Here is a 131,980-nt window from a genome sequence, read left to right on the forward strand (position 1 = left end):
CAGCCCTGTGTACACATTCGGACATCAGAGATGCCACAGCGGTGACACTGATACCACCATACACCTGTTGTGAAGGCATCAGTGTGGAGCCTGCTGTAAACACATTCACCTTTACACACAGACAACAAGCTGTAGAGTCTCTGAACACTCTGTGTTTAATGCTATCTGACACAAGCACACGTTGGCTCTCCTCTCTATGACTCATTCACAGGCACACTGTGACCTGTAGTTTGTCAGGGTGATGAAAAGGAAGACTTAAGCTATATTTCAATATTTAAAAATCAAAAAAATGAGCCAAAGTTTAATTTACAAGCAAATTTACTGCATCACTGCTTTCACTGCGCTGTGCAAACAACGGTAACAGGATTTGCAGCCGGGACAACTTCGTGACATTCCGGCACTGATTTGGACCTTAAGTGTCACATTGAAGGAGACGCCTTCCCATCTACACTCTGCTGTCTCTATATGGGACAAACTACCCACCAGCACTTCAGAACGCTATCGGTGTCACCGACGCACGGTGTGTCAGCAGGGACAATACGTCACACCAAACCCCATGTCAAAATATATCACGTTTCTGTTTCCTCGGTCATCAGCAAATATGCAAACATGACATCGAATGACGTAGACGCTCGCACATGTCTTTCGGTGTTGTGGTAAATTCGGCAAGCACAGATTCAATAACAGTGACACTGATCTGTATAAAATCCGATTTTTTTGTGAATCATACAGCTTGATAAACCCCATCACTATTTGTTTTTGTGAGACGTGTTTACTTTAAATGGAGATTAGAAATTTGGATTTGTTTTTAACTCAAGCGGTGGTTAAAGTGTTAAATGCGAGCCGAATTAAAGAGTAGTTTCTGCTGACTCAGATTATATCTGGAATCGCGCGCTTGCACGCATGTGCCCTTGCAGATGACCGAGTAAATACCAAACCCTTATGTTTTCAGACGAAGTTAAGTATGTTGCTTTTTCAGACATTAAGGGGATCACGGGGTGCACAGGCGTGTACCTGTCGAGTTGTAGCGGGCTCCTCATTCCCAGTGGGTGAAGGTGTACCTCCTTCGAGCGATGCTGGGGTGACCGGAGAAGAAGCCATGTCCCCCCGTCAATCACTCATTAACAACTGCTCCTGGTGTCACTTTCCGCGGTGTCCTCCAGCATTCAGCCCCGCTGCCCTACGCCGCCGCGGCTGCTGCTGCGGTAACGGCTGCTTTCCTGTCCGAGCACAGTGACTCTCTGTCCGGCTACACAGTGGAGCCACTGTCCCTCCTCCGGCCGGTGCTCGTATGCTTGTAGTCCGGTCCAAGCAGATGACGTTTCCCACTCCCTTTGATACGCACACACACAGCACGCGCACTGGCTCTCTCGCTCTGTCACACACTCACTCCTCTCTCTCCGTCTTCATTGAGCTTTGAGACACAAGTGGCGAGAAAATATTCTTATTTCGTTGACATCTCTTTCCTCTATTCTACTTCAGTGTGTGTGTGTGTGTGTGTGTGTGTGTGTGTTGCTGCACTTACTCCAGCACACTCTCTTGCCTATTTTACCTCAGTGCAACATTTCATTGACATGTCATGAATCAACCCCATGTAGTCAAAACAGTAAGCTATGCTGACTATATGGATAAAAAACGTGTGTAAGTAAATCGTTGTAAATTAAATATACCTTGTTTGTCACTTTTCGGATGAACAGGAGAGGGTAAATATATTGTTACACTGTATCATTTCACAGCAGCAAATCCCTGCATCACCTCCAGTAGTGGCTTGTACTATGGGGGTTAGGGTACCATGAGAGAGAGGAGGTTTTCAGCCATCCAATTTGTCACAGGGGATGCTGGGGAGGGGGTGTGGTGCTGGGAAGAAGAAGACAAAGACAGGGGAGATCCCAGATTCCAGCTGGTTTTATATGATTGGTTAAAATGGTTAAGGGCGGTGACATTGACTGACCCTTCAAGTGACCCCAGAACAGAAGAACAGGATAGCAGCCTGCCTAAACCCCCAAACCAGGAGAGGAGAATATTTGTATGAACAGAATCAATTTAGATCTGGATCAGAAATTTGTGATCCACTTGTTATGCTGAATGATTCCAGATATTGAATCCAAGTCAATTAATTACAACAAAATATCATGAAAAAAAGAAGGTTCATTGTCCTTGAATTAGTAAGGACAACTTCAGTGTTTGAAATAACTCCTTGAAGCTTAAATAGAAATTGACTCAAACACATTTTGGCTTGTCACTAGCCCTTTTCACACAGAGATGGCGCTATAGGGCCACTATGAATTCCCCTCTCTATGCGTCCTTTGAATTTTTACACAGAAACAAACAATAGTGGCATCTTTCTGCTCGAGTGCGTGATTTAACACCCATCAGCCAAAACAGCAAAACCACTGACAGATGAAGTGAATAACTGATCATCTTGATACAAAGCAATGTTCTACTAGGAAACCTTGGGTCCTGACATTTATGTGGATGCCACTTGACTCATTCTACCCGCCCAAAAACCATTGTAGACCAAGTACCCCCCATTGACCTGGACTACAAATTCCCCAGATCCCAGTTTGATGGAGTATCTGTGAGATGTCCCAGTACCCCAGAAGTACCCCTGATCCACAGTGGGGCCTCCTTGGATCAGACTTAGTGCTGACCTGTCAAAGCATGGATGCAAGTCCTCTGGGTTTTTCTTTTTTTTGTGGTGTCTGGCAGTGGGGCATTGGCAGCAGATCCTTAGAGCCCTGTGGATCACAAGATTGAGTACTAGCACGTCCCACAAATTCTCAGTCAGATTGGGATCACGGTAAATGAGTAAGGCCAGGTTGATGACTCTGTCACATTCCTCAGGTTATTCTTGAGCAGTTTTTGAGTTATAGCGTGGCACATTGGGGGACCATTGCTATTGGGAAGTGGCGTTGACATGAGGCGGGTACTTGGTCTACCATGTCTGTGTTGGTGGACTGCGTTAGGTGGCATCCTCATGAATGCCCGGGCCCAAGCTTTCCCAGCAGAACACTGCATTGTTACACATGCCGGCATCGCAGAAAGCAAAAGAGGCATGATTGGCATAATATCAGCACTGGCCTCTATTGTGTCATATTACATATGCATTGGCAGCACTTTCTAAACAGTAACAATGGCATAACATGACAATAACAATTATTTACTCTCTCTGCTATATGACAGCTGATCTCGTCCTTTGCTCGGAGGGTAAGCAGCTCCAAGATCTCATTGTTTTCTCAATTTACAGGCATTTTCAGCCACTGTTCTTCTTCTCTGTCTTAGCTGCTAACTGCTTACAGCTGATTTTTAAATCTCCTGCAGTGGGTCACACACATTTTACGCCATCAAACCGTCACACCTGTACCTTCCATGATGTTGTCCAGACAGCGAATTTGCGTTTCCTTGGATAGCAAAGGAATGGCCCTCTTCACTCTGCCTTGCTCTGATTGGCTTACCTTGACATTCATAACCTAATATTAAACAATTGCCCTCCTCTTGTTTAACCCTAAGCAATTCAGCCAATGAAGACAGCTAGCAGTGGCAAATCGCGGGGACAGTGGGGGGGTCAATCCTTTGCTATCACAGAAATTTGCGTCCTTCCAGCTCCTTTTTTATGGACAATGTTACCATGCTGATACTACCTCTGCTGCTTCTCAAAGGCCAGAAAAAACCCTATACGCAAATTTACCATTTATAGAGCCTTGTTTCCAATAATGTGCTGATACTGAGTGTTTTGTTTTTTTTTTGAGAGGTATACCACGTTTGACTTTGATAATATGAAGTGTTTCCTGTTAGCTTCTCTGCCATTGTCCACCAGTATTAGATCATTTTCCTGACACTGACCCAACCAATCCTTGTTCACACAACAGTATTGCATGAAAAAACACAGTCCCCTAATTGGCCCAGCCGTGTGCCAACACAGAGGACTTAAGCAAAATGTTGGGTCATCTGGCAAAACATTGAACTTTGCATCACAACACAATGCACGGTCATCCTGCAAGGCACTGCAGTGGTCTATCAAATATGTGCAAGTGCAAATTTCTGGTAGATTTTTGTTGTAACCATGGATGGCATATTTTTATTGTTTACCTCACCTCTTTTACATGGGTGGATAAAATGACTATCAATGCAATACCTTCCTGGAGTTGTAAATATTTTTCTCATAGTACTATTATTAATATACAGCATTCTGGACAAACCTTCAGTCGGGGATCAATCACTTAAACTAGCCTTGCTGAGCCATATCTCATTGTCTCACTGGTGCCTGAAAGATTTGGTCCCCAAAAGTGCAACCATGTTTTTAAAATGTTTTTTATCTGAACAAGCAGATAGTTTAGCATACAACTTTGTCCCCTTGAATTAGATTATGTTACTGTGGAAATAATTAATAACTCTGAATCACTGTGAATATCCATGACCTTTTTATCTGAAAACAGTTGCTACTGCTTTTCAGGTGAATGAGACAAGTGAGACCGAAGCAAAAAATAAAGTTGAGTGCCATCAAACTGAAACTATGAGCTTAAAGAGTTGAGTCAAGTGACCCCTTTCACATCACATACACATCAGACAGGTTTTCTTTACAGATTTGAGCAAAACTTACGCATTATTTGTTCTGCAACATCTCCTCTGATGATAACATTCCAAGAAACATGGTCATGGATGTTCAAAACATTAGCAGCTTTATTTCTATTGTAGCCACCACACCACACACACACACCATCTCATTATTTCCAATCCAAGGCCACGAAGGCATGTTATGGAGTGATTATGGAAAGACAAACCCCTTATATGTGGGAGCAGCTACATCTAAGGGATTTCTAGTCCACAATTTCACAGAGGATTCTTTCTTCATTGTTGTACATCATGTGACCTGTAAAAGCAGTTTTGCAAAATCATCTGAATTACCACCTCATGTGTGCATAAAAATTTTTTTTTCAGGTTTTTTGAAATTGATGCATTTCCACTTGGCATATTTCATATTCGCAATTCCAATTTGTGCATTTCAAGGGTTAATGGACACCGGCCTATTGATTCACTGACGCTCTAAATATATTGATAAGTGCAACTATGAGCTAGACACTGCTATAAAATGAACACTTAGCAGTTAGTGTCAGTATTTACCATTGTTCCATAATGATATATACTGTGGCCAAATTCAAATTTAATAGATTAATCAAATTGGCTGTCAGCATGAAATGTCCTAAGACCTCTTATGTAAATGTGTTGTGATGAAAAAGATCAATATGAGTTGCAATCGTTAAGATGCATGTAAAGACTTATCACTCCTTTGACCCTGAGATAACCTTAGAACCATTAGAGCTCTGAATCACATCTGACCTTGGAGCAGGTTAGAACACTTTTTGGTCCTGCGCTTCAACACAAACACACACACACACACACACACGCATGCGTGCTCACGCACACACACACACGCACACACACATCAGTGGTGGGTGGGGTTTCTGATTCAATCAGTGACGCAGTGGACTCCAGCAGGCAAAGGAGAGCTGTCTTTGGTAACTGAAAGAAAGATGGATGATGCAATATTTGTGAGTGGAGGAAGAACTGGGAGCTAAAGGTTACAAACCTTGTTAATCAGGGACAGACAAACAGAATCAAGACCTCTCCTGGACAGCTACCGTCTTATCCAGACAGATACAGTGAAGTCCATCTCAAGATTTCCATGTCTGAGTGTGCAGAGTAGTGTATACGCACGAGGCTGAGCACAGGCTGGGAGGTTATTTTAGCATCGGGCAGGAATGACTCAGTTCACCTGTCAAAGAATATCACAGCTGGGTGAAAACCCTGAACTTTAGTGAACAAGGACTGCAGTGGCCCCAAGCAAGAAGCATGACTTCACTGCTGTGTTTATGTGAGTTCATGTTTCATAGGAAGTCCGCTCACAGTGTGGATTGACACACTTAAGCAATATTACGCGAGAGAGTGCCGAAGATAATCACAGCTGTGATGATATACAGCACAACACACAACCTGGAGTGTGATGTTGCTTTTATACAACAGTTCTACAAGCGTCTTTTATTTGTTAATAGTATCAAGCGACAACAGATTGTGATTTGTTTGTTTATTTAATGATTTTTTTGGCTCCGCCGACACAAATAGTTCCACAACCGCTGGATGTGACAGCTGTTGCCTAACAACACATAAACATTTTGAACGCTGCTTTCTAATCTGTGTTAGCTCGGTCTTCATGTTCTGCACAGAAAAGATGCTTAGTATCATGGACATTTATCTCTGTGTTTTCTGTGAAATCAGAGTTTGTTGACAGACACTTTGGCAGCCTGCGTAATTCAGATGAGTTAGTTTGATCACACAGTTAGTCGCTGCCTCAGATGTCAGGGTTCAGAGTCAGACCTTAGATGAAAAGGCATCAGGTCTTAGGAAAACCGCCATCAGGTCTCAGAGAAAACACTGTCAGACCTCAGAAAAAAAGTCATCAGACAAAACAGCCTCAGAAAAAAAGTCGTCACACAAAACGGCCTCAGAAAAAGGGCGTCACACAAAACAGCCTTAGAAAAAAAGTCGTCAGAAAAAAAGGCCTCAGAAAAAAGTCATCAGATAAAACAGCCTCAGAAAAAAGTCATCATAAAAAGAGTCGTCAGACAAAACGGCCTCAGAAAAAAAGTACTGATGCAGGTGCCGAGTACATGGAAGAAACCGAGCATAAGTTTTATTAATTCTCTTTTTTTTGTCTTATATCAGCCACTGTTGAGATATGTTCTTTTGTAATGCTATGTTTCTTAACGTTAATTGTTACAGGAAATGTCCAGAAGTATGTCCAGAGTCCAGAAATACGAGGAGCTAAAAAAATACCTCGAAAACGGCAACTATTTTAACACGGTCACGCTAAGCACTAATTGCTAAGCTAATGATAGGTCGCTTGTACTGATGTTACCGGTCTCACTATTGACATTTTGTGACATTTTTTGACATTTTTGACAGTCCTATATAATTTACTGCACCATTACAGTTCACATATATTTAAACGTGTAAGTGTACTTTTACTGTAGCCTTTAAAAGTTGAGCTAGAGAAGTAATTTTTGAGGTGTATATTTTTTTGCAGTCTCAACTGATCTAATTTTTCTCAAAAACCATGCTTTTCACAAAATCCATGCTGTTAGTGCTATAAGGCAGCACTTACATGTAACTGGACATTTCTTGTAATAATTAGTGTTAAGAAACATAGCATTACGAAAGAACATATTTCAACAGTGGCTGAAGTGAGACAAAAGAAAGAGAATAAATAAAACTTACACTTGGTTCCTTCCATGTACTCGGCACCTGCATCAGTACAGTTCAAGTCACAGCTGGAAATAGCATGTATTTTCTCCATATGCCAAATGTGTTAAAAATTATGTCATTAGGTGGAAAATAGTAAAAATGACCAATTCCAAGGCAAAAGCCAAGAATGACACCCAGAAATAATACAATGCATGTTTTTATGTCAGTTTGAATGAGTTTCAATGGGGCATTTTTTTACCTTAACTGTCTCAATGTAACAATTTAGTTTCCACAGTATATTTTAGACTTATTGTAGGAGCTGAGCTGGAAATTCATTGATTAAACTAAAATGCACAAGCCAAAATTATTGAAAAATGAAGATGAAAAACACATAAAATGCACCAAAAAGTCCCTAAGGTTTAATGACTGATTTGAACTTCTTTTGGTTGAAATGATGACTTGAATGATTTTACTCACTAAACTAAACACATTAAATGACATTTCTAAACTAAGATGATAAGGGTCTTTACACATGCTACGTTTTTGCACGCTCATTTATATTGTCGTCAATGGAGACGCGTGGCAGGCACGAGAGAGCACCGAGGATACCCCACATTACGCCCCTGGCCCTCTTTGGTTATAAGTTGCAGATCGCTGTGTCGAAGCTGGACTGATCCAATAGCAGGATAATCTGAAGTTGTTTTTTTTTTTTTTTTTGGCTTTTGGCTTTGATGATGACTCTGCCCCACTATCCTCCACACCCTCCACTACATCTTCTGGCCCCAAAAGCACCAAAATGTATTATTGTTGCATTGTCTGCTTAAAAAATAGACAAGGACATTATCCAATTATGGATGTAGCTCACTGAGGAAAAGGTATATTTGCATCAAACTTTACATGGAGCTCAAAAAAAAACAAAACAAAAAAAAAACCCCAATACAACTTTTCACCTTGATATAACAAATATCCCCTGCTGATATTCCCCTGAGATATTCAACATAATTAGTTTTTTTTTGTGTGTGTTTAATAATAATAATAATAATAATAATAATAATAATAATAATAATAATAATAATAATAATAATAATAATAATAATAATAATGATAACAATAATCATAATCATAATCATAATCATAATTTCATTGTAAATGTATTTATTTTTCTTATTAGTTGTTTTTATCTTAAATACAGATTACCTACACAAAGGTAATAATGATGGTGAGTTCACACTGTGACAGACAGAAAGGATAGGTTCCTTTGAATCAAATATAACACTTGATACTGACTGATAGAATCAGACTTGGTAAAATATAAAACTTTGTCTAGGTGTTTATTTGTCAGTGTAGGCTATGGAGGGTTAAAATCTTCAGATCTTCAAATCTTCAAAATCACAGAGGGTAGGAGGAACAGGGGTTAATAGGTGCCCAGATGGTTAAAAGAATGAAAGAATGAAAGAATTATAATCCAAATGTAAGTAGCACCCTACCCCTAAAATTTGGTGTAAAGTACATTACCACAGAGTTGATGGATAGGTTTTATAATACAGTAACTAAACAACAACTCCTGCCCTCAAAGAGGACCTGAGAGCAGCAGAGGGTGCTGATAAGATTCAAAAGCAAACTGAAGACCTACCTTTTTAGTCTAGCTTTTTATTGCGCCTCACCTACCTATTTATTGACTACTTATTTAGACAGTTTAGTCTGTTTTACTAGTTGATATATAATTTTACTATTTTAATACTAATAATAATCATAGCAATAATCATCATCATCATCATCATCATCATTATTATTATTATCATTATTATTATTATTATTATTATTATTATTATTATTATTATTATTATTATTATTATTATTATTATTATTTATTCATCAATTAATTATTTACTAGTTGGTATATCATGGAATTTATTTATTTGTCTACTTTGTGCTATTATCCTTTCATTTACCTCATATTTGCTGTTTTAAGTATTTTATTAATAATAATACTCATTATTATTATTGATAGTGTTATTGTTATTATTAATATTTATTCATCACTTTATTATTTTATTGGTTGGTGTATCATTGAACTATTTTTAGCATATTTTTATATTATTCTACATTGTGCTGTTATCCTTTTATGTACCTTTTATCTACTGTTTATTCATAATAATAGTTGTAATTATTATTATTTATTCATTTATCAATTGATTTGTATCTCTCTATCCTGGGGTTAGCTCACATTATAGACTGTATGTATGGGTCATACGTGTTCAGTACAGATGTGCCCGCATGTTTCTAGATGCTATGCTAAAGACGACTGAGGTGTTCTGGGACTCCAGCATCGTTCTGAGTCAGTGTCATGGTTACCTCCACATGATCAGGCATGATGTCCCATGCTGCACAATGCTCACTGCTCAAAAGTCACCTGTGACCTCTGACGCTGTCTGGACATGTCTGCTATAAAAAGCGACTTCAGCATGTTCATTTTAACTCAGGCAGTGCAGCATGAAGGTTAACTCTTTATGTTAATTTCATCTGTAAATCTTGCTTCATGTGGCTATTGTCTGCAGGGAAAGTGAGTAATCTGCTGCTGATGTGACATCATCCTCCATCTGAGTCAGAATCAAGCCATTGGACATATTATATGTAAGTCTGGATAAAGCCGTGGGGGCGGGGCTTCATTCATTCCTTTAAGAGCTGCTCAGTGGCGCATGAGGCAGAGAAAACTCTTTTTCCGGGTTTAGAAAAGTGTAAAATACCCGGATTTACTGGCCCATAGAGAATGCGTAGAAGTAATTAACGGCAGCCAAACGTGGCCGAGTGCGGCCGAGTGTACCCGAGCACTGTCTCCAACTCACTGGCTTGCTCACACAAGCTACCCGAATTGAGTGCTTGAGGCGAACAGCGCTCTGTCACGAGCATTCCTCTCGTAGTAGCTTAGCTTATTAGCAACAGCAGCTAATCGGCGGTATAACGACAGCGGTGCTGTCAGTTTTAATATTTAATATTTGATCATCAGATAATGGTATATCTATCTTTCTCTCTCTCTACACACACACACACACACACACACACACACACACACACACACAAATATACATACAACTCATCAGGGAGTCATATCGTAATCATTTTAAGGATGAGGATGATGATTTAAGGATGTCTCTTTCCCAAAGTTAAGCAAATGCAGAAAAGTCGTTCTGGGCCAGTGTGCATCACATGACAGTGTAATTCCGCTTTCAGCCACTATGTAAATTTTGCATTAGACTGTGGCGCACTTCCTGGGAGCTTGCCCTGAGCAGCTCTCATAGAAATGAATGAGGCCCCGCCCCCAATGCTGTATCCAGATTTATAATAGATCCATGGTCAGAGTGTCTGACAGACTGAGGGAGGAGATATCCCACCATGCTTTGCTGTTGCCTTCTGATCTGATACTGTATTGTATTGTCAGTGTCAGACAAAAGATTTTAAATTTCTGTAAATCAAGCCCTATCAAAAATAATAATAATAACTACATCAAAATGAATCATGGCTTGATTTAACAGCAGCCAGTCTGCTAAATGAGTGTGAAGATGTATCAGTTTGATTGATCAGGACACACTGAGGCAATCGGCCTGATATCTGATCACACCTTCACAGACCTGTCAGAAGCCTTTCAAAGTCATTTAACCACACCTACAATCTGCAGTCTGCCAATCACAAGCTGCAGCCCAAACCAAGCCCCCTACGAGGAGAGTCCTGCCTGCCCAGTGTTTGTACGTTAGTGTGTGTGTGTGTGTGAATGGAAAAATGTCTCTGAGTCAAGGGGACAGACTGAGCTGTCAATCACTTTGTCACCTCCCTGCCGGCAGCGGCTCTAACACTGATACAAAGGACAGATGGTTTGAAGGATATCCACCACACACACACGCACACACACGCACACACACACACACACACACACAAATACACATCCAGGTGAGCCTCTACATGTAGCTTTTGCAATCGTTTCAATATTTTCATTTCATTACTTTATTAGAAAGATCAGCAAAGTTTTGTATAGAAACACAGCAGTTAGCAGAGTAGAGAAAGAAATAATTTAGTTTTTTGCGTTATGAAGTTAAAATCCCTGAAATTTGTCCTGGGAGGATGCGGCTGTATGTGCTACCTTTTAGGTTTGGGTAAACACAGAAATTACATGCTGTCACAAATGTTAGTTCAGCATGGAATCTTGGTCATCTCGAAAATCTGTGGAGATGTCGTCATGATTCTGTGTGCACAGATTCCAAGTGGATCATGTGGACCATGGGCGTAAATAAAGACGGGTCAGATGCACATGGGGCCACTGGGTTAGGGGTCCATAGAGAAAGTTGGCCCTCAAGAAAATACTGGGCAGAAAAAAGACCCTTATGAGTAATTCAGTTTCCCACCTTAGAAATATGCCTGTTTTCAAGAAGAAGTTATATCAAATTAGTGCTTTTTACTAAATGTGCCACAGAAAGGGCTATATAACCATCTTATGCCACTGACAGCAGAGGAAGTTTAACCACTGGAACTTACTATAGACCAAGTTGGTGTTTGTATACAAAAATAACATGTTTTTTGGGCAGGGCCTTACTGGAGGCAGAAAGCTCTGACAGCTCAGCACTATCTCAAATAGTAGAACAGAATAGAATATCTTTATTGGCACTGTATATGTTTAAAGAAATTGGATGCAGTCCCATAAAGTGCAAAACAATAAAGTGCAAGCATCAGTAAACATGAATAAATGAATAAATAAATAAATAAATAAAAGACAGAAATGCCTCTAAAACTAACTAAAAATATATTTTAAAAAGTAAGGGGAGAGATTCTATGAAACAAAAACGACTGGAGAAATTATATTAACAGAATCAAAATGTGTTGTGCCCACAAATATATAATAAAAGGTGGTGCCTTGTGAAATTGCCCCATGTATTATTACACAGCTCAACTTTAGGTAAATACTACGTTCAGTACCGTTTAATAACGGTCACTAGTGGTCCGCGCTGCTTACTGATAACCGGTAGTTTGAATACTGACCGTAGACTGTATATACAGTCTCTGATACAGACACGGTAAGATATCCATATTACAGGCTTTTCAGCCAACACCGTTTTGAATCAAATCATGAATTATGATTATGAATCAAAAAATATCCATTACTCGGCTGGCACGAAGCCTGTGTTGTGTCAGGGACTCCAAGAGTTACATGTGCGCTGCAGCTGCAGCGGAGTTCCTGCCCCCCTTCCTCCGGACAAACAACCCATGATTTCACTCTAACACATACTATTTACAGTTATTGTGAATATGTTATTTGACGTAACATTGTATTTCCATTAAATTAAAGCCCTTATTGGTGTTCTTTGCTTATGGAGTTTATGCCCTCTTACAGAGCTGCCAACTCTTACACAATGAGAGTGAGACACACACGTCCACCCCCTTTCACATGCTATCACGCTACACCCCCAATTTCTCACTCCATCAAATCCAAAACAAGAAAAAAACTTGTAGGAACTCGCAAAGAGGGCCGGTCAAGTCACCAGCAATATCGTTTGGACTTCCTTCAGAATTTTTCAGAATGAGAGTTCTTAAGGCAGATCTGCTGATCAAATCTGCCTGACTTGTAGGGTTGGGATCCAAACTCAGTTCCAAATTAGAACCGAGTAGCCTACTTAACGCCAGGTATCGGTTCCTAAACATGACATAAAAATTAATTAATGCAAACAAAGGCTATATATATCTGCAAGGCTGTGACTTGTTTGGCTATCTTCCTGGACCTTTTCTCATCTGTCAGCAGGACCTGTTACTTCACACATCAACACCACAATGAGCTGGAGAGCCAGCGTGCATACTAGCGTGTTACAGCCATATAGTCTATGGTCACAGCCATACTGCAAACCCTCCCGAATTCACAGGAGATTCCTGTTTCATGCAGCCCTCTCTCAGTGTCCTAACGGCGTCACATTTCTCCTGTATTACTCCCGATTTAGAGACCTGGGCCATTCGCGTGCTTTCTATGGGAAACCGGGGTCATGTCTGATCCAATACGTTATACGAAAGAGGGAAATTTGACCGCTCCAAAAATTTCACTTTTTGTCCTGTGTTTTACCAAACATCCGACATGCAGCAGCTGGTTAGAGAGTTAAAAAAAAATGCACAGAAATAGGTAGCTTTACTAGATAGCTTTTGTCTAGCACACTTATTCCTTTGCGAATTCAGTCATTACACACACCATTTATTGGGCAGTACATTACTGACTAGTGATAAGGTCAGCAGCATGAATGTGGATGGTCACAAGGTAAACTGAAGGCAGCTAATTACTTCACATATTTTTTCTGATAGAGAACTGACATGTTAAAGCAGCTAGCTTCAACAATAAGAAATGTGATTATCAGTAATTTCTGTAACATCCAAAACTTTTCATGATGTTTATGTCACTAAAATAGTTGAAGATGTTTTAAGATACAGTCAGGGCCATATGTATTTGGACACTGACATAATTTCTGTTTCTGTAATGCCTGTAAAATATAGGCTGTGATATATTCTGCTAAAAACACTGATGGGTCTGCAAAAGAGTTGAATAGTTTTTATTTCAACAATATGATGATTATGTGTCCAGTCTGAGGTTTGTCAGCAGTGGTGACACCAGACCTGCATACCAACATCAGGAGATTGGTACCCTGGGTGGAGTAACAGACTGGACCTCAGTGCTGGGCCGTAGGGCTGAGGTATCAAAACCTCATCCATAACCAGGTTTCAGCTGTGGCCTTTCCTGATAACATAGTTTACCCATGAAATGGCAAAAGTATCTAGTGTAAGAATGCAATAGTGATTTTGAACATGTGTATGCCTTTCCTGGCCTGCTTTCTGCCATCTCTCTCTCTCTCTCTCTCTCTCTGTAGGAGGTTGAACTTTATTTGAGGACTGCTCTGACATATTATAATAAAACAACACATTTCTTTCTTGGCTGAGCAGTTATTGGCATTCATTGATACTGACTTATTATGCATGTTTAAGTAAATGCATTAACTGAAGATAACATTAGGATGTGAGCTGTGGGGGGGAAAAGTATTCAGATCCTTTACACAAGTACGTGTACAAATACACAGTGAAAATACTCCAAAACCAGTGGTGCACTATAAACCTTACTTGCAGTATCAGCATCAACGGCTGAGTAAGTGTGAGTGTACACACACTTGTGTTTCTTTTTTCAGTCTACATGCGCAGAAACAGACATACAACTAAAAGAGGGCCAATTTAACTGAAAAAAACGGTAAATGAACAATTGACAAAAAGGTGTAAACTGTAATACAGCAGTGCAGTGGTTCACAGTACAAAGGGTGCTGGAATAAATATGAAATGGAATGGAATCATGAACATGAGGTTGATATGACAGTAGGCCTATATACGCTTCATACAGTGATGCTCATATATGCATTAGCGATGATAATATTATGATAGTATGTACTTATTATGAGCAAAACATAGCCTACTAAAATCATTAGTAAAAGTATTGATAGTGCAGTAAAATATTCCCTATCTGTGTTTTATGTTTGATGTTTTTGAATAAATATTCCTGTTGCATTAATATGTATGTTGGATGTTATTGCTGTAGGCGTTTACGGTTCTGTTCGGTTCAGTTTATCTCCTTTATATAAAGGTTTAAGCAATGCATCATATACTATAAAATCAACATGTGTTTGTAATGTGGCTGTCCCGTGAGAACCATGTAGCTTTTAAGTACAGTATTTAGTTACTTTACACCGCTGGCTGTGTGTAATTATGACCATAGAAGCACAAAAAAATATAAATGCGTACATACTTTAAATGAATTTACGTTATGAGAACAAATCTCATTCCCTCCAACCACAACAGAGTTCCAGAGCACCACGCCATGATACAGCTGCTGGCAATCAGGAAGGCCAGGCTGCTGTTGTCGCTGTCTGCATCAGTAACATAAATATACTCAGCTGTGATGACTATTTCCTGTCCCTCTGCACAGCTGAGAACTGATTTCAAACCAGCAGCCAACACAGGGACCTCATCATTGATTGGCAACACCTGGAGATAACATGTAGTTGCTTTAGTAAAACAATGCATGCTTGAGTTTTTACTTTCTTTTCTCTGACCACAGAGAAAGACTGAGAGTGGAAAGCCAATGAAGATTGTAAAGTTGTGTTACTTTCACACACAAGCACTGAAGCCAAGTATACACTGTGCAATTTTAGCCTGTTTTTGACCCAATCTTTTAGCCACACAACTCATTTTTTGAGCTGGACTAAATTTCAGCCTCACTGGGTGTTGTTGGCCATGGCAACATGATGCTGGACAGAAAATATGGAGGCCAGGTTGGTTGAGCTTTCACTATTGCACGCATTCCTCGTTGATGTTTCCTCCTCTCCCAAGTGCACTTATAGGGCCGATGGAAGTGGAGGTGGATTTTTTTTTCTACACCTTACAATGTGTTTTGCCTAAACCTAATCATCCATGACTTTTTGTCTAATGCTACCCATCATGACAGTTGCATTTGTTTTCATGCGCTGTTGTGTAAACATAATGACTGTGCAGTGTGATCCCACCATGTGCATTTGTTGACATCACGGTAACGACATCACAGTAACAGCATCCCGGAGCGCAAACAGCTGATGCAGAAGGTTACCCTCAACATCATAAATAGACGCGTGATGAGTTAGGTTGAGAACGTGTTGCACAGAGACCTAAATACCTGCAGAGCTGGCCTGACACACCAAACCTAACCAAACCAAGCTAAGCCAGCAGATGACTGCCAAAAAGGGGACTTGTGATTTTTACTTTTGTTTAGCTCTGTTTTGGTCTTAACCAAATCCTGAGAAAAGTATCTGGCAGTTTGATTGCCAAAAGATAGCAATAATAATCTGACAACTTGATGGCAGCTTTGCTAACTCCTCTGTAAGGGAAGTAGCTGTTGGCTCTCCAAAAAGTAGCTGGAAGTAGCTAGATGATGTAATCAACTAATTTGCATAGCATGCAATTCTGAAAGAAGCTAAATGAATAGAAAAGGCTGACCAGGTAGTTTACAAACTAACTATTTACGTATTTACTTTATTTGGTAGCCATATAACTATAATGTTATCTTTTTTCTTTTCTTTTTTAGTGACCCAATGAAAATAGAGCAAAACAAAAACATGGTCTTGTAGCTTATATTTGGCCAGAGGAACAAGGAGAGAGACAAGGAAATGTGTGTGAGTGAGACTGACTGAAACAAAGTGAACTGTGTGAGGGATTTTGGGGCAAAAATATATCAACAAATATGTACTGGGCAAGGGCTCTGCTGTAACTGTACAAAATCTCATCTGACAGCAGTAAGTGTTCAGGGCCCAGCCTGCACTGTCCTCCTTTATCTATAGTCAGAGGGTTGGTAATGACCTGAAACAGAACGCATCATTCAACATTCTTTCCACATATTCACTTATTCACATGGAAGAAATGAAGTAGGTGTGTTTGGTGCAGTCACCTGCGGTGAGAAAGAGAAATGTCCACCGGCATCACAGTGACATGAAAGCAGATCCCAGTGACAGTTTTGCCCAGGTGGTTGGTTACAGAGAGAACAAACTGAATATACTGGGGGTAAGGGCCTATGTCCATGACTGGAGGCATATAGGCTACCTTCATGAAGTTCACTGCATGCTGGAAACAAACAACAGAATATAACAGATGATATATGACCTTTTAGATATAAAATGCCATCACTTTATCACTTTATGCTATTTGATAATTTTGTCATAATCAGTATACAGATTCTTGAGTTATGGCCAAAAACATGTTTTCCAAGTTCATGGTGACTTTGGCCTTTGACCATCAAATCTGAATCACTTCATCCTTGAGTCCAAGTGGACATTTGTGCCAATTTTAAAGAAATCCCCACAAGGCCCTCTTAATACATCATGTTAACAAGAATGGTACGTACGTACGGAAAACTTGAAAACTTAACAGGCTTGTTAGAGATAAACTGTGGCTTGCCTGCAAAAGTGAACAAACGCAGGGGGTCGCAGCAGGAGGAGGGAGTGACAAAAAGTTTCAAGTCGGACAGTTTTCTGACTTTTCCAGAAGCCACTGTTTATCATTTATTACAGTGTTATCAAATCTGTCTAAGTTTGTTCATAGTCTCCAAGTTTTATGATTACGACATCGTAACCAATTAAAACCTTATGCGAGTGATCTGTGAATTCTGTTCAGACCTGCTACCCTTTAACTATATAAATAAATCATCAGCGTACCATCAACCACCTTAATCTCTCAAGATTATTGTCATCCACTTTAACATGATTTCAGAGAAAGTCAGGATAAGTCTGACACAGTTCTACCTGGCATACATTGTTTGACGATTGCCCATGATCGAATCTTTGCCAATTGGGCTCCGCTCGAACAAGCCTATTGCTATTGCTGGCATAGAGGCATAACAAACGGATACATTTTGGACAAGCTAGTCTCACTCATAGATTAATTAAATAATTAACTTAACCACTGTGAAGTCACCTTTTGATACGTGGACTCCTGTTTTGAAGCCTTGAGTTTCACATTTTGTCTGTTGACATATCTTTTTTTTTTGAGTCAGAGGTGACCATATTTGGACAAAAGGGGGAAGAGCTAAGACTAATGCTAGCTGTTAGCTTAGTTAGCCATCGCATTTTAAGCTATGTTGAACTTTGATAATGCTAACATCAATTTTTGCTAGCTAAAATCAGGCATAAAATCATTGAATTAAATTGTTCATACCAGATAAACTTAACATCTGACTCCTTAAAAGGTCTTTTGGTGCAACCAAATACTGAACAAGATATATCTAGGTTAACCAAAGGCATTAAAATTAACTTTCATGGACTGAAAACACACTGATATCTTGACAGCTACAGCTACACCTATACTCTGTGGATCTGGAGTTGCACTGGTTACAGTTACATTATCTAACAAACACTGTTGAGACCTATGGAAACATAAGGAAACCACCTGTCACTCAAAGCAGCCTCTCCCTTAGATATGTGTAACTTTTGGCCTTCCTAAAATGTAAACAGGTGAGTTATAGAAATTCTATCCCCATACAGCTGTCATGAAGAAAGAAATTAGCTATAGAGACCAATTTTAACATGGTGGTCTTTGGTATTGACTTACTCTTGTAGCCAGCCTTAAGTAGACATTTGAGGAGCTGGCGATTCAACACTGTCTTCATTTCTCAGCTGCAGAAATTGCCGCTTGGATCTCGTTGCATGTGCTTATATTGTTTGCCTGAATAAAAACTAAAATAATTACCTGTGTGAAGAGCCTCAGTACTGGTGCGTTGGAATCTTTGATGAATTTGGGTATGCTGTCGACTAAGAACAACCTCCCAGCATCAGGACTGGAAGACAAGAGATGATTCAGACAGAACCTTTTCCCACTTTTTTTGATCTTTTTTTCCATGACGAGTGGATTTGGATTTTAATAACAGAAACTATGACAAAATCTAAGTTTCATTTTCGTTGATGAGACGAGACAAGATGAAAATGTCAGTTGACTATTGGACAATCAAACTGAGAGGAGAGGAGAAAAGAACAGCCAACACAGCCCTGCAAACAATTGTTTTCTGATGCTGTATGAGCAACACTATGAGATTAGACCACCCCCCGGCTGGCTGGACACCAGGATGTTTTGCAAGTCAGCAAACACTCACACCAGAGCAGCTTCAGCTGTTGGTGGGAGTTGTGAGTTGTAGTTCAGCAGAAAATAAGCAGCTGTGTGTGTCTGAGTGTGGATGATGGAGTTGTTATCTGTATCTGTGCAGTTTATTTGTTGCTGCGGATGCTGTTAGCATTTAGCTCTGTTTGTTAATTAGTTTATTAGTTTATTAAGATCCCCATAATTATTCATGCTTGTGTAGTTCCTTTATAGTCAAATGTTGGCTTTTTATTTCTGGTGATCGCTTTTCAGCTTCAACAATCATAAAAGCGATGTTCATTCATGAAGATTATCTTGCTGAACATGTCTAAGTATAATAAAAGTTTGTTGGTCATGGAGCTTATTCTGCAATAGTCCGAAATATAATGGAAAAATCCCATAGGCCTTTGACGAGGGCACTGAGGCGACAGTAACTTCCACGTAGGTCTGCACAAAAAGGTCCTCCCTTGGGCACTTTGCATAAAGTCTATGTACCAGACATACAAATGTCACATCTGGAGTTGAGCATCTACCCAGTATCAAGTAGGCCTAATCAGAATCTTATATGATTGTGATTTTATGTGAAATCCATAAACATTAAAATAAGCTACTGTTTAAATTTAGCAATTCAACAGTCTGTGAAATCAATTTTCTTTCTCTCTGATAAGAGCTTTATGTTTTCCTTTAACTTACTGAGACTATGGAGAAATGGGATATAGTCATTTTGCACGATATATATGATATTTAGAGTAGGAAGATGGTAACCCGTATTGATTAACTTTTCACAACACACAGCACATCCACTGGACCATAAAACACCATCTGATCATAATCAAAATGAATGAATGCAGTATTGATGGGCAGTGGCACAATCATCACTAAAAGAAAGCATTATCAGGGGAAAAAAAACACTGGGCATTGCCTGGACGGAAAAACACCTTTGTCACTGACATGAGTAAATACAACATCTGCTGTCACAGTGGACGCTGCAGTGGAGGACAACAGGGATGTATGTAGTAATATCCTACATACACATGAATTCCAGTACATTTTATAATTTTAAAGATATTAGGTTATTATCTTGTATTATCAGAAACTCTGTGCTGTGCAGCTGCCTCGGCTCACAGAGCAGAGAGCCGGAGATGACAGCAGGCAGACAGGTGTCAGATGTGTGCACAGCACTTAAGTGAAAACACTGACCATCACAGACAGCCTGTGACAACATCCAAAACACAGCAGGACACATAACAAGTAACATCACCGTGAAAGGACAAGAAATAAAAATAAAGACCTTTATAAACAAAAATTACATTTTTGTTGATGAATTTAAGACTTTTAAAGGCCTCAAATTTGACAATATTAAATTTAAGGCTTTTAAATACTTTTAAGACCCCACAGGTATGGTGGGCAATGTGCTGCTATGACAGTATGACAGGTAATAAAGCTTTGGTTCATGATGCATTAGGGCACAGAGACTCTGTGTTTAGCAATGTGACGATGCTTACATACCCATGTTCCAGGACACCCTGGGTGCGTTCGTGTCTGCACAAAGTATGAGAAGGGGAAGTGCTAGTTCAGACTACACACAGAAAAAGAAAAAAAGAATCCCATGTTTTTGTCAATATAGCAAAATGTAATTTAGCAAATTTGGGGAGTGGGAAAGTATTTTAAGACTGGCATTTCTCATGTAGTTTATTTAGTCCCAAATATTTAAAAGCAAAGGCCAAAGGAACAAACATTTGTGAGGAACAAGTCAAGACTGTGAGAAAAAAAATGTTTTGTTTTTTTTTAATTTAAACTCTTCTAAACTCGTCAGTACTGAAAATGGACTTAAAGTATTTTGTGCTGTCATTTAATGTATTTTTAACATTTACACACATATACATACCAATGGAGCAACCAGCAAGAACAATCTGGGGTTCAGTAGTATTGTTCAAGGACTGGATGCGTCCACATGCGGAATGGAGGACCACTGACCTTCCAACTAGTGGACAACCCAATCTACCCCAACACTACAGCCAATTTGTTAAATATATTATGATATTGCAGTTTCAAGTATAAGTATATTGTTTAACAGAGCAGAGGCACGTTATTTAATTAATCCAGAATCCAGTGCTGATGTTGCTGGTGCATTGGCTATTTTGCCAAATTTTGTAATTTGGAAAATTACTTTGTCAGATCCGCTTACAAAGCAACCAATGCCAGCTTAGTTACAGCTAGCATACTGTCTTTGCTTGCTCACACTTTACCACTTGAAAAATGCTCTGAATGTTTGTAGACTAGCTTGTCAATAATTTTCTCAGCTAATACACAAGCAAATTTCATGACCTTTCCTGGCCTGAAAAAACAAGGTTGTGGGATTCCATGACCTAACCAGGTTTTCCATGAAGATGGGACCCCTACTTAATGTGCAGCTTCATCTGCACTAATCTGTATATTACTAGTGTTTATGCAGTACACATAACCTTAAAGTCCCTTCCTAGTCTCTATTTTTAGCATTTTTTTCAACAGCCAAGCTATAGACTGAATCACAGTGACAACAACAAATGTCACCTCCTTGTAGAAAACTGACTACTGTTTTGAATCGCGGAGAAATATAAATTCAGCAAACTTCAGTCGTGGCTGTAACATATAAATATAGAGTTAAACATGGTTGTCTATCTTGTCTGACCTTTGTGTTGTGCTTATTTTATGATGTGTGGTTTGCCAATGTCTTTGATAAACCAATTCTACCGGCACTAAAGCTAAGCAATGCACTGTTGTGGATGAGGCCGCAGCAATACACATTTTACCCAAGTAAAAGAAATAGATATCACTCTAAGTGTATGCTGTATTTGAAAATTTGCTTCAATTTAATTTACACAATAGCTGATTGAGGCAGCAGTAGACCAGAAACTCTGCCATTCAGTTAAGTGAAATGATTTTCTCGATGGAGTCTGTTGTATTTGATGTAACGGTGTAGGTGGGCCTTTTTTAGGTGTTTAAAACAAATCAATGAAGGCAGAGTTTGCTCAGCACTATTTGATAATATGTATGTGATGCAGCGATTTTCTACCTGGAGGTTATTGTAAATAAACATTGTGATGTGGTCTATAAAATTCCCCCAGATTTTCAATTGAAATCACTTCATTACAAAGAGAAAAAGCATTGCCAAACATCATGTCAAGTATCTGTAGGACATCTATTTATTTATGTGGTTGTTTTTACATTAATTTAATTTAATTGTGGTATTTTGTCATGATTGAGCTACTTTCTATTGCAAATATTTTATAATTAAGGTACTCAAAAAACAAGTAGTTACGAAAGAGTTAAGGGAAAACTAACTATTCGTTAATGGTCAGTTCTTGTGTAACTCCCAATCAAATGTCATACAGTAGCTATTCAGTAGTTAATAATATGTTAATTGATAATGATTTAAAGAACTGATGAGGAATGAATGAGTAACTAACTGTTAATTAATGGTCAATTCCTGAGTAATTTCCAAAATTAGTTGATTAGTAAAACGAGTGAGGGAACAAATAAGGGATGGCCTAATAACCAGTCAATCAATTGTTATTTACCAGATGTAATCACAGTGAAATGTAATCCCACCGGCCCCTGATGAGCCCAATAAGTAACATTTATCAATAATTAACAAATAAGCAATAATATATGCATGGTTGGAGGGGGCAGAGATCCTATTCAGGATGTCAGTGGCCCAAGAGCAGAAGCTAGTCCTGAGCCTCTCAGCACCAGCCCATTGCACCTGGCACTTTATCTTGACTGTAGCACAGAGAGAAAAGCATTTGGAACCCCAAGCAGATCAATGTGGCCAGAACCACAGCCAGTGTTCAGTCCCTTTCTGTGCACTTCAGCACTTTCCCAGATGCAGAGATAGTCTTGTCCATTCCAGTAGTCTGGATTGAAGATGGTGTTTACCCTCTTCACCCTTTTCTAGATGTTCCTGGAAGTTCCACAAAAAGCTCACAAAAGTGCAGAGTAACAACTCAATCACTACTAACTGCTTTAACAGTCCCCTTTTTGTTCTATGTCTAAGTGGTTACTGAGTACTGAAACTATTTATTACATGACCATTAGTAATTCCTTTTGTGTAGGACTGAATTAAATGAGTAGTTACTGAGTACTGAATCAATACTTATTACCCGACCATTATTACCCATTTTGTGTCCCCTAAAGTAAAGTGTAGCATCATGCTGAGTAGTTAATGAGTACTGAATTGTTACTTAATTTTTACTTGGCCATTATTTAACCTTTTTGTGTTCCCTAAAGTAAAGTGTAGCGACATACTGAGTAGTTAATGAGTACTGAATCGTTACTTACTTATTACCTTCATTATGTTTTGGCAGTCTTAAAGGGGGCTACAGTCTTATTGTTATTGTTTAACATCTCACTCTCACAAGAGACCGTTCCCTCCTGCCTCAAGACAGCCATCATTGCTTCTATACCTAAAAAAAAAAAAAGGAGGCAAAGACACACACCCCTGTCTACATCAGTGGAGCTGAGGTGGAGCAGGTGAACAGCTATAGGTTCCTTGGAATTACTATTACTGAGAACCTATCGTAGTCATCGCACATCACCACCCAGGTTAAAAAAAGCACAGAAAACTTAGGAAGGCTAAATTCCAGAGCAAGATCCTGATTAACTTCTACAGAGGAGCAATAGAAAGCATACTGACTGGAAACATCACTAACTGGCATGGTTCATGCACAGCCCAGGACAGGAAGGCTCTACAGCGGGTGATTAAAACTGCTCAGAACATCACTGGTTCCCATCTACAGAGCATCAGTGACCCTGTTGAAGTGAGATGTCTGCACAGAGCCCAAAGGATACTGAAAGACAGCAGCCCACCCCAGCCACAGTCCGTTCACCCTTTTTTCATCTGGAAAAAGATACAGAAGTATCCACTACAGAACCACCAGACTACAGAGCAGCTTCTTTCCCTAGGCTGTGAGACGACTGAACTCCTTCAACGCCAAAAGATGTAGCAGGATTTAGGATCACCTTTAAATTTCATTTCTTCTTAAACTACGTTTATGACAATTAAGAAGTTACCTTGTACCTTGTACCTTTGTGAAGAACAAGAAAAATGGAGAGAAAGAAGAAGAGGGACTTATGATGCCCACCCTGAATGAAAGCCCTGTTGTTCCTTCTAACCTGTTGGACATTATCAGTTGCAAAGCTGGTTAAAGCGATGTACTACAGCAAATTGCAGCTGTGTGGCTGCAGGCTTAGCATGTATCATGTACTGCTTCTGCTAAGCCTGTGACAGAATGGTTGCAATCTGCTCATCCACTCAGAGCAAGATGACAAGAATGTAAAGTCTGTAGAAGATGATGAGGGCAGAGCAGTTGCTGAGGATGAGGTTGATGATGAGGATGTGTTTTTTAGCCAGGTAAGACCGTACTGATCAGGTGAGCTTAACATTGTATTTCTCTCCCTGGTTCAGTCTCAACTCACTGCCAACCCAAATGGTTTCAGTGGGTGAGAGTTACTGGCTTTGACAGACAGACTCCTTCAGCCAATCCTGATTTTAATATAGTTTAAAAGTTAATTCGACCCAAATACTTTGATTCATTATTTATAGTTTTAAAGGTTGATTGCACACAAATACTACTTTCTTCCAAGTACTTATGGTTTTAAAGACTTATTCCATCCAAATACCACTTTGCCTTGCAATTCACCTTGGTTGCCAAGACTCGCAATTTGTATAATTAGCAGAATTAGCTAATTGTACTCAGGAAAAAAAAAAATGTACAGTTGAGACCTCTGTGTAAAAAGTGCCCTGAGAGACAAACAGAGACTTCTGTTATGATTTGGTGTAATAAAAATCAAACTGACTAGATCTCAACCAGGTATTTTGAAGAAAGAAAAGAAAAACGCATGACACAAGGATGACTCTGGGGGCAGATTAAAGATATACAGTATATTGCACACAAAAAACAACAACAAGCAAACAATGATTAAAAACAATAAACTTTTTCCTGACCCTTCAATATTCAAACCTCAGATTGTAAAGTAGGTTACAGCACTTCTTACCACTTGAATGGTTGTCCATCTGTCTTCAATTGTTTTTCTATCCCTCTGTTAAATTCTTCCACTTCACCGAATTAGTAAAACAAACAACATAATCATTGCTGGGTTAACAAAAATATTTTATTAATTTTATATATTTATTTAAAAAATGATATTCTCTGTCCATGCCTCTGATCATTAAGCTTAGTTGTATCTCTGAAATTACTTCATATAGGCTATACATGAACATGACCGAACCAAATGTGGTTATGTGTTGTGTTGGTCTGCAAAATAAACTACAGTACTGTATATACACTGTAAAAAAAAATCCCGTAGTTTTTACGGAAAAAAACTGGCAGCTGTGGTTGCCAGAGAAATTCTGTAAAAAATACAGTATATATGTAAATACAATTATAAAACAACCTGTATATTTTACAGTTAAAATCTGTATAAAAATACATTTTTCACTAGTAAATCCAACAGGTTTTTTTTGCTAAATTAGCATGAACATGCTGCTTTTAAAACAAAATAACTCAGTAAAATGCAGTGCAGTTTTTGCTTACTTTACATTAAATCCCACTCAATTTAACGGAAAAAAAACAATATTGAACTGTAAAAACATCATTAAAAAACTGCTATTGAAATGAATTTTCCTGTGAATTCTACGGGAAAGTGATTTATAATTTAATGTCTTCTACAGTATTTATGAGGGGTTTTTTTTAAGTAATAGTAACATCTAAGAACTGTAATAACAAAGGCATAAATCTGCACTGTATGAATACTTAACATCAATTTCAACTATAAAATATTAAACAGAAAAAAAATTTCATTTTTAAAATCTGGATTATTGCTCATGTTCAACACATTACAGAGACTGGATATTTAAAAAGCACTGTGTTGTCATAGACATGTGACTTTTACCAGTAATACAAAATAGTGTACCAAGATTAAACATTGAAAGTTATAAAGCAAAGATTAACCCTGAGAGTTACTGTACTGAAAAAAAAATCATAAAAAGTAAGTTGCCTTTCCAAGAATTTATTCAAGAGCAGTGATCAACATCTGTTATTTCCCAAAACATGCATTTGCTACATGAATTTCACAGAGTAGAAAGTCTGTCAGATTATTTTACTGGGACTGAAAAAGGGCAAGAAAGAGGGAGAAGACTTCCCCTCTTTTTTTTCTATAAAGAAAGTATTAAATGAAACATCCTTGGGTGATTATTGCATTCCTTTTCAACATACATACATGCATACCAATACTTTCAAACAAGCTTTCTAACAGTAAACTGACTGTTCAACAGGCATTTGGTTCTGCCAAAGCTGGAAAAACACAGTTGGGCTTTATAACAGCGATTCTGCTCCATTAAGGTTTCCAGCGATAGTGATATGCAGCCAGCATGAACAATGGAATGACCAGTGTGTTTTTTTTTTGTCTCATTAATCTATAACATTTTAACAATACAAACTCAGAACAATTTTGTGCTGGACAGATTATGACCCAAAAATGAAATTTTAACCTGAATGATGCACATCACCACATGTTTTTAGTGTTTAGTCATACATCACATTAGAGATCTTGTGAAGATATGATGTAGAACTACAACAGTGTAATAACAATTGCATATTTTAACCAACAAAAATAAAACTTACTTGCTCTTAACAATGACAATCTGGGCAGGTGAGCTGAAACAACACTTTCAACTTAACAATGCACAACATCACATGCCTGACAAGTCTTACTTGGTTTCAGTCCTTGTTCAGATATCACGCCACTCATGATCAGAAAGTTCCTGGATCAAAGCAAAGACTCTTGGGTTCACGTGAAGACGAGACGTTCGGGTCTTCTCCACTCTGGTGCCCTTCTCTGGGTTGATGGAGAAAAAGCACCTTGGAAAATAGAAAAACCAGATGTCAGTATCAATTCACATCCTCAGTAACAACAAGACAAACTTCCCATTTTTATACTCAAACATGTATTTATGTTGGATAAGGCCTATCCAAAAAGACTCACCTCTGCAGAAACTCCAGGGTTGATGCCAGCTCTGATGGGTAGTGGATATTAAAGCAGTAATAACTTCCAAACATCAGGCACAGGGCGGAAATGAAGGAGTGGATGTTGTCATGTACAATGTTTTGATCGACGCTCAGCATAAACCGCCTTGAAGAGTAGCAGGAACTTCTTAAAAAAAAAAATTAAAAAATGAATAAAAAATAAGATGTCTTCCTGAAGCTGGGGCTGGGCGATATGGCCTAGAAATAATATCCCTGATTTTTTCAACACTGGATTTCCGGTTTTAATCAATTTTTTCCTCTAAAAAAACCCAAACAAAAAAAAAAAAAAGTATCATAATAATGAAAAAAATCAAGTTTTGCCTTTATGTTGTCTAAATATTTCCCTCTTTAAGTCAAAGTCTGTGTCATAAAGGTTGATTATGTAGTTTAAACATAGGCAGGTGTGATAAAAAATGTGGATTTTTTTTTGAAAAAAATTAGGGCTTTAAACCCTTTAAATGCCAATTCCATAGGATACATAACTGATTTGGGGAAAAATACAGACAAAATGACAGATTTTAATATGAATAAAAATCAGATGTATGAGATGTTTTATTTACTATCACAGTCTTGGTTAAATCAAACTTTAGTAAAACTAGTGGTTATTGTGCATGATTATTATTTGAGCAGCATCAGATTACCAGACCCACACACACCAAAAACCAATAACCAAAAACACACATCACCACAATTGCAGAATGCATGACTCTGCAGTGTCCTGGCTGCATTCAAAAACGCATGGTTATAATGGGAGTAAATGGGGACCGAAAGAAATAATCTTATGCTGCAGATAAAAAATAATCACGCAACAAAGCCAATGTTAATATAAATTTTCCAACAGTGAAAATAAACGTTTCCTGTTTTAAAATACAGTAAAAACTATGTTTGATTAAACAATTGATATGCTTCTACAGTAGCTAAAGTTGTGGCTTTTAACAGGACCGAAGGGACAAGAAATTAAAATCTAGTTCAGCAGGAAAAAAAAAAAAATCATGCATTAAAGCCAATACCTTTACGAATCTTTGACATATCCAAAAGTGTGACAGCACATAAAAAAATCTCCATCCCACGATCACTGTTCTTACTGAAAATCAGTCAAGTGTAAGTGTTTTTCCCCAAATCAGCAACATATTCTATGAAATTGGCATTTAAATGGTTAACTCCATATTTAAAAAAAAAAAAAAAAATGTTGTTATTTTTGATCAGGACTGAGCTTTAGGAAGAGATTTGAGCAAAAAAAAAAGAAAAATTCTCGAGAAAAAATTAAAATCTGATGCCACGAAAAAAAATCATCATGCACCAAAGTCAATGTTTTTACCAAACTGAGATATTCAAGACTGTGAAAGACACGTAATATATCTCCAGCCTCTGATCATTTTTTTAAATAAAAATTTGTAGCTTTGTGGGGGTTTTTTTTCCAAATTAGTGACATCTCTTGTGAGTTTAGCATTTAAAGGGTAGAATCCCATAATATAAAACAAATCTAATCACATTTTTGATCAGGGTGGATGTTGATGAAGAGATCTAGGTAAAAAAAATATTCATGATTTGTTTACAGTAGCTAAAATTGTGGCTTTAAAACTGTAAATTCAGGGCACAAAGATTTTTTTAACGGTACCAAATTTAGGGCAGGCTGACCACTGTCTAGTAGTTTATACAACATACAATTTCACTTCAAACATGCAAAATGATTAATTTAAGAAGTGAGCAAAAGACAACAACAATGTGAAACAAGAAAGCACCTTACTGGTCTGAAAAATGAAAGACCTCCAAAAAAGGAAATTCACTTTAACTTACCACAAACAACAATGGTCGGAGTCAGGGGCACTTGATCCATCTTCACTTCCCCTGCCAGGCATGTGTCTTCCACGTAGCAGAACATCACGTCTTCCTTCTCATCAAAGTAGGCCAGCAGAAGCAGAATCATCTCCTTGATGTCTTCAGAGCAACCGCTCAGATCTCCCCTCATCACTTTATATCTTGTTGAAGCCTGTAGGAACTTTTTGTTTTTGTTCACAGCCACAGTATTCATGTAGTTCAGGAGCCATTTCCCCTTCAGATCCACATTCTTTGTGAAGGTTTCTTTCAGCCCAATTTCAGTTAGCTCCTTGAAGTGGACTGCCATGCCAAGTTCACTGAACCAAAACAGCCACTGTTCCAGAAGGTATTTAATGTTTTTTCCCTGGTTTACTTGCTTACGCTGTGTGTAGAAAGTCAACTTCATCAGATGTTTGACCTCTTCTGGATCTGCATCAGCTTGCTGAGACATCTTCTGGAGTTTGTCTCTTCTCCTGCTGGCTCTCATGGGTCTCACCACGGGGTGGGAATTTCAAATCCCAACTAATGCACCCATAGGTGTCCCAGATGGCTGCTCTTTGCTCTGGAGGGACTTCTTCTGTATCATACTCATCAGAGTGATGCTTTCGTTTTCTTATTTTTGGGGTCGTACATCGCTTTGAATTCTCTATCCTGTTTTGCAATTGCTTGACTAGAGAGTGATAGCCTGGCCCAATCACTTCTCCCTCTATTATATCTTGCAAAGACTGTGGATATTTTGCCACAATCTTTTTAGCAACTTCAGTGGTGCTCCTTTTACTTACGGAAGAACTCTTCTTCAACATTTCACGAACCACAATCCGAACCATCTCTCTTCTCATTTGTGGACTTGGACGTTTACCTCTCTCCAACAACTGCATCAATTCCTCTGGAAACTCCTCCCATGGGATGACAAAGGTGTCCACCCAGTCTCTGGCAGCTGTTGGAAGAGGTTGAAGATGAGCTTCTGGGTGATATAGACAGCAATGATGAGGGATGTCCTGGCGAGGCACAGGCAGGAGAGCTGCTGGTTTCTGGAGTTTGACCTACCAACACATACACACAATAGGAACACTTTGTTAACCCTTCGATGTGCACCATGGGTCTAAAGTGACCCTGAATTTTAATTATCTGTATCTTTGCCATAAATTAATTTCATCATTCAGTCTTTAAGGTATTCCTTAATTAGCTTGTTTTATCATCTTGTATCCGTATTTTACTTTTCTCTTTTTTAATAAAACCTTTTTTTTATCACTACCCCTCTAATGCGCAGCATGGATTTAAGTACAGTTCAGTTCACAATTAGACCTTAAAAAAAGATGAGGACAGTAGTCAAATTTGACTTTTAATACTCGGCACAACGATGTCTTGTGAAAATGACTTCTTCATTATATATCCCGGCAATTCACTGTCAGTATACACAGGTGGGGTTAATTATAAGTGACCACAACCACCTGTATAATTAATCCCACCTGTTGTGAAATTTACACAATATGGCTACTGGCTAAATAAGCCAGTCTTGGCTGAAATGGCCATATGGCGATATTAAAAAGTTAACTAAACAAACAGGCTAATGCAGCTGGAATGTCATAAACCTATTGTACTTAGCAAACATTACACATTACACAGTTATTGTACACTTTGTTAAGCCGATGTTAATTTTCTTGTCCAGTTCAAGACAATGTATCTATTATAAGGAAGGTTTTACTCCCTATCTTCAAAAAGTGTTGTCCAATTCGGTAGGTGGCTCTGTGGCGAAAAAAAACTAGGGTCCTGAAAGTGCAGCCTTCTCTTCTGCAGCTGTACCATGCACGTACATCCATGGACAGAACAGGATGACAGTGTTCGGGTGAATCCAGCAGGGGTCAGTAATGCAACTTCAAGGATGCTAACTGCCGTGAAACCCCATAGAAGAAGAGAAAAAATCTGATGTTGCTATTGCTGCTGCTGTTGTTTGCGGAGGACTTCAGATTTTCTTGTGTGAGATTAGCTTGCTGTCAGTGTGTAGGTAACACACGGTTGAACTCTGCGGTCTCTCCTCTGCTGCACACACGAGTAAGTATCTCAAATCCACTGATATTGAATGAACTGTGTGATAAACTGTCTCTGAGCACCGTCACAGTGAGCTCGCTAACGTAGAGTCCTCCTCTGCTCTCAGGCACAAGAGTTGAGCTGTGAATTAGCTAACCTTAACTTGGGCTGTCGCAGTCAGTACTTATGCGTTCACATCACGTCATACTGATATTTAGCAGGAACTAACCACCACTAATGTTTCCCAGACTGTGTGTTTTAATACTGAACTTAAGCTTTTCTATTTGGTGTAGTTTGACCAAGGAGCTAATGCTAATTTACGCCACAAGGCCAGGTTAGGTCAAAGGCTTGGATGAAAAATCTGAATGAACTCCGGAGGGCAGGATTAATATGGAGACAGATCTGCTTCAGTATGATATGTGTGAAAAGAGCAACAATCCGTGTGTAAATGTGTAATCTGCGAATGTAAAAGAACTTCCACAAAGAACAAAAAAAGTTTTGTAAACTCATTAAAATATTTTGCAATTATAACTCAGATCTACAGATACACAAATAAAAAATCTACACAAATTCCACAAATTATGAAAAGTCTGAGTGTACATAAATTGCAAGTGTTGCAAGTTGCAGAAGTGTAGAACTGATATTTACAAATAAGTGGATCTACAAATACCAGTGAAAGTTGTAAATATTTGAATATATTAAAAAATGCTTTTTATTCATTTATAAATTAAAATAATGCATTCACAGATTTTTTTTATTTGTATTTGTAGGGTAACTTAGTGTATTTGTATATTCATTTTATATTTGCATTTTTTAAATTTTATTATTTTATCTTTATTGAGCATACAAATGTTTTTTGTTTTAGTAGAAGGTGTTTTATAATTACAGATTACACAGTAACACACAGGTTGTCCATATGATTTTAAAAATAATCCAAAGACAAATCTACCTCCAGACATATACATCGTTAAATCCTCAGCAGAAGTCAGCAGCACACCATATGTCATAATAGTTTTGATTAGAAATAAAATATTCACAAAAGACTCAACTTGATTGATCAACTTTTTGAAACCAAGAGTGACATCACAAACTTGGTAAGAACGGTTCCCCAAATTGCAAGAAATTAGTATATTTAGAAAATTAATTTAAAAAAAGAATAGGAAAAAATTAATTACATGTTTAAAATCAATGTTACAGAGATATCATAATTTTTAAGCACTTTTCCCAGGTAATTTACCTGTTTGTTTTTTGTTTTAATTCCTTTTTTTGTTGTGTGCTAATTTTTTTTAAATGATTTGGTAATTTTTCCTTTTTTGCTAATTGCCATTTTCCCATGTTTTTGAGACCTTAATTTTAGGGAGGTAAACAGTTTTGTCTTAAAAACTCCTCTGTGATTAAAAAATATACAAAATTGTCACACTATAAAACATAGCCATACTAGAACAGCCTTAAATTAGCAAACTTTAGATTTTATCGCAAACTACAAGGTCAGATAGTATGCAAAGAAGACAAAAAAAATCTGAACACCAATCAATTTCCGTCTTTATAAAATGTAGAGATCAGCAATAGTTGTTATCAGTTCATTTCCAAATACATTCAATGTTTTATTTTATATTGTCATATTAGACCCATGTTTTCAAGGTGAAGTACAGGTGCTGGTTTCTGTGGCTGTGTCGCATTATACTGTAATGACAGTGGTGTGATAAATTGACTTTGCACTTTGCAGCAGACCTTTAGTCTGCTTGACAGCCAAATATGTGGAAGTTCAGGATCTTTATCAGTTCACCTCTCACATACATAACGTCTCCCAAGGATCTAACTTGTCGTAGAATCTGATTACTTGTAGTAGAATCTGATTTTTTTCCCGAATTCTTATTCAGCTGATGTTAATTTTCAAGTAAAGCAAGTAAAGCTCGTCTAAGACACATTTTAATTAACAATGTGTTAACAGTTGTTTCGTTTAAAGTGTAACCAGATTGCTAAAGAGATTTAGTTATGTAAGGTTTGTAAAACATGGGCGCAGAGTTCACTAACCCTCAGGCTAATCCATTGCCACACTGAGTGTGGAAAGACCTCAGATTGTAGACTCGGCCTTGAATTTAACCCTTTAAAATAGAATCAAATTGGCTTGATCTCTGTCAAAAACATGGAAAGAAGACAGTGAGCAATTTCAGAAGGAATGACCCAAAAATTGGCAAAACAAATTGGGAAAAAGTACAAGAATATTACCAGGAAAATTAGTTTTAAAAGGAAAAAAAAGGTAACTAAGTAAAGTAACGAAATAAAGAAAGAAATGATCTGGAAAAATATATAATAATAATAATAATTTCAATGATCTAATTATAATAATTATAATATAGTTCTCTGGACATTTTCACCAAGCTTTTTTAAAAATAATTTTCCAAAACTACTTGTATCTTGGTAACTGTTATTGCTAAGGCAAGCTCATTGCCATTTTTCCCCATGTTTTCAAAAGAACACAAACCACTTTCAGATTCAAAAGGTTTAAATACTTGTGAAGGCATCTGAACACAGAACCAAAAAAAAGAAATGTTGCACCAGGTTTCAAAGGTTTACTCCTTTATGCTTTGTACAATCACACTACATCCCTGTTCAACTAATTTGGTCTGCATGTGCAGTTATCATGTTTGAAAAATAGAAAATATGTGTTTAATTTCATCCCAATTTCTCTGTTGTTTATTGTCTGGTGTTTAACAGGCTCATATTTGTGCTTTAGGTTTGAGGAGGATGTCTGCCACTGTGAACCCTTTTCAACATATAGTTGAGCCTCTGGACCCCAACAACCAAAACCAACAGTTTTATAATCTTTCCAAGCTCGGAGACCCCAGATATGGTAACAGTGAACCTTTGATGAATGTAGATATGAAACTTCATGTCAGGGTAACTGCATGGTCTTAATCATAAATTTGTTCTTTGTGTCCCTCAGAGCATCTGCCGTTCTCCATACGGGTCCTCCTGGAGTCAGCTGTCAGGAACTGTGATGAGTTTCTGGTGAAGCGCTCAGATGTGGAGAGCATCCTCAACTGGAAGCAGACCCAGACTCAGACAGTAGAGGTACCCTTCAGACCGGCTCGGGTCATCCTGCAGGACTTCACGTACGTGCATGCTGTTTCTTTGCATCAGAAGGTCACTGAGTTGCTCCACAGGTTTTTAGAAACAGATGGAACAGTTTGCAAAGTCATGCTGAGTGGAACAAAGTATGTTTGAACCCATTAAACATCTTTATCAATTTCACACATCCAGGTGACAGTCACAGGGAGCACCACTCCCTATGTGAAAACAGTAGCTCACTGTTATCTGTGGCTCCGGGGGATGATGTCATAGCCATCAGCATAATCTCGGTTTGGTCTTGTATATTACGAATTCAAAACAGAAAGCCTGTGCCAAAATTTGGCAACTTGGAATATTAAAGACGTGGTTGTTTATCAGGCAGAGTGAAATTATGGTGCATGATGGGAAATGTAGGATCGAGTGTCTCTGCATTTGTATTTTGGCCTCTGCTGCTTCGATTTGGACCATTTTGGGGAAATATGTACCTAATGATCACAACTTAACGGTTACACAATACAGCAATTTGTATTAATGTCAACAAATCTCATGTGCAGAGCCAAACCAACACGGAATGTATCCTGCTCTCAACTCAAGCGTGTGTATTAAAGCCTGATATATCGTATTCTGTGCCACAGAATTACATTGCTGTCCAAAAGTCATTAAAAACACATCAGTGAGTCTCACTTGGTCACATGTTCCTTCATCACCATGACTACATACACTGTCATTTATTTGGAGTCCATCTCACGTACACGGTCCTACTGCCACAGATACTCATTAAGTGATACTCTCTTAAGAGGATGTGTATTCATCCTCTGTCAAAAATAGTCCCATGAAATGCACTTTTTTATTCTGTTTGCTTAATGTCTAAAGAAAACTAGAGTGAGCAGCTGTTTTTTTTAATTAATAAGCTTTAAAAAAAATATTTATTTTTGACATCTTCTAAATGCCTGTGTGCCCCTTTGCACCATGGGGACCCATGGCAGCAGTGTACTATGTGGAGCTCTTCAGCTTTTTTTTTGTTTTTACCTCAGCAGCAGTTTGTCACTCACTGGATGGATAATTGATCTGTCAATTTATTCACAGTGGATTAGATTACATCAATGGATGAGAGGAGCTGCTGTGTTTAAGTGAAAGTAAACATTTAGACACAGCAGAATGAATGTGTAGGTGACTTTCTGCTGCTCCGTCAGTGCTCCAAGAGTTCTATAAATGACCCAACAGTATATATTCCAAAAGCACTTGTAATGAACAGCCTAGCTCCAAAAATCTATTTGTGGCAACCCACCACAAATAAATAAATGTGTTGGAAACCCTGCATTATTTTCAGCTAAGTGATGACTAAGTGTAAATGATGATGATGATGGTGAGTGTCTCTAAACTGTTGCAGTGGTGTCCCTGCTGTGGTGGACTTTGCTGCCATGCGTGATGCGGTGATGAAACTCGGCGGTGACCCAGAGAAGATTAATCCTGTGTGCCCTGCTGACCTCGTCATCGATCATTCCATCCAAGTGGACTTTAACAGGAAGTAAGAGCAGGTTCATCAAGCTCTGTCCACCATGGAGTCATCACCCCATGGATAGTGTATTATTCTCCATATTGAAACTATATGACAGTGACTTATGGCCTGCAGGCCAAATCTAAGAAAATTCCCACTGGGATTGTTTTCATCTGTGTAGTATACACAAGGTGCCAGAGCGTATAAGACGCCATCAAAATAGAGCTTGTTAATCAATCCAGTGGAGGATCCCCCATATCCCCTAACAGAGGTCCTAGCTAAGACCCTAATGTCCTAAAATTCGCCAGAAATCCTAGAAATGTCTCCTAGAAGTACCCTGTAATCCCAGAAACATCCCAGATGAACTAAAATCTTAAAAAAAGTCCTAAAATCCTAGAAATGTCCTAAAATCCCAGAGACGTCCTAAAATCCCAGAAATGTCCTAAAATTCCAGAAACCTCCCAAAATCCGATAAATGTCCATAAATCCTAAAAATGTTCTCCAATCCAAAAATGTCTTAAAACTCCAGAAATGTCCCAATATCCCAGAAATGTTGCAAAATTCCAGAAATGTCTTAAAATCCCAGAGACGCCCTGAAATACTAGAAATGTCCTAAAATCCTAGACCTAACTATTTTATCTAATTTTAGTCTCTTTCTCGCCAACGTTTAACACACTGGCTGTTTTTCCTTTAGGTCTGACAGCCTTCAGAAAAACCAGGACCTGGAGTTTGACCGTAACAGAGAGAGGTTTCAGTTCTTAAAGGTATGATATTTGAACAAACTCAGTATCTGAGGTAAAGGTAAAATACATTTTTTTTAACCCCTTAACGTTTCGTCTGTTTTTCCCAGTGGGGCTCTAAAGCCTTCAGGAACATGAGGATCATCCCTCCTGGGTCAGGGATCGTTCACCAAGTCAACCTGGAGTACCTGGCTAGAGTGGTGTTCAACTACGATGGGTACTTCTACCCCGACAGTCTGGTGGGCACCGACTCCCACACCACAATGATTGATGGACTGGGAGTGCTGGGCTGGGGTAAGACAGTGTCTTATCTGGATTTGCTGCCCTAGATGTGGTGAAGATTTCAAACAGTGATTATGTGACACAAAAGTAGAATTAATGCCATCTCCAAACTTATCATCTCTTTACATTGAGGCTATTAAGCCAGCAGGCATACATGAGCAGATGTAAGCCACTGTTTTCAATGGTTCTTTGTTACAATGCGTGCACACTGCAGGGCCTGCTCTTTGTCATTCATGCAGTACAATGGGTAAGCTTCTAGCTAATGATTACATGACAACTACCAAAACAACCTGACTTGAACTGATCATTGGTGGTGTCCTTGTAAATACAGGGTTTGTATGGTGATGAAAAAAACTGGAAGTCATGGACTTTGCAAAAGGCAGTTCCTAGGCCTGAAAAAGTTTTGGAGAACTACATATGCTCCGAAAGTTTTGGAAAAGTTGTGGTATTTTGTTTCTCTTATCAGTATAATAACACATGATGTGTTCAGACTGTTGGAAATTTTATAATTCAACATGTTTCTCTGTTTTTATAGTTTAAAGACAAAAATATCTCCCATTTTTTTTCTTGAAATATAAACATTTTTTTAAAGAAAAAAATTTTTTAAAGAAAAAGAAAAAAATAATGATTAGTACCTCTTTGTTTAAATATTCAGTTATTATTCTGTTCTGATTCTTCTTTTTAATTTTTATAAAGCTGCTATATAGTAATGACAAAGAATCAATAAGGAGTACTGATGTATGGTATTTGAAAATTTGCCTTAATGTCATGGAAAAGTCCTGGAAATGTATTGGTAAAAATGTGTATGACCTCTATGAATACGTTTTGTGTTTAACCCTTAAGGTGTGGGTGGAATTGAGGCGGAAGCAGTAATGCTGGGTCAGCCAATTAGCATGGTGCTGCCTGAAGTGGTGGGATACAAGCTGTCCGGGACCCCAGACAAGTACATCACCTCCACTGACATTGTCCTCACAGTTACTAAGGTAATTACAATCTGTTTTACAAGCAAATGACCAAAAATATTACATCCCAATTCCAAAACAGTTGGGGCGCTGTGTAAAACAAAAAAAAAAAACAGAATACAACAATTTAAGATTTCTTTTAACCGATATTCAATTTAATACAGTCCAAAGACAAGATATTTTATGTTGAAACTGATCAAATTTATTGTTTTTTGTGAGAAAAAAAAAAAAAAAAACGCTCATCCTGATGCTTGAAACGTGTGGCAAAAAAGTTGAGACAGGGGCAACAGAAGACTGGGCTCACACCTTGGAGAGCTGTTGCACCAAATGGATTGACATGAATCATGGCTCCGCAATGAGAGATGCCGATTAAAACAAAGGAGAGGATTATCAAACTTCTTAAAGAAGGTAAATCATAACAGAATTTTGCAAAAGATGCTGGTTGTTCACAGTCAGTTGTGTCTAAAATCTGGACCAAGTACAAACAACATGGGAAGGTTGTAAAAGGCAAGCATACTGGTAGACCAAGAAAGACATCAGAGCGTTAAGCTGGTCTGAAGTCAGCAGTTTCTGTTTTTCAGCTATTTAAAGGGGGGATTATTCAGATCGTAAGATGTGCCTGCATGCGGCTCAGATGTTTAGATAAGTCAGGTGGAATATCATGAAACAGCCCTCAAAGTCGGAGCATTTTTTGTGGCATGTTGTGTGTTGCACAGCATTGATATGCGTCATGGATGTCTCTTGGACATAGATGAAGGCACACTACAGGACGTAGTAAGTTCGTGAGGCTGAACTGCGTGTTGCTTTACCTCTGCTGCTTTTGGTGGGTATCTACTACTTCCGAATATGACCTGCTTATGTGCCTTCACCTCGTGCACAAGCAGAATATCTCTCACATATGTAAATCGCCAAATCCATCATTTAGATCGCAATCCTCCAATTCTTGATGCACCTGGCTTTTAAAGGGAATGGGAACTGACGCACAGATTGGTTTATTCATGTACACGCCCATGACTAATTCAGAGACTAAATACAACCCCTCCGTGCCATGCGCCGCACCTGGCAACCACATTAATCACTGTTTAACTAGCAAAATGGACTCTGGCACGCCCTAAATGCATTTGTGCCATATGCTTTAGAACATGCACTATAGATTGTCTAAATAGGGCCCAGTGTCCTCAGTTCCCAAACACGAAGTGTTGATCAAAGAAATGGTGATGTCACACAGTTGTAACCATGCCTCTTTCCCAACTTTTTTGGAGCACGTTGCAGGCATCAAATTCAGAATGAATATTTACAAAAAAACAATAAAGTTTATCAGTTTGAACATGAAATATCTTGTCTTAAGACTGTATTCAATTGAGTATAGGTAAAAAAAAGATTGAAAGTCTTTGCATTGTGTTTATATTTACATTTTAAAAAGATCCTTTGGACTTGGGGTTGTTAATAAGAGCTAATGTTTGTTTCTTTTGGGGTCACCTCTGCTGTATTTAGCATCACAACCTGACATCCTGTCCCCTTGCACTCTCAGCACCTCCGTCAGGTTGGGGTTGTGGGAAAGTTTGTGGAGTTTTTCGGCCCTGGCGTTGCTCAGCTGTCCATTGCTGACAGAGCCACCATCGCCAACATGTGTCCAGAGTACGGAGCCACAGCGGCTTTCTTCCCCGTGGACGAGGTCAGCATTCAGTACCTGGAGCAGACCGGTGAGTGTCAGGATGATTCTGCATGCGGGCTCAGGTGGCTTTACTGTCTTGTTCCGATAGACGTATTCACTTCTTTATGTTTATTTCAGCACCATCAAGATTTTTATTGTTTTAAAAGCAGCTCGTATTTAAGTTTCAGAATTGTATAGAAGTACTCCCACAGAGTTATTACACATTGTTCAGGAACTGACTTGAGATTTGGACTTATTCAATGTATTTAAGGCATCCTGGTGATTATTCACAATAAATAATTTACAAGGTGTGTTTTGGTGTTTTTGTATTCAGGGCGAGAAGCAGAGAAACTGGCCTACATCGCAAAGTACCTGAAGGCAGTGGGCATGTTCAGAGACTACAATGACGTCTCTCAGGATCCAGATTTCACTCAGGTCATTCTACATCTCTTTTATCCATTTTTGTGAGATTATTCTGCCCCTAAAAGAGAGGTTGAGCCATATATTTGTGCCATAATAGCACAAAGGAGCAGAAAATACTGATTATAACAGTAAATGCATTCAGGATGTCAGGATTTTCTTTCTTTTTTTAGCAGCAAGTTATAATGAGATACCAAACACACAAATATGATCAGAGGAATGAAAAATTTGTTGTTTAAACATAAGTTCAGTGGTGGAGGAAATATTCAGATCCTTTACTTTAGTAAAAGTAGAAATACTGTGCTATGAAAATACTATGTTTTTACTACGTAAAGTAAAAATAAGTAAGCATAATCAGGAACATGTTCTTTAAGTGTAAAAAGTAAAAGATCCCACCCCCCAAAACACCCTAAAACTCAAAATTGCTCAAACATAAAAAAAATGACTTGCATGTTTATCAGAAGTAGTTTCCAATTTATTGATGAATTGACCTATCGTTAAGGTTGTATTTGTATAAACTGTTGGGTAGTTTAACGACAAAGTATCATATATTATGTGTGCTAAAAAAATCTTAATTTGTAAAGTAACTAAGCTTTCAATAGTACAATATTTTTGCTCTGGAATGTGTTGGAGCAGAAAAATAAAGGGACATGAAAAGATCAGACTTCAGTTAAGTACCTCATATTTGTACTTAAGTATAGTCTTGAGCAAATGTACATATTTACAGTTTACTACTGCATTAACTGTAAATGTTTATGCAGAAAAGTATGAATTGCCAAATGAGCAGAGCACAGTGAGGCAAAGAAACATGAAATAAGCCACCAATGCTAACACATCGTGAAATCTTTCTCTCTGTGTCTCAGGTAGTGGAGCTGGATCTGAGCACTGTGGTCCCCTGCTGCAGCGGACCCAAAAGACCTCAGGACAGAATTCCTGTGTCCAACATGAAGAACGACTTTGAGTCGTGCCTGGGAGCAAAGGTAGGCACCAGCGTAGATTCTAGGGGGGGCAAAGGGGATAGTGTTTGATGCCCTAAATTGCCAGGGGGAGTACCCACAAACCCCATGATTCATTGCATCCCCACAAATGGTGAAACCAATTCTTTGTTCATGTGATGTCAGAAGGTCTGAGTTTCTGAGTTGGAAAGTCTTTCTACCGACTTGGCTGTGTTCATGAGCTTTGAGGTGGTAAAGTGGGAACAACTTGGAAGCTACAAAAAGATGGGTTGTATTTGAATGCTCAGAGTATTTAAACAAGAGGTTGATAGTTGTTTACACTTTATTTATATTTTTAGAAATGTTTTTTTATATATTTAATCTAGGTAACTCTACATGGACAGCAGTTAACATTAATATCCTAATACACTTTATTTGTGATCAATTTAATCGAATGGATATTTAAACCATCAAATAATAAGTTTCTTACCATTAACCAAACACTGACTTCTGCCCTTCATGTTTATGCATTTATGTCAGCAAGTTGGCAACTCTTGTTATAATAAGGTTGTCATCAATGTATAAGTAAGTATACTCGTCTGGCATGCTTTATGGGTCAGAGTGTGCTTGCTTGTTACAGCTATAGATGCAGATACAAAAATGTGACACTATTTAAAGTAAATGAGAGCTACTAGGAACAAAATAACCAAATATTTATATTTTTTAACCGTCAGTTGTTGACACTGTTCCCATACTTTCCGCGATTTCTGCTGTGCTGAAACGTCACAACTTGGCAACTTGAGTATCTTCAAAATTTCCCACCCATGATTAGTACTTTGGAGGGCTATTAGTGTGCTCGTAACTCATGAATACGATATGTTCAAAGTGCACATAAAGGCAGAAAAGGCCTACACCCTCAGGTACCAGTATACTCTCATGCATCGCTTAAAAAAGTCAAGGATTCAAAGAGTTATTTGTCACCAACACAACAAATACATTGTCTGTGCTGGTGTGAAAAATAACGCTATAAAAGATACTGAAAAAGTATGTACAGGCTCAAGTGAAAATACGACTCTTACCTGAATAAAGACCCAAGTACAAGTTTTAAACCAACTGTCAAAAGAGATGGGGATTAAATCTCTGTTCTTTTTTGCTGCTGACTGAAATGTGTCTGTAACACAAAGTATAGAAAACACAAACAGCTAGTATCAAATCTCTTTTCAGCTTGTTTACTTATTATTAATCAGACACTACCTGATTTAAATCAATATCTTACCAGTTTTAGACTTTTATTTATAAGGGGTCCCTCTGTTTAGACAACATTTAATATTTGTAAACACTTTGAAACCTGGTTTTACATCTGTTTACTTGTGCTGCAATCAAACACTGGTACTAAGCAAGTATGTTTCACAAATTGTGAGAAATTTAAGGAGAAGAAGAAACTAACCTGAAAATGATAGTTTAAAAAAAATGGGTTGACAATTATTACAAAACCATCAAAACAAAAACAAAGCAAAACAAAAGAGAGAAAAAAAAACAAAGAAATGTCCAGAAACTATATTTATAATCATTATTCTGGTGTTTAATACTGTTACAGTATAAAAATTATACATGCATATTTTAATTTCTGTACTTTTTTGTTATTTACTCTTTGTGCTTATTTTCAGGTAATTTTCTTGTAAATTTTTACTAATGTCTTGCAGTTTTTTGGGCCATATGTTGTGAAGTTGACTTCTTTCCATGTTTCTGAAAGAAATCAAACCAATTTTCTTAGGTTTCAAAGGGTTAAACCAGATTTAGAAAATCAAAGATGAAGTAATTTTAACAGTAGCCCTTTTTGTCAGTATAGCTCAAACTTGTTTGTATGACCTCATTGTTGTTACTGGTAGCAGTGGTTGACTCCACAAAGTAACTCATCACGTGTTGGTTTGTGATATTTCCAGCAAGGTTTCAAGGGTTTCCAGGTGGCTTCTGAGCATCACAACACTGTGGTCCCCTTCCAGTTTAATGACAAAGAGTACACATTGAGCCACGGCTCGGTGGTCATCGCTGCCATCACCAGCTGCACCAACACCAGCAACCCGTCCGTCATGCTCGGAGCAGGTGGGGGTAGTTCCTCTCTATAAGGGCAACTTTGCTGGTTTTCAGCCACTTTTGTGTCCTATGGTGGGAAGATAAAAAGTGTTTTGCTTTCACCTGTAACTCAAGGGCCTAGGGCTCCCAGGTCATACTGTGAGCAAAAATCCTCCCAAAAATCCTGACACAAAATGAGTCATTGATGACGCGCACACTGTGAAGAAGCAGACCTGGTTGGAATGCAAACTTTTCTTTGAATTGAATTTGTGGAATAACCTGAAGTTTTGAGAGGTGTTTTCAAATCAGTGTGGAGACAGAGGGAGATGTTTTTAATAAAATTGATTTAAAATATTTCTTTTTAGTTGAACCTATGAATTTAATTTTACTTATAAAGCCTATTATCACAATAACACAACAACTTTAAAGTAACCTCTCGATGTTGTCTCTACTTGATTTCATGCTCATATTTTTATGACATTTAAAAATGCCTTTATTCTAGTTTGTTTTTTATGTTTTTTTGTGCTTATGCTTTCAACTTGTAGCACTTTGAGATTTGTTCCAAATGTGAAGTGCATTATTAATTATTAATTCATGCTTTATTATTATTGTTGTTGTTGTTGTTGTTGTTGTTGTTGTTATTTGACACTGTTAAAGATTAAAGATAAATGCTCGTCCTTTAGGGCTCCTTGCGAAAAAAGCCATCGAGTGTGGCCTGAGTGTGAGGCCGTACATAAAGACCAGCCTGTCCCCTGGAAGTGGAGTGGTCACATACTACCTGAAGGAGAGTGGAGTGATGGACTACCTATCTCAGCTGGGGTAAGCTGCTCAAACTCCTCATTCAGTCACTTGTCTATATATGTATATGTATGGACGATCCCTAACATGTTTAATATGGCCGAGACAAAGACACATTATCTGCTGAGCACTGAAAACATTATTATAACACACACCAAAAAAACTGAACTTAAGACCCACTTACTGGATGCTATTGATACAGCTCATACATAGATTATGCTTGTATGTATTTTATACACTAATATATGTACTTAAATATACAACCACCTGTCATCATAAGACAAAAGTTTTTGGCAACTGAGCAAACTCCATCTGCCAAAGGAGACTGAGAGATGCCGTTGAAAGCTAGCTGCACACGTGCTGCTTCTCTAACAGCCTGGAAAACGCAAGCTTGAGTGCTGGGTGACAGTTATTATTGTTAATTAAGCACTTTTTACTTACTTATTTCATTTTTTTTCCTTTTTCTTTTTTGTTCTAATTTTCAGGTAATAATGCGTTTAACTAATTGTATGCAAATATTGGGATCTTTACCTCTTAAATTGCTTATTGCCATTTTCCAGTGTTTTTAAAAGAAATTGAATACATTTGCTCAGATTTCAAACTTAACTGTTCTGAGACAATATCATGCTTTCTCAGTATTACATAGTTATTACAATCAGTTACGTATCCTTTTAAAGGAATTCAAAAAAGAAGGTTTTTTATTTGGTTGAAGAAACATTTTATTACTTTAATTGAAACATTTTTAAGGAAAGTATGTGTAAATAGTCTCCCTTCTGAAAATTACTGAAATAAAGGTGAGATTGTCTGTCCAGTTGCAGTTTTCTTTCAATATTGATGATTAGCTAATGTGCACGGTATGATAACTGGCAATTTTCATACCACAATGTTCATAAAGCAGTCCTGCTCCCTTGAACATGGTGGAATACACAGAGTATTACAGAGACAATGACTTCAGAAGTGTGTTGGAGCAGTGACGGAGGAGACAAAGCTCTCTGAAGCCTGAATGAAGCCACTGAATGTGTGTAAGAGCTGTGCTGAGAATAGCTCATCATTTTGAAGCTTTTCATGTAAATAGCGCCATCTGCTGGCTCATCCGATAATAAAGGCAAGAGTCAAACAAAAGATCCACACACTGTATTAAAAGCTCCCAGTAAATTGTAATGTTGCAACTTTACGATCTAACAGAGCTCTTCCTAAGGCATTTTCAAATAATAATTATAATAATAATAAACTTTATTTGTATAGCACCATTCATACAAGAAATGCAGCCCAATGTGCTTAAAAGAAAGAAATCACATGTACTAAGTGTTTCACAAAAAAGACATGGAGGGCCTAAAGACATAAAAAAAACCTGCATTAAAAATAAAACAAGATCAGAATAGAACACATAGAATGCATCTTCAACTGGATACACCCACCTAATAATACCAGTAAAACCTATTATCACAAAACAAATCAAGTAATATACAGACAAGCCATCCACATTAAGATTCAAGAAGAGGAGTTGACATCACAACATGCTTTTACAAAAAGAGACCTTCTACATTTTGACCCTCAGTACCCTCTCACCTGAAAACCTAAACCTACAGTTTGGTCTTCAGTCTTTTTTTGTAGTTGGCTTTATTTAAAAAAAAAGACAATATTTTTCCAAAGTATGATTAACAGATTTGTTTTCACCTTTACAAATATTTTCATGAAATTGTTTTTTTTCCAGGTTTTTTTTTTGTTGTTGATGCAAACCCAGCTTTCACTGTTTTCTTTCATTGGTTTGTGTTGTCCTCCTGTCAAAGGTCCCAACATAATACCTGTTTGATTGCCCCACTGAATTTGCTGGTATTTCTAACACTTTTTTTGACAGACAGACTCTTGGACTGTAACTGTCTCCTTAGTAAAAGTTGATGGAGAAGATAACAGGTTGTTGTTTAGTAAAGAACAGGTAGAACAGCTAGTATGGGGCGACTTTAAGTGTTTCATTTAAAGAGACAGAAAACAGGATTGGGGACCCAACTGTTAGAAACTACCTTAATATAAAGTGAGAAACGTTCAAATTAAACCAATGACAACATCTGGAAGATGTCTGTCAGCTCATTATCAATCACTAATGAGGTTAACACAATGCTGACTGAGCCTGTGGCCCTCTGATTAAAGCCCGAGTATTCACAGTATTAGGAACTGGATGTCTGATATACCAGGAAATAAATTCACCAGCCTGGTTTCAGCGCTCAGTCTGCCAGTACACACACTGCAGGTACTGCTTATTGCCAGCAGAGCCACTAAAGAGAACCAAACAGAGACCTTTTTTAATATTGACAACTATTTGAGGGATTATTTAGGGGAGAAAAAAACTGTTTCATTTTTTTAGATTTATATTATTAAAAGTCTTAAGAGCCAGTCTAATGTCTACTTTATCTACTATATTACTGCAATGGTTAAACAAATAAAGTACAAAATATAAAACGTGTGTGTATATGTATATAGTATGTATTTGTTTTATTTCATTTTGTCACTGAAATCCTGTTTTTTAGCATCAAAACTATCCTAATATCCCCTTTAAAACTTTAAAATACCTGAGAACAACATCTGATCAGGATTCTTGGTAGAACTGGATTACCAAATCCATATCCCAGTTTAGGAGGATCAGGATCACAAATCCTGGTTTGAAATTCACAATTTTGAGTTACATTTCTCTCTGGATCATTCTGATCCAGATGAAATGTTTTGAAATACTGGGCCCAAAGCACAAATATACACTTTGGGACTTCCTTCCAGATGATGCATCAAGACCGATTTCTGGTCCGATCAAGGAGCAAGGGAATGCCAAATAAGAGAAGTGAGATCCAGCCATGTTCTGTTCCCCATGTCAGTGTCAGGCTGTGTTCCAAACAGCGTACTGCATGCTACAGTTGAACTCAGTATGAAGTACCCACTACATACTACTGCATTCGACAGTAATATGCAGTATGGCTGTTTAGTTCAACCCGTTTTGCAGTATGCTGTGCCAGACATGGCTGGTTTCCGGTTTTTGAGAGCGGAAGAAAGCGATAGCATAACCGCTACCACGTAACATCTAATTACAGGTTTGAAATAGAGTAAACAAGTGATATGAATAACATCTTTGTAACGACTTGAAGCGACCAGATGTACCGCCATTATGTACACATTACTGCCGAGTTCCTTTCCCTTTTAAACTGTCTGATTGTTTCTTATTCATGTGAAAGCCAGAGCTGGTTTACTGGTGACAATTCATTCATGTTGTGGCAGCCTGTAGCTCAGTGAGGAAAGCGTGCTCCCCGTACAGGTTGAGTTTTTAGCAGCGGCCTGGGTTTGATTCCGGCTTGCGGTCCTTTGCTGTGTGTCATTGCTGTTCTCTCTCCCCCTTTCCTTTCACTCTCTAACTGCACTATAATAAATGCATGAAAAGACAAAGAAATAATCTTTAAAAAATAATACATTAATTCACTCATGTCTCCTGAATTGTACTCTTATTAGCATACATTGGTATGTTGTTTACCTGATAAAAGTAAAGTAAAGAAAAGATGAAAATATAATTTTTGCATGGCCTAAATATTAAACTGTAACACTAGGGCAAGCCAAGGACTCAATCTGGTGGCTTTGGTCTGTCCCGCTGTGTGATGGCTTGGCTTGAGCCACTTATGGCATGACAACAACAGTTGTGCTTTCCGCGCAATGCATTGTGGGAAACAGTAGGCGAGGCAGACTGGTCCGATGCATACTGAGGATTTTTTCCGAATCAGTATGACATCCGGATATTTCTGGCATACTGTGAATTTCGTTTTTGTTCGCGTCCTGCATACTACATTTTGACCAAATCACGACGTATTGCATGAGTAATAGGCAGCTTTGAACACAGCCTCAGGTGCCCGTCAGCTGTCTTTATAATGCTTGCTGTGTTCTGTGTTGATGATTTGATAATGCCACACAAAGACCTCTGTTAGATCGAAACATTGTAAAAGTATTATTTTTGTCTGGAACTAAATGTTTATTCAAATTGAATGATACATTATTATTTTCTCAGAAAATGGAAAGAGTAAGAAAAAAAATAGGTAGTCACAGTTTGGCAAACAAACATACAAATAATGAACCACTGCAGTATGTTCTTCCACATAGGAGTTTCAAGAAAGGTTTGTTCTGCACAATTCAAATTTACTGGCAGCTTTTAATACAGTGTGTGGATCTTTTGTTTGGTTCTTGCCTTGGTTTGATTTTTTTTTTTTATCCAGCACCTGAAGAAGTCCTTTGGATGTATGTGCCCTCCACCTCACTCAATCCCATAATAAACTCAGTGTTTATGATGCTCATGTGATTTTAGGCACACATCACAGTCAACTGAAAGTCTGAAGCTGTTTGAAGATAATTTGCTGACTTTAGTGGTTTTGTGTTTCCTGTTAGCTTTGAGGTTGTTGGCTATGGCTGCATGACGTGTATAGGCAACAGTGGGCCCCTCCCAGAGCCCGTGGTGGACGCTATAACACAGGTAGCACATCCTTACTACATCATGTCACACCTTTAAGCTCTTATTACATATTTTTCCTCCTCATATATCTTTGTGTCCTCTTTTGCCAGCATCCCTCACTGTCACATGTTGTGTTGTTACAGGAATATTTTAAGCACTTCACCCACCTTTGCTCTATATCTGATGATTTTTACCTGATTTGAAGCATCTCTACCTTCTCCTTTTACAAGCTCGGAACACAGATAGACAGTAACACATTTCAGAAAAACGTGCAATATTTTAAATCATCTGAGGCATCTGATTTGTGTTCAGGGGGATCTGGTTGCAGCAGGCATCCTGTCAGGAAACAGAAACTTTGAAGGCAGAGTCCACCCCAACACCAGAGCAAACTACCTGGCCTCCCCACCGCTCGTCATCGCCTACGCCATCGCCGGCACTGTGAGGATAGACTTTGAGACAGAACCCATCGGTGAGTAGTTGTATTTTTAGTGTGACTCCACAGAGAGAAAAAACTGTTGTAAACTCTCCTTTTATGACCTGTCACATGTGGTCAGGTATATAATAAGCTGGGTGAAGTTTTGCCAGCAGTGCACCATTCACTGAGTGGTTAAGGCCTGTCAGCATACACACCCTCACAGCTGTTATCACACAATAAAGACACCTAACAGAAGAAGAGTATTTGCTTTTTAACCCTTAGAAACCGCAGGAAATTGGCTTGATTTCTTTCAGAAACATGGAAACTTCAAAAGAAATGACCCAAAATTTAGCAAGAAATTTAGTTTTAAAAAGTACAAGAAAATTAGCCAAGAAAAGCACTAAAACAAGAATTTGTTTTAAATAATTAGGATAATTATCAATATAGTTTTCTGGATATATCCCTAGTTTAGGAAAAAAAAAACAAGCAAAAACAAAAACATGCAGAGCATTTTTTTCCCATGCTTTAGAAAAAATCAAGCCAGTTTGCTTTGGGTTAAAAAGTATAAATTCCCATGAAAGGCTTCTGAACACAGCACAAAAAATGTTATGTCATTTCAGGTTTCAAAGGATTGAACTCTGAATAATCTGGATCGTTTTTTACCACTTTGGTTGCAGAGTGCTTTATAATTAAACTCCAGGGACATACTGTATATACGTAGACGCCGCCTTTGCTGCTGCTGTCTATTGGAATGATGGGTCAATGTAGCCGCCATATTGTGTCAGTGGCAGCCGTGCCGACTTACTGCATTAGTCAGCGGAGACAGAGGTCTATCAGTGATTAATATCATCATAAATCACTGAATTTTGAGCCAATTTTCAAGCTGTTTGATTTGTGGATGGAAGAAATGGAAGACATGTATTTATAATACAGAATAACTGGTGAAATTAAAAACACAGGTTTTTGTACCAAAATGGTTCATCTTATGTAGATATTAATAAAAAACAAGAAAAAAAAAAACATATATACTTTATACCTGACATACAGGTATGCCAGTTTACATTTTTGGTTGCACTTTAATGTATAGTATATCAGTGTTGCCCTGAGTTGCGGGGTAATAGTTTTTTATTTCAATAAACAAATGTTAGTTTTGTGCAAATAAATGACTCTGGGATGCATGTTTATCCAATGACACTGATCGAGATCGACATCAGCTTTAATTCATTCAGATGTGTAAAAACAGCTTTTGCTCATTGGAGCCTGGACACATAACGCAATAAATGAAATTTGTAACAAAACAAGTACATTAGTGTTCAAACTGAGAAACTCTAGGCAGAGGTAAGGGTGTGCAATATTGACCAAAACAAAACAAACATGTCACCTGTGAAATGCTATTGTTGCTTTTGTGAAATGCTACTGGTGCTTAGTTTTTGTGTTTTCTTTGATTGGAACATCCAAAAGCGGCACAAAAGTTTGGCATATTTGCGCTGGCCAGATGCTGCTGCAGTCAGGCAGAGTCACAGTGCGGTCGTGTTGATGCTTCTGACAACCCCGGATGCAGCGTTTTTTGTTTTTTTTTTTCCCAGTACTGGTATTGGCATCAGCCCCAAAAATCCAGTATCGGTCAGGCTGCATCCTGCATCCTCCAATCCTGAGCTTGCATGACTGACAGCTGATGTGTTGCTGTGTGTCCCTGCTGTCCTAAGGGAATGATAGTTGTCTCAGTTGAGAGAGGAGGACATTGTGTTGCAGCCTCTCCAGCAGTTCAGGTCTTGGGTGTGCCTCTGTGTGTGTTTTCCCCGACTCATGCTTGTTTAGCAGGAGGAGAGGATGTGTTTGTGTTTTGCTGCTGTTGCACAAAGTGGAAAAACTGGGTCCTCAGCAAGCAGCTGGTTCAGGATTTTGGGAGTTTGGAGCACATTACCGACAGCTCTCATGAGGACGCTCATCTGAATTTCCTCATGTTCCCATAGTTTTTGGCAGCTGATTTTCCTCTTCTCAGCATTGTCTCACCTGTTCCTTTTTTGGGATTTCAAATTCAAATCAGCTTTATTGGCATGAATGTTTACGTTACATTGTTGCCAGAGCAAAATAACAGATTATTAAATGAAGAAATACATTGCAGAAATACATTTTAGACACATATTATATAGATACTGTCTTAATCACATAGAAACATTTAGAGTAGAGCTTGTTTCTCTCAGTTTATGACAGTATTTCACATATTTTGCAGCTAAAACTGCACACTGACTTTTCTCCCCACATATATAAGGCAGTTTCTGAATATTTGGAAAATGGATAAACCCAGGATATATGTCATTCATTTTTTCAAAGAAATGTTCTCTTAAATGGTTGTATTTGTCACAGTGTAGTAGGAAGTGAGCTTCAGTCTGGACTTGTGTTTGATGACAGAGTGAACACAGCCTGGCCTCCCTGAGTCTGTTCTGCCTGGTCTGTTTCTATGTCCAGGCTGCGTCCACTCAGTCTGTACATTGTCAGCGTTTTTCTTTGTTTTATATCTGTCATGATGATCAGGTACTCTGCCAGCATGTATTCTCTGTTTAGGGTCAAATACAATTCTGATTTACTTTGTGATTTAGTGGTTTTCTTCCAATATGTGAAATAATTTTCTTTTTGTTCTGAGATGATTCGGCTAGGCTGGATTGTAAAGTATCTGTCCTGAAGCTTCGGTGTGTTTGTGCAGGGCTTCAGGATCAGCTTGAAGAAGGGACTCTTTGGGATTTCTCTCTGTCTCCTCCTGTCACTGCAGTTGTCCATCACTTAATGGACCTGCACTTATAGCGTCTTTCTATTTCCGACCACTTAAAGCACATTTACATGACATGTCAAATTTCTATTGACACACACATTTAAACAGTGATGGCAGAGGTGCCACCTGCTCACCCAAACATTTGCAACACTGACACATGGACGGCACAGTAACTGGGGTGTTACTGGGGAGCATACTACGATATGCGGACAAAAATAATTTCTTACACATCATGTACAATAAATTTGTGTTTAATATTAGTCAGCTTAACAACCAAAACTAATGTTTGAGCTTGATGTATTAAATAAAGACAGTTATCACATAATGTTTTAATGTGTCCTCCCGTCCTCCGTCTCCTCTGCAGCCGTTAACTCTGAAGGAAGAGAGATTTTCCTGAGGGACATCTGGCCGTCGCGGGAGGAGATCCAGGCTGTGGAGAGAACCTTTGTCATCCCGTCAATGTTCAAAGAAGTCTATGAGAAGATTGAGGTAGTGTAATATTTAGTCTGTCAGCAAGAAAACTGGCAAGATAACTTCCCTGCAGTGTAGCTAACATGCATCTTACTATGCTGTTGCAGAGAGTGAATGAACGCTGGAACTCTCTGGTCGCTCCCTCTGACAAACTGTACACCTGGGACCCCAATTCCACCTACATCAAGTCTCCACCTTTCTTCGATGGTTTGGTAATTAATAGAAATCAGACATCCTCACAAACTCACTCACAAACTCACTCAACTGCTATAATTACTTTAAGCCAAGGCTGCTATTATTAAAACGTCATTAACTCGAAAATCAATGTTATTTTCAATCATTGTGATCACGATGAATGAGAGCATTACATTTTAAAACCCATTTTTTTCATGTTTGTAAAACTGTTACGAAAATGGGAATGAAAACTTTACAAATAATTATCACTGTATACCATTTTTTATATTTTAGTTAAGCTTTTAATCATGATTCTGTGGTGTTAATGGAAAGCATCACAGAAAGGCACATAAAATAAGGTGGAAAAATGCCCCATAACAGCTGGTTTAGTAAATTTGAACTAATTTCTTTTTAAACAAGAGATGGGCAGTTAGTGGCGTGCAGATCTCTGCTTTGCGGGTGCCTGAGCTGATCGCAGCTTCTCTCGGCTGTAATTTTAAGAATAAATGTATTTTTGATAACTCAGACACAGACAGGAAGTGAGTTGGTGTGCCTCCAGCAGGTTGACAGCAGTTATGACACTTTATAGTTTATAAAGTTAAGCTCTGACAGGTACTCAGTAAATAATCTGTCCAGTGTTCTAACGTTTTCTGTTCCATTTCGTTGTGCGTCTGAAATGATAAGATATAACAGTTGGACCTGCAACTGCTCAGTGCTGCAGGAAACGGGTGGCTCCACTCAGGTTGAGCTGCAAGGGGGCTCATGTGTTTGTGTACAGGAGCTGCTCACCTCTCTGCGACACAAAAATATCATGTCATTTAACCTGTTAGTAGATGATGATGCTGCATCTCTGTCACTGTGTCTGACAGGCACAACTGGATAAACAGAGAGGGATGCTGAGCAGATCAATACACTGTCCGCAGCTGTACAGTGACATGAGTCAGAATTTGCAACAATTGGACAGAGTTGCAAGGTCGTTTAGAATTCACGATTGGCTGATTTTGGCAAATTGTTGCAAAGGCAAAATTGCGAAATCTCAATGGGATTTGATGATCAAACACAAATAAAAGAGACAAAAACTGAAACCATTTAACTACAAAGCCTTTTACATACTGTGGTAGAAGCACAAATATCAAGTAAAAATGACCAAATCAGAATATGCAAGTCTACAAAATTTGGCAGATGATACACAGCTGGGTCATGGCAGAAACACTGCACGGTGAGTGACTGATCCTCCTGGCTCTCCAACAGTCAACAGAGTGGCAAGGACAATACATTCTGATTAAGTCATCTTGTTTTATGCCTTACTTTAGTGGAACGTAACAAAATCAGTATAAAATAAATTCACAGATGCTGCAGTTTAAAATAATAGTATTTCCTAAAGGTGTCAGTTTTTGAGCTGCAATGAACGCCAAAATTCGTCCTGCAATAGACAGTAAGGCTCGTTGTTATTAGCCGAGCTGATTTCCAGAAAACTTGCGGTCCTTACCGGCTGGTTACAGAGAGTGACGAGTTAGCAGTCGCTGACTATGAAACAGTCAACAAAAAAGGTTTTTCAACAACCGTGAAACAAAACAACACAGAGAAGTCCTTGTGCATACAGTCATAAATGTGCACAAAAGTTTTAGGCTGATTGGTCCTGTAGTTTGGGAGATTAGCTGCAGAGAGACAGATATACACACTAAAACACGTGTACACACACACACACACACACACACACACACACACGCACACACACACAACCAAACACATGACCCCTCCAAGCTGACATCAGGCTTAGATAATAAGCTGGTGAGGGCTGTTTTCATGATCATTTTTACAATAATGGGATTCTACTTGCTTATTCTACTTAGTTAAATCTGCTTATGTCACCTATCAAAACCTCTGGGAGTTTATATTAACATTTGATTTGCTGTAACACCTTTCCAATGCCTAGGTTTGAGACCAGGGCTGTAAAAACAAGCAGTTTTTCTAGTTCCTTGAAAAAATAATGTCTTTTTTCATTATTATTATGTTAATATTAGACCTTTTCAGTCATAAAGCATTTTTAAACAAATACATTTTCATAAAAAAAATTGAATTATGTTAACATCATGTATACACAAACTGCAACTACTGTTTATTACTGTTATTCAGCACTAATATATGTACTAATACTGGTATAGACAGTAGTGTACCAATGTTTTGGTAGACACTGACTGACTGTTTGCTGTACTGCATGTTGTGACATGTTATTGACATACTGTTGACTTGTTGTTGACATGTTATCTTTTTTCAGACGATGGATCTGCAGCCTCCAAAGTCCATCCATGACGCCTATGTGCTGCTCAACCTTGGAGACTCGGTCACCACTGACCACATTTCTCCTGCAGGGAACATTGCCAGGAGCAGCCCCGCCGCACGCTACCTGACCAACAGAGGGTGAGTCAATACATTGCTCTCAACTGGAAGCAGGTAACCCTTTGAAAACCTGACTGACATCACTTTTCCTGTGCTCCATTCAGACACTTTACACAGCCCTTGAAACCTTAGCAAAATGTTTTTGTTTTGTTTTTTAAATAGGGGAAAAAAAGCAATGAGTAATTTGGAAAGAGATGCCTACAAATGATCAAAAAGTGAAAAAAGAAAATGCTCTACAAATTCCAAGAAGAAAAAAAAAGAAACATTACCTGAAAATTTGTGAAAAATTAGTGAACAGAGAGAGAGAGAAATTATTTCATGCAAAGGAAAATGTCCATGGTACTTTATTTATTATTATTATAATTTATTATTTAAAAAAAATATATGTTTATATAACACTTATTTAAGGTCATATCCCCTCAAATCAGGTTTTAAAGGGTTCTGGGTTGTCTTGCCCTTGTTTTAATTTTAATAAGTTATCTAAGCTTTAAATATTATTTAAGATTTTATTGTTTTGTTTGGTTTTTTTTTCTTGACTTTGCACATTTGTTGGTTTATTGTGTCTTGGATTCCTTGGATGTCCAGACCTACTCAGCAATAAATTCTGATTGTGACTCTGGTGTGTTGACAAAAGACGATATTTATGACTAATGCAGCCAGTCCTCAGAAAACAATACAAAGACCTACAGGAGGCTGAATGTAACTGGAATGAGCCTTTATGTAAAATTGTATGCTGTTTGTGTTTTGACAGCTTGAGCCCTCGGGACTACAACTCATACGGCTCCAGGCGAGGTAACGACGCCGTCATGGCCAGGGGGACGTTTGCCAACATTCGCCTCTTTAACAAGTTCCTCAACAAGCAGGCACCACAAACCATTCACCTGCCGACTGGAGAGACGGTCAGCGTGCAACACCTCTCTATAATTTTGTTGCAGTAATCATGCAGATGCTGTGCTATGTGACAGAAGGAACTGTTGCATCTCAACAAAATGCATTTGCATGAGTCGTCTTGGTGCAGTACTTACTGAAAACACATACTGCTGTTACACTAAATCAGGCACCGGAGGGGATGCTAGAAAAAACATGGCAGTAGTCTGAGGCCAAAAACTGAAACAAAGTCAACTTTTGAAGAAATGCAACCAGATGTCACACTGCAGTGGACAATCATGTAACCAGATAGACACCTGCAGTCCACAGGAACAAGTAATACATCTCCTATTGTTAAATATTACAATGGTTATGTACTAACAGCTTGTGTGTATTATCATACAAGAGAGCATTTTTGTGTCAGTAAAGACAGTAATGATGATCAAAAGGAATTCTAGATTATGATCTAGAATTCCTTTTGACTATCATTACTGTTATGACAGCATAACATACATAAACTTACCACGGACAAATACTCAGCAGCTGAGGCGCTGGCTTTAGTCTGTTTACTCTCCACTGCTCCACAAATGGGCCCATAAGGTGACACTGTCACACAACCCTGCAACTATTCACTGCAAAGCCTGATTTGGTGTAAACGCAGGCTGATACTTGCTGCTTCTGTTTATGCTTTAAAGACCACAGTGTTTCCTCACATCCTGTAGGCCTGATGGACTGTCCCACATGGACTAACTGTGTCATATGTGTCCCTGTGTGTTCAGCTGGACGTGTTTGATGTGGCAGAGAGATACCAGCAGTCCGGGGTCCCTCTGCTGATTCTGGCAGGGAAGGAATACGGTTCAGGCAGCTCCAGAGACTGGGCTGCAAAGGGGCCCTTCCTACTGGTGAGGATCTCCTCCTCCTCCTCCTCCTCATTTTGACTTGGGATGATGGATTTTGTTCTTTTTACAAAACAAGAAAATGTAGTTTGCGAGCATGTTCAAAAGGCTGTTGCCATGGAGAAAAGATGAACACAGAGATCAAAATAGAAGGTGAGACTTTTAGCTAAAATGATCGTGGCTGAATTCAGTTTCCTCTAAAGGTACTGATGTACTGACAAAATGTGATATAATGCTACACAATTCTGAGCTCTATGGTGCTACTGGCTTCCAAACATACTTTCATACTTATAAGCTTGTATGATTGTCAAACAGCTGCGATCTCTGTGCCATAAATGGTCTTGAAAAGTCTCAACATGAACATTGAGATAGCAGAAACCCTGATTATGGATTATTTTTATCATCCATAATCAGGACAAAGTGAAAGTCAAGGGACCTATGAAAAATTTGACGGGATACAGTAAAACTTCAAATAAAAGCACAGTCTCAATTAAACACCCAGTCCCTTTTACCAGCCCGATGTGTCACCACATCAGCCTGTCGCATATAGACGCTTGGTCGTGTTTTTTAAAGGGTTGAGACTGAACCTTTTGTTTGTCTTTTTAGGGCATTAAGGCAGTTGTGGCAGAGAGCTATGAGCGGATCCACCGCAGTAACCTGGTTGGGATGGGAGTGATACCTCTGGAGTATCTCCCAGGAGACACTGCTGACAGCCTGGGACTGACCGGCCGAGAGCGCTACACCATCATCATCCCCGAGCAGCTCACGCCCAGGATGATCGTGGATGTGAAGGTTCGTCTAAGACACGTTGTTGTAGAACAGGGACGTGGCTGCAGTGTTGAGGTCATGTGATACATCGTGTCGTCTCTCTGCCCTCACAGCTTGACACCGGGAAAACATTCCAAGTGCGGATGAGGTTCGACACCGATGTAGAGCTGGCATATTTCCACCATGGAGGCATCCTCAACTACATGATCCGCAAGATGTCCGAAAACTAACGTGCCAAGTACAACACAGAGCAACACGTCATTCCTCTAATTCTCAGCCACAGTTCAACATGGCGCCATCATAGTGAGTTCATGTCATGGTTGACTGAAGATTAACGTCCAAAAATAATCCAGTCGTTGTCAACATTTAGTGCAGAGAGCCTTTTACAGATATTTATCCCTATGTTCTCATTTTGGAGAATGCTGCTACTTTGATTTACATAGCAGAGCTGAGGGGAATATATACGAGATGTGGATATTTAGTTAACATATGCAAGATGATTTTAATTCAAGGTGTTAGAAGTGGACATGCAATGATTTATTGGCTGGTAAATAGAATCAATTCAGCTTTTCTGCTGGTCTTTTAAATAGACCATCAGATTTATCTGCAGGCGCGGCAGGATGGCTCAAGTCACACGCACAGTGAAAGTAATGGACTATTCTAGGGTTTCATTAATTGGTTTGTGGTAGCCAGTCACTATTAACCCCTTGAAACCTGGGCAAATTGGCTTAATGTCTTTACAAATCAGGGGAGAAAAGTAATGAGCAAATCAAAAGAAATTTTCCCAAATTAGTGAAAAGCTACAAGAAAGTTACCTAAAAATTAAAAGAGAAAAAGGAAAAGAAAAGGTGTTTTTAAAAAAAGGAAATAGCTTTAAACAGTGCTTAAAACGTAATTATCTTTAAATATATAATTAACTTTAAATGTATTTTCTGTCTTTTTTTGTCAATTCTTTGTCGGCTTTTCCTAATTTGTGGGACGTTTCTTGCCAAGCTGCTCTTTGCCTTTTTAGCCATGTTTTCAAAAGAAATAACAAAACAGTTTCCTCAGGTTTCAGAGGTTTAAATGTTTGTGACTGACGTCAATCTAGTTTTCAAAGAGATAACTTCTCTGCTGCAATGAACAGATTATCTATTCTAAGAGCTAGATCATTCATTGGGAGCGCTGTTGGAATATATATACCATTCAGTTATAGTACCACATTGTCGGAGTACGGAGCATACTCTGGGCACAGACTGAGCAGCAGGCAAAAAAATGAAAGTGAAACATAGTCGTAACCATCTAAAAGTTTGTTTTCACTCACAAATGCCTGCTCCTCTCATCCATCAGTTTGATCTGATCAGCTCAGATTGGATCAACAGATCAGTTATCCATCTGCTGCTGAAGAGAGAAAAAACAAAACTCATGAAGAGCCCTGGTCGTGCTGTGTTCACAGACCTGCAAAAAACTCCCAATTTAGAGAGGGGACACAGAATGATACAAAAAGACAGCCGGGCATTTAAAGGAACACACAAAAAAGACTGTATTGTCCCATTTGCTGCAACCCATTCTCACTGGCAGACTGGCAGTACTTAGGCTTTGTCACGTCCCCTTGTTGGCAACTATTCAGAGCGTCCATGCTAAGTTGGTTTGAGCATATGTGGATCTGTTGCAGCTGCTCTCTTATGGGAAAGAGAAATGTTGGATTACATGGGATACACTGCAGTTCATTTCGAGATAGATTTTATTTATGTGGAAGTTCTGTCCAGTGACCCAGAGCACTTTATTAAGGGTGAGGGAGAGAGGGACCTATAACCTGCTGCAGTGTAGAGAGAATATAAGTCATTTAATAGTCGTACGAACATACAACAGTTTCCCATTAAAGAACAGTGACAAAAAAAGAATCCAAGGCAAAGGATTACTGCAGTTTATTACAGCGTGGGTCTTATTGCTGTAGTTTTGCTCTTTTTTTGGTTCAGTTATGAGAACATGTCGATGCTGCTCTCTAGCTGGCTACCTACACGGTACCAACTGGTACGACTGCACAAAGTAGTGAAAAACCCTGTCAGCGAGTACTACATAGTGATACTCCAGAGAGTACTACCATCAGCCCCAAGCCATGAATGATATTGTCCCTCACACTAACTGCTTGCATTTTTCATGGCAGCAGGGTGGAAGGCTTCACCTTCATTAGGGAACATTCTGTTGGGATGCCATTTCTTCATAGTTGCATTCACTGACAATAGGGATCAGTGGGCAGAAGGTGCGCAGTGGAGATGTGCGTCATTGAGAAGTAGTTTTTTTCAGTTTACTTCTGGTTGCCTTCACTCTATAATCTGAGCCGACATCAGAAAATACAAATAGCCAATTACTTCAGGCGCCATAGCCTCAGCGTGGTTACGTAACAGCATAAAGTTTACATTCCAGCCAATGGTTTGACAGTTTTCTACTGATCAGCAGGTGGCAGTGATGGGCTAAGATATGCAGCCCATGCAGGAGAGGAGAAGCTAGAAAACATCTGTGTAAAATTTGTCTTTATCCATAGCCATACAGAGCTCTGTTCTGCTGAGATAAAAATAGAAGCCAACTGTAGCTGTTTAAAGATTTGCTCTGAGACTGAGACCAAGCGGCCACGACAAACCGTGTCAATAAAGCCCTCACACTCCCTATCGCTGGTTAGAAATGATAAGAAGACCCATGGTGTAATTATCTAAAAGTCTTCTTTAAAAACAAGGACTATGTTGTCACCACAACTGAGTTGGGATTGGCTGTCACACCTCCTCTACATTAGTGCTCATCACCGGAGCCCCCCAGGGCTGTGTGCTCAGCCCCCTCCTGTTCACACTGTACACCCATGACTGCACTCCCAGACATCAGGTGAACTCTATTGTGAAGTATGCAGACGACACCACCATCATCAGCCGTATTACAAACAGCGACGAGAGTTCATATCAGGAGGAAATCAACAATCTTGCAGAGTGTTGCACAGAGAACAACCTACTGCTCAACGTCAGTAAAACCAAGGAGCTGATTTTTGATTTTAGAAAGAAGGAGGCAAAGACACACACCCCTGTCTACATCAGTGGAGCTGAGGTGGAGCAGGTGAACAGCTATAGGTTCCTTGGAATTACAATCACTGAGAATCTATCTTGGTCATCACACATCACCACCCAGGTTATAAAAGCACAGAAAAGGCTCTACTTCCTACAGAAACTTGGGAAGGCTAAATTCCAGAGAAAGACCCTGGTTAACTTCTTTAGAGGAGCAATAGAAAGCATACTGACTGGAAACATCACCAACTGCCATGGTTTGGCACAGCCCAGGACAGGAAGGCTCTACAGCGGGTGATTAAAACCACCAGACTACAGAGCAGCTTCTTTCCCCAGGTTGTGAGACTCCTCAACTCTCAGGACAAAATTTTATTTGACTCATTAATGACTAACACATCTACCTTGTACCTTGTGATTTAAAGGTTCAGTGTGTAAGATTTAGAGGAATATAGTGGCATCACAGCAGTAAATCTGTAATGGAAACCCGTCAAGTGAGGATTGTAGATAGCAAGCAGCTGAAACTGCTCCTGGTTAGAATTCCTTCAGTGGTGATTGTTCATGAGGTTTTTACTGGGAGCTGAATTATCCACAGAGGTCTCCTCTTCAAAACAAACTGACCACCTGATTTAAACTTTCAGTGAAGCAGTTTCTGCTTTTTAAAAAATTATGATTTTCAGATGCTCTTGTCACATTCTATGGTGGCAAACACAAAAATGCAAATGTCCCTATCGAGAGCCAGCGTTTGGTTTGTCCATTTTAGCCTACTGTAGAGCATTACTGTCTCCATAGACGAGAACCCGCTCTCTTCGTAGATACTATAAACATGTCACTCTCAGGTAACCAAAACGCAAAGATTCCTATTTTCATGTGATTATACACTGAAGAAAGCATACTTATTACATTATATTACATTTCTGTCAGTATATCCCCCTAAATCTTACACAGCTGACCTTTTCAGTATATTCTTGACTTTGTTGAAAAGAATCAACTTTATAAACAATTTAGCTCTGAACCCAATACAGATGAGAAGTCTTTGAAGAGCTCAGAAAAAGTTGATGTTGAAATGTTAATATTTTGGCAACAGGGCAAACTGTGATGAAGAAGGTTTGTGGTGTGACTGAGAGCTCAGGAGAAGCTGCTGCAGGGACCATGTGTGAAGTAGACAGAGAATATGTTGGCAATAATTTATTATTATTGCTGGTGCTGATAGACCCATAAATCATAAAGACATTTAGAGTGACTTGACTGAGAGTAGAGTATTAGTATCATGGTTACTCCTGCAGATGAAGTCGCTGTATCACTGTAATGGTTCCATCACAAACTGTCCCCTCTTCAGGTTGTCTCTTTTATTCACAAATATTTTCATCTTAATGTAAAAGAATGTGAAATGTGCTCTTGTTGATGTTATTGACTGCCTTAATAACTTCATAATGTGATCTTCTTGATTTTAAAGCTCTTGTGTCTTTTCTCCTATGATCATTTTGAAGACTGACAAAAATGTTCCATGTTAATTCCACTGTGTGAATACATTAAGCCACAGATTACTGAAAACACAATAAACTGTGATTTTATTTTTTTGTAGTTTTCTTGTCATTCAATTCAAGAGTTTTTAGATTTTAGTTTCTATTTTTGTTGTATTTATTTGTAGATGGGACCATTGTGACTGTGTTATGTTGTCATCTGCACTAAACTTGAAACACTATTACCGCTACTGGAATGCTTACATTTCTTTTTTGTAGTACAATAGAGAATATGAGGCCTAAAATAGTCCTCAAAGCTCTGAAATTCCAAAAATATGCCACTGGTTGTTTGTACTCTGCTGTCACTGATCCTGATTAAACTCTTTAAGAACTGTCAAAAGTTTGGAAAAGAAAGAAGATTTCTAAGTCTTTCTCATCACTATTTATAGTTCAATTGTTAAACAGGAGTAGGAGAAATTTGTGGCTGTCTGTGTTGTCTCTGATGTACTTTTATACCAGGGCCGTAGCCATGGAGTCAACACTTGGGGGCCCAAATCTGCGACGGGGGGGCGATCCGATACTTTTTAGCAAAACAATTACAGTTCTGGCACAAAATGATGTAGATGTATAAGTTAACTTTTCATGCATGTCCTGACTGAATAGAAATTTTATTGGTATGGTGTTACAATATTAAGTGTCCCATCAGCATCTGAAGAGATCTGAATATGCTCAGAATGTATCGGCTGTTCATAATGCACAGAATGTATGCTTACTAGATGAAGTTCTGAGAGGTATTCTGAAAAACATCGGTGAAAGATACCAAGCTAGAAAGGTACGATGGTACAAGTTCTCTTTTAGTTCCAAGAACATTCTTCTTTAAATTAGGGTAATATATCTATAAACATCAAAAAATGTTGTTGTTTTTGTATTAACATATTACATCACATTACATTTTTTTATTAAAATATGGTCTGTAATCTCAGGCCTCAGTAGCATATTCTGAATGTTGCTTTGAATGTTCTTCCTTTGTTCTAATATAACATTGCGGGAATGTTTAATAAAATAAGAACATTCTATGATCTGTCACCTCTCAAAACATCCTCAGAATGTTGCAGATAAAACGTTACATCTTAGTCAGCATTTAACCTTAAAGAAACATTATTAGCAAAATTAACATTACATTAACCTTAAAACGTTATTTGAACATTAGGTTAAATTGTTTTCTTTAAAACATTATTGCAACTTGTAGGTAACGTTAGCCAATGTTGTGGGAATGTGCCCTGCTAGCTGGGACTGTGTATTGCACCTTAACCAGCTGCATGATAAAAAGAGAAAGTGATAGCACTGAATGGGGAACAATAAACTGGCAGGCGATCATTGTGAAAAGATGGAAATATAAGACCCTCCTCCTCCTCCTCCTCCTCCTCGTCCACCTCTTGCTCGTCCTCCTCCTCCTGCCCCCCTCATGTATTCTTTATCACTTGCCATTCTGGACTCAGTTACATTTATTCTTGTTACTGGATTACAGCCAGATTTTGCTTGACTTTGTTTCTGTGAGACATGTTGGTCATTGATTGAGCAACAGCTCTCCTGCAGGAGGCTCCTCTCTCTGTGACTCGAGTTTCTCCAGCCGTTTGTTTGTGGCTCAGGACGTCACAGTGGAAAAAAAACAGACAGAGACAGAGAGAGTCGCCATGGGGGAGGAGTGCAATCTGACACAAAAAGCTAGCTGCACGTGTTGACCACACGCATGACCCCGCCACCACACGTACAGCATGTACACACACACACACACACACACACACACACACACATGCTCAGCTGAGGGGGGTGCAGACTTGCAAATGGACACAACTCATTTGAAAACATTTGAATTATTCAAAGCACAGACTTTAGTTCACTTAACCCTTAAAGTCTGAGTGTAGTGTACAGGTTCAGCAGCTCTGAGAGGCTGCTGCTCAGCACACACAAACAAAACACTGGCCATTCTAAAACATCTGAGACTCACGTCATCACGCTGAACATTAACATTTAGAGCAGTAACCTCACAGGATTTTTTTTTATCAATGAGATCATTATCAGTCTCATGTTCATCAGGGCTTGAGATGTGGTAAGCCTAGCTTAGCATCAAAACTGGAAACATGGGGGTGTTAATTCTTTAATTTAAAACATGTAGTCATGTAAAAACAACAAAATAGGATTTGGGGCTAGACTTCTTTCAGGGGTTTAGTTAGTTCTGCAACTATTTTTTGAACAACAGATTATTTATCCATCTAGCATGTGCAGCCTGCAGCTATAGATTGGGTTGCTAGATAGTGTGTCTGCAGCTATAGATTGGGTTGCCAGATAGTGTGTCTGCAGCTTAAGGGTTAGTGAGCACCAGGTCTAGTTTTGGTATTTTTTTTCTTAACAGTTGACTGAATGAGTGAAAAAAAAAGTTTCCCAAAGTAAAATGGTATTTTTACAGTTTTGTCCACTCTGACAGGAATATAATTTTTTTTGTTCATCTAAAATTAGTACAAATATCCACCATGTGTTTGTTGCAAAACATAGATTGCCCCAAGCTGCTTAACACCCAAAATTATTACAGAAAATTAAGATATATTTAACTTTGGGAGCTCAATAGTTTAGTTGTGTTGTAAGTGTAACATTTTGCATGTTACCATGTATATGTCATTATATTATCGTATACCTTGACAACCATAGTTCATGTTTCCATGCTAATGTTTTACCGAGACAGCTGTTTGTACAAGTCAAAATTTTGACTTGAAGCACTCGATCAAACTCATGTAAGATTAATCAGTTCGTCCTCTGGGGATCATGAATGGCTGAACCAAACTTTATAGCAATCCAGATATGTTCACTCTGGAACAAATAGAATTCAGGGTAGTTGGTATGGCTGAACAAAAACTAAGCAAAGACTAGATCCAAAGTTAGCTTGTGATATTTCTCTACACAGTACAAGAAATCAACTGCAACACTGACAATGATTTTTTATATAATTTATTAGGTAAAACTCATATCATCCATATTGGTGCTATTAAATACATCAGTGAACATAAATGGAGGTGAGCTGTCCCTTATTCAGCATTAACACGCATATTCTAAATTTAATATCCACCTTTTAGTATTTCATCATTTAAAGGGAGTATATGAAATTCAGAGCATATGAGTTGTCCACACACAGTTCTAAAGTTGGAGGTGGCTGAGCTGGCAGCTAGCAGCTAACAGTGCTAACTCCACAAACAGCGCTAAACAACATCAACAGTGCTGACATTGCTGAAAGTGTTGAAGTGGTGTGGAACAAGAGGGTGAGCGTCAAGTTTCTGCGACACTGCCGTCCTGCTATAAGCTGTATGCGTGCAGTGCAAAGCAGCAGCAATAAGCTAGCCCCTGTGATACACACATGTCTAATATGCATGTGGGGCCAGAATGGCTGGCCAAAACAAACCACAGAGAAGCTCAAATTGAAACACACACACAGAGCGTTACTTCATTCTCTGCTCATGACTCCACCATATCTCTACAAAGCAGATAGCTGTTTGCTGCTGTATTAATGGAACTTGGAGTGGCGTCAATATTCTTGTGATGCTTTCAGACGTCTTTCCCCCTTATTTAAACCCTTGAACTCTGAGCACATCGGTGTGATTTCTTTTAAAGACATGGCACAAATACCAATTTGCAAGTTGATAAGATGTGTTCCACAAATTGCAAGAAATTAGTAGATTCAGAATTTTTTTAAAGAGTCAAAGAAGATAGTCTAGGGAAAAAAACAAAAAAACTACAGAGAAACTATATTTTTTAGCTTTTTATCATAATTACATATTTAAAATTATATTACAGAATTATCATTTTGAGCACTTTTTAGGTCATTTCCTTTGAAGTTTTAGGTAATTTTCATGCACTTTTTTAATTTTTTTTTTTTTTGTAAATTTCTTGCTTATTTTTGGTTCATTTCTTTTCCTTGCTCATTGCCTTCCTCCCATGTTTTTAAAGGTAATAAAGCCAATTTTCTCAGGTTTTAAAGGGTTAATGCTCTGAATGTCACGTACAGACCCTTTAAATGCATGTGTAGATTATGTATTAGTGTCGTTCCTCAGATATGCCTGAGTACTTGACTGGGTAAAATACAGCAGTGTGTGAGTCTAACATTCGCATACTGAACTTTAAAATGAACAGATTCATGTGCAGCACCCACAGTTAAGAAAGGTGAGTGAACAACATGTTTCAGCACACAACACTGTTTCTACGATGTTCTTCTCAGTGACAAGAGTGACACACATGCTCTATTGAGGTAGAGACATCGCTTCAACATCAGATGCATCTTTACCTGATGAATCTCTAGCTGTTCATTAGAAAGCATAACCTGAAATGTGCTTAAATAATACAGTACTGCAGTGTCGACCCTTAAAGGAACGTGTTGAGGAGCTTTAAAGAAGCTTTACAGCATGATTATCACAACCATTCCATATGGTCCTTATGTACTCATTCCAGTGTTGTACATAATTAACAACTCAGCTTTTGACTACTCATTTTTTACAACATTTCTGAAATTAGACGGTGAACAACAAGAGTTATCAACATGGAAATGTGACATGCGAGTAAGACAGGACACGGTCATTGAGGACATGACACAAGAACATGAAAATACACAGAGAAAACACACATTAATTTTTGTCCAAGTGCTGATAGGCCTGGTCCATTTTCAGTGTGCAAACAAAAAAGAAATATATTTTTTAAATTCTCTATTGAAATGCTATTTTCCCTAATCGGGTATACAGCAGCACCAAGTGTCATGTTCATGGACACTTCAGCCGGTGGGCTCTTGAACCCTCCGAACAGATTTTTGTCTAAGACAGACTGAATCAACTAAATGTGACCCAGCAGAAACAAAAATGGTGAAAACTGTCAGACAGCAGAACAAGGGTTTTGTCAGACTTAAAAACAAATCATAAGGCTTATCATTGACATCAGTATGTGTCAGACGGTGTAGCTACTGGCGCGTCAGGGAGCAGGACTCTATGGAAACAAATTAAGAAAGACAGGATGGCAGACTTCTACATAGGTTATCATGATATGACCCTACAGTCAAATACATACTCTTCCTGCTTTGGAGCTGGAACGCTCATTAGGAGCTCTGTTGAAGAATATATACTGTTCTGTATTCATTGCAACCCACTGTTGAAGCACAGAGTGTGCTCTGGGTACAGATGAAGCATCAAAACGTTGGGTGCATTGAAAAAAGAAACGTAAATGTTCATTCTGCGTGGTCTAAGCATCGGCATTCCCTTACAGCAGGTGCTCCTGTCATCCGTCTGTCTAATCAGATCAGCTGTGAAGGGACTGACAGATCAATCATCCACCCCACAAGTCACAAACTGCTGCTGAGGAAGAAAAGCACTCATGGAGAGCTCTGCACACCCTGCGTTCACGGACCGCAAAAACATTTGAAGTTTGTAAGGGGACACAGAATGATAGAAACATGTATTTAAAATGCAAAAAAAAAGTTTGTTGTTGTCATCACACCCCAACCCCTCATTGTCAGCTACCACCACACATACATTCTAACTCTATGGGAAATACTAAATAATAATAGTTTTTAAATTTGGTTGACATTGTACAAATTAGGAAATATTACATAGTCTTTATAATGTGTGCCCAACATTAAATAGACTTATTTACTGGCACTTCAGGGACACTGTACCAGAATCACTGAATATTACAGAAGTACCTTCAGGATAGCCGTATGTGCTGTTAAAAGCCCCTCTGGGTTCTTTAAACAAGTGTGTGTGCATATTTGTTGTAGACAAACAGATGCTTAGCTCCGTGACTTAAATGAAATGATAATACATGACAGGTACAAACTGCTAGGTGAAATATTAACCTGATCTATCTGTCAAGTGCAAATCCATCCAGGAAGTTCCTGATGATGTGGTACAACAGTACAATATTACCAATATTTCATCTCAGTCTTCTAAAGTATGGCTTTGTTTCAGTGAGGTGGCTGTACATCACATGACATATTTAAAGCACCCTCTGGTTTTCTTCGTCCTCATTCCATCTATGTTCACAATGCATGCTTTAACCCTTTAAAAGCTGGAGCAATATCATTTTCTTGTGCTGCTCACAGACGCCCTTCATATTTCTGTCTAAAACATGGGGAATGAGGCAATGAATAATTTGGTAAGAGATGTTCGACAAATTTTTTTTAAAATGAAATAGAAAATAATTTTAAAGAAAGCTAGTGAAAAACTATATTTATAATTACCATAATTACATATCTAAAATTATGTTACATAAAGCACTTTTTCTAAGCCATTTGCCTTCTTTTTTTCCTTTTTTTTTTGTTTTTGTTACTGATTTTAAGGTTATTTTATATTATATATTATTTTTTACGATTTTTTTTGCAAATTTTTGGGTCATATTTTCTTTAGATGCTGATTGCCTCCTTCCTCATGTTTTTGAAAGAAAACAAGGCAATTTTCTCAGGTTTTCAAGGGTTAAATTTAGGCTGCTGCTTGAATATTTTTTTGAATGACAGACGTGCTCTTTCAGTAAAAAGTAAAGTATGTACAGTACATGTAGCAGGTCCAGTGCGCTTTTTCTACTGGTTAGAAAAAGTCCGATTAACATGAAATTTAATCTGAGTTTAAGTACTTTAAGCAGCATGAACATAATCTGTGTGTTACAGTGTCATAAAAACCATTCATACAGCAGATTCATTCACTACACCGGGGATACATTTCACATCAATGTAACCCAAGTATCCAACAGAACATGTCAGCAGGACGTTATTATATGCTTCAAAGCGAGCATTGCAGGGTGAGTTTGCTCCCAGAAAGTGCTTTGCTGTATGACTGATATGAACCCTCAGCTTCTTCTGCTGCTTTGACAAGGCCAATGCACTTCCTGCTGCAAGGGTCACTTGAAGACAGAGGAAATGAGACTGCGAGTGAGCGTTCGAGCAAGTCAGAAGAAGAAGAGGTGTGGTTAACAAAGGCCAGAAAAAGATTCAGGCAAACAATAGTGACAGCTGCGACCGTAGCAGAGAATTTTCAAAAGATGATGTTTTGGTTCTGAGAAATAGGAAGTGCAACAGGAGGAACTACTTCACAGCAGACTGCACATCAACCAGTGGTCACACTGACGTTTGAACCACATCAGCCAAATGTTTTACGGAACATGCTCTCCTGGGTACCAACACCTTTCCTGTGTCCTCAAGTGTGCAGTCCCTAGAGGTAGTTATTATCGCCACTGCTCAGACATCCTGTTGGAACATGCTGGAGCAGCTCAGGGGAAAGTACTGGCAAGGTCTTTCAATATCCACTCAACCAGACAGCCACCCTGTGGTGAGCTCAGAATATAATCCTTTCATCTCCTGTTGTCCCCAATTTCCGCTTATGAAAGCTTGAAAAATGCTCTCGAAGGGGTTGGAACACATGAGGGACATGAAATCAGCAGGAAAATATTGTTATAGTTGTGCGCTCTTCTTTGTGGCATGGCTCTTAATGCATGTGCAAATCTTCCTTCACAGTTAGGATGATAAAAACAAGATTTCTTTGTGGTCAGTGGCATTTCAGGTGTTTCTTGTGTTGTTGCTTTGCCAGCTGGTCTCTCTGGGGGCCATATATGCAGTTAGCGCACCAGGAGAACCACACGATGATGGAGATGATGGTGGTCTGGAGGAGGAACATGACCCCGTAGGTAGAAGCGATAGTAGGTCCAGGAAGATGGGAGATGGAGGCAGGGGGCAGCAGCAGAGTCGGGCTGAGTAGGATTGCCCTGACCTCGGTCTTGATCATGTGGAGTTCATCCAGGATGGACAAAAAGGTGCAACAGTGGAACCACTGGTGGCTGTGCCCCCAGATGTCAAAGCGGCCTGGGGCTAGCCGCTCAGGGAACTTGCTGATGTTGAAGACGGCTGACACTAGCAGCCACATGCAGTGGCGATAGAAGAAGGTGGCCGTGGAGGTGGAAGCTGCAAATGACGAGGAGGAGGTGGAATAAGGCGATCTGGTCAGCAGGCGGTAGAACACTGGCGTGGAAGAGACGAGGAACGGAAGGAGGAAAACAAGGGTTCGGATGACATATCGATGCTTCCTCCACCTTTGGCGAGTATTGCAGCAAGATAAGACACAGATGATTGCGACAACACATGCGCTGGGGATGTAGAAGGTCTCAAAGAACACACTGAAATCTGGAATTGCATGGGCCGATGTAAGAGATCCTTCAGGTTCATCTTTCAAGTCCATGTGGGAGCTATTATGGCCTCCTGTCTCCACTATCCCTGCCCGGGGGTGGATGTAGTAGTAGTACGCTAAAGATGAGCCAACAGTGTATGAGCTGATAGTGCCGTAATCTACAAAGAAGCAAACTTCTCTTACCACCAGGGACATTGAGTTGAGCAGGTGAGCCATGCTGCTAGCCATTAACAGACAGAACACCCCAATATAGTAGTTCCACAATGGATAGAAGAACGGGGCATCACCATGTGGCGCACCTTCCCAACCAAACACTTCCACAAAATAGTAAGAAAATATGAAAACTGGGAGGAAGTGTGTCCAGAAGTTGCCGGTTTCATTGGTGGGCCTGAATGCTGATAGTAAGCAATCCTTCAGGCTGTAATTTGGGAAGCGGTAACCAGTCAGGATAAAGTTTTCTATGACCCTAGGTGGCACATCAGTGTGCTTTAGAAGAGGTAATGGTTGACCACATTTCAGAAGCATAATGGCAATGTTGCTGACAGCCAAAAATAACTTCTTGAATTCCTGCACAGCACTTCAGTTTTTATTGCTTGGCTGTTGACTTTGTTGCTGATCACAGCACAACTAGTGATCACCATACAATCTCGTGCTTATGAGTAGATAAGGCATCTGCAGGCTGCTCTGGCATGCAAAGACCTTCCAGCCGTGCTCTTTTTTGGACCTTTGATCCCAGCTCCACCGTGGGCCTCTGAGCTGTAGGCTAATTCAAAGAGCGTAGCCGCTATATACTCCAAGGGAAAATGGTCAGTCAAGTCAATTTTATTTATAAAGCCCAATATCACGGATCACAGTTTGCCTCAAAGTGCTTTACAGCATATGACATCCCTCTGTCCTTGGACCCTCACAGCAGATATGGAAAAAATCCTTCAAAGAAAACAAAAAAGAATTTAAAAAAATCCTTTCACTAGACAAAAGATGATGAGGAGAGATCCCTCTCCCAGCAGTGTAGTATTCAGAATCCTCGAGCCACCTGCTTGATTATTTTTTTCATTTGGATTCCTCTTGACCTCTCACTCAGCAGAACATCCAGAATGCAATGCTCTTCAAGCTCTTTATGTTGTCCCTTATTTTGCATCGGTCGTGCTCTGCATGGATGACGCTTCCTTCAGTCATATAAACATTCACATGTCTTGTTGTTGTGCAGCAGCAAATTGAAACTGAAGGTCACTTATTGCTGTAGTACAAGGTTGAACAGGACGTCAGTAATGTATCACAGAGCAGAGATGCCCCGAAGACGCTGCTTTAAGCTGTGTGGTATGTAGGTCATGCCGGCGATCAGCCTATATCAGGCTACTGCAGGCTTCTATCCGTCCTGTTGTCCCGCGTCCATCAGCCTGGATCCACGTCCGACTTTGAATTCATTCAGCTCCCATTCCGTTACAATTCAGGGCGCCGCAGAGAAGAGTAAATCCCCTGAGACTGAGAGCAGGACGTCATGAGTGCCGGTGTTCGGTCCTTTACGGCAGGGTCACGGTTAAATATAGGTCCCGGTTAAGGGCTCGGAGAGGACCGGGAGTCTTTGTCCCTATGAGGCTGGAGCCGACCGGCATTTCGCTAAAACACCGAGAACTGTTTGACAGGTAGTGGACCAGCGTCAAGTTACACGCGCGTTAATAACCCGCTTCCGCTTGTGAGTTTCAAAACAAAAGTTAGAGGTTTGTTTATGTAACACTATTTAGAGGGTCATGTTGCGAGTTTCTAGTGATCTATTTGCTAAATGGATGTGATTGATATCTTTGTCATTTTCCCCAGACCATTACTACAAATTGAAATTAGTTTTACTGGCATGGCCACATATTCACTGTTGCCTAAGCAATACAATATTAATTTAATAGTTCAGGATGTAACAAAACACACACTATATTTCGGCAACATAATGAACAACAATTGTAAAAGAAAAAGCAAATGCTTGGAACAAGTTATGAAAAAATACATTTAAAAAAACCCAATAACATACACAATAACATGGAGTATAATATAAAAAGATGAGTTTAATCCCTTTAAAACCTTGAGTGACTGCTTTCAGATGCCTTTCAAAAGTGTTTAAACCTTTGAATCATAAGCAATTTTGTGCGATTTCTTACAAAACCATGAGGGAAAAAAGGCAATGAGCAACTTTGCAAGAATTGTCTGAATTGTCAAATGGAAAAAAAAAAAAAAAGGAAGATTTGTTTTTGTTGCAAATACATATTTGCACCTACCTCCCTATCAACATATGACACCTCCCTATCAACATATGCATGCGACTCTTATCATCACCCTCAACATCATCATAGAGTGCAATTAATAATTTCAGACCTATCATTATTATTATAATTTAATATAATTTAATAATATAATTTAATATAATTTACAAAAAACTGGCATTGCCAGCCGCATATCAAGAGGAAGAAAAAAATACAGTGGTTTATCATGGTAAAGCCAATGAATCGAAAGAAAAAGAAAACTTGACCCTTTTATTTTGAAGACAAATGTAATCCTTTTCCGGTCTGTTTGTGACTGACTGTGTGCCTTGAGGCAGTCTAACAGAGAGAGCCGAACTACTTTCAAGCTTTGAATTTTCTGCATTTGTCCTCTCTTGTATTCCTGCGGTTTTGTTCTTAATACACACATTGATGGAAGAAAAAGGTGTATGTTGAAGAAAGAGAGGAGTAAAGCCGAGCCCTGCTGACTGTGTTCCTGTTGTCTGTTTAAAATGCGCAGTCCGTCCCGTCTGTAATCCCGTTAGAGCACCGTGTTCCCCTCCGCTGTGTACCTCTGAATGTCTCAACCTCTCAAACAGCTCCTCCACCTCTTCCTTTGTTTTCAGTGTAGAGAGCTTCACTGAATACACACTACAGTACTAATATCTATTCCAACTATTATTCCAACATCCTATAGCCTCATGGCAACTCTGTAGTGTTGTGTTACTTACTACAGTCTACAAAGGCACTATCATTCAGTGTTTTCAATAACCAACCAAATTGCTAGAAAATTGTTTACATTGTCTGTCTCTGCCAACCACAGATACGTTACATTTTCTTATTATTATGCACATGATATATTGAACGTTTGGTTAGGAGTAGGAACAGAGAATTAGGCATTTTAGGCTTAGATCAGACCTCTAGCGGGGTCTGGCAGATCATTCTTTTTGATGAACTATTTTGATTTTGATGATTTTTTTTAATGCACTCTGGCACCTTCCTCACCCTGAAAAACCGAATGTTTAACTAACGGTCTGGCGTCTTTTATAATAGGGACTGTTCATTATTTATGAGTGGAAAAGGGGTGGTGCAAAAAGGCAGAGGTTGGGGCTATGTTTTTTAAACACTTGGGAGGGACTTATATTTTTTTATTTTGGCTTAGGGGAGGGGCATCTAACTTTAAATGGTTTTGTATTTATTTTATTGTTTATTTTCAAAGAAACATGGCTTCATTTTGAGATTTTTCTTTCTTTTAATTGTTTTTAATGATTTCTAAAAAATGTTGGTGTTTTTTTTCTTCAAACCTTTTTTGTCAATTTCTTTTTGTTCTAACATTCTGGGTTATTTTTGTTCTTTTAAAATTACAAATTATTGGTGTTTTTTTTTTTTTTAAGAATGACCTTTTTTTCTTTTAAATTTTTTGGGTGATTTTATTCTAAATGGCAATGTTTTTCTTTCAAATGTCTTGATGATTTCTTAGTCTCTAAACATTTTTTTGGAGATTTTAAATATATTTTGAGGATTTTTTTCTAAAAAATAGTTATTTTATATATATTTTATATTTTATATATATATATATGTGTGTGTGTGTGCATTTATATATATATATATATATATACACACATATATATATAGGCCTATATAATACTTTATTCTCTTGAAGAAGTCCAGTTATCATGTCAAGGTGTCCCTTTTTAACTTGTATTTAATTATTTGAAACCAATTCCTGTCAAATGTATTTATGTAGCCCATTGCAAGCACTTTATATGGCTCTATGTGCACTTAAACTGTCTACACAGGGTTATTTTATTATATACAGTGTGTTTGCTCCCCAGATAAGATGACTTCCTTTGCAGACTACGTAAAGCTGCTCTTTTGCAACACTGCACACTGCAGAAACTGTTGCTCCCTCTATCATGGTCTGTCTATCAGGCAAGTAGCCCTGCCCACCCATCTTTCCATTCAGCCTCCAGCAATGACTGTTTTTCGCCAAATGTCAAGACTTTGAACCAGCAGTTTTGGCAGGACGGAGTGGAGATCTGTTGTGGGGGTGGAGGTGGAGTGGCCATTTTCCAAAATCCCCCAAAGAATAAAAAGCAGTCCACACTTGAGTGCACAGCAGACCGGCAGAGGACCACAACATGCCTTTTTAACCAGAGATTGACAGGCGCTGAGGATTTAATGGATGTGGAGCCACGCCTGTAGCTGGGTATGGTTTACGGTACAGACTCTCAGACAGACACACATTTGACATGGACACATTAGAAGTGAAATACTATACTCAGGAGAACATGGTTAAGATCTTTATTAAATTATAGTTAAACTAGGATCATTTTTATGCGATTTGCTGAAGGAACCATTACATTGTCTCCATGAACCATAAAAAGCTCTCTTGGTGCCCACTTAAAGACCTTTGTGTCCCTGCTGAGACTCCTCAGTGTCCACGTTTTAGTGCTGGTTCTGTCTCCAGCACTAAAACAGTCGGCAGAAACCTGGTCTGCCTTTGAAGTGCAGGAGCAATGTTTTAGTCTGCATGTGTAAACAAGACAGAAACCTGTCAGAGCCACAAGCATGCAGCAAGTCTCACTTGACTGGTCATGTTTGGCAGAAAGTAAATTACTGCTTTTACAAACTTATATCTCAGCTTTAAAAATGATAAACATCTCAATTTTATATTGAATGATGGGAGAACTGTCTCTCCATTTTTGCCTGTTTGGGTCTGCAGTGCTTTGCAGGCCTCCTCTCCCTGAAGGTCCCTGACAGTCTGCTGTGGCAACTCCAGGGAGGATCTCAGCTAGCAGGGAAGGTTCCCTCAACACTGGTGTTACCTACAAGTTGAAATAATGTTTTAAAGAAAACATTTTAATCTAATGTTCAAAGAACGTTTTAAGGATGTTTATCATTTCAAATAATGTTCCTGTAAAGTAAAACGCTGGCTAAGACGTAACGTTTGAACTGCAACATTCTGAGGATGTTTTTAGAGGTGACAGATCATAGAATGATTTTTTTTATGAAACATTCCCACAATGTTACATGAGAACAAAGGAAGAACATTCAAAGCAACATTCAGAACATGTTATTGAGGCCTGAGATTACAGATCATTAGTAATCAGTAGTCATCATCAGTAATGTGATATGTTAACATAGAAAAACAACATTTTAAACATTTTTTTATGTTTATTGACAATGTTAGCCAAACTTTAAGGACATTATGAGAACTAAAAGAAAACTTGCTGCTGAAAACATTATAAAAACATTGCATTGGTTGCATTGTACCATTCTCAGAAAGTTTTTAGAACCAAAATCTAATCACTTTATTCTTGAGTCCAGGTGAACATCTGAGGAATTTCCCTCAAGGTGTTTGTTCTTGATATATCGGGTTCCAAGAATGAGACTGATGAGGTCGTAGTCACTTTAAACTTTGACATATGACCATCTATCCTTGAGTCCAGGCAGGTGTTTTTTTTGCCCAGCAAATTTGAAGAATTTGAATCAAGGTGTCCTTTCACAAGTTCACAAGAATGGGATGGACAAACAACCAGAAAGGGAAGAGTCTTTGCAGATAAGTACCCAAATAAACTCTAAGGCCATGTTTAGACGAGAACAGTTCTACTAACAATGGGAAAGTCTTCTGTATAAGTCTATACAATGTTTTTTAGGAAAATTCTGCAGAGTATATCTTCATACCATCGATGTCTTCACATTTACCCAAGGGTTGTACATGAAGGGAAAGATAAAGCTATTGTAATAACTGGGAGGTTTGAGAGACACACAAAAAAATAAAAAGCAGTAGAACTACATGATAAAAATGGTGTAGAAAACAAGGAAACAAGAGTGATGCTCGAGATAGTTTCAAAGCCTTATAGCATTCACTGACTGTAGTTCTTCAGCCACATGCAGCACAGTTTGATGTTTAAGCTAACAGGAACTGTTCCAGCTGATGAGTCATGGAGTTTATATTAGGCATTTCTTCACAGGAGCAATCTTCCAAAATATTCCATTTTACTAGTTCAACTTTCGAATATTGAACAAAATATTCTCATCAACACATATGTTTCTTGTTACCAGAGGCTGGATTGGAATGAAAAAGATGTTAGTATACTAACCACAAAGCTGTATGACATTAAGCTTTTATAGGGATGCAATCCAAAAGTTTTGAAGCATTCCTGAAGCTTTTTTGACATCTGTTTCTGCAAACCCCAAATATGTAACATTAGCATGTTTCATATCAGCGTTTCTAAAGTGACATATGAGCTGACTTTGTCATCTGGAGGTGGAGGATGGTGTGACACCTAGGAGAGACACCTTCCAAGCTGCAGGCTACTGTTTGAGACCGAATATCACATTCAGACAGGAAGCGAACAGACCCCCGCATGAAACTCCAGGTTTTATATAAATATGTGTGCAATGTGCCAATTGTTTACTATTACTATATTTCTATTTTTATATTTTAATTTTTATGTGCTTGAGCTTATACTTATTTCCACTTGCTATAATCCTCTGTGCTTGCATCAGAGCGGGATCATTAAACTATTTTCTGATTCTGATAATGTTCATCCTATTTGAAGCTCAAAGTAGTGATGCAGCCAAACTAACTGAGGGTTAAAACAAAGATTTTCATATCAACCGTCTACCATGTGAGATGTAGGGATTGATATCAGTCTCATGTCCGTGTTAGATACAGATCAGGATGAAGTTCAGCATAGCTACCCTGGCTCTACTCAAATTGCAAAATCACACCCACAGACACCTCCAGAGCTCACTGATTAACATGCTGTATCCTGAAATTGCTCAATTATGTTTTAAAGGCAGTTGCTGGAATGAGGTCTTGAACAAGTTTATTCACCAACTACTTGCATACACATGCCTCTAACACCACTGCTTTTATGTTATGTTTAGTGTGTGAGCAGTCCTAACAGGACTGATGTGTGTATGTTGAATGTATGAACTGGACTTTGGGAAAGAACTGAACTAAGAGTTATTATGCAGGACAGCAGGCTTGAAACCTGTGAATTAAGTCATGCACGCACGCACGCACACACACACACACACACACACACACACACACACACACACACACACACACACACACACACACACTCATCAAACTGTAGTTCACAGACAAAGGCTGTCTGTTGAAGGGAAGGAAACTCTGGCTTCCTTCCCACTATCCAACAATACACTTAACACACACAACTTCACACATAGAAAACAAGCATCTAGTTTACTGTACATTATGTACTTTGAAAGGTGGCACAATAGACTTAACTCTCACTGATGAACAGGAGTCTCATTTATTTAATTCAATTCAAATTTAGTAATAAAGCCCGTTATCACAAGTCACAATTTGCCTCAGAGGGCTTTACAGCGTACGACATCCCTCTGTTCTTAGACACTCACAGCAGATACAACCCCACGCCCAAAAAAAAAACGTTAATAGGGAGAAAAACCCTCATGTTAGAAACCTCAGGAAGAGCACGGACAGACGTGCAATAGATGTTGTAAAGATCAACAAAATTACAGCAGCATGTGACAAAATGATGCATATCAAAGAGAGAGAGAGAAAAAGAGAGGGAGGAAGAGAAAAGTACAGGACACAGCCTAAATAACAATAACATAACATTATACAATAGTAATCGACAAATGAATATGAATAAATTTAGTTTACATGACATGCTAATGCTGCAGTTTATGCAAATAGCAGTAGCAGTCTTATGTGTATTGTAATATTGTTGGTTCGACCACCAACAAGTGAGACGTCCCCTCTAGATAGCGAGGATGATAACATTTTATATGTTATTTTGTAAAATAAAAAAGTAATAATAAAAGACTAATTAATCTAAGAAACAGAAATGTTAGCTATGATGTTGATATTTTTTAAAACAACTTTGGAAAAGACTTCTTAAAGTGTGCACTGTGCAGCTGTATTATCTAGGGAAACAGAGGTATCCAATTGGGACTTGATATTAGCAAATATTCAATATTAAATGACTTAGATCGGATGGGCGAGCAAAAAAAATGTGATCTGGGCACCTCTTTTATTTAACATAAAGCTTGTCCTGTCTTTGTCTCTTTTTTCTCTTATTCCTAGTGCATAGAAAATACACATTAAACTGTGTTTGATAGTTTGCATGTTTTTGTCAACAGGAAATGGGAGAACTCTATTGTAGAGGCCTTTAGCACGTATATTTATTCTATGTTGTAATAGTATTAGTACTAGTATTCTAGGTTGGTATGTATAGACTGTAATATTTCGACCACTAGATGGTAGTGTGGGTTTATAGTCTATGACATCACATTGGTCACAGTTGTTAGACACTAGGTATTTTAAAGACGGAGAAAATCACTGTGAGCATAGATGCCGGAACATTACGTTGTTACCATAAAGTAATCATAATCAAAGCCCGGCAAAACTTAAACGGATTACTTCATGTTCACATCATATCACAAGGTAATCAACTCTGTCATCATTCTGCAATAAACAGGAACATCACTCAATGATAGAACACTGTTTGGACATTCACTCATTAATGGGGTACATTCTTTTCCCCTATGGAAGTGAATGTATTTGAATATTTTGATAAATGAATGTTAAACCTTCTTTTAACGGCAGAAGTCTTTTTACATACTACCTGATTTCCCGGCTAACATTATAGTGAGTATTCTGAAAAGCACCAGTGATGGGATGTAACTTAAGTCACTGTTTTCAAGTACAATTTTGAGGTTCTTGTATTTAATACTTCTACTCCACAACATCTTAGAGGTTCTACTTTTTACTTGACTATATGTATCTGATAATTTTAGTTACTTTGCAGATTCAGATGATCTGACTATAAAACGAGTCTCTGTGTGTATGTACCCAGCTAGCAATTTTCGCCTCTAAAAATGTTCTGAGAATGGTACAATGCAGCCAATGCAGTGTTTTAGTAACATTTTCAGTGGCAAGTTTTCTTAATTCCCAGAACGTTCTTCTTAAAATTAGGGTAATATTCTCTACAAAAAAAAAAAAAAAATGTCAAAAATATTTTCTTATTGTTCACATATCACATTAGATACCATTTTGTAAAAAAAATATATTCTCATGCAAAATTGTGGGAACATTTTATTTTAAAAAATTCTATGATCTGTCACGTTTAAATGTCATCAAAACATCCTCAGAATGTTGCAGTAAAAACATTACATCTTAGTCAGTATTTAACCTTACAGGAGCATTATTAGAAATGATAAACATTATTAAAATGTTCTTTGAACATTACATTAGAATTATTCTTTAAAATAATATTGCAACTTGTAGGTAACAATAGCCAATGTTGTGCGAACGTTCCTTGCTAGCTGGGTATGTTTCCTCCACATATCTTGGGGACCATTAATCCAATCTTTCATCATAAATCCAACATTTGGCAGGTGTATTGCTGGGGAACCAAGGATGTCTATTGTTGATTTTGATGCAATGTGGACAAGTGACACATTCAAATTTAATAAACTTTGGAATCACGTTAATTTACAACAACCTTCAAGAAGAAACCCCTGTGTCACATAGATAAAATTGACACTGAGCAAATGCAGACTCATTCAGTTTTGTTTGTTTTAAAACAAAAATGAGACCAAACTTAAAATCAGTTTAATGTATTCTATATTTTCACTGCTTTACATTGTTGTCAGACACATCCCTTTCTGAAGGGGAATTAGCACCTTTATCCTAAAGACACCATTGTCAGAGACAGTGATTTTATTTGCACAGCACAGAAGTTGCTAGTCTACATCTACATCTGCCTCTGCGTACAGTAAAAAGATAATAAAAATTCCAAATTTAGCATACACTTGAACAGATATTTATTATTCAAGGTCTTTTTAGGTAGGTGCAGAGCTGAACAACAGGTCTGCCAGCTGGGCCTCATGCACCATTCAACTGGCCAGTTTGGCACACCAGTGCTCATGCTTGTCATTTGCTAGGAAACACTCATTACATTAACAGACTGCCTTACAGCGGGCTGTGGAGAGATACAGACAGGAATTTACACATAGAGGAAAGGAGGGGGGAGAACATCCGGTACGGAAGCAGGGAGTCAAGTACAAGCAGAGGAAGGAACTCGGGTAAGATAACAAAGAGTGGAAAGAGGAGAATTTATGTGAAAACACTGTGGCATTGCAAAGCACAGGGTGAGAAAGGGGTTTCCAAAGCATGAGGTAAGAGGTTGGCATGCGTCAACAGGAGGGAAACATTGTGCCAGCATTTAACAAGAAAGACAAACCCTTACTTGGCCTGTTTTGTCTAACTGGTGGTTAAGTTTTCTTCTTGAAGCAGTTCACTTTAATACTTGCCTTCAAGTTCAACTTTTGGTAAATCTCTCACATGGATCTGTTAAGTAAGAACACAGTCTGTGATCCTAGAACAAAGTTTTTAATTAGCTTTATCACATATACATACACTATGGTAATATAAAGTTCATCCTACTGTAACACACAAAGTGAAAAGTTCAAATGACAGTTTGAAATTTAAAAGTGCCTATTAAACTCCAATTAGAAAATTTCTCAAGCAATTTCGACTGTGTGTCTGATACTTGGTTACCATTTTAATGCTAGTATTACCAGTTTATTAGATGTTATTAGATACCACTAAGTTAAATCTATCATTCACACCTTTTACCAATTTTTGGACAACATACTATACTTTGATGTTATTATCACTTTTTTTTTTGAGTATGTCGTCCAAAAAAATGGATTAAAAACCTCATACTATAGTATGAGGTTTTTAATCCATTTTTGGACGACATACTATGCTATGACATTTTAATCAATTTTTGGACAACATACAATGCTATGATGTTTTTATCAGTTTTTTGACAACATATACCATGTCGTTTTTGGACATGCTTTTATGTAATAATAAGGCTTATAAAATATATAAGGCTTATAATGCTTGTAATGCATTATATGCCCCAGCATTGAACCTCTAGTTTATAACAGGCCAAGAGCATCCATAATACCCTTGCCACTTATAAATCATTATTCATGAGTGTATTCATAAAGCATTATGAATGTATTATAATTCACTATGAATGCCATCATAATGCATTATAGATGTGGTCTTCATAGAAAGTGTTACCAAGATTTTTTTTTTTTTAATCAGTTTTTTAACGACTTACTATACTATGTCCTTTTCATCAGGTTTTGGACAACATACTATAATATGATGTTTTTATCCATTTTTGGATGACACACTATACTTGTGCAATCACTCAGGGGTTAATCACACCTTGCTGTCCTGATTGGTTTGAAGCTAAACCCTGTAAGAACATCAGTATCACTAGCCATTAATCAGTGAGTTTTTCAGCTCTGATTCTCAGGTGAGATGACACAGCTGATGAAGATTTAGCAGTTTGACCCCAGATGTGTATATGTGTGTGTGTGTGTGTGTGTGCGCGTGCGCGTGCTAGCTTTTCATGTGCAAGTGCACATAAACTGACCTTGGAGATGCTGTCATGTGTGCAGCCTATCACACATTTTGGTGTGTGTCTGTGTGTGTGTATGAGTGTGTTTGTGTGTGTAAAGATGGTTTAAATTAGTGATTGAATTGTTTATCTGCTTGATTCTTTGCACGTCTGTTTGTGTGTTATGGGCAATCATCTGCATGCTTGGTGCATGCATGGGTGTGTGTCAAGGGTGCAGCCGCAATGTATCACAGTGATTGGGTTACATCACAGGGGTGAATTTCTGCTGTGACTGGTTACTTTTAGAAGCTTATATCCGGAGGAGGGGACTACATTAGGACATATGTGGCTGACTGTGTGCGCACACACATACACACACACACACACAGACACACACACACAAAACTCCACATACAAAGTGTCCCTTGTGTTTTCCCTACAGAAGGTCAGCAGAGGCACCTAGCATGTTCCTCCAGGTATTCAGTCAGTCATAGCAGGGCTGCTGAGCCACTCACCTCTGCAGAGGTCATATATGCGGTCCCCAAAGCCCCGAGGCCTCAGAAGGAACATCAGTCACTACAGACCTTGAACACACAACGCTATTTCACACTATAATGCTATAATGTGCAATAAAGGACAGTCGTGGCCACCTCTTTCATGGGTAAATGCTGCATGCTTTTATTGTCTTTCAAAAGGAGATCTTTAAAGTCAATTAAGTGATATTGAATCTATGGCTGTTGCCTTTATGTTTAGATATGTAATTTTAGTTAAAACTTGTATTTAATTGGCTAGTTTTGGCTTGTTGTTATGGAGTAAATGTCATACAACTTGAGAGAGATATAGGTTGTTTCTGATGTCCTCATCAGAAACAACCTTGATCGTCACACTAACACCTCTAAACCCTCTAACCCTCTGCAAGATATTACAAGCACAAGGACAACAAGAGGGGTGATCCTTCTTTTAATGTACATTGCTACCATATATTCTTTAAATAACATAAAAAATTTGGATAAATAATTTCTTAACTAAGCACTATCATGTCAGCTATGCTTGTTAAAGAAAAAGTCCAACATTTAGAGAAGTTCAAAAATACACGTCTTTAGCACACTTATTAACATGCTTTACTATTATTATTATTATTATTATGATTATTATTATTATTATTAATAATAATATTTTGTTATTTATTTATTAAAGGCCTAATGATAATTTAATGGCACTACAAAATTTGTGGGAGTAGCAATGAGTAGACATAAAAACATAAGAAAATAGGGTGCATGTAGAAAAATAACTTCCCATTATTGCTTCTTGGATTTCATCAACAAAAATTGAAGTTCATGTTTTTGTCAAAAACTGTACAGAATCATGTTGCCCGGTCTGTGACTAACATTAAACACCCATCTCAGCCTAAAAATTTAAGGTTTTCCATTTGGGTTACCTGTAACAATCACCGTCTTGCTTTAAAAGATACACTGTAATTTTGTTATTAAATGCCATAATTTCACGAAATCCTGAGGATATAACAATTCACTAAATACATGTAATAGAAGGCCTTTCACCTCTTAACACCATGGTTTTAAATTCTGAACAGCAACAGAGGACATAATTAAAATTTTGATGTATTTGTATTTGTTTTACGTATAAGCAATTCGTCACATCCTGGCCTGCTGTTTAAAATTGTGCTTTTCTTGTTAGTTCTTAGTCATTATTTCCTTATTTATTTTGATACTCACCTTTTGTTTCGAATCAAATAACTTCACTTCCTTTTTGTGCGTTTTCCCCATGTGAAAGCCTGACTCACTCTGACCCTCTTCCCCCTAAGTGTATTAAGTCTTCGTGCTCCTTGTTCTCTGTTCCAGTTCGTCTTAGTGCCTTTGTGTTTAGCGTCCAGTGATTTCTTCTCTATTTTTCTTGGAAATTCGATGTTGTTTCTGTGTTTTTTGGCTCAGCTTAGTGTTTTTGCATTTTTGAGTCTTGCATTTGAGTCTTCTGGTTTTGAGCATTGCCTGAAACCCAGAGCTGTCTGCTCACTTTCTCAGGTACAATGTGACCGAATGTGTCTTACCAATGGAGAGACAACAGAATTACACCATACAGAAACCCTTACTTATATGACTGAATGACTTTTTGAAATGTCACACAAACAAATCAGAAACTAAAGAAAGGATGTATAGTTGGAGCATTCTCTTTGTGCCTTCCAGCACAGCAGCAGTATGGTTACTTATGCATGCATAGCCTGGTCAGGGCTGTTCAGATGAGTCTGGCTCAGCTTAACACAAACAGAAGCCAATTCCCACTGATAACAGCAAATACCCCTACGGTAATTTATATCAAAATCCCCCAACCTGAAACACGTTAACAGTGGGAATCCAAACCTCATGGCGAAGTAGGCCATTTGAACCTGGGAAGTGTTTAGCCAACTAAATACACAGTCAAAATGTATTTAAAAATATGACAAATGCTCCAGAGAGGCAACAGAGTTAGCGTAATGCAGCAAACGAGTAATGAGTGTTTGCAGATAGAGGGAGCAAGAGAAGGAAAAAGGAGCTCAGTGTATTTTAGAAAGTCCCCTGGCAGATTAAACCTATGTCAGCCTAACTAGGGGCTGGTCCAGGCTTTATCAAAGAGGAAGGTCTTAAGACTATCCTTAAAAGTGGAAACAGTTTCTGCCTCCCAGACCGAAACTGGAAGATGGTTCCATAAGAGAGGAGTGTGGTAACTGAAGGCTCTGGTTCCTATCCTACTTTTGGTGACTTTGGTAACCACAAGTAACCCTGCATTTTCAGAGCGCAGTGATCTTGAGGGATGGTAGGGAACTATGAGCTGGGACAAATAAGATGGAGCCTGACCATTTAGAGCTTTGTAAGTAAAGAGGATGATTTTAAATTTAATTCTGGATTTTACAGGGAGCCAGTGCAGAGAAGCTAAAACAGGAGAAATATGATCCCTTTTCTTGGTTCCCGTTAGAACACGTGCAGTGGCGTTCTGCACCAGTTGGAGAGACTTCAGAGATATATTGGGGCAACCAGATAACATAAGATTTTGCAACGTTACGCAAGTGAAAGAAAGCAGTTCTTGAAGTTTGTTTTATATGGAAGGCAAAAGATAAATCTTGATCAAATATAACTCTTCCTTAGGTTCCTTACAAGTTGTACTAGAGGCCAAGGGAATGCTATACTGTGATGTTTGTATCAGTTTTTGAACGACATACTATAGTATGACGTTTGTATCAGTTTTTGAACTACATACTATACTGCAGTATATTTTATCCATTTTTGGACGACATACTATTCTATGACATTTCTAGCAATTTTTGGGTGACATACTAAAGTTGGAAGTTTTAATTAATTTCTGACAACAGACAATACTTAGTGTTTTTAGCAATTTTTGGACAACATACTAAACTATGATGTTTAAATAAATTTTTCAATGTCAAACTATGCTGTGACATTTTTTTTTATCAATTTTTGGACAACAAATTATTGACATACATACTAAACTGTGACGTTTTCATCAATTTCGGACGAAATACTATACTATGGCGTGTTTATCCATTTTTGGATGACATACTATACTATCTCTGTTAGTATGTATTTTTAGAATTATGCATCCTTCATAGTTAGTTCGAGATCCTATGTCTAGTTCAAGCAAAGACCTACCCATATATAGTGAAGTCTTAGTGCCTGCAAGTTGACCATAGATACCTGAGATGGACCAGTGCCAGCAAATTTAGTAACACAAACATATTCCTCACTTCCCAGAAGAACTTTAGTTCCTGACATGTTAGAATTTGATCCCAACCATCTATGTCATGACAACTGCATAAATACCACTGTCATTTCTCTGTTCGTTGTCGAACGGCCACATGCATGTTTCCTTCATTCCTGTGTCGACCCTAGTGCTCGTAATAAACGTTTCCTGTCTGAAGCTTCAGCCGGTGTCTCTGCTCAGTTTCATCACAGAATATCATCCTATCAATCAATGTTTTTATCAATTTTTGGACATACTATGCTATGACATTTTTATCGTACTATATACTATAATGTTTTCATCAGTTTTTTAAGGACAAACAATACTATGATGTTTTTATCAAGTTTTGGACGACATACTATACTATGACGTTTTTATCAATTTACGGATGCAATACTATACTATGATGTGTTTATCAATTTTTGGATGACATACTATACTATGACGTTTGTATCAGTTTTTGAACGACATACTATACTATGTGTTTTTTCTCAATTCTTGAATGACATTCTATACTATAACATTTTCATCAGTTTTTTTAAGGACACACAATACTGTGACATTTTTATCAATTTTTGGATGACATACTATACCATGATGTTTAAATAAACATTTGAATGTCATGTTGTACTATTACGTTTTTTATAAATTTTTGGACGACATAGTAAACTATGTTTTCATCAATTCTCGGATGAAATACTATACGTGTGCGTGTTTTTTTTTTTTTTATCAATTTTTGGACTGCATACTATGCTATGACATTTTTTTTCAGTTTTTTAACATCAAACTATACTATAACATTTTCATCAGTTTTTTAAGGACAAATGATACAATAGGAATTTTTGGATGACGTACTATACTATGACATTTTTATCAATTTTTGGATGACATTTTTGAGCTGTTTTGAACGACATGCTATGCTATGATATTCTCATGCTGTTCTTATTCTTATGCTATTGTATGAGATTTTTATGCTCTTTTGGATGAAATACTACAATATTACTTTTTTATGCTATTTTGGACGTCATACTATATCACTTCTTTATGCTTTTTTCTATGACGTACTATGTTAAGACATTTTCATGGCATTTTGGAATACATACTATAATATGACATTTTGATGCTATTTTGGAGTATATATTAGAATATGATATTTTTTATGCTCTTTTGGATGACATCCTTTACAGTGATGCTATACAATTTTGGATGTCATACCACACTTTTTGACATTTTTGTCAGTTTTTGAACAATATACCATACTTTGATATTTATCCATTTTTGAATGTCATATAATACTATTACGTTTTTATCAATTTTTGTACAACATACTATATTATGAGGTTATATGATAGTATAACATTTTAATACTATTTTGGACAACCTACTATAATATGGCGTTTTAAACAGTTTTTGACTGACATTCTATATTTTTTTGGATGACATATAATGCTTTGATGTTTGATTCATTTTTTGAATATCAAACTATACTATACATTTTTATGGTATTTTGAACAACATGTTATACTATGACATTTTCATGTTGTTTTGGACGACGTGCTATATTATGAAATTTTTATGCTGTGTTGGATGACATGTTATTCTATGACATTTTTTTGTTGTTATGAAAGACCTTTCACCTTTCACCTTTTTATCCGGGGTCAGGCCGCGGGGGCAGCTGCCTAAGCAGGGAAGCCCAGACTTCCCTCTCCCCAGCCACTTCATCCAGCTCTTCCCGGGGAAACCGGAGACGTTCCCAGGCCAGCCGAGAGGCATAGTCTCTCCAGCGTGTCCTGGGTCTTCCCTGGGGTCTCCTACCGGTGGGACGTGCCTTGAACACCTCACCAGGAAGGCGTCCGGGAGGCATCCTAATTAGATGCCCAAGCCACCTCATCTGGCTCTTCTCAACGCGGAGGAGTTTCTCACCCTATCTCTAAGGGAGAGCCCAGCCATCCTACGGAGGAAGCTCATTTCGGCCGCTTGTACCCGCGATCTTGTTCTTTCGATCACTACCCAAAGCTCGTGACCATAGGTGAGAGTAAGAATGAAGATCGACCGGTAAATCGAGAGCTTTGCCTTTCGACTCAGCTCCCTCTTCACCACAACAGATTGGTGCAGACTCTGCATTGCTGCAAACGCTGCACCGATCCGCCTGTCGATCTCCCGCTCCATCCTTCCCTCACTCGAGAACAAGACCCTGAGGTACTTCAACTCCTCCACTTGGGGCAGGATCTCCTCCCCGATCTGGAAAGTGCACTCCACTTGTTTCTGGCTGAGAACCATGGCCTCGGATTTGGAGGTGCTGATTCTCATCCCGGCCGCCTCACAACCAGCTGCAAACCGATCCAGTGAGAGCTGAAGGTCACGGCCTGATGAAACCAACAGGACCGCGTCATCTGCAAAAAGCAGCAACCCAATCCTGAGGTCACTAAACCGGACCCCCTCAACACCCTGGCTGCGCCTAGAAATTCTGTCCATAAAAGTTATGAACAGAATCGGTGACAAAGGGCAGCCCTGGCGGAGTCCAACCCTCACCGGAAACGAGTCGCAATGCGGACCAAGCTCTGGCACTGGTCGTACAGGGAACAGACTGCCTGTGTCAGGGGGTCTGATACCCCATACTCCCAGAGAACCCCCCTCAAGACTCCCCAAGGGACACGGTCGAATAAAGTCCAAAAAGTCCACAAAGCACATGTGGACTGGTTGGGCAAACTCCCATGCACCCTCAAGGACCCTGCCAAGGGTCCAGAGCTGGTCCACAGTTCCACGACCAGGACGAAAACCGCATTGCTCCTCCTGAATCCGAGGTTGGACTATCCGGCAGACCCTCCTCTCCAGTACCCCTGAATCGACCCTCCGGTCCCCCTTCTTAAACAGAGGGACCACCATCCCAGTCCGCCAGTCCAGAGGCACTGTCCCCAATGTCCACGTAATGTTGCAGAGTCGTGTCAACCATGACAGCCCCACAATATACAGGGCCTAAAGGAACTCTGAGCAAATCTCTTCCACCCCCGGGGCCCTGCCACCGAGGAGCTTTTTGATCACCTTGGCAACCTCAGCCCCAGAGATGGGAGAGCCCATCCCCGAGTCCCCAGGCCCTGGTTCCTCACCGAAAGGCATGTTGGTGGGATTGAATAGATCTTCAAAGTATTTCTTCCACCGACCCACAACGTCCCGAGTCGAGGTCAGCAGTGCACTGTCACCACCATACACAGTGTTGATAGAGCACTCCTTCCCCCTCCTGAGGCGCCGGATGGTGGTACCTCTTCAAAGCCATCCGGAAGTCGTTCTCCATGGCCTCACCGAAAACTCCTCCCATGCCCGGGTTTTTTCACCTCGGCGACCACCGTAGCTGCACGCTGCTTGGCCTGCCGGTACCTGTCTGCTGCCTCAGTCCCACAGGCCAAGAAGGCCCGCCCGATAGGACTCCTTATTCAGGTTGACAGCATCCCTCACCGCCGGTTCGGGTGTTGCTGCCATGACAGGCACTGATCACCTTACGGCCACGCCTCAACAACGGAGGTATGGAACATGGCCAATTCGGACTCAATGTCCCTTGCCTCCCCCGTTATATAAAACATGATGTTTGGGTTTGAATATTTTTTGCTTTAAATACATGTTGAACCAGCAGATACAGAACACATGAATAATAATGTTGACAGAGTAACATTTAAGCAGAGATCTTAATAACTGAGCATATCCTATTGTCTAATGACAGTATTTGACTTTTTCTTCATTTGTGTGTGTTTCTTGGATGAGTCTTCCTTCCTCTTCCTGCTGCTGCGACTGATCTGCTGCAGCTGGTATGTTTTTCTAGCCTGGGCTCTCTCCTTCTCCAGGACCTCTGTGTCATCCAGGATCTCCAGGCCAGGGATCTGACTGATGACATACTGTCTGAGGAGGGAAAGGCAGTCAGGAAATCAAGAACAAGACATTACAAGGAAAGGATCAGAAAATTAGCTGGGATTAGTACTTTGTTTTAAATGAAAGTAAACTGTCCAAAATATACATTTAAAATTCTCAGAATTATGTATTTTAAACACCAAAAAAAGCATTTTTTGTTTAGCACTCTCTTGAAATCAACCAATTTTCTTTGACATGAAAGGGTTTTTCATATCCCAAAATGTTCTTGCACTGAACAACTACATAGAGACGCAATACTACAGGTAAAATGTCCAAAACTGTTGCACCATGGATTTTTGACATTTGAAATGAACATGTTCAGTTCAGGTGAAACTTCAGTGTCATTGATTAGAAAGCTAATGTAGGATCAGGTTGTGTCGAGTCATGGCCAGGATTTTAGAAACGCTGTGGAAAAGGCCCTGGATGCTCACCTGTAATCTTTGTACTGGGTCAGACTGCCTCCATTAAAATAGCTCGGTGCTGCCTCATTGTTCATCATACTGAGGATTCTGTAGCAGAGAGGAGTGCACAGAAGCACAAAGCAGAGAGGAATGTAAATCTGGGTTATAGAAACTGACTCCAGTTCCTCTGCATACACACACAACAAGCCCAGGCTCACTTTAAGTTGGGGAATTTTCGTCTGATTTCCTCCACAAACACGGGCAGGTTGTTGATCTTGTTCTTGTTGATGCACACTGTGGTGACACTCAGCATGTAGGGGAACTTGATGTGAGATGTGAAGTTGTTGCAGTCCAGGATCAGAGTGCTGAGCTTCTCCAGCTGACCCAGCAGAGCCAGGTTCCAAAAGGAGGGAATGAAGGACAACACGCCGCTCTCAGGCTGCTCACATTTGATGGAAACACACAGCAGTTTACTGTATCACTGTGTATGTTTTCTAACTGATTTTATATTTACCTACAAATATTTATGTGAGATTAATCCTTTTACATTTAGAGTGACATTTTTTTTCTTGTGCTGCATTCAGAAGCCTTTTACAAGCATTTAAACATCCGAAACCCTCAGAACTTGTTTGATTTCATTTAAAAAAATCAAAAAAACAACAACAATATGGCAAGAAATGTCCTTCAAATTGAAGAAAAATAAATAAATAAATTAACTGTAAAAGGTGACAAGACAATGACCTGAAATTAAGCTTGGGGTGATAATTAAATAAATATTGCAAAAAATGGGGGAAAAAAATCCAGAAAATCTAAATCTTAGAATTATATATTAAAAATTATCTATCTGAATTATTTTAATTAAGTGCTTTCTTTCAGTCTCTCTTTTTTCTTTTAGAATTCTCTTTGGGTCTTTTGTTGTTTGTTTTTGGTTTGATTTTGTTTTATTTATTTATTTATTCATTATCTTCTTTATCACTTATTTTCAGGTAATTTTCTTATAACTTTTTACTTGATTTCTTGTCATTTTTTTGGCAGTTCCTTCTTAAACTTTTAAAAGAAATTGAGTCAGTTTGCTCAAGTTTTAACAGGGGTAACAGATGCACATTTTTCAATGGTATGTGTCCAGCAAAGTGACTATTGGTGAGTTCATGGAAAGCAGCAAAAAACAAGCAAGGTAAGGCACAAAGGATCACTGTGTTTTTGTTTGGTGTTCAAGCTTCTGGTTATTTAGAGAAGGATACTCATCCAGCAGATTGTAGCTCAGGTCCAGCACCTCCAGTGTCTCTGTCTGTGTCAGAATGCTTTCATATGGGATCTCCGTCAGGCCCTGGTAAGCAAAAGACAGCCACTGATAGCTGGGGGTGTGGCTGTGTGGGCCTGAGGTCTGATGATCCATGACAAAAATCCTCCACTGTTCCTCTCAGCTGGTATTGATGGAGTCGGATAATTATGTCATGATCAAACCTTGAATAAATGACAAAATGAAAATAGTTAATAGATAAAAATGACTCAGAACAGAGTCTGATGAGTCCGAAAGTGATAATATTTGGGTTTTAAAACATTTTTGTCTGAACATTATCAATGACACATTTTCTTCCCGTTGCATACGGGCATGTTGGAGCTGGATTAAGACTCATGTCAAAAATATTCTTCCAGTTTATAGACATGTATAAGTTACCATAGAAACTAGAAACAGGACTGGGTTTCTACACGTGATGTCATGACATCATGTTACAATCTGGAGAAAACAACATTTACAGTATCTGAAATTATCTGTGGTGCACAGATTATCCCCAGCTAATTTCAGTGATCATCGATACTCTTCTGTAGTAAATTAACATTATATTCTGCAGACTCTGATTGCGAAGGCCAACCAGCAGATGGAGACATGGAATACAGGGCTTTTCAGTGTGTGAAATGATTCATTCATTTTGCAAAGTAAGGAAAATACCTCAACTTAGGGTTGATGTCTTGTACATGTTCATTTTGTTAATAAAAATAATTTTCAAGAATCTGTTTGTGATGTCAGCAGAAATCAGCATGTCAGCTGATTCAGGTCAACATTTTAAAGGAAATATTGGCAAATATTTAAATTACTGTAAAAATGTAACAAATGAGATACAGTGGGCTCTCTTACAGCCGGGGTAAAGGGGCACACCGTGCAGCGTAACTGTCATTACTACTTTCAGACTGACACAGTTCTCATTTGGTTGACAAGGCTGACCAACCTCATCCTTACTCCAGCTCCGTGCTTCAAAAGACATGAAATAAACATTGTTAGAAACTATAAAATAAACAGTCAACTGGCACATTTAATTATAACCTGGATACATTCATTTGAGAAAAAATCATTTTTTTCAGAGACATTAGTGTGAGGCTTAGCAGACATCAGATTAAAAACAAAATGGCTCAAAAATATCAGAAATGAAATGGATGCTTCGTCATTAATATTAGATTGTAAATCAGGTTAAGGCAGTGCCCTTTAAAATGATTCATTAGTTCTACCCTGCCTGTCACTACATGCTGCTCTTTTTGTGATGAACACTGAAACTACTTTACACCTTTTTTGACGTTTTCACACCTAGAAATTCTGAAAGGACATTTGCAGATTCATCATGGACCATATCTTTGAAAACATTATTTTTGGAAAATGTGGTGTTTGGCTTCCTTGAGTGGAAAAAAAGTCAAAACCCTCTTTATTTTGACTTTGGTAATGATTCTAGCAAAGTATTTAAACCTAATTGTGAGCGATAAAAACTTAAAATTGTTGCTTTTCTGAAGGATATTTACATCATATGAAACTACTCAATGATTCAACTGCCGAGGTGGCAATCAAGACACTTGATACTCCTACAATGATTCTATATGTTTTGTATTTGTATGCTGGATCTATGTTGCAATGTGTTGTGTTAATAAAGAATGAAAAAAGATTTCTATATCAGAAATGAAAGAAAGAACAAAATCATTTCAGTAAAAACAGCACAGAAAATAATGAGGTCACTGCAGCCAGTAGGGAAGTGTTGACCTAAAAAAAGTGCAGCCAGAGGGTTTGTTATGTCACCTGAAAGCCTTCTTTCTTCTAAAACATATTACAGATTAAACACAGTGAACACGCGTATTAAGGTTGAGATTATTCAAAGTAGGACTGCTCTTTGCATGAAATGATTTTAATGCCTTTTTCACAGCACATGGCTGCACATGATACACTGTGAGGTGAGAAGCTGCTCACACACTCACCTACCAGCAAAGTATCAAAATATGACTGTCTCAAAACTGAGAGGACCTCCCTCCTGACTGGTTCTCCAAATGCTGCTGTCATTTTAGCAAAGAACATATTTTATTGACAGCAGTACTTGATAACAACATGTTGGTATCTTAATCTGCATCAATATTTCAGCTTGTCCTTGTGGAACAAGTATGAATCTGGACGCAGCTGTGTTAGCTTGACTTACCGAGCTGAAGAGGATCCAGTGTATGTTTCCAGTGCATGCAAACCTCTGAGAAGAGCGACCAGCTGGTATAAAAGGCCCTCTTTCATAGCCCGGCTGTAGATCACATGATAGGGATAATCACATTGCTGCTGAAACCTTGTGGTTGCAAAGACCTACTGGACCAGAGCTAAATAACACTGACAGGGGTGATTTCTCAGAAAGTGCACAACAGCTCATAAACGGGAAGGAGATATCAAAATTATCTGTTTATCAGTAAACAATGACAGATGGTTTGCTAATCATATCAATTAATGACATATTATTAAATTAAGGAGTAGCATTGCCTCTTTTATGAACTGATTTTGGAGTTTACAACATGCCTCCACTCACAGATTAGCGTCTGCTGTCTGAAATCTCACTGGACAAGTTCTCACAAATACTGATTTTATTTTTCTCCTGAAAACTGAACCATTCCTACAGATTATGACATTAGTCCCTTTTGAAATGGTAATGGCATTCAATGAATTCTAAAAATAAAAAACAAATGGACTGATTGTACAAAATAATCAGTTAGAGCTACATTTAAGCGATTCAACTATGATTTCGTCGTGACATTTATTTAGATGTTTTTTTCTGTGTACAGCACCGAATAAACATGTCTCTGAATCTATGAATAATGAGGTCTGAGGACATCTTAGATGAAATGATGAACTCAAGTGATGCCCAACAAGCACATACTAATTTTCATAGAAACATGTTGAAACAAACATTTGTGAAAAAAGTGAAGGACAATTCAACAGATGCTCTGTCCATGGCTGGATTAGCTTTTTATGGGGCCCAACAACAGAAATTAGATGTTGGGCCCCGAGTGGGCCCCCCATCGACTTTGGTTGTAGCTAGAAGTGTGGACTTGAGTCACATGACTTGGACTGGTTTTTAGCTGTTGCAGTAATGGGCCAATCACACGTAATAAATAAAAAAAAAAAACACTTGCTGTGACTTGCTGCGAACAAAACCATCATTCTTTTTTCTTTAGATCTGGGTACAAAAAGGATCAAAAACAGGTTGTGTTTGATTGGAGAAGTTTACTGGGTTATTTTGGTCGATACCTTAAAGCAGCAAAACTCAACTTACAGCCCGTGGGCCAAATCTGGCCCCTGATAGGGTGTAGTTGTCATGTTGGAACATCCAAGTACGTCCCATGCGCAGCTTCTGGGCTGATGAGTGCAAATTTTCCTCCAGTATTTCCTGAAAACATGCTACATTCATCTTGCCATCAATTTTGACCAAATTCCCTGTGCCTTTGTAGCTCACAAATCCCCAAAACATCAGCGATCCACCTCCGTGTTTCAAAGTAGGGATGGTGTACTCTTCATCATAGGCCTTGTTGACTCCTCCCCAAATGTAGTGTTTATGGTTGTGGCCATAAAGTTCCATTTTGGTCTCATCACTCCAAATAACTTTGTTCCAGAAGTTTTGAGGCTTGTCTCTGTGCTCTTTGGTATACTGTAAGCGGACTACTTTGTGGCATTAGTGTAGAAATGGCTTTCATCTGGCGACTCCACCATGCAGCCCATTTTTCTTCAAGCGCCTCCTTATTGTGCATCTTGAAACAGCCAAACCACTTTTTCAGAGAGTCCTGTATGTCAGCTGAAGTTATTTGTGGGTTTTTCTTTGCATCCCGAACAATTTTCCTGGCAGTTGTGGCTGAAATTCTTGTTGGGCTACCTGACCCTGGCTTGGTTTCAACAAAGCCCCTCATTTTCCACTTCGTAATTAGAGTTTGAACACTGCTGATTTGGCATTCTCAACTCCTTGGATATCTTTTTGTATCCTTTTCCTGGTTTATAAAGTTCATCTACCTTCTCCTGCAGATATTTTGATAATTCTTTTGCTTTCCCCATGGCTCACAATCCAACAACATCAGTGCAGCACTGGATGAAACATGCAGAGGTCTGTCAGGAGCCCAGAAACTCACTGACTTTTTATACACACACACACTAATTAGAATAAAACAGATCACAGGTGAGGATGGTTACCCTTAGTAGCCATTTAAACCCGTGTGTGTCAACTTGTGTGTATGTTATCAGGCCAAAACCTCCAGGGTATGTAAACTTTTGATCAGGGTCATTATGATTTTAAAATAGCATACACAATAGTTTGATAATAAACGGCTTCACCCAACTGCTAACCATGAGTAAAAGAAAGGTATTTATATTATCATTCATATTCTCTGAAAAATGGCCAAAAAATCATAAATTCTGCCAGGGTATGTAAACTTATGAGCACAACTGTACGTTTGTTCATAGACTCCAAGTTTTATGATTACGACACCATAACGACACCATAACCAATTAAAACCTTATGCGAGTGATCTGTGAATTCTGTTCAGACCCGTCACCCTTTAACTACATAAATAAATCATCAGCGTACCATCAGCCACCTTAATCTCTAAAGATTATTGTTGTCCACTTTAGCATGACATCAGAGAAAGTCAGGATAAGTCAGACACAATTCTAACTGGCATACATTGTGCGGTGATTGCCCGTGATCAAATCCTTGCCAATCTGGCTCAGCTTGAACTGGACTCAACCACCATGAAGTCACCCATTGATATGTGGACTCCTGTTTTGAAGCCTTGAGTTTCACAGTTTGTCTGTTGACATCTTTTTTTTTTTTTTTGAGTCAGAGGCAACCATATTTTGACAAAAGGGGGAAGAGCTAAGAGTAATGCTAGCTGTTAGCTTAGTTGTCCCATTGCATTTCAAGCTATGTTAAACTTTGATAATGCTAACATCAATTTTTGCTAGCTAAAATCAGGCTTAAAATCATTGAATTAAAATGTTCTCAGAAAAACGTAACATCTGACTCCTGAAAAAGGTCTTTTAGTGTAACCAAATACTGATATACACTGCCTGGCCAAAAAAAAAGTCGCCACCTGGATTTAACTAAGCAAATAGGTACGAGCCTCCTATAGGATAAGTACTGCATGGGCAATTATCTTTCAGCTGGCAACAAGCTATTTAACCCCAACTGGTGCAATGAGTTGCTTCTCATTTCCTAAACAACCATGTCGAAAGACACATCCCGTGGTCATGGAAAAGATGTTAGTCTGTTTGAGAAGGGTCAAATCATTGGCATGCATCAAGCAGAGAAAACATCTAAGGAGATTGCAGAAACTACTAAAATTGGGTTAAGAACTGTCCAACGCATTATTAAAAACTGGAAGGATAGTGGGGACCCATCATCTTCGAAGAAGAAATGTGGCTGGAAAAAAATCCTGAATGATCGTGATCGGCGATCACTTAAACGTTTGGTGAGATCAAATCGAAGAAAAACAACAGTAGAACTCAGGGCTATGTTTAATAGTGAAAGTAAGAGCATTTCCACACGCACAATGCGAAGGGAACTCAAGGGATTGGGACTGAACAGCTGTGTAGCCTTAAGAAAACCACTAATCAGTGAGGCTAACGGGAAAAAAAGGCTTCAATTTGCTAGGGAGCATAAAGATTGGACTCTGGAGCAATGGAAGAAGGTCATGTGGTCTGATGAGTCCAGATTTACCCTGTTCCAGAATGATGGGCGCATCAGGGTAAGAAGAGAGGCAGATGAAGTGATGCACCCATCATGCCTAGTGCCTACTGTACAAGCCTGTGGGGGCAGTGTTATGATCTGGGGTTGCTGCAGTTGGTCAGGTCTAGGTTCAGCAACAGTATGTGCTCAAAGAATGAGGTCAGCTGACAACCTGAATATACTGAATGACCAGGTTATTCCATCAATGGATTTTTTCTTCCCTGATGGCACGAGCATATTCCAAGTTGACAATGCCAGGATTCATCGGGCTCAAATTGTGAAAGACTGGTTCAGGGAGCATGAGACATCATTTTCACACATGGATTGGCCACCACAGAGTCCAGACCTTAACCCCATAGAGAATCTTTGGGATGTGCTGGAGAAGGCTTTGCGCAGTGGTCAGACTCTACCATCATCAATGCAAGATCTTGGTGAAAAATTAATGCAACACTGGATGGAAATAAATCTTGTGACATTGCAGAAGCTTATTGAAACAATGCCACAGCGAATGTGTGCCGTAATCAAAGCTAAAGGCGGTCCAACAAAATATTAGAGTGTATGACCTTTGTTTTTGGTGGTGACTTTTTTTTGGCCAGGCAGTGTATTAAGAATAAGATATATTTAAGCAACCAAAACATTACAATTAACTTCCATGGACTGAAAACACACTGATATCGTGACAACTGCAGCTACACCTATACTCTGTGAATCTGGGGTTGCACTGGTTACAGTTACATTACCTAACAAACACTGTTGGGGACCTATGGAAACATAAGGAAAACACCTGTCACTTAAAGCAGCCTCTCCCTTAGATATGTGTAACTTTTTGCCTTCATAAAATGTAAACAGGTGAGTTATAGAAAATTCTACCCCCATACAGCTGTCATGAAGAAAGAAATTAGCTATAGAGACCAAAATTTTAGTACCAGGCTGTAAACATATATTTATGCTGTAAAACAGGACATTTTAACATGGTGGTCCATGGTATTGACTCACTCTTTTTTTTTTTTTTTTAATTTTTCTTTTTAACCTGTCCTGTTCGGCAGCTTAGGCATGCAGTATGAGTATTGACTCACTCTTGGAGCCAGCCTCAAGTGGACATGTGAGGAGCTGCAGTTTGTGGCGATTCCACACTGTCTTCATTTCTCAGCCGCAGAAATTGCCGCTTGGGTCTCATTTCATGTGCTTATAATGTATTCCTGAGTAAAAACTAAAATAATTACCTGTGTGAAGAGCCTCAGTACTGGTGCGTTGGAATCTTTGGTGAATTTGGGTATGCTGTCGACTAAGAACAACCTCCCAGCATCAGGACTGCTGCTCAGGGAGATAACAGATGATTCAGAAAGAATCTTTACCCACTGTACCCAGTGTGGTTTCTGAAGGTGAGTACATACTAACCTGTGAGGGCTGGTGTGAAAAGGTGGAGTGGTAACCGTATATGAAAGCTCACTGTCTCAGGACTCCTGGTCTGCAAAGTGAAGCTGTTGCCGTGTTATATAGACCACTTCTGTTTCTTCGATTACAAGACACCGTCTGTAGAACCAGGAACCTCTTTAGGTGGTTGGTCCGGGACAGGTTCTATGTGCACCATCACCACCTGCACCACAATGACATTATAAACTACTAGTTCAGATATCACAAGTCTGTGAAATTTCACAAGAAATATTTCTAAATCCTAGACTACCAATGTTTTTACCATGGATTATTTACTCAACTTTTTTTAGCCATGCAAGCAACATGGCTCATGTCAGTTGGTTGGTAACTACTCCAACACTTTCCTTTATTATTGAAAATGATATGATTTTGTTGACGAAAAGTATGACGAAAATTATTCATCAATGATCTTTTTTTCCATAACAAGCGAATTTAGATTTTAATAACAGAAAGTATGACGAAATCTAAGTTTCATTTTCGTTGATGAGACGATGAAAATGTCAGTGAACTATTGGACAATCAAACTGAGAGGAGAGGAGAAAAGAAAGGCCAACACAGCCCTGCAAACAATTGTTTTCTAAGAGATGAGATTAGAGCACTGCCCTGCTGGCCGGACACCAGTATGCAAGTCTGCAAACACTCACACTGGAGCAGCTTCAGCTGTTAGTGCGAGTTGTAAGTTGTAGTTCAGCAGTAAATAAGCAGTTGTGTGTGTCTGACTGTGGATGATGGAGACGTTATCTGTATCTGTGGAGCTTGTTAGACCTCACTGTGTTCAACCTGCACTGAAAGGCTAAATATTCTCAGCATACATACAATGCTGTTACCTTGCTGTTGCCTCTTTTCCTTAAATAACCAAATAACATTTCTTCAGAGATGTGTTGCTGTTACCCACTTGAGGCTCAGACAAACTGGGGGGATCACGGAAAGCACCACTTCAAAGGAGTCATCAAACACCTCGTTTCCTAGGTGTCGATAGTAAACCATGGACTGAGACAGGTCTTTCTGCAAGAAATGGCTGACAGGATAACTTAGACTTAGACTTAGACGACTTTATTGAGAATAAACATAAATATATAAAAACAGAATAAATAGAATGCTGAGGTAGTGCAAAAGAATACTGAGGTAGTGCAAATGCAGTGGTAAGGTGCAATCTGATGATGGTAAGGATACACATGAGCATGGTAATGATGACAGCAGAATAAGGGGAATATGTAGAGGTGTACATATAATACTAATAATGGTAATAACATCAGTTTGAAGACATCGCACACATAATAGTAGTGATAGTATTAATAATAGTAGTAATAATAGTAATAATAGCAGTAATAATATCCATAATATTAATATTAATAATTTTTATGTCTGATGACCAATGTTATGTATAATATAATATAATAATAATGATAGAATAATAATAATTATATATATATATATATATATATATATATATATATATATATATATATATATATATATATATATATATATATATATATAGTGATGTATAATATAATATTTATAATACAATGCAGGCGACGATCCGATGTTATATATACATTATATATATATACATGATATGCATGCACACATACTGCAGTCTGTACTGTTTGGATGTGGAGTGACGGAGTTTAGTCCAGTTCAGTGACAGTGACCACAGGTCTGACAGAGGTGGATGTGTAGACCAGTCTGATGGCAGCAGGCAGGAATAATTTCCTGTATCGCTCCCTCAGACAGCGGGGTTGGAGGAGTCTGTTGCTGAAGCTACTCTTCAGCTTGTCCAGTGTCTTATGGAGGGGATGGGTGACATTGTCCATTATTGCTAGCAGTTTTGCAGCATTCTGTCCTCAGCCACCTCCTCCAGGGAGACAAGCTTAGAGCCAACAACAGACTCTGCCTTCCTGATCAGTTTGTTCAGTCTGTTTGCATCCTTCGCCTTGATGCCTGCCCCCCAGCATACCACAGCAAAGATGGTGCTCGCAACTACAGACTGATAAAACATCAGGAGCATCCTGTTGCAGACATTGAAGGACCTGAGTCTCCTCAGGAAGTAAAGCCGACTCAGGCCCTTCTTGTAGGCTGCCTCAGTGTTGGTGGACCACTCCAGTTTGTTGTCCAGAAGGACGCCCAGGTACTTGTATGATGTGACAATTTCCACATCAGTCCCACTGATGCAGACAGGAGAGGGTGGGGGCGTGTTCCTCCTGAAGTCCACCACCATCTCTTTAGTCTTTGTCACATTCAGCTGCAGGTGATTCTCCCCACACCACCTGACAAAGCGGTCCACCAGGTCCCTGTACTCGTCCTCCCGTCCCTTCTCTACACTGCTCACGATGGCCGTGTCATCTGAAAACTTCTGGAGATGACACGACTCTGTACAGTACTTGAAGTCAGCAGTGTAGGTGGTGAAGAGGAAGGGGGACAGCACCGTTCCCTGGGGGGCCCCGACGTTGCTGGTCAGTCGCTCAGACACGCAGCTCTGCAGTTTCACAAACTGCGGTCTGTCTGTCAGGTAGTCACCGATCCATGTGACCAGGGGAGCGTCCACCTGCATGTCCTCCAGTTTGGCCTTCAAGAGTCTGGGCTGGATAGTATTAAAGGCACTGGAGAAGTCGAAGAACAGGACGCGGACTGAGGTGTTGGGTCTGTCCAGGGAGGAGTAGGCCTTCTGCAGCAGATACAGCACTGCGTCGTCCACACCAACTCGGGGCTGGTATGCAAACTGCAGGGGGTCTTGTGATGAGCACACCAGTGGTCTGAGATGTGCTAGAACCAGTCTCTCCATGACCTTCATAACATGAGAGGTCAGTGCTATTTGCCTGAAGTCGTTCAGTGCTACAGGATGTCTCTTCTTGGACACTGGGACCAGGCAGGATGTTTTCCATAGCACTGGGACTCTCTGAAGGTGCAGGCTCAGGTTGAAGAGGTGCTGGAGTACACCACACAGCTGGCTGGCACACGCCTTCAGCACCCGGGGGCTGATGCCATCAGGTCCTGCAGCCTTCCTCTGGTTGAGCCTCTCCAGCTCTCTCATCACCTGGTCGGCTGTGAGGTGTAGTCCAGTCTGGGAGGTGGGTGCGGTGGGAGACGGCAGCGGGGTGTGAAAAAGTTCTGTGGTGTGTGACAAGCTCGGGGCTGGGGTTGGTGATGACGGGGGTGGAGCAGAGAGGTGTCTGCTGTAGGTGTTTGTGCACCTTGATGCTGTGCTTTAGCTCTCGTTGTACCTGCTTGAGTTCTGTACGGTCCCCTGATTTAAATGCCCTTTTTTTTTTTGAGGAGAGCCTTCAGTTCGCTGGTAACCCAGGGTTTGTTGTTTGGGTAACAGCGAACCTCTTTAGTGGGGATGGAGTTGTCCATACAGAATCCAATGTATTCAGAGACACAGTCAGTCAAGCCATCAATATCCTCACCGTGAGGCTCACACAGGGCATTCCAGTCAGTGGACTCAGTGCACCACGCAGTGTCTCTGTGGCCTCATGAGACCATTTCCTCACTGTCCTCACTGTTACTGGTTGCCGCTGAACAACAGGCTTGTATGATGGTGTGAGCAGGACTAGATTATGGTCTGACCTGCCCAGTGGGGGGAGGGCAGTGGAGCTGTATGCTTCCTTCACGTTTGCATACAGCAAGTCCAAAGTTTTATTTTCACGTGTGGAGCATTTAACAAACTGGTAGAAGGTAGGAAGAGTGGCTGAGAGAGAAACACGATTGAAGTCACCGGTGATTGTGATGAAGGCACCAGGGGCGGGGCAGTCACAGCGTGGATGACGTCACATGCGGCGTCTGCGTTCCCGGACGGAGGAATGTAAACGACGATGGCTACTACACTGGTAAACTCCCTCGGCAAATAATAAGGACGAAGTCCGACGGCAATGAGCTCGATGTCCGGGCTGCAGACACGCTCTTTGACAGGGATGTGTCCAGTGTGACACCACCTGGAGTTCACAAGCACGGCAAGCCCCCCTCCTTTCTTCTTACCGGTCGAGGTGGTGTCTCTGTCCGCTCGGACTGTGTGGAAGCCAGGGATGGTCACGTTGGAGTCCGGGATCTGGTCGTGCAGCCAGGTCTCGGTGAAACACATGATGCTGCACTCTCTGTACTCCCTCTGCGTCCTGGCGAGCGCTTCCAGTTCGTCCGTTTTGTTAGCCAAGGACCGTACGTTCCCAGTGATGACTGCAGGGATGCAGGGTTTAAACTTCCTCTTCTTCATCTTTCGTTTAACCCCCGCTCTGCAGCCTCACCGCCTCAGCTCCTCTGGTACTGTGGGTCTCTCTCCGGCCAAGGGGGCCGGTGCCTTCAGGGCCAACAGCTGGTCGCATGAGTAAACAATGCCGGCGATGTTACAGGCGTCGCTTCCAGTCGTCAGGAGTAACCCGGGTGTGAAAAGTAGTAGTAAATGTCCAAATTTCCAAGAAAACATCTTGGCGTTGTGGAGTGCCCAGATGCGCAGAACAGCATACAATAAAACACTATAAAAACTTGATAGAAAACAATTTAAAAAAAGACACGTTCAAAGAGCTGCTGCAACAGGCTGCCACTCTCACGGCGCCATCTTGCCTGGATTTAACCTGGATTTTAAAATAAAAACATAAACATGATGTGATTTGGTTAAAAACAAAAACAACTCAATGTAGGAAAAAATGACCAATAGTCCATTTGTCTGACTTGTGAGTCCTGATGTTGGCATTTTCGTGACCTCTCCTGCCTGTGGGGGACGGGTGATGTTAAAGAGGATGTAGTCATCGCTGGAGTCCATGTCTGAAGCCTGGAGGATGGAGCCTTTCAGTAAAGCCATCTGACCCTCGGATACCTCCCGCAGCATGTTGGTGATGAGGAAGGGAGGGCTGTCATCCTTAGGAAGGATCTTGATGGGGAACTTGTGTCTGGTCTGATGGTGTCCATCAGTGATGCAGAAGACAATTAAGTCTTTGGTGGAGTCGCTGTCGTCATGATGATAGCGAACTACACCCGCTTTGATGTCACTGACAGTGAACATGAAGCCCTTTCCACCTGGATTTTACATACAACAGTCAAATAAAAACAAAAGCCATTAAAAAAGATGTTGATTTTGCTAATATCAGCATACTCTGCCTAATGCTGAACCATCTCATAATGGACTGAAATCCCCATAGAATAGCTGGACAGATTTTTTACCATGATTGAGCTTAATGTTATTCAGGTAACCAGAAAGAAGTGACAAGATGTAACTTTTGCACTGGCAGTTGTAATGTCTGTACCTCTGACAGTGAGCCGTCCGTGCTGTAGGCCGTCCTTAGTGATGATACCAACAGCATTGAGGTTGTCGTTGTCCGCAACCTGGAATTGCTCCCACATTATTGGCCGAGACTGACCCTCTAAGAGACTGAGACCTATAAGACAAATGGTTTATAGAAAAACTATTTGGCTGAGTATACTGTATATGACCAGCCTCATTCTGAAGAACCACAAAAAGACCAGATAGTTAAAAGCTCTAAAGTAGGAGCAACCAGCTTTTGGTGTTCAGAGAACTTCAAGACTGAAGGCACTCTACACTCCTTTACAGTGATGATTTCTGGTGTCTATAATAGTCTTTTTGGTGTAACCCATCTTTGAGATTAATGCTAATTGGTATTTCACATATATAACTTGGCTGGTATATTCACACAAGACACAATGCAAGCACACTGCGTGGCAAGATTATATACAAAATCAAGGCAAAGACACAAATAGATGCAAATTTACACTTGGCCACAGGAATGACATGAATGTTTAAAATGATATGATAATGGTATATTCATATGTTTGCATCAAGTGCCCCAGAAGTGAGTACTACCTGGATCCCAGAAGTAAGTCAGCATTTCACCACTCACAGTTTCATCATCAAAAAGTCAATAGATTTTGTGTTAGATGTCTGAAACGAGGTCTGTGGCCATCATAACCTTCGGAGACTACTTTTTTGTTCTGCAACACAACAGTTTCAGTAAATATCCCACACATCCGGGACGGGCTCGGAGGAGAGCAGCTGCTCCTTTGAGTCAAAAGAGGTGGATCGGGCATCTGATCAGGATGCCTCCTGGGGTCCCCAAGGAGGAGCTGGAAAGTGTTGCTGGGCAGAGGGACGTCTGAAATGCTTTGCTCAGCCTGTGGCTGAGACCCGGTCTCAAATAAGCGGTAGAAGATGGATGGATGAATTTTAAAGCTTTTATTTGTCTTAAAAAAGGCGGTTGCTAACAAGTTGTTAAAAAAGATCACACAATGTCATCATGCCACACCTTTCACGCTTTGTTGCAGTGGTGTGCTAGGAGCTATGCTAGTGTAGTTCCTTTATCGCCAAATGTTGGCTTTTTATTTCTGGTGATCGCTTTTCAGCTTCATCAATCATAAAGCGGTGTCCATTCATAAACATCATCTTGCTGAACACAATATCTAAGTATCATAAAGGTTGGTCATGGAGCTTATTGTCCAATAATCCAAAATATAATGAAAAAATCCCATAGGCCTTTGACGAGGGAACTGAGGTGACAGGTTCCACGTAGGTCAACACAAAAAGAATACAAATACGAATACAAATGTCACATCTGGAGTTGAGCATCTACCTCGTATCAAGTAGGCCTAATCAGAATCTGATATGACTGTGATTTTATGTGAAATCCATAAATATTAAAATAAACTACTGTTTAAATTTAACAGTCCAACAATCTGTAAAATCAATTTTCTTTCTCTCTGAGAAGAGCTTTTATCTTTTCCTTTAACTTAAGGAGACTATGGAGAAATGGGATTTAGTCATTTTGCACGATACATATGATATTTAGAGTAGGAAAATGGTGACCCGTATTGATAAACTTTTCACAACACACAGCGCATCCACTGGACCATAAAACACCATTTGATCATAATCAAAATGAATGAATGCAGTATTGATGGGCAGTGGCACAATCATCACTAAAAGAAAGCATTATCAGGGGAAAAAAAAAACACTGAGCATTGCCTGGACGGAAAAAACCTTTGTCACTGACATGAGTAAATACAACATCTGCTGTCACAGTGGAGGCTGCAGTGGAGGACAACAGGGATGTATGTAGTAATATCATACAAACACATGAATTCCAGTACATTTTATGATTTTAAAGATATTAGGTTATTGTCTTGTATTATCAGAAACTCTGTGCTGTGCAGCTGCCTCGGCTCACAGAGCAGAGAGCCGGAGATGACAGCAGGCAGACAGGTGTCAGATGTGTGCACAGCACTTAAGTGAAAACATTGACCATCATAGACAGTCTGTGACAATATTCAAAACACAGCAGGACACATAACATCACGGTGAAAGGACAAGAAATAAAAAGAAAGACCTTTATAAACAAAAATTATGTTTTTGTTGAGGAATTTAAGACTTTTGAAGGCCTCAAATTTGAGAATATTACATGTAAGGCTTTTTAATACTTACTCCACAGGTATGGTGGGCAATGTGCTACTTTGACAGTATGATAGGTAATAAAGCTTTGGTTCATGATGCATTAGGGCACAGAGACTCTGTGTTTAGCAATGTGACAATGCTTACATACCCATGTTCCAGGACACTCTGGGTGCGTTCGTATCTGCATTCCTTACAGACACATGAACAGTCATTGGTGGGCTCTTCTCAAAGAGGAAATCGTGAACTTCAAATTCCACCTGCATGGAAACATTGCAAAAAGTTTCAGAAACACCAAACTGCTTTATGTAGTGCACAAAGTATGAGAAAGGGAAGTGCTACCTCATAATTCCTGCGTTGGGTATGTGAGGAGTTTGGAGGTTGATACCCGATGAGCATGTCATTGAGATCAAGCCACGTAAAGGAGGAGATTGGGCGCGTATGATCTGACAGATGAGTGATGAAGCCGTCTGCTGGTGGTTTGGTGATGTTGAAAACCAAAAGCTGTTTGGGAGTTTCTTCGTCTTCGGTGTCTAGTGTAGCAGTGGAGAGTGGTGTAAGGATGAACTGGTCCACTTCCAGCATAAACATGGACATGAAGGACGGTTTGGGAGGCTGGTTGGGCATTGCACCCACTATCTGCACTGGAATCCAGGCCTGTTCAGACTACACACAGAAAAAGAAAAAAGAATCCCATGGTTTTGTCAATATGGCAAAATGTAATTTAGCAAATTTGGGGAGTGGGAAAGTACTTTAAGATTGGCATTTCTCATGTAGTTTATTTAGTCCCAAATATTTAAAAGCAAAGGCCAAAGGAACAAACATTTGTGAGGAACAAGTCAAGAGTGTGAGGAAAAAGAGGATCTTTTTTTTCAGCTAAACTCTTCTGAACTCATGTAATACTAAAAAATGGACTTATTTAAGTATTTTGTGCTGTCATTTAATGTATTTTAAATATTTATACAGATACACACACCAAAGGAACAACCATCAAGAACAATCTGGGGTTCAGTATTATTGTTCAAGGACTGGATGCGTCCACATGTGAAATGGAGGACCACTGACCTTCCAACTAGTGGACAACCCAATCTACCCCAACACTACAGCCAATTTGTTAAATATATTATGATATTGCAGTTTCAGCATATCAATATTAGCTACTGTTATCTTGCTTGTTAAAAGATGAATTGCTAGCTAAGTAATTTATTTAATTAATCCAGAATCCAGTGCTGATGTTGCTGGTGCATTGGCTATTTTGCTGTTTGGAAAATTACTTTGTCAGATCCGCTTACAAAGCAACCAATGCCAGCTTAGTTACAGCTAGCATGCTGTCTTTGCTTGCTCACACTTTACCACTTTAAAAATGCTCTGAATGTTTGTAGACTAGTTTGTCAATAACTTTCTCAGCTAATGTGATACATGATATAAACTTATGTTACACACAAGCAAATTTTATGGCCTTTCCTGGTCTGAAAAAACGGTTGTGGGATTCCATGACCTAACCAGGTTTTCCATGAAGATGGGACCCCTACTTAATGTGCAGCTTTTAGCAACATGCACTTCATTTGCACTAATCTGTATATTACTAGTGTTTATTCAGTACACATAACCTTAAAGTCCCTTCCTAGTCTCTATTTTTAGCATTTTTTTCAACAGCCAAGCTATAGACTGAATCACAGTGACAACAACAAATGTCACCTCCTTGTAGAAAACTGTTTTGGATCATTGCAAACTTGTTAAATTCTGTTGTCATTTTCAGTCATAGCTGTAAGATATAAATGTAGAGTTAAACACAGTTGTCTATCTTGTCTGACGTTTGTCAATTCTACCGGCACTAAAGCTAAGCAATGCACTGTTGTGGATGAGGCCGCAGCAATACACATTTTATCCATGTAAACGAAAAAGATATTAGTCTACGTGTATGCTGTATTTGAAAACTTGCTTCAATTTAATTTACGCAATAGCTGATTGAGGCAGCAGTAGACCAAAAACTCTGCCATTCAGTTGAGTAAAATGATTTTCTCAATGGAGTCTGTTGTATTTGATTTACAGTGTCGGTGGGCCTTTTTTAGGTGTTTAAAACAAATCAATGAAGGCAGAGTTTGCTCAGCACTATTTGATTATATGTATGTGAAGCAGTGATTTTCTACCTGGAGGTTATTGTAAATAAACATTGTGATGTGGTCTATAAAATTTAAATTAAAATTCCCCCAGTTTTTTAATTTAAATCACTTCCTTACAAAGAGAAAAAAAGCCTTGCCAAACATCATATCAAGTATCTGTAGGACATCTATTTATTAATGTGGCTGTTTTTATATTAATTTAATTTAATTGTGGTATTTTGTCGTGATTGAGCAACTTTTGATTGCTTATTATTATTGCGATTATTTTATTCATTTAAAAAATGACAGTACCACTTATAATTAAGATACTCAAAAAACAAGTAGTTGCAAAAGAGTTAATGGGAAACTAACTATTAGTTAATGGTCAGTTCTTGCGTAACTCTCAATCAAATGTCATACAGTAGCTATTCAGTATAATATGTTAATTGATAATTACTGAAAGAACTGATGAGGAATGATCGTCTTGTCCATTCCAGTGGTGGATTGAAGATGGCGTTTACCCTCTTCACCCTTTTCTAGATGTTCCTGGAAGCTCCACAAAAAGCTCACAAAAGTGCAGAGTAACAACTCAATCACTACTAACTGCTTTAACAGTCCCCCTTTTGCTCTATGTCTAAGTGGTTACTGAATACTGAAACATTACTTATTACATGACCATTAGTAATCCCTTTTGTGTAGGACTGAATTAAATGGGAGTTACTGAGTACTGAATCAGTATTTACCTGACCATTAGTTAGCCATTTTGTGTCCCCTAAAGTAAAGTTTAGCATCATGCTGAGTAGTTAATGAGATCTGAATTGTTACTTAATTATTACCTGACCATTGGTTACCCTTTTTGTGTTCCCTAAAGTGTAGCACCATACTGAGTAGTTAATGCGTACTGAATCGTTACTTAATTATTACCTTCATTATGCTTTTGGCAGTCTGAAGAGGGGCTACAGCCTTATCGTTATTGTTCAACATCTCACTCTCACAAGACACCATTCCCCCCTGCCTCAAGACAGTCATCATTGCTTCTATAGCTAAAAAGTCTGCATTGTTTACTCTTAATGACTACCGCCCTGTGGCTCTTACCTCCATCCTGATGAAGTGCTTTGAGAAACTGGTTCTCCAGCACATCAAAGACAACATCCCTGCCAACCTGGACCCTCACCAGTATGCTTTCAGAACCGACAGATCCACAGAGGATGCCATATCTACTGCTCTTCAATCAGTCTTCACTCACCTGGAGAATAAGAACAGCTACATCAGGATGCTATTTGTTGACTTCAGCATTTAACACAATTTCTCCCATGAAGCTGATTGGAAAACTTAACACTCTGGGCTTTAGTGCAACACTCTGCAACTGGGAACTGGACTTCCTCACCTGCAGACCCCAGAGAGTTCGAATTGGCAATCACACCTCCTCTCACACTGTACACCCATGACTGCACTCCCAGACATCAGGTGAACTCTATTGTGAAATATGCAGATGACACCACCATCATCAGCCGTATTACAAACAGCGATGAGAGATCAAACCGGGAGGAAATCAACAATTTTGCAGCGGTGCAGAGAAACCAACCCACTGCTCAACGTCAGTAAAACCAAGGAGCTGATTTTTGATTTTAGAAAGAAGGAAGCAAAGACACACACCCCTGTCTACATCAGTGGAGCTGAGGTGGAGCAGGTGAACAGCTATAGGTTCCTTGGAATTACAGTCAGTCATTTTCTGTAACCGCCTGTCCTCGCAAGGGTCGCGGGGGGGCCGGAGCCAACCCCAGCTGCCACCGGGCGGAAGGCGGGGCACACCCCGGACAGCCCGCCAGACCACCACAGGGCCGACACACATAGACAAACAACCATACACACTCACAGTCACACCTAAGGGCAATCTAGAGTCATCAATTAACCTGAGCTGCATGTCTTTGGACTGTGGGAGGAAGCCGGAGACCCCGGAGAGAACCCACGCGGACACAGGGAGAACATGCAAACTCCACACAGAAGGGCCCCCGCCCGGACCGAACCCCGTTCCAACTGGGATTCGAACCAGGGACCCTCTTGCTGTGAGGCAACAGTGCTAACCACAAAGCCACCATGCCGCCCCCTTGGAATTACAATCACTGAGAATCTATCTTGGTCATCACACATCACCACCCAGGTTATAAAAGCACAGAAAAGGCTCTACTTCCTACAGAAACTTAGGAAGGCTAAACTCCACAGCAACAATTGTGGTTAACCTCTACAGAGGAGCAATAGAAAGCATACTGACTGGAAACATCACCAACTGGCACGGTTCGTGCATGGCCCAGGACAGGAAGGCTCTACAGTGGGTGATTAAAACTACCCAGAACATCACTGGTTCCCATCTGCAGAGCATCAGTGACCTTGTTGAAGTGAGATGTCTGCACAGAGCCCAAAGGATACTGAAAGACTGCAGCCACCCAAGCCATAGTCTGTTCATCCTGCTGCCATCTTGAAAAAGATACACAAGTATCCACTGCTGAACAACCAGACTACGGAGCAGCTTCTTTTCCAGGCTGTGAGACTCCTCAACTCCTCCTTCGACACCAGAAAGATGTAGAAGGATTTAGGATCAACTGTCATTTCACCTCAAACCATGTTTATGAAAATGACAAATTAAATCCACCTTGTACTTTGTACCTTATTCTTATTATTATCGTTCTGCCTTAACACATGGTGGGTTCTTTCAGTTATCACAATGTCGACATAAATTGGATTAGCTCAATTTAAACAATAAATATGTAAGGTTATGGACTAAAGAGACACAGAAGACAGAAGATTCAGTACAAAACACAAATATAGGCCTTTCAGCTCAGTATGTTTCTAGAGTTCAATAAATTCACTTCTGTGCAGTTCATTCAAAGTTCAGATCATTTATTTTGCCAAAGTTCAGTTCATGCCCAAAAAACACTGGAACGAGGGGACTCCAGGTGTCATGGGTAGCTCACCATCAAAACAAGATTATATCATCATCCCTGAAGTCCATCAACAAAACACCCTGACCTATTAAGAAGTCAAGAGGAGTTAATTAATTTACACATGGCAATTTTAGTTCTGTTGCGCAACATTCTCAAATAAAAATATTGTACTGTTCTAATTTGAAACAGCAAGCTTAGTCAATTTCCCAAAGATCTCCTCCAGTGGACTGTCTGTCTATTGGACTTGGCAGGATTTCCACAAAAAAGAACTACCCCTGCCTAAGACAGGAGATTATCATCCAGCCAGAAGCTTTCAAAATGAGAGCCCAATCTTCAAAATAAATCTCTTTAAACATCTTATTTATGTTACTCATTTGTTACATCTAAGACATCACAAGTATTATGATCATGTTCAAATAAAGACATCTTTAGCTGTGGCTGAAAAATATATTATTCACTTATTTACCTATAACATAAGTATTAAATTGAAACACATACAGGACGAGAATCAAAGGCTTTTGAACAAATTACATGACAAGCAGTTGTTATCATCAACCCTGAAACCATTAATTAATTAACTGCCATGAATTACAGCTTGCTGTCTACAACAAAGCGTGTACCAGCTATTCATTAACACATGCAAAGAGAATATATTGCTCAAAATGCTAACCATTACGCTAGCAGGAGCTCATTAACACACATACGTACAAATTCAACAGGCTGCTTAACTGCTTGACTAGCCCAAACTAAATAATAACACACCACACAACCCATTTACTGCTGTAATGTGTAACTGCTATGCTAGCTGAAACTTTTTAATTTCAGAACATACAGACAAAACTTACCTGGGTGCAAAGGATTAAAGGATTATTTCTAAAAATAAAAAAAGGAGCTTTACTGTCCTCCCAATGACCAACACAAATTATTATTATGTCATTCATTATTATGAATTATGTCATATGTAAACTGGTTATTTTTAAACTGATTGGTTATTAATAAAAGATGTAAAATTTTCCTCAGTCATCACATTGACTAATTTATGATGAATTAATGTATGACATTTCATTGGGCGTCACCATGGACCTATTATAAAACTGGATACAGCCGTGGAGATGGGGCCTCGTTCATTCCTATGAGAGCTGCTCAGTGGTGCATAAGGCAGAGAAAACTCTTTTTCCGGGTTTAGGAAAGTGTAAAACACCCAGATCTACTGGCCCATTAAGCATGCGAAGTAGTGATTAACGACAGCGCAATGCGGTTGAGCACAGCCGAGTGTACCTGAGCACTGACTCCGACTCACTGGCTTGCTCACACGAATGATCCTAGCTCACGACTATTCCTCTCGTTGTAGTTTAGCTTATTAGCAACAGCCGCTAATCGACGGTATAACGACAGTGGTGCTGTACGTTTTAATATTTACGTGGTGATCAGATAATGGTATATCTATCTCTCTACACGCACACATACACACACAAATATACATACAACTTATCAGGGAATCGTAATCACAACCGGAGAAATTCTATTAGCAAAAAAAAAAAAAAAAGTGTTGTGCCCACAAAAATATAATAAAAGGTTGTGCTTTGTAACATTGCCCTGTGTTTTATTACACAGCTCAACTTTAAGTAAATACCACATTCAATACCATTTAATAACTGTCACTTGTGCTCCGTGCTGATAACCGATTGTTTCAATACAGACTGTAGACTGTATATACCAGGGGTATTCAGCTAAAACTCAAAGAAGTCCAGTTACAGCAATTTCCTCCCAGCAAAGGTCCAAACCTCATACCTAAAATCAATATCACCATCATGTGAACATTTTACCTCAATTACGATTAATAAGGTTTTTTGGGATTTTTTTTTTTTTTTGTGGTTTGTTTTTTGACCTAATAGTTCACTGACAGTTTCATTTGACCACGGTGTGTTGGAGTGTAACAAACAAATGATGTGTTATAATTTATATATTTTTTTTATTATTTATTAAACTCTCCAGCATTTTATAAAAATTAAAAGCTCCATCTTAAACAAACTTCAACTTCTGCTTTACTTTGGGGCAAACGTTTTGAGTAGGCCATATTCTTCTGTAGCTGCCAACAGCCTGCCAACATTCCCAGTCGGAGAAAGGGTGAAAACAAGGTCATGTGCCTGTGGCCCCAGCCCCCCAGATCACTAAATCAGTCCCTGGTAATAACAATGAGAGCTCAGCGAGAGCGGCTGGATGAGACACAGAGTAATAATAAAAGTAGTCTGTAGATGTCTAAAGTTACTTTCCACCTCTGCAAATTTGGCTGTTTCAGACACTTTGGTGCTGTGAGGAGAAGCTGCACTCTGTTTTTCAGTCCCACTGCACTGCTGTCGGACCATCAGCTGTTTGATCCACATTAATGAAATGCTGTGGAAACACATATGACTCGGTTGTCAAATGCTCAGCTGTATTTTACAGTCAAACTCGTTCACTTTTATACATGATTGTTCAACACTTCTGCTGCTGTGGGGTTTTGGCGTAAGATTTTCCTCAATGTCCTGAGAGCGCGAGACAGAGCCCAAAACCGTGAGACACACGGCAGATGTGTGGGAGTTGGCTGCCCTAGTGGAGAAAGGATTAGCAGAATATTTAAATAACCGAGACATGGGCAAGATTATGTCAGTTAGAGGTTCTGAATGTCGTTTTTAATTATTTTTCGATTCATTGTCCAGCCCTAGTCTGTGAACATTATTGTTCTTATTCTTACATTTTATTACAATTCGGCCAAGGGTCCGGATAGGACAACGTTTGGGTCTGGATCCAGACTGCGGTCCACCAGTTGGTGATAGATGGTATATACAGTCGCTGACAGACACGGTAAGACGTCCATATTATAGGCTTTACAGCCAACAGTGTGTGGATGTGTTGTAAGATGGTAAAAATGATGGATGATCAAAAATATCCATTACTACGGCCAGCATGAAGCCTGTGTTGTGTCAGGTGCACGCGGTGGAGTCCCGCGGGTCCAATGTGCGTTCACTTTATGTCTGGAGAAATATCTCTATATTCGGAAAATGGCACATTTTACGTCTTTAGGACTAAATGTTTTAAATAATGGCTATTTAAAAATGCCTTCTAAAAGGTCAACATGTCTCAAAAAAAAAAAATTATTCAGAGATTTAAGGATGTCTCTTTCCCAATGTTTCTGGGGAAAAGTCTTTCTGGGCCAGTGTGCGTCACATGACAGTGTAATTTCACTTTTGGCCACTATGTGAATTTTGCATCAGAGCGTGGCGCACTTCCTGGGGGCTTGGGAGTCACTCAAGAAGTGACCATTAACTAATAGCTCCTCATTCGCTCCACATTAGTTCCTTAGTAACTACTTTTTTGTTTATCTCATTGTTAATTTTAAATAAATTTATATTTAATAAATGTAAATATAATAAATTTAAATTTTAAAAAAAAGCAAATCAAATTCCACACTGTATGTAATTTTAGTCAATAAAGTTTTCTTGAAAGCAAAAAAAAAAAAAAAACACAAGGCACATCAATAGAATGTGATGTCACGTAGCATGATGTCATGTAGCATGATGTCATAAAGAAATGATGTCATCACTGCCTTTGATGTTGCATTCCGGGAGAGTATAAGAACCCTGTAAGTGGAAGCCAGCTCTCTCATTGCCTCAGACCAGTGTAACAAACACATCCTGAGTATTGTTAGGAGCTAAAACAGCCGAGTACTTCAGCTACTACTGCTAACTCTAGAAATCAAACCTAGACAGCCACTTATTAACACTTCTAAGAAATAATACGTGGTAATACAAAAAACAAACAAATAGATAAAATGGTCAGTTTAGCTGAAGCCATTTCTAAGAAGGGAAAGGAAACTGTGGAGCAGGCCAGAGGCTGCTACCACAGCAAATGTAATAAGGTTATGTTGCGGTCAGAAATGGACAGGGAAAATATGTTGATCGTTCAGGCGAAGAAAAAACAACAACAAATGCTTGAAGATGAAACACGCAGGGAAGAGGAATTAATTAAGGCTAGATGGGAAAATGATATTAGAAGGAATAGGGAAAAAATAATGCAGCAAAAAATTAAAACCCAGGACACTGTTAAATACTGGGAAAAACAAATACACGAAAAAGAGCGTGTAAAAGCAGAAGAGAGGCTCCAGGATAAAAAAGATGCAGAAATGCTCAGGGGCCTTGATGACCTGCACGTGCGGGAAGATAAAAGGGAATTAGAAAAAATTGCTGACTTTAAGAAAATTAACAAACAAGATAGGTTAGATGAAATTGCGGGAAAAAAACAGAACATAGAAAAACAGGCACAAAAAGTTAGGGCAGAGGAGCAGAAAACCAAAGTTGCTCAGCTCCAAGGAGAAGAAAAACTTCTCAAAAGGAGATATGAGCAACAGGAAAGGTTCAGGAAGCTCCAGGCACCCAAACAGATGGCTCTGGACCACCTGGGGGCCCTTAAAACAGAGCAGGTCACTATTACAGATCTGAGGGAAAAGCAGATTATTGCCAAGGTAGTGGCCGAGAGAGAGGCTCAACTTGCAGAGCAGGAGAGGGAAAAAGCACAGAAAAGATCTGTGGCGCTGCAGTCTATCACTGCCCACAGAAATACAGTCATAGGACAGAAAGCAGAACAGGGAAGGGCAGAGCTTCAGAGCAACAAAGAGTGGCTCCAGGCTCAGAAAGAGGCAGACAGGCTTCACAATGAACAGAACAAATTGAAGGCTCAGAAGGTTAGGGAAGAAAGACAAAAATTAGACAAGTTTAATGTGTCTCGCGCGGCTGAAAAACTGGCCCGGGAACAGGAGGAACTGTGTGTTGTGGGACAGAGACCACTTCAGCGTGTCTGCAAAGATGCTGCACAGAACTGTCCTCCTTGTGACCACGTCAGAGGCAACCAGCCAAAAGAAACAAAAATTTACAACAGGCAGGTAGATGGACAACAGTACATTTCCCACAAATCAAGAGCAGAGGGGAAACTTCTTGAAGCACGGTGGCAAAAAACTCAGGAGGTAAAGGAAACTGTGGAGCAGGCCAGAGGCTGCTACCACAACAAATTCAACAAAATTATGTTACGAACAGAAATGGACAGGGAAAATATGTTGATTGTTCAGTCAAAGACAAAACAACAACAAATGGATAAAGATAAAGCATGCAGGGATGAGGACTTAATTCGGGCTAGAGGGGAAGATGATATGAGAAGGAATAGGGAAAAAATGATGCAGCAAAAAATTAAAACCCAGGACACTGTTAAATACTGGGAAAAACAAATACATGAAAAAGAGCGTGTAAAAGCAGAAGAGAGGCTGCAGAATAAGAAAGATGCAGAAATGCTCAGGGGTCTTGATGACCTGCATGCACGGGAAGATAAAAGGGAAATAGAAAAAATTGCTGATATAAAGAAAATTAACAAACAAAATAGAATAGATGAAATTGCGGAAAAAAAACAGAACATAGAAAAGCAGGCACAAAAAATTAGGGCAGAGGAGCAGAAAACCAAAGTTGCTCAGCTCCAAGGAGAAGAAAAACTTCTCAAAAGGAGACATGAGCAACAGGAAAAGTTCAGGAAGCTCCAGGCACCAAAACAGATGGCTCTGGACCACCTGGGGGCCCTTAAAACAGAGCAGGTCACTATTACAGATCTGAGGGAGAAGCAGATTATTGCCAAGGTAGTGGCCGAGAGAGAGGCTGAGCTAGCAGAGCAGCTGAAGGAAAAAGCTCAGAAAAGATCTGTGGCGCTGCAGTCTATCACTGCCCACAGAAATACAGTCATAGGACAGAAAGCAGAGCAGGGAAGGGCAGAGCTTCAGAGCAACAAAGAGTGGCTCCAGGCTCAGAAAGAGGCCGACAGGCTGCACAATGAACAGAACAAATTAAAGGTGCAGAAGGCCAGGGAAGAAAGACAAAAAATAGACAAGTTTAATGTGTCTCGTGCGGGTGAAAAACGGGCCCGGGAACAGGAGGAACTGTGTGTTGTGGGACAGACACCACTTCAGCGTGTCTGCAAAGATGCTGCACAGAGCCGTCCTCTTTGTGACCACGTCAGGAGCCTGCAGCTCCAAACCCTTGAGTTGAGACAAACCTGTTTGCCACCCATTCGTGACACACAAAAAAAACCTAGCCGAAGGGAAATTAATACAGCTAGAGTTGTGGTGGATTTCCCTTCAGGTATCGAGGGGTCAAATTACCTCTCTGCCGATAAAGGGGAGCCACTGCTTAGACGGCCCCGTGTCAAACCGTTTTAACAGCAGCACCACAGATGAGAAACCCCTCTCCATCTGGGGTCAAACTCCCTCCCTTCAGATGTCCTTAAATATCACCCTGTCCTGCCACCCTACATTCTCCCCCTTCCCCTTTTTCTTTTCCTTTATTTAAATCTCTTTTCACTCTTCCCCTTTCCCTCGAGGCTCAGTAGCTAGCACTGATTCCTCACAGTCTCTTTTTATTTTATTTTATTTATTTTTGGGTTTTCTCCAGGAGCGCTGGTTTGCCCAAGCTTTAAATCAGCATTAATAATGCATGAATTAAAGAAAAAAAAAAACAAGTGGTAGGATAAAAACAAATGATCAGGACTAGCCTGATCTTGTTAATTACCATCCTGTCCTGCCACATTACTTTTACCTACTTTTGTTTCCCCTCCCTTTCCCCCTTCTCTTTCTTCCTTTATTTATTTTAATTTTGGGGTTTTTTAAATCAGCATTGATAAATATGCATGATTTAAAAAAAAAACTGCTAAGATGAAATCAAGTGATCAGGACTAGCTTGATCTCCTTAATTACCACCCTGTTCTGATACATTACTTTTAAATAGCTTAATTTCCCCTCCCGTTCCCTCTTCTCTCTCTTCATTTTGATTTTTTAGGTTTTTATTTTTTGGGTTTTCTCCAGGAGCGCTGGTTTGCCCAAGCTTTAAATCAGCATTATAATAATGCATGATTCAAAGAAAAAAAAAACTGGTATGCTAAAAACAAATTGATTGATTAGGACTAGCCTGATCTCATTAATTACCACCCTTCCCTGATATATCACTTTTAACTATCTTCATTTCCCCTCCATTTCCCTCCCTAAAATTTAGATTAGCAATAATAAATAATAATAAATAATAAATAATAATAACAACAAATAAAAATAAAAACTGAATAAATAAAACAACTAAATGTAACATTTTGATAAGCTGTCATTCTGTCAACTGTCAATCTTTAAAAAGAGTACCCCAGAATGTTTTTCTGCAGGCCAATGTTACTTTCAACTTCATCCTGGATCCCCTTTCAAACAGCTGATGGTCTTTTTCCTTGGATTTTGGATCATTGCAGAAAATAAGTTCTGTGGCAAACATACATTTATGATAATGACGCATTTTGTTCAGTAATATAATCCAAAAATGATTACCACTTTTTAGGATTTTTGGAGTTTACATGCAACCGCCAGAAGTAAAAAGCTAACGCTGAAAAACTACACCACCGTTGTGTCACCACCACAACAAGGCTATAAAGCCGTGTTTGGCGTGGCACGGTGAAATGCTAAGTCATTTCCATGTTTTAGAGCTCATTACTGGGGCACTCTAATCTGTCTGGGTTTTTTTGCACGATTCCTTGTAACTACGCCTTGTATATTATTCACCAGTACAGATATTCATTATGTAGTGTTAATACTATAATAATAATATACATTCCCATGTAACTCACTCAGACAAACAATCAGCGCTCTGCTCAAACTATCAATGGCTGCTGTCATCAGTGTTGCCAGATGTACGATAATTATCATATTTGCACAATTATTTTGCCCTATGTATTTTATTTGATCAATAATTCCAAAATTTCCATACTGTACAATAATTTGACCTTACAATGAACACTTAGTTAAGTTTACATGACTAATTTTAACTTATTTCGGGGCTCCTACATCTGTGTTCACACATCATTTCTCACGTGATCTTACAGCCAATCGTGTTTGGTGTAAGTCGTGGATATGAATGAGACGGGTCACATTCATTGAACACGCACCGCTCAATGACAACAAAGCGCTGTCGTTTGTTTTCTTAAACACACAGCCACCAGTCATTTACAAACTTGTTTACTAAAGTTATACATTTAACCTATTTGTTCTCTTGATTGTGATTGGAAGACATTTGAAGATATTTTTTCTAAAAATATGATAATTTTAGTCTCTGGTATGAATGTTTAACATTTCCAATCTGGCAACACTGGCTGTCAGTGTCAAAAGATGCTATGCAGAACTTGGGTACAGAAGCTTATTTCACACATGAACCATGAAAAGGGTCGTCACTATGCCGTGGTGTCAGCGTTGGCCAGCCTTTGCTTTCTATGTAACATAACATCTGAGTTAACTAAACTAAAAGAAACTTTAACTAAAACCTTTTACTTCAGTCAACACTGATGTCCGTTTGTCAAAGAACATAAATTCTGAGATCAAAATGATCAGACGACATAATGAGCTAAGGTTAAAAAGCATTTGCCATAATTTTAGCAGCTATTAGCCAAATTAAGATGTCGCAGCCTCGCAGAGTTTTCTGCAAGGTGACGTTATACACAATGCCGACTTAAGGTTATGTATACTTTTCACGCTGCAGAAAATTTGGATAACACTATTTTGCTTTACCTTATGTAGACATCCTTGTTTATGTTGATCACTGCCACACAGCTGAATCCAAAGAAGACACTTTGCTCTGTTTAGGTGAGGTTTACAGAACGGGAGAAAATACACTCCATTCTCTAGCCTCTCAGGATACTTCAGTGTTGCATTTACACCATGCACATCGTTTGCATAAATTTCAATAAAAGTGCAGGAAAATCAAAATTTCTGATGCCTTTCTATGTAGGTCTACAAGCAGGACGTCTGAGTGCATTGTGTAGCTGCATGAAATGTGATCGACTTGCATTCCAGAGTGGGGCTTAGCAAGTCAGCTGTACAGCTTTGAGCAATATCCAGTAAACTTGCACTAATGTACCGTAAATCACTTTCATTGTAAAGTCTATGTGCAGTGGGGGACGGGAGATATGGCCTACAAATCAATCAATACAATATTGTGAGGTCATATCATGGCATGCAATATATTAGTGCTGGGCAGTATGACCAAATACTTCTATCACTGTATTTTTTTTAATTCTGCCGTAAATTCAATTTTGCTGTAAATAACCTTCAAATAAAGTTACAGGGACTTTTTCTGCTGTCAGAATATAAAAAACATTTCAGTGTAACAATACTAGGAGGGTCCCAAATCTCCAAATCCACAATGCAATTTAAAGATTAAAGATACAAGAAAGATTTTAGACTTTTGATTCTACCATCCTCCATGTCAATGACATACAGTTGTACATTTCACTTTCCTCTGATGATCTCAGTCCTGTTACCAAACTACTAACTTCAAACTCTCAAACTGTCTCTGTAAAAAGTTGGTTTATGCTTTCGTCTCAAGCAAGTAAGACTACAGTAATGCTCTCTTTGAAGGATTATTCAAACTATCCATCTGACGGCTGCAACTCATTCGAAATGCAGCAGCCGGAGTCTTCACATGCACACAAAAATTGGAACATAGTACTCAGGTACTGAATTTACTTCACTGGCTCATCTTCTCATCACCAAAATCCTACTAAGAGTCAGGTATTTAAACCTTTGAGCCCTGAGCAAACTGGTGTGATTTCTTTCAAAAAAATTAGAAAAAAGGCATTAGTAACTTGTTAAAAAATGTTCAGCAAAATGCAAGAACTTAGGAAAATCTATTTTTTTTCTAAATGGGAATATGTCTAGAGGTGAAAAAAAGCTAAGGAATAGATATTTAATCAAATGTATTTATTCAGAATAATGCTACACATTTTTTCCAGGTCTTTTTATTATTATTTTTATTATTTATATATTTATTCATTTATTTATTTCTACTAATTTTCAAGTAAATTTCTTGCAGTCATAACTATTTCTTGCTAATTTTTCGCTCATTTGTTCTTTTGTTGCTCATTGCCTTCTTCCCTTGTTTTTGAAAGAAATCAAGCTGATTTGCTAGGTTTCAAAGGGTTAATAGTTTGGCTCCACAGTACATTTCTGACGTGCTCATTGATTTTATCCCTGTGAGGCCTCTCAGGTCATCAGGCAGAGGGTTTGAATCTGTATCCAGAATCAAACCAGTTCAAGTGAGGGCGCGATTAGTTTCTCCACAGAGACACAGTCAGATAGCTTTTGTTTTGAAAGGGAAGCAAAGAAGTTGAACACACCTGGGTGCAAAGCATTAAGGAGCATAATGTGTGTTCAAACGCTTTCTGTTCATTTGAGTTCATCTGGCCAACCAGTGAAATTGTGCGTAGAAGAGGAAGTGACCTCACCTTACCTGGATATTTATAGCTTGGAAGTGGTCTGGGATTGGCTAAGTGGTAGTTGGCTTTTCAACCTGAGTTACATCAACCTTATAATATTTCTGGTAATTAATCAACACCTTTGTTACTGAATGATTAGCTTATCAACAAGTCTTATGTGATGAGTGCACCCCTTAAGTTAATTTGTGTTTTTATTTCTAAAGATAAAAAAGAAGCTTTCCTGTCTTCCCAATGACCAACACAAATGAATTATGTCATATGTAAACTGGCTATTTCCTGAGTCATCATTCATTGACTAACTTATGATGAATTACTGTATGACATTTCACTGTGTCACCAAGGACCTATTATAGATCTGGATACAGCCGTGGAGACGGAGCCTCATTCATTTCTATGAGAGCTGCTCAGTGATGCATGAAGCAGAGAAAACTCTTTTTCCGGGTTTAGGAAATTGTAAAATACCCGGATCTACTGGCCCATTGAGCATGCGAAGTAGTGATTAACGACAGAGCAACGTGGTCGAGCTCAGCTGAGTGTAACCGAGCACTGACTCTGATACTGTGTTCCAATTCGGGGTCTGCATCCTTCGGAGGCTGCATTCGAAGTCCGATTGCGTCACAGCACTGCTCAAAGGCTGTCCCATTGTTGTGTCAGGGACTCCAAGACTTACATGCATGTGCAGAGTCCTGAGGGTCCGATGCGCGTTCATTTTATGTCTGGAGAAATATTTCTATATTCAGAAAATGGCACATTTTACGTCTTTAGGACTTAATGTTTTAAATAATGGCTATTTAAAAATGTGTTCTAAAAAGTTAACATGTCTCAAACAAATTATCCAGAGATTTAAGGATGTCTCTTTCCCAATGTTAACAAATGGGGAAAAGTCTTTCTGGGCCAATGTGCATCACATGACAGTGTAATTCCACTTTTGGCCACTATGTAAATTTTGCATCAGAGCGTGGCGCACTTCCTGGGGGCTTGGGAGTCACTCAAGAAGTGACCATTAACACCCTGTATGTAATTTTAGTCAAGAAAGCCTTCTAGAAAGCAAAAAGAAAAAACAAGGCACATCAGCAAGCCAGAGGCTGCTACCACAACAAATGTAACAAAGTTATGTTGCGGTCAGAAATGGAGAGGGAAAATTTGTTGATTGTTCAATCTAAGAAAAAACAACAACAAATGGTTGAAGATGAAGCATGCATGGATGAGGAGTTAATTCAGGCTAGATGGGAAAATGATATGAGAAGGAATAGGGAAACAATAATGCAGCAACAACTTAAAACCCATGACAGTGTAAAATACTGGGAAAAACAAATACAAGAGAAGGAGCGTGTAAAAGCAGAAGAGAGGCTGCAGGATAAGAAAGATGCAGAAATGCTCAGTGGCTGACGACCTGCATGCACATGAAGAAAAACTGAATATTCAAAAAATTGCTGAGTCAAAGAAAATTTACAAACAAAATAGACTGGATGAAATTGCTGAAAAAAAAAGCTTACATAGTAAAAACAGGTGCAAAAAGTTAAGGCAGAGGAGCAGAAAATCAAAGTTGCTCAGCTTCAAGGAGAAGAAAAACTTCTCAAAAGAAGACACAAGCAACAAGAAAGGTTCAGGAAGCTCCAGGCACCCAAACAGATGGCTCTGGACCACCTTGGGGCCCCTAAGACTGAGGAGGTCACTATCACAGATCTGAGAGAAGAACAAAGCATTGCCAAGGTAGTGGCCAACAAAGAGGCTGAACTAGCAGAACAGGGAAGGGTAGAGCTTCAGCGCAACAAAGAGTGGCTCCAGGCTCAGAAAGAGGCAGACAGGCTGCACAATGAACAGGACAAATTAAAGGTGCAGAAGGCCAGGGAAGAAAGGCAAAAAACTGACAAGTTTAATGTGTCCGGCGCGGCTGAAAAACTGGCCCGGGAAATGGAGGAACTGTATATTGTGGGAGAGAGACCACTTCAGCATGAATGCAAAGATGCTGCACAGAACCGTCCTCTTTGTGACCATGTCAGAAGCAAGCAAGAGCAGAGGGGAAACTTATTGAGGCACGGTGGCAAAAAACTCAGAAGGGTAAGGAAACTGGAGCAGGCCAGAGGCTGCTACCACAACAAATCCAAAAATCTGTTACGAACAGAAATGGACAGGGAAAATATGTTGATTGTTCAGTTAAAGAAAAAACAACACCAAATGAATGAAGATGAAGTACGCAGGGATGAGGGGTTAATTCAGGCTAGAGGGGAAGATGATATGAGAAGGAATAGGGAAAAAGTAATGCAGCAAAAACTTAAAACCTGTGACACTGTAAAATACTGGGGAAAACAAATACCAGAAAAGGAGCATGTCAAAGCAGAAGAGAGGCTGCAGGATAAGAAAGATGCAGAAATGCTTAGGGGCCTTGATGACCTGCACACACGGGAAGAAAAACAGGAAATAGAAAAATAGAAAAAAATGCTGAGACAAAGAAAATTAACGAACATAATAGGTTACATGAAATTGCGGGGAAAAAAGCTAACATAGAAAAACATGCGCAAAAAGTTAGGGCAGATGAGCAGAAAATCAAAGTTGCTCAGCTTCAAGGAGAAAAAAAAACTTCTCAGACGAAGAAGAAGACATGAGCAACAAGAAAGGTTCAGGAAGCTCCACATACCCAAACAGATGGTTCTGGACCACCTTGGGGCCCCTAAGACTGAGGAGGTCACTATCACAGATCTGAGAGAGGAGCAAAGCATTGCCAAGGTAGTGGCAGAGACAGAGGCTGAACTAGCAGAGCAGGGAAGGGCAGAGCTTCAGAGCAACAAAGAGTGGCTCCAGGCTCAGAAAGAGGCCGACAGGCTGCACAATGAACAGGACAAATTAAAGGTGCAGAAGGCCAGGGAAGAAAGGCAAAAAACTGACAAGTTTAATGTGTCTCGTGCGGGTGAAAAACGGGCCCGGGAACAGGAGGAACTGTGTGTTGTGGGACACAGACCACTTCAGCGTGTCTGCAAAGATGCTGCACAGAGCCGTCCTCTTTGTGACCACGTCAGGAGCCTGCAGCTCCAAACCCTTGAGTTGAGACAAACCTGTTTGCCACCCATTCGTGACACACAAAAAAAACCTAGCCGAAGGGAAATTAATACAGCTAGAGTTGTGGTGGATTTCCCTTCAGGTATCGAGGGGTCAAATTACCTCTCTGCCGATAAAGGGGAGCCACTGCTTAGACGGCCCCGTGTCAAACCGTTTCAACAGCAGCACCACAGATGAGAAACCCCTCTCCATCTGGGGTCAAACTCCCTCCCTTCAGATGTCCTTAAATATCACCCTGTCCTGCCACCCTACATTCTCCCCCTTCCCCTTTTTCTCTTCCTTTATTTAAATCTCTTTTCACTCTTCCCCTTTCCCTCGAGACTCAGTAGCTAGCACTGATTCCTCACAGTCTCTTTTTATTTTATTTATTTATTTTTGGGGTTTTCTCCAGGGGCGCTGGTTTGCCCAAGCTTTAAATCAGCATTAATAATAATGCATGATTTAAAAAAAAAAAAAACAAGTGGTAGGATAAAAACAAATGATCAGGACTAGCCTGATCTCGTTAATTACCATCCTGTCCTGCCACATTACATTTACCTACTTTTGTTTCCCCTCCCTTTCCCCCTTTTCTGTCTTCATTTATTTATTTATTTATTTTAATTTTGGGGTTTTCTCCAGGATTGTGTGCCAATGTGGCATTCAACTTCACCCTGGATCCCCTTTCAAACAGCTGATGGTCTTTTTCCTTGGATTTTGGATCATTGCAGAAAATAAATTCTGTGGCAAACATACATTTATGATAATGATGCATTTTGTTCAGTAATATAACCCAAAAATGATTACCACTTTTTAGAATTTTTGTAGTTTATATGCAACCGCCAGAAGTAAAAAGCTAACACTGAAAAACTACACCACCGTTGTGTCACCACCACAACAAGGCTATAAAGCCGTGTTTGGCGTGGCACGGTGAAATGCTAAGTCATTTCCATGTTTTAGAGCTCATTACTGGGGCACTCAGACCCTCAAGGTAATTCTTTGTATCTACGCCTTGTATATTATTCACCAGTACAGATATTCATTATGTAGTGTTAATACTATTTAATATACATTCCCCTGTAACTCACTCGGACAAACAATCAGCGCTCTGCTCAAACTATCAATGGCTGCTGTCATCAGTGTTGCCAGATGTACGATAATTATCGGATTTGCACGATTATTTCTGTGTTCACACATCATTTCTCACGTGATCTCCTTACAGCCAATCGTGTTTGGTGTAAGTCGTGGATATGAATGAGACGGGTCACATTCATTGAACACGCACCGCTCAATGACAACAAAGCGCTGTCGTTTGTTTTCTTAAACACACAGCCACCAGTCATTTACAAATATTTAACCTATTTGTTCTCTTGATTGTGATTGGAAGACATTTGAAGATATTTTTTCAAAAAATATGATAATTTTAGTCTCTGGTATGAATGTTTTTTCCAATCTGGCAACACTGGCTGTCAGTGTCAAAAAGATGCTATGCAGAACTTTGGGTACAGAAGCTTATTTCACAACTGAACCACGAAAAGGGTCGTCACTATGCCGTGGTGTCAGCGTTGGCCAGCCTTTGCTTTCTATGTAACATAACATCTGAGTTAACATTAATTGTTTTCAGTTAGGTAGGCTTTAACTAAAACCTTTTTACTTCAGTCAACACTGATGTCCGTTTGTCAAAGAACAAAAATTCCGAGATCAAAATGATCAGACAACATGATGAGCTAAGGTTAAAAAGCATTAGCCATAATTTTAGCAGCTATTAGCCAAATTAAGATGTCGCAGCCTTGCAGAGTTTTCTGCAAGGTGACGTTATACACAATGCTGACTTAAGGTTATGTATACTCAGAGGTGAAAGTAAGCCGGTACGGTCCGGTACTGCGTACCACTAAAAGATTCAGTGGCGGTAGGCAGTACCAGGAAAATGGTAGAGCAGCTGCCTGTTATAAAGCCCTCATTCAGAACCAGTCACGGCCGCACTCTGGGTCAGAAAATAGATCCGCTAGCAATATGCAGTCTTGAAAACTACTTTGTCTGTTTAAAATTCCTTTTAACTCATTCCGAATTGTTTCTGAACTGTCCGTGCTCTGCTTTAGTCCACCGTCCGCTGGACGGAGCCTTGGCCGGACATCTCCCTCTCTTCCTCAAGGCTCTTGCCCTGCTCCTCTCCCCCTCCCCTCGGAGAGAGTCCGGTGGTCTCCTCTGCGCCTAGCCTTCGAAACGTGTACCACACGTTTAATGTCTTTACGTTCGTTGCAATGTGTCTCAATTAAAATCAGTAGGAGAGTAAGCAGTTGTGTTTCGTGCTATTTTATTCAATTTCAACGATACAGAACAGCTCGGAAAAGAAACTGCTTGTGAGCTAACGACCGGAGATTTCGCTCAGCAGTACGTGAGTGCGCATGTGTAACATAGTTAAAAAGGTTCAGGATAAAATAATTGGTTAAATCCTGCTAAATGGGACGACAGCGCCCTCTGCTGTTTTTATCGGTACCTGCAGTCTTAGTTAGCGAAGGATTATGGGTAATTCCTAGAACAATGGAGGAACTCCGTAGAGGTAACGTGTTTGTGAATGTCTGTGGACAAAATGATATTAACTGGCCTTTAAAAAGCACTGAAAACCTTAACTGGCTGTATTTTGTTTGTTATTAATTGTTTAAGGTTAATTTCGCTATGTTTTTATTGAGTTGGCTGTGGGTTTTCGGGTGTTTTATTGTCGGTAAAGGAAGAATTATTATCCCTGCGCATTGCTAGCTAAAACGGTATGTGTGCTGTCTTTCCAGAGAGCGCATGTGCTGTGTCCACAGTTGACGGTGATTTGCTCTGTGTCCATGTTTTGACTGCAGAGAAAGAAAATAAACCTGAACTGTGACAACCCAGATCAGCTCCGGACATTTATTCAAAAGAGGACACACCACGCAGAGGGCACACATGCGTGTCTACTTCCGAAACACAGCGGTTGCTATGGGGATGGGTTTGTTTGATTTATTGCACTGGGACGTTTTCCACAACTGGTGCACAGACGTCAAGAAACGCCGCTTGCGCCGGGACAGGACGAACAATAAAAGACACCAACGTAATTCCAAACATTCTTGTGGTTGGCTGAAACACTTTCAGCATGATTTAAATATCAGTCAGTTATCATCTTATCTGGCAGTTATCATTTTAAATAAAAACGGAGAGAAACACTACAAAACGGTCATTTTTTATGTTAAAGGAATAATGCAGTGAAAAATAACTTGACAGGGACACTGAAGATTGGTTACCACAGAAAATCACAAACAACCCAGTGATGAAGATTTTGAGCAGGCTGAGAGTCAGGGTGAGGAGGCACCATGTCAGGGAAAAGAAGCAGCTGCAGGACCACCAGAAAAAAGCACAGGTGATGATGATGCTACGCCTCCTGCTTATCCTTCCATTTGGACAAAGGATCAATATGAACAGTTCAAAAGCAAAAATGAATGGTGGTAGTTCCACTTTGAGTTTTTGCTCGTGACCTCATGATCTGTTCTTAGAGACTTGTATTCTGGATGTTTATCAATGTTTCAATTAAAAGAAATAGTTTACCATATTGTCAAGTGTTTTTAATTCCTGCCTACTCCATGGGCCTACAGGTAACCTACAGTAAAATATTGAATTGTTTTTATTTGTTCGTGTTTTGACTTTGCTATTTTAAAATGCATGGCTGTTAATGAACCTAATATGATGAATTCGGTAAAAAATTACCAACCAAGTTCTGTCCTGAGTAAAATGGCCATGTACATTTTTTTACATTAAAGGAACAAGACTGTTTTACAAGCTTGCATCTTCTTTTATTCATGCACTTGGTAGTAAAATACAGATGGGACAATTAACAAAAGCTTTCATTGTGGTCCAAAGCATAGTCAAACAACCAGGTTAGTTGCTTGCAAACATACATTTAAAAAATCTTTAACAGTACTCATGTCACAATACTGGAATTTCCAAATTTTAAGATTTTATAAAAAGTTAAATATAAGATGCTTGTGCACTCTGTGTTCAGAACAACAACATTTAATTTACTTGTAGAAGATGTAGGCAATGCTTAATTTTGTGTGTCAACTAGCTGTTGGAGAGAGAGCAAAAAAACCCCTCCAGTTCTGTATCAATATTATGGAAAAAGTTAAATTGATATTAATCAATATTTGATACTGATATTACTCAGAATCAATATTTATACGTACGAGATAGTACTAGGGTGACCAGGTCCCAATAAACCAAAAGAGGGACAAGGGGTATGTTTGTGAGGGACAAAGTGGGACTTTTTTTCACCCACAAGTAGTGCCCTGCACGGGCCTATTATCTGGGCCCGAGTCCGGCCCTGGCCTGACAGGTTTTCAGAGTTCTCAGGCCCGAGCCCTTTCAAGCCTGACTTTTTTTCAATAACAACCTGTAGGCTGTTAATGTTGCAGACATTAAAATACTTTAATTGGGGGTGGTATTACGATATATTCATTATATTTTTTATTAAAAGGATAAAGTTAAATATGAATTGATTTAACTTTAATGCATGGACGAAATGTTAATTTTAGAGGTGGGGGGGACACAAGTATTTTTAATAAAACATGCACACACACCACACAGAGGCACGCCGCACGCACACACGCGATTCACAACATAGATAGCACATGGACATAAATTAAACATTAGTGTAAATGAAATCTCTAATATTACAATCCGTCTTGCTGACGTGACCCAGGCAGAACAAACGTCCAACATGATGTTCAACAACTTAGCCTACAGGCAGCAGCAGACTACCGGGAAGCTCGAGTCGGGAGCTCCTGTCTCGGGCAACTAGCAAACCAGTGTACAAATCCTGGCGGTTTACAACCTGATTGAGTGACAGGGGGGGACGGCCAATCACACAGAAACGGCAGAGCCAATCGAGGAGTGTGTGGGCGGTCTAAACAGGCTTCAGCTTTAGCAGCCGTTTTCCGCTTGGTCCTAGTGCCTGACGCGTCACAGTTTAATATAGTGTAACACTGTTTTTGGACGGTAAAAACTGCAGGGGACAAAAACGGCGTTTTGAAAAAGTGCAGGGGACATGTCCCCTGCGTCCCCCCCTAAAATTACGTCCGTGCTTTAATGACGATTCTCCAAGAAATGGTGATGAGAAATGGTGCATAGGTGCAGTCATAGGCGGCGGATGAGGCTGAGGATAGGGAAGGCTAATATGAATGAAGAGAGAAAATTCTCCCAAAGAATCCATCAGAAAACTCACACCAAGTGAGTGGATGTATTTTATAGCTTTGCTTTTTAGCTGAGTAACTTATTTGATCCGACTGTCTGACACCGCTCCGCACACCGTGACGCCTCCTGATGCTCCCACAGCGTCTGAATGCGAGCAGATTATGGGGTTTTTCGGAGCTCAAACCAAGGCTTTGAAAGAACCAAACTACTTACCTTAACGAATTTCGTTAGTTTATAATTTGAAGAATTGTCAAATATCACTTTGAGGCTGTTGAGTCAGACAGAGACAGATCGGAGATTAACTTTTAGTTCACAGCTGCGGCAAAGTTCAGGCTGCTGCGTGATTCATACTCTGCTCATTCTAAAGTTGATTAACATCAATTGCATTCTTCTGCCTCAACAATTATTAATACCACCACATAATACACTAAAGGACAGGTTGGGAACCTTTATTTCTCCATGTTGCATTTAGTGTTACTTGAAATATATTGTTATAGTTACAACAATATAATCCACTCCACCGCGGGACCGCGCAACCCGACCGACAGAGCGGGAGGGAGGGGGCAGAGCGGGTGCTGCGTTCAAGCGTGGCCATTTAAATTCGTTAAACACAAACACAACACATCTCTCTAATTGGCAGGTTAAAAAAAGAGAGCCCGAGCCCGGCCCGTGTTAAAGGTAATGATACAGTCATTGGCCCGAAGCCCAGCCCTCGGGCTGTCGGGCTGTCGGGCTGTCAGGCCCCTCGGGCCTCGGGCTCCAGTGCAGGGCTCTACCCACGAGTATTCGCTTTCTCACTCCTTTCTGTAGCTGCATCATCTCTTCTTGTTTGACGTCTCCCCCTCCTCCATTTCCAAAGAAGAACGCGCAGTGCAAGTGTCATTCACTAGCTGTCACCTCAGGTGTTGCTTGCGCGGAGAAAATTAGGGGCGGGCCCAAGCGCCGCACGTGCAGTGTTACTATGACAACAACAAACAGAGCCCAGAGTGCAGGCATATCACCGGCTCCTTCACGTTGCTGGGGCCTGAGGGGGATGTTGTGCGGGACATGGTCTCAATTTGCGTGATGCGTGAAAAGAGACAGAAAATGCGTGAAATCAGGCGCAAAACGGGACATCTGGTCACTCTAAATAGTATCTCGTACATATGAGATAGTATCTGGTATGTATGAGTTAGTAGGCTATCTCGTAGCCTACGTACGAGGTAACTCGCAATTATTATTTTTTTTTCACTTTGCCTTTCAGGGCCACTGGCCCAGTTATTTTGGAGGAAAAATAAAATCCTGAAACGAAAGGTTTTACCTTCTCAGTTACTTTAACTACAAATATCTGCTGTAATGGGACTGAGAGATTTCTCCAAAAAATATTTATATGACGTAATTATGAATGAAAGCTCCTTGTGACAACACCTATCCACGTCATCCAGACTGACCTGCCATGCAAAAATGAGGCAAGCTGCGAATGATAATCATCTTTCCCAAAACATAGTACCCTATTTGTAATCATTATTTCCGGACTGCAGTTGCAGTTGGCAGTGTCATGCTGCTTTTCTGTCCAGAGGGGAAAAGCGACGCTAGTTGACTGTCCAGCTTGGCGCTTGGAGTTGCAACGGTCGGTTGCTGCCCGACTGTTGTTGCATTTGATAAGTTTTTGATGGTCTCCACTGACGAGAGTATAATGTGAAGTAACACTGCTGCCTCAGTTAGGCTATTTGCAGGTTGTTGGCCAGACATTACCGTTTCGAACAACGTGGTACATAGTCAACATGTGAACCGCGCTGTGAATTGCACATTTTCGTTGACCGGAAGCCTTTCCGGATTTACTGAAACACCTTCCGTTTTGACTGAGATGCCTTCCGTTTTAACTGAAATCCTCTCACACACTATACTGAAATCCTCTCATAAATAACAAATAACAAATCTATATATATATATATATATATATATATATATATATACAATAAATCATAACAAATCTAGAAATAATGACAAGACGGTTGCGGCTCTGTTGTTGGACGAGCACCGTAAGTATATAATAGTTCGACTGAAGCCATCCACACAGCCATGAAAGACAATCCGCCACCTGACCAGCTTGTGGTTGCTGTCAAAATGCCTGTGGGGAAGAAAAAAAAAAATTAAATATATATATACACTATATATACATATAAAGTGTGTGTGTGTGTGTGTGTGTGTATATATATATATATATATGTGTGTGTCTATATATATACAGTGTATATGTATACAGTATATGTGTTATGTCCGCCACACATACATATGTATATATGTACTTGTTTTCCTTATACATACATTTACTTACCATAATTGGTTAGGGGCCTGAACACTACAGACTCTTCGATGTATAGCAAGACGACGTCTAAATGATCGGCCAATAGCCACGTGATCTCAGGCTTCCAAGTATTCCAAGTACCTCCACATACGTCTCCATCTCTGTGAACCTGGTAAAAAAAAAAATGCGTATGATTGTACTGCCACATCAACAAAAAGAGTAGAGAAAGAGAACTGGCTTGTGTTGTACCTGTAAAGTCGAAGCCTGACAGCGTCCTCCTTTAACAAGGGACAGCCGTTATGGACGTACTTTACCTCATCAGCGAGATAGTGGCAATCAAATACCTGAACAAATAGAGACAAATCTTCATTATCAAATTTCAAAGTGAGTCAGGACTGCACTTTGCAAAACTACCTGGATATTACTAACTCACAAAGTTACACGCATAGATTTATATTAACACCTAGATAACAGACGCCAAAATCTCGCCTATTCATTCCAGCGTAGTTGCTTGCCTGGTGTAAACACAAAAACGTTTCTAGTTTCTTGTTTTTCTGTTGGCCAACACAGAGATTAGTGTCACCCTGGTTCCCTCATTAAAAGCCTATGGGATTTTCCATTGGATTCCTGTAGAAAACGCAGACCTTTTGTTCAGCAAGATAATCTGCTAACTACTGGTATTAACCTGTCCAACAATTTCTAATTTTGAATTGTTTCTGAGTAACTCTGATTCAGGCATAGGCTTCATCTATGGGTGGCATTGGTTTCTTGTCCCAACAAAGTTAAAGATGTGGGAGCGCTGCCCCCCAATTCTGAAACGCTGTGGAGATTTGGGCATTTTGCAGTGGCTATCATAGCCTAATATATTTTATATTGTTCCATTAACAGTAATTTAGTGATAAAAGATTTTTCACAGACAAATTTTGGTGCTACATATCCACAAACATCACAGGTAGGTCTACAATTAATTGAAAATGACTTCAAATTAATCAGTAGCCAAGAGCCATCCAATATTTCTTAGGATGTGGCTGGTTGTGGCAGCTTTACATTAAGGTGGTACAGACACATTGGGACACACCTGGTGCTGGGTCCATGACATTTTTACATGAATTCATCGAATAAGGTGACACATGTATCAAAACCATTTACATATTAATATCTTTCCAATAGATATAAGAAACTTCATTTATTATACTTTTTTTTAAATAACACACCATTAGTACTACTAGCATGATGACGAAACTTACCCAACATTATTCTGCCCCCCCCCCCATCTTGAACCCAAGTCCACACCAATGGATTCATGTGTTACACATAGAACATAGATCATGATTCCTTATTTCGTATTATCAGCTGTGGTTACAATAAGT

The 131,980-nt window shown here is 39.4% G+C and overlaps 5 protein-coding genes and 1 long non-coding RNA gene across 7 annotated transcripts; 2 read left to right on the forward strand and 4 right to left on the reverse strand.

Moving 5' to 3' along the window:
- Positions 1 to 26,668: 26,668 nt before the first annotated feature.
- Positions 26,669 to 29,818, reverse strand: LOC148185577 (uncharacterized). Its single transcript, XM_088074019.1, has 3 exons — positions 28,757 to 29,818; positions 26,923 to 27,087; positions 26,669 to 26,798 (listed from the first exon to the last, which is right to left on the reverse strand). The coding sequence occupies exons 1-3, from the start codon at positions 29,266 to 29,268 to the stop codon at positions 26,669 to 26,671; spliced, it is 807 nt and encodes a 268-aa protein (XP_087930145.1). The 5' UTR covers positions 29,269 to 29,818.
- Positions 29,819 to 30,695: 877 nt separating this feature from the next.
- Positions 30,696 to 61,367, forward strand: aco1 (aconitase 1, soluble). Of its 2 annotated transcripts, none has more exons than XM_088073271.1 (21): positions 30,696 to 30,833; positions 33,547 to 33,663; positions 33,757 to 33,925; positions 35,272 to 35,409; positions 36,074 to 36,143; positions 36,230 to 36,413; positions 37,245 to 37,384; positions 38,895 to 39,066; positions 39,352 to 39,452; positions 40,301 to 40,417; positions 42,316 to 42,475; positions 43,129 to 43,264; positions 47,654 to 47,738; positions 48,030 to 48,186; positions 51,267 to 51,391; positions 51,481 to 51,585; positions 53,826 to 53,968; positions 54,699 to 54,846; positions 55,594 to 55,716; positions 56,317 to 56,502; positions 56,592 to 61,367. In XM_088073271.1, the coding sequence occupies exons 2-21, from the start codon at positions 33,558 to 33,560 to the stop codon at positions 56,706 to 56,708; spliced, it is 2,682 nt and encodes an 893-aa protein (XP_087929397.1). In that variant the 5' UTR covers positions 30,696 to 30,833; positions 33,547 to 33,557; the 3' UTR covers positions 56,709 to 61,367. The 2 variants fall into 2 exon arrangements, with proteins under 2 accessions (XP_087929397.1, XP_087929396.1); XM_088073270.1 differs by having other exon boundaries at positions 30,701 to 30,833; positions 33,528 to 33,663.
- A 2,587-nt stretch (positions 61,368 to 63,954) lies between these two features.
- paqr9 (progestin and adipoQ receptor family member 9) lies at positions 63,955 to 71,146 on the reverse strand. Its single transcript, XM_042512361.2, has one exon. It carries the CDS (start codon positions 69,691 to 69,693, stop codon positions 68,533 to 68,535), a length of 1,161 nt encoding a protein of 386 aa, XP_042368295.1. The 5' UTR covers positions 69,694 to 71,146; the 3' UTR covers positions 63,955 to 68,532.
- A 16,994-nt stretch (positions 71,147 to 88,140) lies between these two features.
- On the reverse strand, positions 88,141 to 92,604 carry LOC121938421 (leucine-rich melanocyte differentiation-associated protein-like). Its single transcript, XM_088073902.1, has 5 exons — positions 92,349 to 92,604; positions 90,137 to 90,360; positions 89,115 to 89,296; positions 88,927 to 89,004; positions 88,141 to 88,486 (listed from the first exon to the last, which is right to left on the reverse strand). Exons 2-5 carry the CDS (start codon positions 90,290 to 90,292, stop codon positions 88,294 to 88,296), a joined length of 609 nt encoding a protein of 202 aa, XP_087930028.1. The 5' UTR covers positions 90,293 to 90,360; positions 92,349 to 92,604; the 3' UTR covers positions 88,141 to 88,293.
- Positions 92,605 to 101,551: 8,947 nt separating this feature from the next.
- On the reverse strand, positions 101,552 to 107,927 carry LOC148185578 (FRAS1-related extracellular matrix protein 1-like). The gene is made up of 6 exons (XM_088074020.1): positions 107,922 to 107,927; positions 105,067 to 105,390; positions 104,876 to 104,984; positions 102,572 to 102,703; positions 102,000 to 102,344; positions 101,552 to 101,643 (listed from the first exon to the last, which is right to left on the reverse strand). Exons 1-6 carry the CDS (start codon positions 107,925 to 107,927, stop codon positions 101,552 to 101,554), a joined length of 1,008 nt encoding a protein of 335 aa, XP_087930146.1.
- Positions 107,928 to 125,419: 17,492 nt separating this feature from the next.
- Positions 125,420 to 126,913, forward strand: LOC148185579 (uncharacterized). The gene is made up of 2 exons (XR_015775717.1): positions 125,420 to 125,672; positions 125,899 to 126,913. It is a non-coding gene; the product is annotated as an uncharacterized LOC148185579 (long non-coding RNA).
- Positions 126,914 to 131,980: the final 5,067 nt, after the last annotated feature.

This window comes from Plectropomus leopardus, chromosome 23 (genome assembly GCF_026936395.1).
Source record: "Plectropomus leopardus strain MGB_pleo_1.0 chromosome 23, ASM2693639v1, whole genome shotgun sequence".
In the NCBI taxonomy this organism is placed as follows: Eukaryota; Metazoa; Chordata; class Actinopteri; order Perciformes; family Serranidae; genus Plectropomus; species Plectropomus leopardus.

Excerpts from the sequence above, each read along its gene's own strand:
- LOC148185577 (XM_088074019.1), bottom strand. The coding sequence starts at position 29,268 with ATGAGAGCCAGCAGGAGAAGAGACAAACTCCAGAAGATGTCTCAGCAA. Across the intron at positions 27,088-28,756 it reads ACCATTGTTGTTTGTGGTAA|TTCCTGCTACTCTTCAAGGC; the intron begins GTTAAAGTGAAT and ends TTTTTTAAGAAG. Across the intron at positions 26,799-26,922 it reads ACCCTGGAGTTTCTGCAGAG|GTGCTTTTTCTCCATCAACC; the intron begins GTGAGTCTTTTT and ends CTATTTTCCAAG.
- LOC148185578 (XM_088074020.1), bottom strand. Across the intron at positions 102,704-104,875 it reads CAGAGTGTCCTGGAACATGG|GTCTCAGTCTCTTAGAGGGT; the intron begins GTATGTAAGCAT and ends TTTGTCTTATAG. Across the intron at positions 102,345-102,571 it reads CGGACGGCTCACTGTCAGAG|GTGGAAAGGGCTTCATGTTC; the intron begins GTACAGACATTA and ends TGTAAAATCCAG.
- aco1 (XM_088073270.1), top strand. The coding sequence starts at position 30,708 with ATGTTGCTATTGCTGCTGCTGTTGTTTGCGGAGGACTTCAGATTTTCT. Across the intron at positions 33,926-35,271 it reads GTCATCCTGCAGGACTTCAC|TGGTGTCCCTGCTGTGGTGG; the intron begins GTACGTGCATGC and ends AAACTGTTGCAG. Across the intron at positions 51,392-51,480 it reads AAGTCTATGAGAAGATTGAG|AGAGTGAATGAACGCTGGAA; the intron begins GTAGTGTAATAT and ends ATGCTGTTGCAG.
- LOC121938421 (XM_088073902.1), bottom strand. The coding sequence starts at position 90,292 with ATGGATCATCAGACCTCAGGCCCACACAGCCACACCCCCAGCTATCAG. Across the intron at positions 89,297-90,136 it reads GCTACAATCTGCTGGATGAG|AACCTGGCTCTGCTGGGTCA; the intron begins TATCCTTCTCTA and ends CCCTCCTTTTGG. Across the intron at positions 89,005-89,114 it reads CGAAAATTCCCCAACTTAAA|AATCCTCAGTATGATGAACA; the intron begins GTGAGCCTGGGC and ends TCTCTGCTACAG.
- paqr9 (XM_042512361.2), bottom strand. The coding sequence starts at position 69,693 with ATGCTTCTGAAATGTGGTCAACCATTACCTCTTCTAAAGCACACTGAT.